At 41.7% G+C, this 144179-nt stretch overlaps 3 protein-coding genes across 3 annotated transcripts in view; 1 reads left to right on the top strand and 2 right to left on the bottom strand.

The window, feature by feature from the left end:
- Positions 1-5170, bottom strand: part of mib2 (mind bomb 2) — a 77412-nt gene extending 72242 nt beyond the window's left edge. The window contains exons 1-3 of the mRNA XM_071595849.1: positions 4864-5170; positions 3637-3808; positions 2042-2157 (exon numbers count right to left, since the gene is read on the bottom strand). Of these exons, the coding sequence (XP_071451950.1) occupies positions 2042-2157; positions 3637-3808; positions 4864-5089 (514 nt within the window). The 5' untranslated portion in view covers positions 5090-5170. The remainder of the gene's footprint in view (positions 1-2041; positions 2158-3636; positions 3809-4863) is intronic.
- Positions 5171-13300: 8130 nt separating this feature from the next.
- LOC139696705 (probable N-acetyltransferase 8B) lies at positions 13301-22954 on the top strand. The gene is made up of 2 exons (XM_071595540.1): positions 13301-13906; positions 18372-22954. The coding sequence occupies exons 1-2, from the start codon at positions 13445-13447 to the stop codon at positions 18699-18701; spliced, it is 792 nt and encodes a 263-aa protein (XP_071451641.1). The 5' UTR covers positions 13301-13444; the 3' UTR covers positions 18702-22954.
- A 22658-nt stretch (positions 22955-45612) lies between these two features.
- LOC139696908 (parathyroid hormone/parathyroid hormone-related peptide receptor-like) lies at positions 45613-65185 on the bottom strand. Its single transcript, XM_071595789.1, has 9 exons — positions 65048-65185; positions 62449-62543; positions 62136-62301; positions 57506-57665; positions 53642-53772; positions 53338-53429; positions 49877-50021; positions 45690-45943; positions 45613-45634 (listed from the first exon to the last, which is right to left on the bottom strand). Exons 1-9 carry the CDS (start codon positions 65183-65185, stop codon positions 45613-45615), a joined length of 1203 nt encoding a protein of 400 aa, XP_071451890.1.
- Positions 65186-144179: the final 78994 nt, after the last annotated feature.

Here is a 144179-nt window from a genome sequence, read left to right as displayed (position 1 = left end):
TAATACAGTGAACTCTTGCTGTGATCTGTAGGCTAATGGATGAACGATGAAGCACTGATAATGGAAATATGCGGATAAAGGAAATATATGCGGAACATATGGTTTCATGGTATAAATGGATACGTAATATGGAGACTCTCCATTCTTATTTTGGCTGATTAATATGAGTTTTTTTAGGAATGGAAAGTGCATTTTTAAAAGGTTTTTTAGCCATTGTTATAAGAGTGGAATCATAGATTTACAAGAACATTGAACTGTACTACAGATATCAAGTGTATAGCAAAACATGTTTTCCTCAGGAAGCTAAACCAATCATACCCCTAGGAATTAACAAATGACTGGCAAAAGACAACAATACCAAATAAAATAGTGCGGTGTAGATGATTAATGTCTTCTTTGCAGCAATGTATACCTAAGTGTTTGTTCTAACCTTTCAATGACAATTCAGAATCCTCTGGGCCAATGAATGCAAGGCAAAAGATATTGGGAAAGTGGGGATGGTAAAAAATGTTTAACTTGAAACATTAAATACTGCTGAGAACTCTTGATTATAGGGAATTAAAAACTTCTGGACATTAAAAACTTGTACTTTAAAAAAGTAAATCAAAGTTTCAAAGCATTTAATCATCTTAACGATGGTAATTTCATGAAAATTTCAAGGTAAATGGGAAGAGAGTATCTGAAATCAGCAAAATGGATCATACACATGTGGATAAATGAGAGATCATTACAATATATTTAATATAATTAATATATATTTAGTAAAATTAATATATGTATATTTAATGAGAGCTCATTACTATATGGGTAGGCATTCAGCAAAAAAAAGATATCATACCTGCTGTAATCATAGTCTAGTATCTAGTTTGTGCCCAAAAGAGTGAGGGGCAGCAGGGCATTATATCTGGGAAGAACAAAGTTATGATGCTCAGGCAGTGAAGGGCTTCCCTCAACACTACTTCAATAATCATTACCTAAATTTTCTCCATCAATGTTTCCAAGAAAGATAGGCATTATCAATCTATTTGCGTCATCAAATGATGATTTTTGACCACTTGAAAGACGATCATGGTTTCTTAATTTAGAAAAGTTATATGTTCTTGCTTGCTTTGCCATTTCTGGATCTTTTATATTCTTCAAATATTTATCAAATCACGTAAGGTGAACATGAAATTCAGTGGTATGTGTTGTAAACAAAAGGCTATCGAATTGTAAACCACTGACATCCTTTTGCTAAAATTTTAAAAGCCTATAGTTTTGTTTTCAACAGTTGGCAAGTAGTCATAATAGTGCAACAATTTCAGATTGTAAAAATCATTCGCCTTAACCGGGATTTGAACCCGGATCCCTCAATGTCTGGTCAAGTGCTTTAGCCAGTTAAGCTATCAAGCCGTCCTCTTAAACTCTGAAATCTTGGTCAAGGCAAATGATTTTCACACTCTGAAATTGTTGCATTGAATTGCAGATTAGCGGATGACTCCGTCAAAAGTTACTCTTGCAGCATCTCCTGCAGTTTCTTTGAAATTAGTCATAATAGGTTTTATTAAATTTAAAGAGTCCATTAGGTTTTCAGAATATGCTTAAAAATTAGTCATAACAGCGGCCCTAAGAGCCGCTTAAAAAATGCACGGCAGGTGTGATGTTCTGAAGGCGGCCAAGAGAGAGTGCAATACATCAAAGAGGAATGAGGAGAAATTAGTATTCTTGGCTTTGATCAAATTTATATATAGAAGCATTTCAGAGTTCTACTCAAATATGCAATCGAAAAAAAATTGAGCTTTAAGAGAACCCCAAAAGCTAAAACTAAATGCAGAATTCTATTCAACCAATTAGTCTAAATTCAAGAAGCCAGCTGTCTTCAAAACAAAATTCACTCCCATAGCACACACTTAAAACTGTGTAACAGAGAGAGAGACATGTTGGCTTAGAAAAAATACATTGCATCATTACAGATATTCATTTCAATCCATCACAAGGGTGTTTAATCATCAGAGTAACACAAGTATCCTCAGCCCAAGCAACACAAGGGTCAAGAACCAACCTTCTCCACCATCCTGATTGCCCCAGTCCCAATCCAATCCCCTCATCACCTTCGCTCCAACAAATATACCCTTCAGCTGTATTTTGTAGCAGCCAATTCTAGGAACTAGATCCTCCCTGTAAAATCAAGATAGGTTAGGATTAATTCAATGATAAGAAAAATACAGAAAAGGTAAAATAATAATTGAATTGGTTTCCAAAAGGCTAATATAAATGCTAATTGCATGTGAAGAGTTGGACAGATAAGATGTATTTACTGAAAAACACTGAAACATCAAACAAATGTTATCAATTCACTGTAGAACCTTGCTTAGCATGTACGTTGCATACTGAGTAATTTGCATCACGAGCAAAATTGTAGGTCTTGAAAATGACTCGCTTAACGAGAGACATTTGGAATGAAGAGTGGCGAGGAGAGGGGAATTCCTGGAATGATTGCATCCCTGCAACGTCAGTTTGTGTTTTGTTCTCATTCGGCTAGCATCTTCGCACCACTTGGTAATCACACATTTTTCTAAATGTCTTCAGGCTTCTTATTAGTGATTCTTTTGTTATAAGTTAAATAATATTTTGTGCATAGCTTTCAAAATGACCCCAAAGGATAATTCATTTGAAGAGAGCCACAAAAGAAAAAATGAACAGTAAAATCAGAATATATTCTATTGTTCCAGGCTTCACTTCGTGGAAGTATTTAATATCCATACTAAAAAGAAAGACTCATACTTTTCCACAGATTTTATTATACGGTACAATGCATTTCACCGACTTGCGGCATCATCCGGTACCTAATGTATCTAAGATACCTGATGATGCCGCAAGTCGGTGAAATGCGTTGTACCGTATAATAAAATCTGTGAAAAAGTACAAGTCTTTCTTTTTAGTATGGATAGTAGAATCAGAGAAAATTGGGAACAAGGTGTTAATGTGGCCGATCTAGCATGTAGATACACATTGGTTGACGTCACCAATTTTCATTTTCTTCAAGAACAGGGACAAAATTAAGGAGATAAATGCTTCAAAGAGTGACAAGAATATCTATGGAATGGGAATTAGGAATGGATTCGGGCTGAGAATGTGTCATTTTGTCCTTAAAATATGAATTAAATGTAATGACTGACATTTTTATGCAATCTTGAACCTCACTCGTAGCATGAGAACTATTTCAGAGCGTAAAATTCATTGCTCTTGATCGAGAATGACGAATTAACGAAAGAATGTACGATCAGTTTTTACATTTTGATAATGTGGCATTGTGATGCACATTTAGTTTATGACTCCGTTAAAAGTTACTATCGCTACATCTCCTGCAGTTTCTTGGAACTCACTCGTAACACTGAGAGATTCACGAGGGTGCATTATTTAGGTATCACAATTACCAAGTGACTTGCGCATCAATTCTAAAGACAACTTGAAAGCAATCGACTGTAGTTCATGCATTCATTACTTTTTACACTGAAGATCTCGTGAAATGCCATCCTTGCTATCAAACGTTTCAGATTGTACTTCCATCGTGCACATGCATTAGAATAGGAGTATCTCCCATAGTATATTGGGGCTGCCGATGAAGAGCACCAGTGAATGACAAAGCAAACCCACCCCGTTGAGTTGGCGGACTCAAATCTTTGAAAGACATGATTGACATCATGCATATCACTCATGTAGCATGCTGTGCACAGGTCGTAGTCCTCGCACTGTATACACTTCCATCGCATCCCTGCAATGCCACACCTTCGGCAAGCGTCGCAAATGATGTTGGGATGCTTTACACCTGTGCGTGGAAATAAAAACAAAATGACATCACTGAATCGCTCTGTTCCTTACCCATCCACCAAATGAAGGAATTATTATAGGCAGTAATAGACTGGTTTAAGGCATGGTTGCATGGGACTTAGCACTGCGCACCAATGCACTTCAGCCCATCTTACATTACACAAATTATCCCATCATTCCTTATTTCCAATTTATTTCTTCCATCGATCTTACTTAACCAGAATTGAAAATTATGCTAATTACAAAATTATGTGAAGAAATTTCTAGCAAAAGCACTGAATAATATGTTATAATGGAATAAATGAAAAAACACCAATAGCCGTAAACAGTGTACCTTTCAAAAGAAAGCACAAAGTCACTTCAACATGTGTTGTCATGGCGATTTACCATCAGTACGCTGAAGAGGGCTTTGTGGCCAAAATACGCACATTTGCTTTCACCTTTCTCATCCCTTTCCTTATTTACCATTAACCCCTTCCTTTGACTTGTGGCGTCAGCCAACTAATCTCATTTGAACTTTGTTTTTAAAGGTTAAATGTTTACCGCTATTTGAGTTTTTCATTTATCCAATACTACAAGCCGCAAGAGCACAATTCAATCAATATTATGTTATAATAGTTAGCATTTCTCATTTCAAGTTTGCAGTCCCCCTGAGTTAGAGTCAAAGTTCAACAACTTATACATGCACCAGGTAGTGCATTCCACAATGAAAGGAATGAGAAAACAAGGATGCTTAATTTTTTTGCTAAGAATGCCTGATCCCACCACTGAAATCGTTAACTATGTGATAAGATTGCTAACTGCTAACTATGAGTCGATTTATCAAGTCCAGTTCGTCCAAGTCCAGTATCGATCCAGTTTTGCCTTTATCATTTGCTCTTCCATGGTCCAACCACACGAGGGCACCATGTGGTTTTGGGCCAAATCCGAACAAAAAGCTTTTAGCATGCATAACTAATTCACATCAAAAATGTTTTGAAACAGAAGAAGATTACGACAAAATGACTATTAAGTAAAACTAAAAAAGTAATGCAGTTTTAATGTTTCCCTCACCTGCTGGTGCATTATCCACCACACGAAGGTCATAAGCTCGCTGGTAGCCGACTCGGTAGTTAGTCCTGGTTCCCGAATCCCAGAGCACGACCACTGTCTTGTCGGGGGATGTCGGGCTGCCGGCCCTCCCCAGCTCGACAATGGTGCCCACGTGGCCCTCCCCCCCATCCTGGTTCCCCCACTTCCAGTGCGGGCCACGCACCACCCGGACACCAACGTCTAACATACTCCACACCCCACCTCCCCCACGCCTGGCACCCCCAAGGCCAACACTCACACCTGCAAGGAGACACCCACACACACTTCTCAGAGGCGCGCGTCAATCCCACAGGTGGACATCAATGACCACGGGCCCATTCAATCCCTGTCTAAGCCTCCAGGAAGTGTCGTAAATGGGAACATCTGGGTCTCCAGGTTGTTTAACAGGAACAGTTCCACTGACATTTCAATTTAAGTGGTAAAATTATAAATTAATATCAAATCGAACCATTTTCTTAAACACAGGTACACGTCCTTCTCTTTTTATACATTCGGGCAGATTATTATATAGTTTTATACTCATAGACTTGGAGCCATTTGTAGCCGAGGTTAAATTAGTTGACCTCACATGTAGGTTGTAGTTTTGTCTCGTATTATATAAGTGGATGCTGTTATTAGTTTCAAAGTCAGCGCTATGCAATTCAACAAGTATTACACATTGATAAATATATACACAAGGTACAGTTAACAATTTTAACCTTTTAAAAAGAGGTTGGTTGACAGTGAGCATAATATTTTTCATTACACATAACTCTCACCATCTTTTTCTGTAACTTCAGGATACTGATAAGGTGAGAGGGTAGTCCCCACAGTACAATTCCATATGAAATTCTTGAGTGGAATAATCCATAATATAATGTCATCAGTACATATAGTACAATACATACATACATATATATATATATATATATATATATATATATATATATATATATATATATATATATATGTATATATATATATATATGTATGTATGTATTGTACTATATGTACGGATGACATGTATGTATTTTATGTATGTATGTATTGTACTATATGTATATGTATTGTACTATATGTATATGTATATATACATATGTATATATATATATATATATATGTATGCATTGTACTATATGTACGGATGACATATATGTATTTTATGTATGTATGTATTGTACTATATGTATATGTATATATATATATATATATATATATATATATATATATATATATATATATATATATATATATATATATATATATATATATATATATATACACATTCAAACACGAAATCCCGCCAAACGGCGAATAAATACTCATATATACAGAAACATATATAAGGAAAAGGGATAGGAACACGTATAAAGGACGAACACAATAGAGGTGGGGAAGGCGGAATCGAACGGATCACAAGAGTAAAAATATCTCCTCAACCGGGACTCGAACACCGGATCTTTCCACTTGCCGGGCAGATGCTCTTAACCACTTGAGCTATCGAGGATATGTAATTTACCCTGAGATCCGTGGGTCTTATATGTCGCCAAGCGCCCCGATTCTTTAGCCAAGAGATGGCGTCAGGGGGCTGTTTCACCCACCAAAGGAGAAATAGACAATACACAAGAGGAAAGGACAGTGGTTAGAATTCATACAACATCATACAGGAAAAGAACAGTGCGTTTCGTGGCACGCATAGCCAGAAGAAAGAGATGAGCCACATTGGCCAAATACACATTCAAACACGAAATCCCGCCAAACGGCGAATAAATACTCATATATACAGAAACATATATAAGGAAAAGGGTTAAGAGCATCCGCCCGGCAAGTGGAAAGATCCGGTGTTCGAGTCCCGGTTGAGGAGATATTTTTACTCTTGTGATCCGTTCGATTCCGCCTTCCCCACCTCTATTGTGTTCGTCCTTTATACGTGTTCCTATCCCTTTTCCTTATATATGTTTCTGTATATATATATATATATATATATATACATATGCCATTCTGATAAAAGTACGTCTCAGCCTATGTCAAATAACTGTAAAATTATTGATGAGTATAAATTTTTGGGAATATATTTTGATAAATGCCTGAAATGGGACCTGCACATCATAAACCTAAGTAAAAAATTAAATTCTGTGTACTATCTTCTTTCAATTCTGAAACATACTGTTAGTATGGATGTTTTGAAAACGCTCTACTATGGTCTTTTTTATTCTCTTGTATCATACGGTATCATAATCTGGGGAAGTGGGTCATCAACTAAGTTAAATAAAATATTTATTATTCAAAAGAAATTGCTTAGGTCCATGTGCAATAAACCCTATAGAGCCCACTGCAGACCTCTCTTTCAAAGCCTTGGCATCTTAACAGTCACTAGTGTTTTTATTTATGATTCGATAATTTTTGTAAAAAAGAACATGCATCTATTCCCATCAAATAATGGCACACACGCCTATGGGACTAGGACAAGAAATCATCAGTGTGTAGTGACTGCTAGCATGACAATGATGTCCAAGGGACCTCGTTCTCTGTGCATCCAGATATTCAACAGGCTTCCCATTAGTTTGAAAAATGAGAAATCACTCTCTATTTTTAAAAATAAGTTATATATGTACTTGAATGAAAAATGTTTTTACAGTGTGAACGACTACTTCAATTCTGGGTAATTCTAATTTTATATTGTGTAAATCCTTAACTATATGTGTAGGTGTAATTTTATTTTATTTTCTTTTCTCTGGCTAGTAATCCAGTTACTGTACTTTTTGACGTACCCTATACGATTACATAATTGTATGATATTTTGTACCATACTATATACTTGTCAATAGGGGAAATAAAATTATTATTATATATATATATAATGATTGTACGGAAAAACTCACATGAGCGGCACAATAATGGGCTGACACAATATAACACAAATAGAAAAGAATAGACACATTTAAAAGAACACTTACACGGTAAATTGTTCGAGCTTTCGGCCCTCTCAGAGGCCATCTACGAGTCTCTCTTGAAGAAGGCCTCTGAGAGGGCTGAAAGCTCGAACAATTTACCATGTGAGTGTTCTTTTAAATGTGTCTATTCTTTTCTATTTGTGTTATATTGTGTCAGCCCATTATATATATATATATATATATATATATATATATATATATATATATATATATATATATATATATATATATATATATATATATATATATATATATATATATATATATATATAAAACAATCATTATAATTACCATAGCATAAATATTTAGTCTGATAGAACAGTAATAAGGTCATTTTGGTAGTGTGGTAGACAGATATTCAAACAAGTTCATGTTGAATTGGGATGTGTTCCTGGATAATTTTACTTTATTAGGCAAACAGTTCCATAGTTTACAGGATGAATTACTGAATGACTTTTCATATATAGCCGTGCGGTATTTGGGAAAATGGAATGTTTTTGAAATGCGGGTTGATCTCTTTGTCGTAAATGAATTGAATATAAAATTTTCATATAAATATGAAGGGGTTTCAGAATTCAGAACTTTAAATAATCGCGAGGCCTTTTGAAGCATTCTCCTCTGTTCGAGTTTTAGCCAATTCAACATTTTATAGTAAGGAGTTACACGTCCATTATAACGCACGTTAAGGACGAATCGCAGGCAAGAATTTTGGAGCCTTTGTAATTTGGTACTTAGCTCCTTGTTCACATCAGCGTAGACAACCGAGCAATAGTCGAGATGTGGTAATACTAACGTTTGAACAAGCTTCTGGCATAATGTTATAGGGATTAGGTGTCTGAAATGCTTCATTGTGTAAAGAGTTTTGTGAACTCTATTAGAAATGGCATTTACTTGCTCGCGCCAGGTTAAGGTGCTGCTTAGATAAACTCCTAGGCTTTTCACTGTATTTGAGTAGTCAATTTGAATGTTTAAAACACTTATTTTAGGGAGATCACTTGTGAGCAGCATATGTACATTGGTGGCGCTTCCAAAGATTATAGACTTGGTCTTTTTGGGATTTAGATTTCGCCGATTTTCAGTCAGCCATTCACAGATGAGTTGGATATCCTTGTTGACCAAGTCAATGGTATGGTTAAATTCAGAGGGGTAGGACTCAAGGTATATCTGTAGATCGTCAGCATGAAAGTGATGTTTACAATGAGTTTTTACTGTAGCAAGTTCTTTCATGAACACAGTAAATAATATAGGTCCGAGAATTGACCCCTGTGGAACCCCACATAGGACAGGTTGGAAAACAGATACATTCCCGTCTTAATCTTTAACAACTTGCTGATGATTAGACAGATAGGAGCGAAACCAGCGAAGGAAAGAGGAAGAGAACTTGAGTTTGCTCATACGTTGCAGTAGTATGCTGTGGTCCACTGAATCAAAAGCCTTGCTCAAATCGAATTGGACTAAAACTGTTACCTTTTTTGCGTCTATGGATCTGCGAATATCATCAGTTACCTTTGTCAAAGCCGACTGAGTGCTGTAGTGCTTATGAAAGCCCAACTGATACTCATCGAAGAAATTGTGCTACGCAAGATGCTCCACTATTATTGTATGAACGATTCGCTTGAGAGGTTTGGAAAGAGAACAAAGAAGTGCAATAGGTCAGAAGTCAGACATTTCTTTCGGAATTGTTATTTTCATTATCGGTCAAACTTGGGCAGATTTCTACAAGGTAGGGAATATGGAGTAATTGAGTGAACAGTTATAGATGTCTAGTATCATTGGCATTGCTACTGGGAGAATAACTTTTAGCATTCTTGCACTAATTCCATTGATGCCTGTTGAATTTGATTTTTAACTTTCCACTTGTGTTATCAGCATTTCAGGTGTATAGTGGGGGAAATAAAGCCTTCCATCGTCAAAGTCGTAGAATAATGCATGATCTAATGAAGGGAGATTATTTTGGGTTTGAGTAGAATGGTTACCATCCTTGACATAATTTTCATCCTTGAAAGCAGACGTGAGAAAGTAGCTATTTAAATCATCCAAGGGGAAGCTCATTTTGAATGGGGGACGTCTAGACTTTCCAAGTTCAAGGCGCCACAGCTCCTGCCAAGTGGACTTTATGTCCCATTTATCGGAAAAGCACGAAACATAGTATTTTTGTTTAGCGGTACGGATTCGGTGCTGCACTTGATTGCGAGCCATTTTGTATTGTTCGTGAAGGTTCGGGAGTTCATGAGGTAGCGGAGAGAAGGAAAATGAGGTTGAATGTATCCAAAAGAAAAGAAGCTGTATTTGATGAGGGAAAGATGACGAGGGCATAGTGTGTTTAAAGGTTGGACAAATGGATGCTTTGGCACATCTCGGCTGAATAATTTAGAAAGATGAGAGGAGAGATGAAGATAGCAAAAGGCATACAAACACAGTCAAAAAGGATGCTCTGTCTTGGTACCACAGATGAAATTTAAAGACCAATGGAGAGCTGGAGAAATTGGCAAATTGAGACATAAGATATGAGTGATTTCAAAAAGCACACAGAGAATAAACTGATGGTGAATCAATTTACCATTTGGATTTAAATGTTTATCATTAAACTTACAACAAAGTTGATCATTTCAACTGCATGAAAGTTAACAGCTCAATATTTATATTTTCCATTTGAAATTAAGATATTTAGTAAGACTATTTATACTGCACTGAATCATTAGTAGGTCAGTTCAAGTGACTGATCAAGGTTTAACGTTAATAGTATTCAGATACAAGTTGAGGGGATATGTATGATGGGATTGTCTAGCCAAACTTAAAATATTGTGCCAATGCCAACACGTACTTTCTGATAAAAATGCAGCAGGGTAGCAAAGATAGTTGTGATAAGTTCACTGAATGAAAACACTAAAGCATATACAGCAATATGATGAGAGTCATTGAAATCAAGAGAGCTAGGATAGCATCTATTGGTTATTTATTCATATGCAATGGTACAAAGTTGAATGGTATTAGGTGTTTATGACAGGAACTTTTCATCCATTGAGATAAAGAAAAAATTAGGAATGAATCCTCCGCGTAGCACTCTAAGAAACATTTCTGTAGAATTATAGCCCTAATTCTACTAGATTTAAGGAAGTTACACACCACTTTCATATGTCATACACTTTTCTATGAATGTCAGACGTTAGCCTTGGGGCAGCAGAGAAGAGAAGATTGTAGGTGATGGAAATTTGTAACTCCTGAAGAATTTTGGAAACAAAATGGATCGACAGAGTGACAAATGAAGAAGTACTTCAAAATAAGGGTGAAGGCACGGCTATGGAGGACACCTAAAAGACAATAATGAAAACTAAATGAGCAGATAAAGGCACATTCATTTCCTGACCACCATGATTGAAAGAAATAAAAGAAAGAGAAGGAATTACAGAAGGACAAGGATGAATTATGAGACGCAAGTGATGGAAGCTATGGAGAAATGAAATTATTATTAGGTGAAGGACAGCTTTGAGAGCTACTACCAGCCAATCCTCAGATCCATAATCTGTGATACTGATAGCTGTCTTATCTTTCTTTTAATAAATTATACATCTCAGGGTGAAAGAAAGTTTACGGAGATGCTGAGGATATTTATAACTAACATGGTCCTATGTTTCATTCTGATTTCCCATATCTTGATCAAAGAAGTGCTAAATAATGCTTTGATAATGGAATTAGGGCATGGTTTTCCCAAAATCACTGAAGAGAAATTGGAATGAACAAATTTGCAATTAATAGGATTTTCAACAGTTATTGGATATAGCTTTCATGAACAGAGAAAAGGGCACAATTAAATTTCAAAGACAGAGGCAGGGTATGAAGTTTAAATACCTCGATTTGAGTGAGAAGCGTGCTGGCAATACATTTTAATGATCCTGACAAATTTAAAGGGCATGGGTAGATTACAGCATCTAGGCAAATGGAAAAAGCAACGGCTATCCATGACAGTATAAACACTCTATACCAAATAATTTTGCAACAGCAGAGACAAATGAGAAAGACACCGACTAAAAATAATGTCCTAACTTGCCTCAACAGCAAGCACACCCAGGGCATGTGTCCAAGGGCACCAAACCCAGCAGACCTCCGACCTCACCTTGCTGACAATGCGAGGAGAATGACGGATGACGCGTGTAAATCCCAAGGCCCTAATAGGGCCTAAGATTAAGGTTTCCCATATAAAATGATTAGGCGATGAAAAAAACGCTCGAGTGCTTGAAGATGGTGCGACGAAAGAATGGAAGAGATTACTGGATAGGGTTTCCTTTTTTGAAAGAACCAACAGTATAACAAAAACGGGCGAGCAAAATCCACTCACCCGAGTTCTCTGTGGAGCGATTCTTCAAAAGCAGTCGTGTGGGTGAGTGGAGAATGGGGTTGGTTGAAGGGAGGCAGCCGGTAAAGGAGGCTGGGGTGGATGAGCACTCTGTTACTCTTTCCGCGAGGCAGGGAGTAAGTAAAGAATGGGAGTTCAAGGGGACGAGGGTGCCTGATACGACACCGATGAGCGGGGGAGGGGGAGAGAGGTGTCTTTGAAGAGCAGTTGAAAAGAGAGAAGGGTAGGGGATGAGCACGAAATGTTTGCCAGCGTGGAGTGGGTTGGGAAGCGAGAGGGCGGCGAAACAATGGCCCTAACTCCTCCCTCATATATTCATCTGTCAACAACAGTGAGCGGAGTACATGATGATGCACTAATGAGTGCCGTGAACAAAGGCAAGGGCAGATTACACTGCCAATGTTAGAGATATAATCTACATTGACGAATACAATCCTCAATATACTCCTGTTTAGTTAAGCAGAGTTTCTAAAAATCGAATTGGTTTTCGAGCTTTGGTGTCGTCCAAGCATGTATGCAAAATGACACTGACAAAAAATTAATTTTTTACATGTTATGATGACAAATGCATGCAGTATAAAACAAAATTCGGTGAAACGAGAACATCGTTAAACTTGCAACGAACACAAGGTGAAATCTTAATGCGGTAACCTGTGGGCGCTTGACAACATCAACCGTGTAATGGAAATATTTTCTCAGTCTTTACGTGGGAAATCTTTCACGTTTCACTAAATTAAGGCAAAACAACAAATAAATGAACGCAAGTTTAACAAATAAAAATAAGTTACGATGAAGGTTGTCAAAACATGGCGATTTCATCGTACTGTTAGCGCTATATGGTAGTGGAACAGGCTTAACTATTGCAATAGAAGATACTTGCGTCTTACCTTATAACTGCAACCCAGAAATAAATGACAGATTTCACATTAACCTCAAAAACATGAAGTTTGACATTAACAACTGCTACGAGTTAATCCCAGATAATCCACGAATGAGCACTATGATAACGCACTCTCCTGTTAACTTTCTAAACCAAAATTTCGACCGCCGAGGAAAGTGCGTTTGTTGTTTGTTGTCGTATGCCATCAACTCTGCAGGTGGTTTTAAATAATTTAGTGGATGAAAGCTGGAGATGATTGAATTTGTACTCTAAAAGAATATTGTTTTTTCATTCCTTTCGCTTGGCAAATATCTATTTTCATGTTTCATGGCATAAATTTGAGGTGACATTCGACGAATAAATAATTTCATAATTATGACGACGAATACAATAGTTGTTATTAGGGATTTCAAGCCAGGAGACGATGTATTTTGTAAAGAACTTATTCGCGAAGCAACAATGTCCACAGTGAATGCATCGTTTATCACTGGTTTAACACAAGAAATAACATTTCAGGGGATAGTTATATGTGCTGCGGTGATGTTTATTTTTCTCGGTGTACCTTTGAGTTACTGTCTTGCGGCGATACCAGTGTTTCTGTTTTTAATGTACGTGTTTATTTGGCTTGGCCACACAATGAAGGCCATAGAACTGACGCAAGAAATGAATAACATTGCCAGAATGTATATGTCTTCTCAGCATACAGGATTTTGGGTTGCGGAAGTATACGATCCCCCAATTTTGTTAGGGGGTGTTAAGAAGAATTTTAGGTTTGAAACGGTGACAGAAAAAGAGTTTCTGACAAGAAATATAAACGTTAACCCTTCCAAAAAAGTGGTATGTATTGTTGACTATTTACAGTTTTGACTCAAAATCTCGTACAGAGACCTTTTTATTAATTTAGTAATCTATGGCTCTAATTTTGGCATTATTGTAATCAAACTATACGTAATGGAAGATCGTTTAGTGCCATGTTCCTGCAATGTTTTATTTCCCTGTGTGGTTACTCTAGTTAGCTATTATTTTTTCATGAAAAATATATGTGTGATTATCTTTCTTCGTAGCGTCAAAAGTATATGGAAATTGCAACGCCAGTTTATTTCCATCTGGCATCTGATTAAGTTGATGGAGGTACTCATTTCTGGTTGACATGTTTTTACTTTATAGCTGATGTTTTTAATGCATGAAAAAGCTTATGCTGAGATTTCATCGACTAGATACTTTAGATTGCTAGTAGACCTATTTTCTAGACTTAAATATTATTTTCTGAATAGCTGATTCTGAATGGCCGAATAATTTGAAATAGGTCCACTTATTACCATCTTTTCCAATGGCTGCTCCAAATAATATTGTTAGTTTGTTAAATATAGAAGCCAACATTTGTTCATAGAATATTGCTGTTTTGTAGGACATTATCACATTATTTTTAACGTTTTATTTATTTTTTTGGCATTGCCTATTTCGTACAAAACCATACCAGTGAATTTACTTGTCCTTGCCTTTTTTCTCATTAAATTAGAAACGACCAAAGTTCAGACTCTATAGAAATTCTAATACTTGAGCATATAATAATAAAAGAAATGCTGCTAATATGTCTAGTATTGCTTCTAATCTTCCATCAGCATGCCCTATCATTATTGATTGATTTGAGTATCTCTTCATTTATTCCTTCGCCAAGACAACTGGGGAGGTCGGCTAGAAAAGGGAGGAGGGGGGGACAGCCAACTGATCGAATCTCTACCAGGTTAACCATTCTAATTCTGCTGTTGAAATCAATTTGTGGGAACTTGCCGGAATATCTTAACTTTATGCCAGGATTTTATGCTGGAATATCCTTGTTTTATGCTTGGATGGAAATTACAAGATCTTTGCCATCAAGGAATCTAAATGGTAAAAATGGTTTGTCCACTTCAAACAAGCTTAAAGGATATTTCAATAACATTCTTGCAGTATTCCAAACATTGCATCAACTACTCACTCTTTTTTTGGGGGTCCACGAGGTAAATACAAGCAATGTTGATGAATATGAAAAAAAGTGCATTTCATTAGAAATGAGGAGGGCATACACTGTATTAGAACTTTCAATGCGCAGGAACTATGCGTATGTCATTTTTTTTGCGGTAATGCCTACTGGAAATTTGCTTACAGTACTGATTTCAGTGACTAATCTGCTCTCTGAAACATTTCACTGAACTTTACTGAAAATTTTTGTAACCGCTTTCAATGTTACTGGGTTTTTTTTTGTACCAACCAGTATGTCTTTTTGGGGGAACAGCGTCATTTGTCTGTTAAGTGTCTAACATGCGTGCCGCTGTTTTGATATTTCATGAATGTCGTCACAAAATCACTAACCTTCGTCCAATCTAAGTAATTTTTGGGGTACAAGATATTTGTGTGGGAGCAGTGCAGGGAGAGGAACACTCCCCCTTCATTGCCGTGCTAATGCATCAATGTGCAATTGAGCTTAGCCCGGGTTTCGTACATCCTCGCCCACCTGGCCAACTTTGGGATTGATTACTGTGGTGGGCTATCCTAAATCATCATTTCTCTCTCCCATCCCCCCTCAATATCAAGTGAACTTTTGTGCCACTGCTCTAGAAGCTCAAAACTATTCTGTAAATACTCTCTTTGCCTGAAGTGGCCAATTTTAGCATCTGTGGAGATGCTGTGTTTTTATAAACATTGTATGAGGATGAATTCCTGAATAGCTCTGTGGCCATCCAAACTAGGCCTCAGAAACCTTTACATAAATCCTCTCTCTGCCTACTCTATTAGTATTCATGATGCTTTGGAGGGTTTTATTCTCCAAATATTCCCTCACCATCACATTCCAAGCATGGTAATCGCTCTGCTGTTAGAGGAATGTTTGTTTTAATTCCCTGAATTCAGTGAAACAAATGGAGTTACTGTGATTACAATTCCCACCCCATGATTCTCATAAGCATTCTCCTATCTGCAGTTGGCTCTCTTGTTTCATTCAGATGTGGAAGGAAACAAATCTTCCCAAAAGCATTTGTTTGGTCTGTTCCATTCTTCAATCACTTCTCTTGTCTTCTGCTTTTGCCGGTGGAATTTTCATTGGCCCAATTAAATCTTAAGAACAAATAGCTCAACTAGCGTTATGAATCCCACCCTCAATTTTTATTCAAACTATTATTTCAACCAACATTTACCTAAAGTCTCATTATAATTATTATAAGGTAGTCTACCATTTTATATAAGTTTTGGATGAATACTGACCTTTTGCATAGCAAACATTATTACACCCTTTTGGCAACACTGCATTTGCAGCACCAACTGGGTCATATTTATTTGCCATTCATTTTCTCTTGGCCTTCAAACGCCTATAGAGATAAAAAGAATGAGATGGTAGCAATGGCAGTCCTCCCATCTAAGTTTATCCGAGGATTCAACTTATCATAGGTTTAAAGTGTACCATACTCAGTTAACCCATGAGCCATACAAAAATTAACATTAACTCTTCATGTTATTTCTTGCTTCTCTCAGACTGAGTGAAATACCCTCAATTATATTTTTGTGTGCTATTTCGTGAAAAATATATTCCCTTCATGGTGGGCATTCCATCATTGCACGAGAAAAATGTAAATCAATGGTAAAATAATCTCCCAGGAAAACTTGGTGTTTAATTAAATTCTTATGCTGAGATATAATCATTGGATTATGTGCAGTTAACTGTTGGAAAACCTAATGATGGCCAAATGGGAAGTTGGCATTTGGTTTACGCATGCTCATAGCTAATATAAACAAGAAAATTTGAATATTAGACCAGAATTTTTGCACTAGGCATCAGTGTTGTTTCTTCAATGAGTATAAATGTCATAATAGGTGCTTCAAGGATTGACTGTGTTTGATGTTGTATGATTATTTGTTCATCAGCATGTTGAGCTGTAATAATTAAATAATACTTTTGCATAATTTAGCCTCTTGCGTCAGGTCATATTTTTGGTTTTCATCCTTTCTTTAACTTAAAAATTGTATTTGGCCCGTGAGCTATTTGGAGGTATGCAGTCCCCATTTATTATCTTTTTCTTGTATATAATGCATGGAGAATAATTTTTAATTGAAAAATTGTGACTGGGATATGGAGAAAATGTTTAATAGGGTGCTCTTTGTTGGTGTGTGTGTGTGTAAGTAGTGCTGTGAAAATAAGGTTTTTCATGTCAAACTATTCCTTATGGCATGCCATAGAAGTCTAATTGTACTGCTCAACTCACCATAGTTATCAACTGCTTCCATTGCTGTTTTCAGATTATAGGGGGAGGGCCAGTCTATAAATATGAACTGTATGGCATTGCCCTTGGCCATTTCAAAATTAAAATGGCCATGACTGTTACCATATAATTAAAATTTGTAATGCTATGGTCAAATTTTGCAGATGACTAGTAATGACAACTCCAATGGAGATCATATTTTTTGGCGTGCAATAATTGTAATAGTTATTCAGAAATAAAACTTATGAAACTGGTGAACTTGCGTAGGTGATTTAACAAATTGCATAGTGTCAGGCTTTATATGGTTGAATTAGAACATAATGATTACCAAATGGTAACACTGTTCCACTAGATATTGATTTATTACATGACCAGTTTTGGTTCTCTACATCTACGTCAGATCAAGATGGTATAGTGCATCGAAACCAGTGGTGTAATAAATCGATATCTGGTGGAACAGTGTTATCATATGTTCATAATTAGTAGATTTAAGTCTGATAAAGAGAAGCATCTTTTCTTCATTATTAATTCTTATGAAATAAACTTCATATCTTCAAAAGGGGAAGTTGGAATTGCATCGTCACAAGAATGGAATAAATAATAAGTTTGAGGCATTTTACAATTCATCATTTTCAATCAAAAATCTTGCGTAGAGATGGCAGTTACATTGCATGTGTTGATATAATTATATTGTATTACAGAATGGTATGGTATAAGTGATTATTTTGTATCTGTGCATTATAATTCTTGTTGAAAGTAATGATGCTGATAGTGGAAAGGTGGGCAAAACTCTTTCTTGCATTTCTGTTGTACATAGCATATCATATCCCAAACACGTGGCCCTGTTATGTGAGTAGAATGTGATTTGTCCCTTTTGAAAACCTTTAGCCGAAATCCAATAGTGATAGATTGATGTTTGCACATTGGAATGATGGAATCGTGCCTGCACTCTTGCCGACTTAACGTGCACTCTATTCTTTTAATCATAGAAAAAGTGGGTCACCTTGAACAAAAAACTGCCATGTTATGCTGGACTAGGTTTTTTTCAATATATACCATTAATTCTGCAGGTTGTTGGCACTGTAGCAATTGCAAGGAGTCGAACGCATCCAGATGACTGTGCTCGTTTGCGTCGGCTCTCCGTGGCACCCCTGTACCGGGGCCATGGCATTGGGAAGGCCCTGACCGAGGTGGCACTCTCGTTCTGCCGCTCATGTGGCTACTCTCGAACCGAGGCCGTGACTTCCGAGTGCCATGACATGGCCCGTCGACTCTTGATGGGCAAGGGTTTTGAGATGCACCAGATGTACCACAGGCCCATTTTAGGTCGACTGGTTGCCGTTGTGATGTACGAACTTGTGCTGAAATTTCGTAGTGCCCCCACAAGTCAGGAGCCGTAAGTTTGGTCACTGCTCAGAGAGAATGTGTGGGATGGAGTAGACCAAGGATTGTGGTGCTTCTGGGTTTTGGATCTTCTTCCAACCGCCTTGGCTTCTCTTTGCGGACCTCGTGTGTTTCAAGGGAAGGTGCGAGTGGCAGCGGCTGACTCATCATGATCTCAACTCGCTAGCAGTCACAGTCTTGCTCATTCCATTGAAGTGACTTTACCCGTATGATATTGATGTTCTTTTAGGAATTTTAAGTCACCACACCAAATGCTCAATCAAAGAGGAGAGTGTAAACAAGATAATTGTCATGGGTGGTTGTTTATGTCCTTTTAGCAGTGATATTTTGCATGAATCAGATAAGCCATACACTTTTGACATCTGCCTTGGACTCACCCAAAGTGTTTTAACAATTTAAAGGTAAATTTTGGGTGGCTCCAAGCCAATATATAATCCCAGGTATTGCTCTTTCTTTGCCCTGCATTATTTCTTTCTTCCTTATGATTCTTGCGTGCCTAAATGCTATCTCTTCTCCTCTCTCTGCCTTCCCCAACCCAACACACTCCCTTCCACTGCAGCCTTCAACGCACCCTTCAATGTCACCCCCATTTGCTTCCTGTGCCTTTGACGTCAACCCCCTCCCTCTCTCTCTCCCCCCCCTCCCGGCACCTCATTCAAAACCTCAGAGTTTGTCTTCCTCTCTCTCGTTTTGACTCATTTCCCCATTTTCCACCTCTCTCACTTGCATGGCAATACTGAAATTTGAAATGAATTGTTACTTCGGAGAGTGTTACCTTTTCTCACTCATATTTGCTTCGGTTCATCTCTCCATGTGCAAGAACCATATCATCGCCATTTTTCTGCCTTCATGAATGTTCTTCATAACACTCCCATGTACCCTGAATATTAGCAGTGAAGGCTTGGTATGAAATTATTTGAAAATTGTCAGCCCTGGATTTATTTTGGTATGCTTATAAGCCTCTTCTGTTCCACTATTCGTATTACTTAGCAAGAGAAGCAAACACTCAGGGCAAAACTGGAATTTCTCTTGGATGGATTATGTGCTTGCAAGAGGAAGCAATACTCCTGTTGCTCTTGTACAAGGCAGGGCAAAAAATTGAGTGAGTAATGGAAAACGTGCATTTTGCATCAATTGCAAAGTAGCTGTTGATTTAATCATAGATGATTCATGCTGGGCATTGGTGGTTGGTGATATATCCACGCCCATATCAGTGTTAGAAGAGTAAATGTTAAGAATCCATTTCTATCTTCAAATCAGTATTAATATATATTAATACGCTCTAACGGAAATTATTATAAGCTGTATTAATAAGCTCTAAAGGAAACACTAGTTTTCATAGTAATCTTTCAAAGAGGCAAAATATACTTTCCTACCGCTGGTTTTCAGGTGATTTCAGTTTAAATATTATTATGCTCATTTTGGTATGGCTAAGAGGGTTTTAATGCTTGACGGCCATCCCTTCTGTGGAAGGTTTTTTCATGCATCAAAGTGAAGCAGAAATATGATTATGGAGTTGTGTCAATATTGAATGCATACTTAATATTAACTTCACTTATTAATACATCATTCTGGCTTCACATGTAATTGTGGTAAGGTTGCCAGTTAACTGTAATGTTTTGTCGTTCATAACATTTATTTTGGCCAATGAAGTTTCCACCAATTCATTTTTCATGTTCCTCATTATTTTTCCCTATTTGTTGTATTTACAAAAGATTGTGGGAACAATTTGCTCAAACAATTCATTTTTAAGGGGCCAAAGGGACAATAGATTATAAGACTGAAAAGAATTATATGATGCATACAATAAATAGGTCATATGATGCTCGTTATCTTATGTCATGTGTAATATGAATAGGTGGAACATTCAGTTTTGGTGTCTACGAACAATGGCATCTTACGATATGTGCATTCTCAAATACATGGTTTGTTAATATCCGATGATAATGAAAAATATTACCTTTAAGGAAACTCGTGCCCTTTTCTACCAATTGAAGTCTTTGGAAGTGTGAAATTTTCCACCCTCTTTGGTGATTCACATTTGGATTCTTGAGTATCAAAAATCCTCCTGCCACTTCAATCTTCTCTTGTGTGTTGAAGAATTTAATTTTGAACACCATAGAGGCAATGAATGTTTATAATCATGTGAGCTTTATTTGGTAGTAGAGATGATTTTGTAGGGGCCAAAAGTCAGCAGGGGCTGTGGAGGCATATCTTGGGAACATGTCCCCTCATCCAGAAAGCATGTGCTTGAGCAAGGGAACATTTTTCAGGTTGCTTTTAAAATTTTCTTTTGGAAAAGATTTGATGGTTGTGTTTTTTATGTATGCCCTGCCTCTTGGAGGTGATTTTCTTTGTCCATGTTAGGTATAATCCATGATGCTGTTTCATTTGTTATATGTTCAACCTATGCTCATATTCATATTATAAAGTTGTGAAAATCTGCAATACAAAAGAACTAAATTATCCAGAAGTATTCCTGTGATACTCATCTTAATGGATTCATTATGCAAAATGAACAAAAACATAGTAAAATAGGACCTTTGAAATAAACTGATAGAGAATTTGTTGAAAGTAACACATTTTTCTTTTTATTTTGTTCAACATCAGCCGATGATGGTCCATTTTGCTTCTTGCCAGAGAGAGTGAAATGGAATATACATAGTTATGCATTCCTATAGAAGTTATAGCATTTGCAGGGATGAGGGATGTGTTTTTTATTTTTCTGTGACAAATATGGAATAATAGGCATGCTGATGCCACGAGATGGTGACCTTATTTTGCATGCCGGTGCTGTCAGGAGAAAGTTGTGCTCACGATTGCACCCCTGAGAAAGGATGTATTTTAGAGGGATGCATAGTTTTTATGATATCAAGGAAATTTGTGAGTTTTCACCATCAGTTCTTTCTTTCAAGTTCAACTTTAGATAAGGACTGCACTCCTCTCTGAGTTCATTGATTTCTACTTATCTTTAGTTGTTGTAGCATGAGTTACCAAAGAGAAAAGTGAAATCTTTCATTTTTAATCAATGAACTTGTGATTGAGGTAATTGTATTTTGCATGCCAAAATATATTACATGTTAGCATTTAAATGTGCTAACTCTCTTATCCTTAGTCATTGTGTCTAATCAATGCGTGGGTAGAAAGTGAGATGTGTTCGCTGTGCACAGGTTCGTGTGATTCAGCGTACGCGCTTGTGTGCATTTGATGAGAGTTGTTTCTCATACTCGGGCAATTGGAGGCACTTGATTAGTCCATTTGTAAAAACATGTGTATTGCTGATGTGATGCTTTGATTCCTCCTGTTGTGGTTATTTTAGTGAACATTGGAAGACGCAAGAGATTTTGGTTCTTACCTCTTCCCATGCTGCCACGGTTTAAGACAATTTATGAATTCTCCCCATATATTTTTGTTCATGATATTCATTGAGTTATTCAGTAGTTATGGACCTATTCATTGTTTGCTCATGCCCTTAAATACCTAAGTGTATATCTCAGTTGCAGTGCACCATCCATAGTGTTTAGATAAAAAATTTAAACATTTAGTTTCCTCTCTGACAGAAGAGTTATTTTGACTTTTTGAAGGTACCTCGAAGGATTTACTCTTTGGGCGTTTTTAAGTATTAAAAGTGCTTGGAATTTTAGGTATTTTTACTGTGGTATTAATGTGTAAAGTTTATTTTGAATTGGATATATTTTGTAAATCAACCTTTAATTGGTTATTTGCATATCATAACAATGTCATCTTGTACTTGGGTGATTTGAAACAGATATAAATCATCAAACTACCTCCACTGCCTTAATACTCTTCATTGACTGTGCAATGTTGGAAGAAGGACATAAATAGTTGGTTAATCATTATATCCTTGTACATATAATCAGTCATGTCTTTCACAAGAGTTTGTTTTGATAATATTTTGATAATGTGACCATTCCACATTTTTCTGTCAAATAATCAATAGGTGCTACTCTAGTTTCAATCTAATTTTAAACTCCATCATGTTTTAAAGTATATTTCCCAATTATACTTATTAAAGTATTTTTAGGGTTCAATGAATTCATGCCTTCAAATGTTAGATGGAAATTATTTTTGATGGTCACTTTTGATGAGTGGATAAGTGTTTTCCTCTGATTCTTTGTGCTGTTCACTAATTCCAATGCATGTTATGCCTGCACCTTTTGTGGTGTTTGCATGATGTATAAAACATTCTTGTATCTTGGAAATGTGGATCAGTATTTAAACTGGAACTCATGAAGAATAAAGTTATTTGTTTGTAAAAGTATGTAATGTGTTTCCTTCATCATCTCTTTAAAAATTGCAATTTAAAGAGGCCAAGTCAATGAAAATCTTCAAGATGCTAGGGCAGCAATTCATTATTAGTAGTGCATTGTTTCTTATTCATGGATTATTATATACAGTGGTGTGTACATATTATATATATATATATATATATATATATATATATATATGTACAATAAATATATATATATATATATACAATAAATAAATGAATATATATATATATATATATATATATATATATGGGGTCACGGTAGTCCAGTGGGTAGAGCGTTGGACTGCTGACCGGAGGGTCCCATGTGTGATTCCCGGGCAAGGCATTCTAGGCACCTCCAGCTCCACCCAAGCTGAAGTATTTTTTCGGGTACCAGGTCTTCCTGGGAAACCACAACCGGCACAGGGCAAGGAACTGGCCCCCCTACCCTGATGTGTGAACTTTCACACGTCGTATAGGGCTTAGTACTCGGTGAACTCTACCATCACCTACTAAACCGACCTTCGGGTTGATTACTGTGTTTATGGTTTTTATATATATATATATATATATATATATATATATATATATATACATATATATATATTTTTTATATATCCCTCGGAATATATGGAATATCGGTGGTTATTCATGCGCATGAATAACCACCGATATTCCACCAAATCTCCCACCTTTCTTAATTATCCCATCCCTACTCACACCGCTTCCCACAACCAATCTTTTGACGACTGCTTCTCTGTTTCGGTGATTGAAATCCTTCCCAAATCTGCGAGTATAATAGAGGTGAGAACCCGCGAGATGGCGCATATCTGGGTGGCCCAATCATTCAAACCGCCCGGGCTGAACCAAGCCCACTGAATGCATCATATGGCTGCCTTCATATCCCCCCCACCCCCTTGTTAATTTCCTATTGGTCCCTTTACCTCTCCTTCCCCCACCTCTCCCCCGCACATCCTCTCCGCTCTTCCCCGAGAACGCCATTCTGAAGACGACAGCCGTGCTGTCGAAACGTAAAATAACAAATTGTGAGTGTCCTTTCTTTGTGTCTCTATATTCTAAAAATCTACATCTGTGTTTTTATATATTTGTATATATATATATATATATATATATATATATATATATATATATACTATCATTACTTCTATTTATATCATTACTTCTATATCTTCAGATGAAGATGGATTTTTTCCATCGAAATATCAAGAAAATACGTGTGAGTGTTCTTCCTCTTTTTTGTGTTTCTATATTGTGTGTTACTGTGTATTGTACTATTCGGCACTTCTGTGTTACGTCTACGAAAGCATATATATGTATAAATAAATATGTAGTATATATATATACCTACTTATTCGATTCAAAACATTTGGTCCATGATTGCCCGCACCATTCCTTCCTCAATTGTCACTCAATGACCCATTTTATAACTTCCTCAGTGTGTGGTACATATATACGAGAGTATTATTTTCATGAAAAAATTCCATTTCAGTATTGTAATGGAACTACATGTTTTGCTGTCTCATGAGCATGTTTCTATCATTTTCTGAATGAGATCTGTATGCATGTGCATACATGGGAAATGTACATCATAATGTGGTCAAATGCTGAAGTGCTATTGAATACTTTAATTTATCATTTAATAATCATGTCGATAGCATTATTGAGGTGGTAATGGATCAGCGTGGGTCACGGTGGTCCAGCCTTGGATTGCTGATTGGAGGTGTCTGGGTTCGACTCCCTGGCAAGGCACTCTGGGCACCTGAAACTGCATGCAAGCTATGAGATTTTTAGGGTACCAGATCTTCCTGGGAAACCATAACCAGCACAGGGAAAGGAACTGGCTCCCCTACCCTGATGTGTGAATTTTGGATGCTGTCCGGCTTATTACTGGGTGAACTCTGCCATCACCTACCAAACTGACCTTCGCATTGATTACTGTGTTTATGGTTTTTTTTATAAGGCAATCAAGTTAATGCATAAAAGATAATGTTAATTAGATGGAAGATAGTTCAGGTTCTGGTAAACTTGATGGTGAGATAGAAAGGGCATTAAGGGAATAGAAATATAGTAAGGTTGGGAGGTAGATAACATCCTCGCAGAACTGCTTAAGAGCTTTCAAAAAAATGGGAGGAAGAATTATGATGAAGAAGGACCAGAATATTTCATCAGATGAGTGCCAGTTCCCATCCTAAAAAAGGTAAAGGCTACATTATGTGAGGACTACAAAACATGGTCTGACTTCACATACTGCCTAAGTGGTTCTCAGGATCATCCACATTATGAGGGCAGGCGATTGATTGCTTTAGAGGATAATGAGTTTGGTTTCAGATAGGCAATAGGTAAGTGTGATGCAATTGTAGTAATGAGGGCACTGATAGAGAGGAACATTGAGTACAATCAGGATTTATTTGCTTGTTTTATAGGTATTGAGAAGCATAAATGTAGAATACAGCATATATTTCATTTAACGAGGAAGACTACATATAATTGATGTTGAAATGAATGGGGGGAATATAGAACACAATCAGGACGTATTTGCCTGTTTAATAGATAGGGAAAAGGCATTTGATAGAGTGGATTGGAAAAAAACTAATGAGTGTATTGCAGAAAATAGGAATAGATTGGAGGGAACGGAAGCATAGGTTGGCTAGGTAAAGAGGGAGGAAAGGAAATGATAGGCGTTCTTGACGGAGTCGAGTGGGGAAAGCGTTTTAAGTGATTCGACCGTTGGGTAGAATAAGTATAAAAATAAGGTGGATTACACACAATAGTCGAGAATTCCAACTACGATCCCTCTCTCTCTCTCCCCTCGTGTAATAAGTATGCTCACAGGTTGGCGCAGTGGAGGTTGGGGGGAGGAGCTTGCTCTCCTCTGAGGGCCTTCGTCTCTTTGGTTGAATGGCGTCGTGTTGATGAGGAAAGTGGTTGACAGGGAGGCCCTCCACTGTGAATGACGCTCATCTGGCTGAGCAAATTTTCTGCGAGCTTTCATAGGATAGACTGAAGATGTGAGACACTTGCGAGTTTTCTATTCCATCGTCGCCGATATCCTTTGTTGCATTCCTTCCCCTTTATTATGTACTCCAATTGGGAAAAGTGAAAGGGAAATATTTATATCATTTTCTTTTTAATAAGAGAGGTTATGATGGAATTTAGAGATGAAATCCCTATGAATGGGAACGACATGCCCCCGACGCCATATTTCCATTGGCAAAAGCGAGACAAAGTCCAATAAGCACACGCCAACGGAGGATAATAATTTCACGTATTTGCCTCAGGAGTGCCCGGAAAGAGATAGACTTTGCGACATAAAAGAGTAATTTACGCAACTAAAATTCTGTGGTAAGAGTTGCTTTACATTGGTCACAAAGGATACTCCTCGAGAAATGACTGCACCACATGAATACCCACATGTGCTACTGAACCTTTCTTTCTTTTCTTTAAAGGTAGCTGGAATTGGAACTAATACTGATCTCACAAAGTCTTCCGGCCAGATTCCTTCCTCATAGATACTACAAATCAGCCCAAATAGCCTCTTCCTCCCACATTTTCCTGAGCAATTCAGTAGTTCCGCAGGAATGTTATCTATCCCTACTGCCTTATTAGTTTCATCTCCCTTAATGCCCTTTCTATCTCATCGTCAAGTATGCCTGGACCTAAGTTATCTTCCTCTACTTCATGTTCTTTTCTATGTTGTACTTTGTTGTAAGTACTTTACTATATAGTTCTTTATATGCCTTTCATTTCTCATGGACCTTTTCTGTGTCAACTATTATCTTACCTGCCTTATCTCTAACTGCTAGCATAGATCTTCCCTTCTTACTTCCCAATTTGGATTTAACCTTGCTGCATAGTGCACCAATTTCACCGTTCCTCTGCAAACTTTCCATATCCTCACCTGCGTTTTCCACCATGCTTCTTTTGCTTTATTTGTTGCCCGTCTCAATTTATTATTCAACTCTTTGTACTTCATTTTTCTGAACTCTTGTGTTTACATTCTTCCATGTCCATCTCTCATCCATCTTTGCAATCCTCTCATCTGTGATCCACAGTTTCCTCATCCTTTTTCTGCTAATGGTTCCTATAGTGTATTTTGCAGCTTTTGATATCCGTTTCTTGATATATTCCAATTTTTCTTCGATAGTACTTAGCTCTTTATTATCCTCCATGATAGCCTCTACCGCCTGTTTGTACTCCTTCCTTTTTAAACCATTTAATGCTTCTACATTCCATTTTCCAACCCGCCACCCCTGCCTTATCTTTTTGAAATGGATGCTACATTTCATAACAACTAAATTGTGGTCAGAGTCCGCATCCGCTCCCGGGAAGCTGTGGGAATTTATCACATTGTTCCTAAACCTGTGCCTAACCAGATTCTAATCTAACTGATACCTATCTGAGTCACCTGGCATTTTCCATGTATACCAGCGCCTTTTGTGTTGTCTAAACCAAGTGTTGGTGATGGCTAACCCCTGTCTCCTGCAGAACTCAACAGCTTTCTCCCCACGGTCAATCCTCTTACCTAAACCATAGTCCTCCACCTCATCAAATCTCTCCCTTCGCCTACAGTCACATTCTAATTCCTGATCACTATCAAATGTTTTCCCGGAGAAACACACTCGATTATGCACTCTAACTGATCGTATATCCTATCGACCTCTCCCTCCTTATGGTTGCTCCGTGGTATGTATAACTGAACAATGACCAAGTTCGTCAGCCCTACTTTTAGCTCTACCAGTAATATTCCATCCGTTGCTTGTTCTATGTTGACCATACTTCTTTATTTAATATTATGGCAATCCCTCATTTGCTCTCGTCCAAGCCGCTGTATATTATTCTATACTAATCACTCCAGTAATCCCCGCTATCTTTCCATCTCACCTCGCATATACCTAAAATATCTATTTTTCCCCTTTCCATCTCTCGCTTAACATTCTCCAATTTCCCTGTCCTTATCATTGTCCTAACATTCCACGTTCCTATTTTAACTACTTTGATCGTATTTTCCCGCGTCTTCTGTCCTGCTGCTGCTGGTTTTCCCTCGACGTCTTCCATCCGTAGAGTAGTCGCGCTGGGAGGGGGGGAACTTATTGCTAGGGAGTTCCAACGTCCGGCGGTTGTTGGCCCCATTGCGGGAGACGTGACAAACCAGAGGGTTACCTCCTACTGTATGCCTGGGGGGTTAATTCCTAATGCCACGGCTGCAGTGGGGGCGGTGGTCCAAGGCACGACCTGCTCCATGCTGCGGTTGGTAGCCGATGTCGGCACCAATGGTGTTCCAGGTACGGGTCCGAAAGGATTTTGGGTGCCTTTAGGGACCTAAAATCCGAAGTGGATCGTGTGCGGGAGGCATCTGGTGTGGACTTACGGCTCTCCATTCGCAGCATTGTCCCGCGGACTGACTGCGGTGCTTACGTTTGGAGTCGCATTGAGTCTCTAAACGGAAGGCTGAGGAAATTCTGTTGGGACATGGGGGCGGAGTTTGTGGACTTGAGACTGGTGCTCGGATCTTGTCGCGCTCCCTTGAACCGCTCTGGGGTCCACTACACCCCTGAGGCGTCGGTTCGGGTGGCTCATAGGATCTTCGAACACTGTAGATATTTTTTAGGCAAATGCGCAGGTTAGGCAGTGGGATAAATTTAAATTTAAACATAAATTTCCCTGATAACGATATTATAAAGTGTAGGTCAATTAGTGGGTCTCACAATGCTTCTTCAGAAATTTCTCGAGGTACATATAGTGCTAATGAGACAAAAGAAAGAATCACTTCTCAGAATATGGACCAATCGTATATTAAGACACCGTAAAGACTTATAAATAGCATCACCAGAAAGCAGACCGCAACGAACACAAAGAAGGTTCTCGACGAAGAAATAATTTCCGTAGTAACTGCCGAAGTTTAAGAAAAAAGACACCGGAATTTCACCACCTCATTCATAGCACAGAGTCAGATATAATTATAGGAACTGAAAGTTGGTGAACAGATGATATCGCAGACAGCGAAATACTTCCCAAGTCCTTCACAGATCATAGAAACGACAGACAGAATGGAGCTGGAGGAGGTGTGTTTAACGTGGTTAAAAACTCCAGCGTCAGTTGAGCTGCGTTATTTCCTGATAACTGTATGGAAAGTGTCTGGTGCTCAGTAAAAATACCCAGTGCAAAAAGAATATATGTCTGTGCGTATTATAGACCACCCCATGCTGGCGTTAACTCAATACGAGATCTAGAAAGGCAGATAAAAAGCTTTACATCCCACAACAATGAGCATATCGGTGGCGATTTTAACGTTCCCACAGTAGATTGGGATTCGTACAGTTTTATAAATGGAGGTAAAGACAAGAATTTATGCGAGTCCCTCTTATTGACGTTCACCTCTCATTCCCTACATCAATTAGTCACTTCACCAACAAGGGGAAAGAACATTCTTGATCTATTAGCTACTTATATTCCCGAAAGGGTCTTAAAAGTTGGAGTTATTGATGGAATCAGTGATCACAGGGCTGTAAACGCTAAATTTTCCTTAAGCGTAGAAAAAGTTAGCAAACCTAAGAGAAAAATTTATTTATTCAATAAAGCTGACCATGATGGCTTAAAACGTGAGTTAAACTGTTCCTTTCTTAGACTTGAAGAATTAAGCAAAACTAGGAGTATCGAGGATACCTGGAATAATTTTCTTGCGATGACACGTTCAGCAATGCAGAGATTCATACCTAGTAAATATATAAGAGAGAATAAGGAACCCCGTTGGTACAACTCTGAAGTTCGGAAATCACTAAGACGACAAAGGGCGTGCCATGCCAGAATGAAAAACTCAGTTAAAGATTCCTGCCCTGATAAAATCAACGAAACCATACAGAATTACAAAGCATCTAGGTCCACTGCCAAGAAAGCTTTCCGGAAGGCGCTAGCGGAATTCAAAAGGAAAAAATTAGGTGAACAGTGAAACGATAACCCGAAGATGTTTTGGTCCTACGTCAGGGAAGTGCAGGGAAAAAAGTCCACATTGAACATTGAAAAAGGGGATAAAGTAACAAGTAGTTTAGATAAAGCCAACATATTAAACTTATTCTTCCACAGTGTTTTCAATAAATGCTCCCCGAATATACCAGAGAACCTTCCGAAAACATTTCTACAGCCAATGCATGCAATCGACTTTTCCACCCGCGGAATAGAGTTACTCCTTAAAAACATCGACCCCAACAAATCTCCGGGATCTGATGAGATACCGGCTCGCGTGTATAAAGAACTGTCGTCTGAAATTGCACCTTATCTTAATATAATATTTAAGAAATCATTAGCAGAAGAAAACGGGCCAAGCGGCTGGAAGATAGCTTCTATGACACCCATATTTAAAAATGGAGACCAGGAGGACCCCAGTAATTATAGTCCAACATCGCTCACCTCCATCTCCTGTAAGATTCTTGAGCACATCATTGTTAGTTCCATAATGAGGTACCTCGATAGCCAAGATTTATTGATTAATAACCAACACGGGTTCCGTAAAGGTAGATCCTGCGAAACTCAACTCGCACTCTTTGTTCATGATATAATGCATTCCGGTGAAAGTAGTATTCCAGTTGATGCAATATCCCTAGATTTTAAAAAAGCTTTTGATAAAGTTCCTCATTGCAAGTTACTTGCGAAGTTGGAAACTTATGGAATACACGGGAGTATTATATGCTAGATTAGAAAATTTTAAAAAAATCGTGTTCAAACAGTCGTCCAATACAATGTATCTTCCGATACTGTTAAGGCCACATTGGGTGTACCACAGGGAAGTGTCATAGGCGCCCTCTTGTTTATTATTCACATAAATGACCTCAGCACCGTGGTAAATAGCAGGCTCCGTCTTTTTGCTGACAATGCGGTGATTTATGGGGAATTCGAAGTCGCGACGACAGAATCACATTAGCTAACGACCTAAATGCAATCCAGACTTGGTGCGATACATGGTAATTGGAATTAAATTTGAAAAAATGTGTAGTAATACATATTTGGGAAAGAGTAACACCCCCCCATTTAGTTACAAATTGAAACAAACAGAAATCGTGAAGGTAGATTCCTTTAAATACTTGGGTGTAACATTTACTCACGATCTGTCCTGGGGAAAGCACATACGGGAAATATGCGGTCGCGCTAATAAAAAATTGGGATTTGTAAAAAGAGTGCTGGGTAAATGTGACGAAAAAATGAAGGAAAGATGTTTTCTTGCCCTAGTCAGGACCCACCTAGAGTATGCTGCCAGTATACGCGAAGCTCAAGACGTAAATTTGATTTCGGAATTGGATCGAGTTTGTAGGGGAAGGGTGAAATTGGTGCGTTGTACAGCAAAGTTAAATCTTTATCGGGAAGTAAGAAAGGGAGATTTATGCTAACAGTTAGAGATAAGTCGGGTAAGATAATAGTTGACGCAGGAAAGATCCAAGAGAGATGGAAGGAATATATAAAAGAACTATATAGTAAAGATCTTAGACCAACAAAGTTAGACATAGAAAAGGAACATAACGTAGAGGAGGATAGCTTAGGTCCAGGCATACTCGACGAGGAGATAGAAAGGGCATTAAGGGAGATGAAGCTAAAAAAGGCGGTGGGGGTGGATAACATTCCTGCGGAACTACTGAAATGTTTAGGCAAATGTGGGAGGAAGAGGCTATATGGGCTGATTCGCAGTATCAATGATGAAGTAATATGGCCGGAAGTCTTCGTGAGATCAGTTTTGGTTCCTATTCCAAAAAAAGGTAAAGGCTACATCATGTGAGGACTATAGGATAATAAGGTTGATATCCCACGCAGCTGAAGTTGTTCTCAGGATCATAAACAAAAGGATAGAGAGTAAGGCAAATGATTACTTAGGGCATGATCAGTTTGGGTTTAGGAAGGGGAGAGGTACGCGTGATGCGATTGCAATAATGAGATTACTAATCGAGAGGAATATAGAATACAACCAGGAGGTATTTGCCTGTTTTGTAGATTTTGAAAAAGCGTTTGATAGAGTGAATTGGGAAAAACTAATGAGTATATTGCAGAAAATAGGAATAGATTGGAGGGGAAGGAGGCTAATCCGCAACCTGTACCTGTCTCAGACTGCTCAGGGGAGGGTGGGGAACGGGGAGTCGGGATTGTATATATATCCGGATGGTTTGGTGAGTTTATTTTCAATCGATCAATTGTTAATTATTCTGTGTGTTGACGAATAAATGAATTGTACAATACCAGTTTATGAGAGACATGTATCGGAACAACCTCGAGAGAAGGCTCGGGTACCCATGATTTCTTAAGGAAATCGTTTTATATTGGTAATGATTTACTTGGATTTACATCAATCGACAACAAAGACCCGCTCTTCCAGCATCCAGCAGCAGACGTCCACCCTCCGACATCTGTGAAACAATTGACAAGGAAGACCTCATCATCCAGAAAACTGAGAAGGGAAGTAGTGTCGTAGTGTTGGATAAACGAGTGTATGTGGAAAAGTGCTTCAAGTTCATCAACGACCATCAAATGACTCCGATATCAAAAGACCCCAACCTCGAGTTTCCACAGTGAAGTGAAACGTGCAGTGTCCAAGTCTCAGATTTTCAGTGCTGGAGAAAAATTTCCTTTAATCCAAATGAACCCTTCCATCCCCAGGTTGCATGGACTCCCCTTAAGAACATAAATAAGCCATGGCTATTCGACCTGTAGTCTCAGCTGTGTCCGCCCCTTCACACCTTCCATCACGCAATTTAAACTGAATACTTCGAGATTTCACAGGTTTTAAACCTAAATACGGAGTTAAAAACTAAATAGAGCGCTCCCGAAAAATTAAAAGGAATCAATGTACCGTAAAAAGCGAGACTAGTCTCATTTGACAATAAAAATTCATTTACTTGTGTGCCCATATCTGAAGCCTTGCTTAGGGTAAAAGAACTCCTAAATGATTCCATCACTGCCCGAAATATTTCGAGCGAATTGATCTCCCTCGTCAAAATGACAGCAAAATAAAACTATTTTAGTTTCAACCACATTTTTATAGCCAAAAGGATGGGCTAGCTATTGGTTCCCCACTTTCCCCCTTCCTAACCGAACTCATCCTCAATTCAGTAAAAGAAAATCCTTTCCAGGCTGACAGTCAGCATGAAAAAAATGTTGTTTATTGGCTCCGTTATGTTGACGACATTCTATGCCTGTGGACAGGAACCAACCGCCAGTTATTCACCTTCCTCAATTACACAAACACACTCCATCCGAATATTTCCTTCTCCATGGAAAAAGACGCCAGCGGCACAATCAACTTCCTCGCATTGTCAATTGCCTTGAGGGAAAAAAGACACGAGTTTGCAAGTTACAGGAAATCCACTTATACAGACCGCATACTTCCTAATGATTCCACCCACCATTTTTCTAACAAACATGCGGCCCTCCACTCGATGATCTACCGCTTCTTACGCAACCTCTTTCCCCCGAATACTACAACATCGAACTCATGACAATCACTAATATAGCTACCAAGAATGGGTACAGCCCTAAGCAAGTTTATTAATTACCTCGGGAAAAACAAAAATCAAAGGCCATGAATAGTATTTCCTCCGCAAAGTCCGCAGTATCTAAAGATTTTGGGTGGTGCTCGATCCCATTTCTGGGAGATATATCATATAGGATTTCCAACCGCCTACCCACCTCACTCAAAGCAGCCTTCTACCCACCCATAACACTCTCAGAACTTCTAGTCAATGGTAAAGACTGAAAGGACAAGATATACAGGATAGCCTTATTAAATCAGCTATTTACTTGTATAAACTGAAGTGCAAAAATTACAACACCATTTATGTCGTTCAGGCGGGGAGGAATGTCCAGTTAAAAGCCAAGGAACATGCTAGGTGTCACAAAAATAAGAATACCAACTCTCTCTTTGCTAAGCACCTAATAGAATTCTACCACAGTAGTGACTTTGTCCCAGAAATATTACATTCCTGTATATTCCCAAAAGGATTAAAAATGAATGCTCTCAAGCAAATGGCGATAGGAGGCACTTGGCAAACTCCAACATGACACTTTGTCATGAGCATTTGTTCCCATCCTTCTCCCCACTCTTTCCTGAGAAACTACCCTGGAATTGGTCAAACCAATCCTTTCATGCACCTGATCGCCCCCACCCTTCTCAGACCCTCGTCACCCTTCCCACCCCCTTCCCTCTGTCCTGAGCTATATTGTCTCGCACGGTTTGTTAAGTAAATTTGTACATGATGATGCCGCAAGTTGGTGAAACGCGTTGTACCTTATAATAAAAATCTGTGGAAAAGTACAGTCTTCTTAGTATAGATGATAAATACTGTAAATTTCGGAATTTTAGTGGTACCTTTGCTTTCTCATGCAAAATATGGACATTGACACCAATTGGCTTATATAATATGCACCTCATATTCAGCCTATGCACCCATTTTTACCCTTAGCTTCCCTAATAAAGCATTTCTCCCACTTTCCCTGACATTTGTGTCTTCACCAACTCCCATCCATGCACTCAAGACATAATGAACAGCATCATGTTGTCTTTTATGTTCTCTTTTCTTCGTTTCGTGCTGAAATGACCCTGGTGAAGTAAATAGTTTCATGAAACAATAGAACAGTCAGGAAAAACAATTTTCTGTATGCAGACATGAGGGAATGGATTAAGAGGTGGGGAAAACATCCATTTGAGTACTCTCATCCCTGCTTCCTATTTACTTAAGGATTCTCAAGGTTCAGTGCTTTGAGAAAATATGCTATCACATGGGAGTCTGTTCTGCAAGTTTATCTTCCCATGTGTTTGTGGCAGGACCAGGCGTTGACCTCTCCAAATTACATAATTAGGATGACATAGTTTACATACCAGGTGATACGGCTAGTATTTTACTCCTGGATATTTTTTTGGTCATTAATCCTTGTTGGCAATTGTTTTAAGATTGTCATGTGCAGTTCATTTATATTTATGCTTAGTTCTATAGCTAAAGGTTTTATATGTCTGTAGTGTAGCTTATCATTAATTGACTTTTTATCCAACAGTAAATGTTTGTCGGCAATTTTTAAATTATTTTGAACATATTACTATTACTAATCTGTGTAGTGTAGAAGTGACTCCTTCTCCAAGTTTTGGCGAATATCCTATGATTACCCAGTTGAATTAGTGTAGACTGCTACATTTTTGCTTGGAGCATTACTAAATGCTTACAAAATATTACATGCTTACATGCTCATTACTGATTACTCTGCTCAAAACAATCACAAATAATATGTCTGAACTTGTCTTTGGCAACTCAGGCCTAATTTAGGGTTCTGTAGTTAACTTACGTGATGACCAGGCTTGTTGATTACTCAAGAAGTTATCTTTAGAAATGTATGCATGCCACCTGATGAGCTGACTGTTGTACTACTCTGTCCTATAAATATGCAAACTAAGGCCATAAAAACTTTATTTTGCAAAATTTAGTCTACATCGATTTTGCCCCCTTCAAAGTACACTCCATTCTTTGCGGTTCATTTATTCCATCTTCTTTTCCACTGTTTGAAGCACCCATGGAAGTCCTTGGCAGTATTACTTTCAGGTTGTCTTTTAGCTGTAGTTTAGTTGTATTTACTTTTAGGGGGTAAGATCTGGGGAATACGGAGGATGATCAAGGATGGAGATTGCATTTTTTGCCAGAAACTGGCAAACAATCAATGCTGACTGTGCTGGTGCATTGTCATGGCAAAGGATCCATCCATCATGTTCAGTAGTAAAATACTGTGCACTGTTGATTTTCCTGAGTTCAGTTCATCAGATGTCATTCGGACAGTTTTTGACTATCAGTAAGGATCAATGTTCTCGTCAACACAGGAGGTTAAAGGTCATCCTGACCTTGAATCATCTGTGATATCTTGTCGGCCATCCTTAAATCTATTGCAATATTCAACATCCCTCTGCCAATCAATGCGCCCTTCGTCCATTCTTCCTGGCTCCATAGGATTTCTCTCAACAAACCACTCTCCTTGCCCACCATACCTAGTACTTCCTCATTTGTTTTCCTTTCTGCCCACTTCACCTTCTTCATCCTTCTCCAAACTACATTTCAAAAGCCTCCAATCTACTTCTATTGTCCTGCTTCAGTGACCACGTTTCCGCACCGTACGTAACTACGCTCCATATCAAAGTTTTCACGAATCTTTTCTTAACATCCTTACTCAACTTCCCTGTCATCAACTCCCTCCTCCTTGTGAAAGCCTCTTTGCCTAGCGAAATTCTTCTCCTTACGTCCCTACTACTTTGACCGTGTTAGACAAAAACACTTCCGAATTACGTAAACTGTTCTACCTGCTCTAGTTTTTTCCCTCCTATTTTAATGTTTAGCTTAGCCTTTTTCTTTCTAGAAAATCGCATAACCTTCGTTTTATTAATATTGATTCTCATCCCATACCTGTCGCACTGAATTTCCAATTCACTCAGCAATGCTTGCAACCCCATGGCTGACTGACAAACTAAAGCTTGGTCATCAGGAAACCTAACTAATTTTACAAATTCCCTTCCAACTTTCATTTATACCTCCATGCCTCTTTAATCATTTCTTCCACATATACGTTGAACAGCACCGGTGATAATGGGTAACCCTGCCTTACACCTCTTTCTAGCACTGCTCATCTGGACTCTACATTCCCCACTTGCACCTGAGCAGTCTGATGGTATTCTATGTTCCTCTCGATTAATAATCTCATTACTGCAATGGCATAACACACACCTCTCCCCTTCCTAAACCCAAACTGATCATCCCCTTAGTAATCATTTGCCCCACTCTCTATCCTTTTGTTTATGATCCTGAGAACAACTTTAACTGTGTGTGATATCAAACTTATCGTCCTGTAGTCCTCACATGATGTAGCCTTAACCTTTTTCAGAATAAGAACTAAAACTGATCTCACAAATTCTTCTGGCCAAATTCCTTCCTTATAGATATAACAAATCAGTCCATTGAGCCTCTTCCTCACACATTTTCCTATACATTTCAGTAGTTCTGCAGGAATGTTATCCTCCCCTACAGCCTTATTTAGTGTCATCTCCCTCAATGCCCTTTCTATCTCATCGTCGAGTATGCCTTGACCTAAAATCTACGTCATGTTTATTCTCTATGTCTAATCTTGTTGGGCTAAGTTCTTTACTATGCAGTTCTACATATTCCTTCCATCTTTCTAGGATATTTTTTATAAGTTGAGAATATATTTACAATTAATTTTTCATTTGAAACGCTTTGAAAAAATATAAATTAAGTTTAAATAGAAAAAGTGAACAGTTTAAGAGTAAAGTAAACATTAAAAAATACAATAAAAAATAAAACAATTACCTAAACAAGAATTGAACTTTCAGGCTTTTCATTGCATTACCTTCCTACCAATCACCAATTGCCCACCAACCTTCGATGGTAATGTGAAATTTAAGCTGGGTTTTAATTTTAAATTACTTGTTTCATTAAAGTACTTAGAAACAATATAAATGAGGCCAAATGGACAAATATAATAATTTAAGAGTAAAATAATCATTATGAAAAAAATTATCCTAAGGAGAAATAAACCATGGATTTTCATGATATCAATGAAATGCCTTACCCATCTTCCTTGTCACGGCCACGCTCTTCTCTTGCTGTGCCGTAGTCGACATGGTGAGGTGTTACCTACATTATAGCACATGCCGTTTGGCTTAGCATTGGTCCACCCTCAAACCAATCTTTGTGTTGTTTATGCTGGTGCGCTACCTGGTGCTGGGTGATTGTGGCAATGATGTGGGAAGGGAGAGCACCGAGCTAGCTACTGGACCCGGGGGAGCCTGGATCTAACTCTTGGTGAAGCCCTCCTCCGGCTAATATCCTCAGTCTCGCATGAGCTGGGTGCAATTGCTCGGGCACCAGATCTCCCTACAAAGGCTCACATGTGGCCCTGGAGAAGGAACTGTCCTCCTTTGATGTGGGGGGGATGTTCCATGCCTCTCATAAAGATCACTCAAGAGATGTCATGCGTATAACCAGTGAGGCTGTCACCTTTGCGAAGGAAGACATGGGAATAATAGAAAAACGAATGGAAAGAATACTCACCTACTCTATGGCAATAATGGGCTACTTTACGCTTTCCCCCTGGGAAATCTCTTGCATTCTTTCCCTGGAGAACTTCTCAAAATTGTGATGACAACTCGTAATTAATAATCACTTATCAACTCTCTTCCAAAGGCTCCATCATATATATACATAAGATGACTTATGTGTTTGCACCAGATTTGCAGCATAATCATCGATCCCTGAATCGTGCATTATGGAACTGCTAGTTATCAAATGCTTTTGATGGGTTAAAAGGAGCCTAATATGCAATATACCATCAAAACTTATTGTTACTGTATTGTTTTATTTTATCTTATTTTTTATATGTGCAGCACATTATGGGTTTTTACCATAATAAATTGAAAGTTTCATCAATTCTTTTGTCAACTGTCCATCATTTCAATATCTCTTTGCTTTTATTCTGGCAATCCTAGGCACCATAAATGTAATGAAAGCTGAATTTTGAAAATATTATATTCTATGTTCAATAGTAACTGAACTGTAATGAGTGCAGAATCTGTTCCTTTCAATTATATTTGCTGCATTTGGGAATGCTAACATTGTTCGCCGTGAATGATACCTACCTTCAAGAAAATTCCGTGGTAAACAATTAACTTGCTTATTCATGGCCAACCTGTCTTCTGTTGCTAAGGTCTGGATGGTCTTCTCCAGCCAAGATGATGCTGAACGCGTCCCGGTAAGTACTCTCAGATGATTGCTCAGACCTTGGGTAAGGATTTAGGGGATGTGATTTCCTCTCTGAGTGCCCCTGGTGGTCCGTGCCCCCCTTGGGATCCCAAAAAGCCTTTCACTTGTCATCAGGTTTCCCATGGGCCAAGCCACTGCATCTACATCCTAGGCAGCACTCAACATTCACTTGGCCAAACCAGTTGGCAAAAGTTTCTGGTTCCCTCTTACAGTTTGAAAATCAGTGTTACTTGAGGAGCAGAAATTCATTAGCCTAATTGTGTATTTTGTATCTTATTGTTCCAAGCCACTGTTATGCCACTGATTCCCGATAAGGCTTCAATCTGCAATCAGGTTTCCTGTGGAGTGCATGTGTGAGTTCATCCAATATGTATTTTGAATGTCATTTCAGTGTAAATCCAGAAGGGTGGCCAAGTACATCTAGGGAAAGCAAAGCAAAATGCACATTCTCAATCCTATGAAGTTTTGCTTGATTCCTTGTATTAATAACGTTTACCCCCAAGTACAATTTTTCCATCATCTCAGACCATATGCAATAGAGCCTTGCCTAACGAGCACCTTGCCAATTTGTAAAATGAGCAAAAATATTTTTAAAATGACTCACTTAACGAGTGCCTTTTCCCATAGCAAGTGACGAGCTGAGGAGGATTCCTGGAAAGATGGCGTACCTGCTACTTTAGTTTGCGTTTAGCATTCGTTCTGCTAGAATCTCAGTGTCAGAAGTGATCGAACATTTTTCCAAACTTGTGTTCAGATGATTTATTTGCGGTTTTTTTGCGCAAAGTTTAATAGTCCTGGAAAAAGAAAGAAGAAAAAACGGCAAGAAGATTGGGAAAGGAGAATAAAAACAATCATAGCAATGAAAAGTAATAAGTAGGTGTGGGCGGAGTCTGGCAGATCAGATTTCGGAGGGGATGATAAGAATCTCTCTAGTTGTAGAGAGCTTCTGTAGCGACTTCAAGAAGTTCGTAGATTCTGAGGGTTACCTGCTGTAACAAGTTTTTGACATGATAGATCTTTTTCTTGAAGATTTTTGTGAAAAAAATTTGTATCATTAGCAAAAGCAAATGTCCCTAGACGGTTTTCTAGTGAAAAATAATTGAGAATGTACTATAAATAATAAACCAATTATTTTTATTCTTTTTTGTTTTCTACAAATCAAATTTGTATTCCGGTGTGGTTCATGCCACAATCATGTTCCTGATGAAATTCCTGTTAAGTTATAGGAAATGAAAAACCTATATTTTTAAGTTAAAATGGAAATTGATGTTTTGAGTTAAATATTGATCATCTATTTCTCGAACCAATTTTTGTAACACTACTAGTTTTTCGTAACTACGTTCCTCTACTAGTTCTTGGACAGCATCAATGTTTTCTGGCAGGACAACTGATTTTGGACAACCTTCACAGCATCCGTCGCTGGGGGAACGGCCGCCATGATGGAATTCGTTATACCAGCGTTTCACAGTGGCAAAGAATGGGTCTTCATCGCCTAAAGTGAAAGTAAGTTGATCGATGCACTCCTGTCTTGAAAATCGACGTCGGAAGGCGTAAAAAATCATCGCACGAAAGTGTTCACGAGCGGCAGTAGGATGCTGAAGACTGTAATAGAGGGGAGAATGTTAGGCAAACGAGGAAAGGGCATGAACAGAATAGGGATGGCAGTGAATTCTTCTCGGGATTTCATCCGGGTTTTCTCCTCCATCTCCATCGCTGCCGACGTTTCGATGAAATCCTTTTCCATCGTCATCAGGACTTGATGTAGAGTAGGTCGCCGGATTATGTTATTTAGGGGTCACAAAGTATTTTTTGGTATTTCATTCCATCCAAAACCTACCTTAACCGGTACATTACTTTATAATAACAAATAATACTCAACTTAACTTTAATCGTGGTCCTCTCTCCCAGATGCAGGTAAGAGACTAACCTTCCTCCATGGCGAGACATGATTCAATGGAATGCATAATCACCATTGTAGCATAAATAATTAAATTTGTTACTTTTTTAAAAATTCAACATTTATTTTACGAAAATACAACCGGTTAAATTCTCAAGGAATCACAATATGGTTGTTAGGTTTTCATGTGCATGCCCAAAAGCAGTCCACCACAGGTTTTGCTCATAGGCTCATAATATCATCAGTACAACAGGAAACTTTATGGAATCAAAAATTTTATAAATTGACGCATGGAACGAATGAAGTGCGCTACTTTAAGTTACATACATCCAGAACATTAATCATTACCGACTCGGTGAAACCAAGCTTCCGCTATACCGTCGATCTAAATCCTGCGTCGCGTAGAGAAGAACTAATTAGGAGTGCATGGAAAGTTGTTCAAAAGGGAAAACACTCACAGACACACTGAATTGGATAGATTAGAATTGAATCGACTTCGTCTTTGAATGTCATTCGTCGTGCCCTTTCGTCACGGCAGCGGTGGCCGAGGTCACGTCGCTCACTAGAAAAGGTTGTGACATTTTTTTGTTAAACTCAAGGACCATTATTCCCCGGACCTTCATTCGGGGCGAACGGGAGGCGCAAAAGTATGTATGGCGCATGTGGATTGAAAAAACTATTAAATGATTCGATTGGAAGTCTTGCAGAGTACCTCCAAGTACGTACTTTTCCCCGTGAGCCGTCTTCATCATGAAGTGAACGTAACGTGCGTGCGAATGTTCGCACTCAAATATATACGAGGTAGAACATCGGAAAAAGCGGAATTATTTGAAGCCATGCAAATTCAGCGTACTTCTGCAGTTAACAACACAAGCCGTAGACGAGTGATCGAGTACCGCAATGAAATCGCGGTTTAAAAAAAATATGTTTGCCAGGCGTCCTTTTTTTGTGGTCACAATGTCACATGTCTCCGAGCAAAAAACGTCGCCTGCGAGCAGCTTTTGAATTGCACGCAATCTTTTGGCAATTTGTCGATTTGAAGTAAGACTAACAAATATTGAAGTCTTGTACCTGTGATAATATTTACGAAAAAAAAGAGGAATATACAGTTTTAAAACCAGCGATAGACACAAGTTGGTCGGTCACCTTGACTGTGATTCATTTTGTTTCTGTCGTCAGTTTTTTGATTATTTTGCAAAATGAACTATTATTCCTAGCATTTATTTTCGTGATCACCCTTCGTAGCGAAGATTATGATTAAAATTGGCAAATAGTCTGTAGATTGATACCATTCATACAAGATTTAGATTTTTCAGAGCCCCATTGGCCCAGCACAAGAAGACGACTCGTCCTTTCAGGGTCGCCGAGAGCTGACTACTCGATCATGGAGAGCCCTACATTATCCTTTTCAGTGAACATTTTCCGGAAACAGGGTAGGATTCGTCTCCCGTTAATTGCCAATGGGAACGTGAATCTTAATATTTCAATGTCCCTCAGAGCATTGAAACCAGAGAACATCAAATTAGAAATTGAAATGGTCGATAGGGAATTTTAATCCAGTTTATAAAGTATCCGGATGCAGCACTGGTATTTTACCGAGACGGGGTATCATCAGACATGATATCCAGTCGAGATAATGATATCCAGCGCAACTCTTTCTGTGTGTATTTTGACGTCGCGAGCACCGGTGCCATGCACCAAAATGCAATAGTGCCCGTGAAACACTGCCGTTGAATTATTTTATGGATGCCCTCTCGCTTCCGCGGCGTCGCGGGCTTCTTGACGAGCAAAATGTGCGCTGGGCGCCATGTTGTCCTTTCGCCACAGAAAGGAGGAGTTCGCACTTGCCGCCATTCCCTTCGCGTGCCTGCCTCGATTGGTTTCTGGCCTCAAAGAGCGCGCGCATTCCCCTTCATCTGTCGACTCCCCGGGAGGCATAATCAAGAAAGACACGATTGCATTCCTCCGGTTCGTAGGACGAGGGCAATGGGACTCACAGGAAGCCCAAAGCGCGAGGACGACCACCCGATCACGTTGCGCGTTCGCGTAACCAAGCAACGCATCGATCTCTAGCGGATGTAGGACCTCTCACACACCGTACACACATAAAAACCATAAACACAGTAATCAACCCGAAGGTCGGTTTGGTAGGAGATGGTAGAGATCACCCAGTACTAAGCCCTATACGGTTTGTGGAATTCACACATCAAGGTTGGGGGGCCAGCTCCTTTCCCGGTGCCGGTTATGGTTTCCCAAGAAGATCTGGTACCCGAAAAATCGCATAGCTTGGGTGAAGCTGTCGGTATCTAGGGAGGCTTGCTCGCTTGCTCGGGAATCGAACCCTGGCTCTACGGTCAACGGTCCAACGCTCTACCCCCTGGACTACCGTGATCCACGCACACACATGTTCATCCATATATATATATTTATACACACACACCTATATATATATGTATATATGTATATATATATATATATATATATTAATACACGTTTTACAAATGATATGATTCTCTCTTGGACGGAAGGGATTTTTCCTGCTGTGCGTGCGTGTGCAGCCGATGCCCCCGAAATGCCTTGATAGTGTTGCTGCCAAGCCCAACCGGTGGCTGGGAAACGGCTTCTAGATCCATGATCGTGGACAAAGGCGATCGTCAACCCCGTTGGTCCTTCAGAGCGTCGTGTTCTGCGTGCCGTCCATGTAGGATATGGCTTCCACGTCGCCCCTCCACTCCTCGCCGTCCCTCTCTCCGATCCTGAGCGGGATCCCGTCGCTCTGCAAGGGAAAGCTATTTGCTCAGCCACAAGAAACAGGTCTTTGGGAATACAAGAATCTCCAAGGCTTAATTAGCCTCCAGGGGAATGGAGAGATTGCCCATTGTAGGTAATTTAGCACATTTTCCAGTTAGTTTTTACCATTACCTATGATTAAGGCGTCGCAGCTTTTTACTTAAAGAAAAATTATTGAAAATAGTTGCATAAATACAGGCATTTTAACCTGAAAGTCACCATTAGGGTGTGTGGCAGGGGGTGACACACCAGACTACTTCTGACCCAAAATACTTTACCCCTTAGCAGGGTCGGATAACGTTATTCTGATCCCTTACCGTCAGTACCTGGTGTGATTGCGTGCTGCATTTTAAATCCATCCGTTCTGCAATTAATCTCTCTAATTTTACTGACATAATCTCTCCTAGCGTAATCCCATGGGGGTAATAATATATCTTCAACATCACTGCCCTCCCTATAATTCATCCACGCCCGTTAATTTATGCAAGAGCTTCAATCTGTGATTTAACCTTCGCTTTATTAAGTGATTCCCAGCATAGCTCCTCTAATATTTTGGATACGCTACTGAGTTAATCATAAGAACGTTATACAAATCGACCTCCTCTTTGCTGCACGCCAACCAATTCGAAAATCAATCCAACTTTATAAGGATCCCATGCAATAGCAGCATACGTTCTAAATGAGGCCTAACCAGAGAAATATAACATTTCACTTTGATCTTCTTTTTACATTTCCCCAAATCTCTACTTATGATTCCTTCGTTAATTTTTTTTAGCTTGTTCACAAAGTCCCCGTATATATTTCACCCAGGATAGGTCGTGAGTGAGGGTAACGCCTAGGTATTTAATCGAGTCTACACATTCCATTTCGGTGTTCCCAATGCAGTAGGCGTTCGGGAGGGACTTGATCTTTTCCGAAAATTCATCACTAATCATCTTTTAAGTTTAATTCTAATTGCCAAGTGTCGCATCAATGTTTTATGGCATTAAGGCCATCTGTTGAAGCTACTTTATCCTCAGGACTATGGATACTTCTGTTAAGCACTGCATCGCCAGCAAATAAACGTATCTACTATTAACTTGGGAGTTAATGCCGTTCACAAAAAGAAGGAAAAAAATAGGTTCGATAATACTTCATTGGGGAACACCCGAAGTGACTTCAACTGCTTTAAGGCTGACTCCATCAATGAGTATTCGGTAGTGGTGGATTCGGGGGAGGCGATCGACAACAGCGCCATTGGGAATGGATGGGAACGCAGGAAGGGTGGAGAGAAAGCCGGCGTCGGCATCAGCATACTCTAATAACGAAAGGCGTCAACGGTTCGCACAATGTTTAACTAACGTCCCATCCGACGTCCTGAGTACTCACTCAAAACGCTCCCCACAAAACACCTTAAGTATGAATCGGGAGAAAGATCTGCCGTCTCCAGGATTCGAACCCGGACCCTCTATGTAGCAAGCCACTACGCCAGCTCCCGTACCATGCTGATCGCCTTCAATGTACTCGGGGAAGAACAGAGCAACCGTCGACCTATATCCATCACATCCATTTCGTGCAAGGTTATGGAACATATAGTATAGCCGCTAGTTCAATCGTAAGACGCCACGATATTTCGGAGTTATTAATGAAAAATTAGCACTGTTTCCGAAACGGTAGAACCCAAGAGCTTGCGCTTCTTGTTCATGATATTTTTACTTCGGGAGAGAGTAATGTTCCAGTGGACGCGATTTTTCTACATTTTAAGAAAACCTTCGACAAAGTACCACGTAGTTAACTCCTCGCAAAGCTAGAAGCATAAATGGCATAGATAAAAATAATCGGAATTGGATTAAAGACTTTTTGAATGTTCGTGTCACCCGCCCTCACCTGATCCTTCGCCCCGTCCACGGCGGAGGCAGGAAGCGGCCGATCCACGAGCAGGGGCGGCCACAGAGCGGCAGCGTTGTTGCCCCCTCCCGTCGGCGGCCCCCCGTAGTCCAGCGAGCAGTGAGTGGTGCGGCACGAGTAGGACACCGCAGAAGGGCAGGGGGGCGACGACGACCCCTTGACCCTTGGTCCCAGCCCCAGGCGACTCCTCCAGCTCCTCCTCGAGGACACGCCCCTTCGACTCCCGAGCACCCCAACGCCACCTCCGTCCGCCTTCCTCAGGCTCCAGCACCCCCTCGCCTTCTCGGCGGGAGCAGAAGCAGTGGCTGTGCAGGGCGCGGAGGCCCTGCCGCACCTCATGGCGCGCACCGGCTGCTGGGGGCCGGCCGGCCTGGGGTTGACGGTGGCGGCCCGGCCCAAGTCGCGGGACTTGCGAGGGAAGGCGAGGAGGGCGCGGGAGGTCCGGCGGCTGCTGCTGCCGGCGTCCGCCGAGGAGAGCCACCACTGCCCCCGGCCGTCCTTCTCCTTGCGGTGGTGCAGCCAGATCTTGTTCATCTCCGCCCTCACCTCGCCGTTCATGAAGCAGTAGAGGGTGGCCACGAATGACCCCTGCGATGGGTGGGGGGGGGGACCAGAAGCGCAAATTGAAGGGGCGAAACGCGACTGATTTTAGCACACTGCTAGAGGTAGACTTTGGATGGACCCTCGGACATAATCGGGCTAATACTTCCTCCTGAGGAAGAAGGGACCATTTGGTCTCAATCTATCCTTCATTCCATCCATCTTACTCCTGCCCCTTCCTCCCTTGCCTCACCTTCTCCCCTCTATCGCAATCTTCAACGTCCCATCGCCAATGAAAGTGCTCTGAATCCATCTTACCTGACTCCTTTTGACTTCACCCAACAATCACCCCTCCTCCCCCACCATACCCAGTATTTATTAATTCGTCACAATGGAGATATGAACGTAAATATAAAAGAAATATCAATGTGGCAATGATGTATGAACATTGATCGTTTGGTTTGCTATACTGTGAGAGCTTAGAAGAGGGGAGGGCGTAAGGCAAGCGAGGCAGGGTTAGGAAAAGGGTATGGATGTTGGATGGAATGAAGGGAGATAGAAAGGATGTGGAATTGAAGAAGGGTTTATTATGATGTTGGGTGTCAGGCATTGTCTTCTTAGGTGGGACCAAGAAATGCAGGTGTATACAGTCCCTGTCCATCCAGAAAACCTACCTTTAACAGTAGATAAACCAATAATAATGTAGCCGTGTCAGCAGTGTTAGTTCTTGAGAAAAAAGAGAGAATAATTCTATTCTGGGTGCATTCAGCTTTTTCAATCTGAGTGGAGTTTTCCCCTTTTTATTTTGGGTAATCCGTGCTGTAGGAGCTCCCTCTCTTTTTTTGCTACAATTTTGGCTGTTGTTTACAATAGCCGTCTACCAGTCAGGGTAGACTCTAGTCAGACACAGGGACTGTCACATCCCTAAACCCCACCTGGCACCCTATTGAATGATACAACACCCTGTAATGAAGCAAACCCCTGTGAATTTCCATGTGCCCTCTTCATTTCAAGGCCTAGGTCTTGAATTAAAAAGGCAAAAAAATAGTTTATGGGATAAAGAAGTGTATGAGAAAATACCAAGTGCTTTGCCTCAATATGAACAGTTTCCACCAAGTGAAGCCTGAAAGTACCCAGAGAAACCCCCTGGATCACAAAACATGATTCCTCAGCTCCTAATGCATAGTCTACTCTCCAACATGCCTACTACCTTCCCCTGACTCAGCCCTCATCTTTCCCACATCTATTGCCATGTGTGTACACCACATCTATGCCACTCAACCATTGCCACTCAGAATGCTTTGTATCACATTTTCCTACCTTTTTTGATGCCTCATTTGTTTGCTGACTATGTCCATTTTACTGCTCCCCTTCTCCTTCACACCCACATCTCAAAAGCCTTCAATCTACACTTCTCCCCTTGTCTCTTCATCCAAATTTTGGAGTCGTACAATAGCCCTCCCCATAGTAGGTTATTAATAGTCTTTTTCTTTAAGTGTTTGCTTAAAATCCGTTTAAACATTACCTTCTTTTGGTATCTTCTTTTAATATCCTCTCTACTTTGAATGTCTTCTTCTATTAATTAATATCCTACTGCACTCATTTACAGCTGATTTTCCAATTTTGTAGGAATAGAAATTAACAGTAATTGATTGAAGTATTCTGGAAAATTACCCTTCTCCACAATCTATGACCAAGCTCATAGATTGTGGAGAAGGGCTCAACTCTTCCTTTAACCATTTTCCAACCTTTTGAGTACTTCTGCATTTATCAACAGCCACAGCCATTCTCCGTTTCATTTTCTGCTATGATCTCTACGTCTACCAATCAACTCTGTCTGGGTCTAGTCTGTCTAGTCTCCATATTACTCCATATCTTATTCTCTTTCTACATCTAAAACTTATGGCCTAATATTTATACCGTTTAGTTCTCCTGTTATTATGTTTATGCCTGCATTATGTTTTACCAGCTTTCCTGAATTTCTTCCGGCTCCAATGATTATGTTCCAGCCATATCTCTATCGGTTTTCATCAATTGCCTCATCCTGACAGTGCTTTCAACATCATATACAATGGACATATTTCACCCTTCCTTTGTAAACTTTCAAATCCTCACATTGTATCATCCACCATGCTTAGTTTGGCCAATTAGATTTCTGTATCAGTGTTGTCCCTCTATACTTTCTTTCTCTTAGGGGATCGAAATGGTGCGGGGGCTAATGTACTGGCTTCCCACCCAGGGGGCGCAGGTTCAAATCCTGGCGGTGTTGAATATTTTTCAGAGGTATCCCGATCCCTACTTGAGGTGCTTTGTGGAGGGCACTTTGAGTGAGTACGCCGTCCGTCGGATGGGACGTTAAGCCGCGGACCCCTTGGTGCCTTTCGTAAGGAGTAGGCTAATGCCGACGCCGGGTTTCTCTCCACCCTTCATCCTTTCCTGTCCATCCCCTATGGCGCAAATGACCTCAGCTGTCGGTCGCCTCCCCTTAAAACTACTACTACTACTACTTTCTTTCTCTTTATTCTTACACAAAGGAAAACTTGTTTACATTCCTCCATTTACTTCTTTCATTTCGTATGGTACTAATTATCTTGTTTGAATTCAATGACTCTCAAAATTTCTGTACCTGTTGTTTCATCTGCAGCTTTTTCTATCACTTTTTTTGTCCTCCCATGTTTTAATCCACTGTGTGCATCACCTATTCTTTGGTAAGGAGCCTTTTATCTTGACTCTCCTTTCGTTCCAAGTGAAGCTTCTGCATTCTATTTCCTTATTCTTCATTCATTACCCATTCGCCACCCACTTAAATTTAATGTTCATTATTATTATCATGATCACCGATTATAGCTTGGAGACACATGAATTCCCAGGTAATTGTCTAAATTGACGAAGCACTTCCAAAATCAATGCGTAATTACTACCCTCTGGGTCATGGTAGTCTAGGGGTAGAGGGTTGGACTACTGACTGGAGGGCCCAGGTTTGATTTTTGGGCAAGCATTCCTGGACACCTGCAGCTACACCCAAGCTATATGTGATTTTGCAGGTGGCAGATCTTCCTGGGAAACCAACCTAAACAGGGAAAGGAACTGCCCCCCTGACCCTGATGCATGAATTTCACATGCCCTAGGACATAGTACTGGGTGAACTCTATCATCACCAACCAAACTGACCTTAGGGTTGATTACTGTGATTCTGGTTTTTTCAATTATTTCCCTGTGCCTAGCATCATTTTCCACATATACCTACAATTTACTGTGGTTTTTAAACCAGGTGTTAGTCACATTTGCTCTGGCAGAACTCACCGCTTTCCTCCAATATTTTCCCTGTTCCCAACAAGGGACTCCATTCCCTCCTTCCCATCTCTTTCTTCACCAAACACCACGTTCTTATTCCCAGTTTCAAATCAAGTGTTTCCTTTCATAAACAGCAGAAATCATCTCCCCTAGTTCCTCACAAACACCCTCTATTTATTTCTCCCTGTGATCACTTCATGACCTGATTAAGAACCAAGTTTAGTAAAACTCCTTTAATTGTTACAAATGATCTTCTATCGCTCAAATGCGCCATGCTTACTACTCTTCTTCCTAACCTTGGCACAATATCTCTGATACCCCTCATAGGCTCTTTCCCTCTCATCTCTCTATTATTTTGCAACCATTGCTCCAATGACCTCCTTCACACATTGCATTTTGCTTTGCACAACCATAAAGTATCTATAATTCCTCTCCCTATTTCTGTTTGATGTTTCTGGAGTTCCTTATACTCAATTTGGAAAAATCCCAACATTCCTAAGTGGAAGTGCCCTAGGAGTAGGCCGCAAAGGAAAAAGGCTTTGGCTCCCCACTGCCAGACGTGCTCTGCCCCCCCCCTCCCTCCCTCTCTTCTCCTCCTATCTCCTTTCCCTCCCTTCTGTACAATTCATCACCACAAAATTTATGACAGCCATACATTATATTTCATAGCAGGTGGCATATGAGTACCTGGAAGGAAGCGAAGAACTGATCGCAGAAGAGCCAAATGATCTCCACCACGTAGTTGGTGCCCATGGAGTAGGACATGCCCAGGAAGAGGGTGTAGTGGACACCAAATAGTGGCACCAGGACCAGGGTAGATTTGGCCCAGCGCCTAGAAATTAAAGAGAAAGAGAGAGAGAGAGAGAGAGAGAGAGAGACGATTGAGATGCATTTGTGAACAAGATAAAAATTTCATTTGTGTATTTATATTTTTTATTATTTAGTATTTTTAGTATTCTACAAACCACTGCTAGGGTGTGTGGCAGGAGGCGAATACACATGAGACTTATTTTTACGCGAATATTTTTATCTCTACCATGGTCAGACAACGTTATTCTGATCCATTATCATTCATGGAAAAAACAACATCTTCAATCTATCTGTTCTGCACTTATTTCCACTAATTTTACAAACATGATCTCGCTTATCATAGTATGATGAGGGTAACAATACATTTTCAACATCATTGTGAAAGAGACATCCTTCCAATTAATTTAATTCTGTAATTTAAACTTCATTCCATTGAGAGATTCCCAGCCTATCTGCTCTAATATTTTGATATGCTATTCAGTTTGTCGTAACAATGTTTTAAATATCTAGTGCCTCTATGCTGCACGAGATTCAATATGGCAATCAATCCAACTTTGTGAGGATCCAATAATATACTTGCAGCATATTTTAAATGAGGCCTAACCAGCAAAAGAAAACATTTAATCACATTTATCCTCAGCACTTCTAATAAATCTTAATTTTTTGTTAGCTTGTCCACATATTCCCCATATGTGTTTCACCCAGGAGAGATTGTGAGTTAGGGTGACGCCTAGGTATTTCATTGGTTCTACACATTCCATTTCCTGTTCCCAATGCAGTAGGCGTATGGGAGGGAATTGCACTTTTTCCAAATATTCATCCTTGCACACCATTTTAAGTTTAATTCTAATCGCCAAGTGTTGCACCAGCATTGTATAGCATCACTACTCTTTGTGCCCGACCATTCAAAAAGTTTTTAATCCAACCCCGGATATTTTTATGCATGCAATATGCTTCAAGCTTTGCAAGTTGTTTACTATGAGGTGCTATGTCGAAGGCTTTCTTGAAATCTAGAAAACCGCATCCAATGGAAAATTGCTCTCTCCCAAAGTAAGAATATTATAAACAAACAGTGCAAGTTGTCTCTTGCGGCATCTACCATTTGGGAAACCGTGCTTATTTTTCATCAATAACTTCTAAACATCATGGTGTTTCACCGTCCAACTAGCAACTAATTGTTCCATGACCTTGCATGATATGGATGTGACCTTTAATGATTCAGTTTTCCCCTGTCCTTTTTTAAAAATAGGTGTTACATTACCCGTTTCCCAATCACTGGGAATTTTTGATCTACTACTGATTTCTTAAATATGATTTCTAGATACAGTAAAATTTCCAATGCTAGTTCCTTCAATATATGAGTGGGTATTTGATCAGGCCCAGAGGATTTATTAGGCTTAACATTTTTCAGCAAATGTTTTATCCCATTATATTAGATTTCAATTTTGGGCATTGGGCACAATTTGGTAAGCTATAGGAAGCATTTGGTCAGACATGGGTGAAGGTGCTTTGAAAGAAGGGTTTCAATAAGTTGGCTTATTCCAAACTACTGGTTGCTCTTTCCTCATCATTGATTTTGAGTGAATTAACTTTTGACTTATTTTCCTGAACCTCTTTGATGTGCGACCAAAATGCTTTCTGAGATTCCTTCTTGGTATTCACCGTATATATCTTGTAATCATAAGTGATTTCATTCCTTATTTTGCTAGGAATATCATCCCGAATATTTTCCATCTTGGCATGACATAGCCTTTGACATGGTAATGCTTTTCTTACATCCATTATGTGCCATCTAGGTTCCATGCTTTCTTTTTAAAATTTACAGGGAATGAACTTGTTGACTACTGAGCTCGTGACCCCAAGGAAGTGATTTCACATATTCTCAGTATTTCGGTTATCACTATCTTTCTTATAATTTTCAAATTGACTCAGTAGCATGCATGCTACTGAGTTAGTGCATTATAGTCCCCTCCTTTCAACAGGTAAATTTTTCTGTCATGCTTCTCATTTTGGGCCCCAAAGAGGGAAAACTTAGCGTTTACTGCCCTGTGGTCACTAAATCCTTTTATAGTTTCTATACTTAAGACTTTTTCAGGCTTGTTGATTGCTAATAAATCAAGAATATTATTGCAGCTGAAGAAGTTAGTGAAGGGACAATTTAATGCATGGAGCTCAACATAAAGGAATTTAATAATGACTTGCAGATATACCTTTACTCCCATTGTAAAACTATATATGCTCCAATCAATAGATGGGTTGTTGAAATATCTACGGATTATAATGTTGGGATCATTGTATTGGGATAAGAAACTTTTGATTCACAGAGCTAGATCTAGTATTGAGTTATCTTTGTCATCTGGCAGTCTGTAAAATGCCATGCAATATATATAGAGCAGTTTATTGGAGAATATTAGGCGTCTTCAGAATTGGGATGCATGAATGTTGCTTTAGAAGGCCAAGAAGGATGATTGTTGGTTATTTCTATAGGGAAGGGAAATAGTATCCATAGTTAACTTAAACAGTAGAATACAAGAAAAATATAAACAAAAGAAAGGAATGGAACTGAAGATTATGGAAACACTCCTACAAGGCATACGGATCAATGTGTAGTGATGAACAATCATTTCCATGGGCCTACGGGCACCCATCTGAGCTGAGCATTGGAGAAAGGAGAACTCATATTGAATGTTGTCATTCAATGGCCAGAAGGCACTCTGATCTCTCAGAGTAAAACTGTTGCAGCTGAAGTATGTGTCAGCCATTGAGTGCCAACACAACAAATGAATTCGCCTTTGTATGTTTCACTGAATGTAGGTGGCTTCATACAGATTTTCAGAAATGCTAAATACATGGATTAAATGTATCTTGTACAACAGTGAAAAAATCATAGCTGAAACAGGGATGCCATTTAAATATGGTCACTATGAATTCAATGGTATGAATTGAATATTTAATGAACATTTTCTAACATTAACGTAAATAATTTCTTTAAATCAACCACCACTCTGTTTAGTGACCTCTACCATCATGCACTGAATGCCATAAAAACTATGAAATCACCAAAAGATATTCACCTATAAAGCTGTTCAATGGATTATTTATTTTTTTGACATGGAATAAAATGAAAATAGATGGCTTAATGGCATGCAGAAGTTAGATTTGGTAGGAGTGCAGATTTTTCAAAAAAATAGAAGAATAATGACATCAATTTGCCATAAAATTTAAGTGAGAAACTCTGCAAACTATCACCAAACTACTCTAAGAGTTTTAATTGATAAGATAATGCAAATACTATTGTGAAACTAAGAGTTAGAAAGTGTTAGCGATAGCATGCATACCTGTACCTGTATTTTCTCGTTTCTTCGCAAATTGATGACTGAAGTTTGAGAAGTAGGACTCGCACTATATTTACAAATAGTACGAAATTGATCTGCAAATGAATGAAACAGCCTTTAGTAAAACTAATTCCCTCTGCTGTGAGTTTAAACTTTTAAGCATCTTTTTGATTAATGTAGAAGTTTTCAATTTATGATGCAAAATAAGTACAATATTTCCACCAACAATATGCTTTCCAGTTTAAATTCACTTATCGATAATAACAGAACTTGAACTTATATCAGCATCAAGGATGAAAAGACTCACCAGAATAGTGGCAACAATCGGAACACGGATTACAAGGAAGAGCCACGGGTTGTCATGCGTTGTCCAGCAATACGTATCCTCCAGTGCTGCCCTCAATGCAACCCATGGGACAATGACTAGGACTGGTAGCCCTGATAATCAAAATTAAAAAAAATCATATTTTCACTAGCCATATTTTGCTGACTAATAAATATGATATATTTTCACACAAAGTATGTCTCAAATAGCTGAAATTCATGTAAATGAATGTCTCTTGCTTTCATTAAGTATTTTTTTCATACAGGGATGGAATATACTACCAGCATTCTTTGGTAAAAGTGGTGGTGGCATCAGATTATTTTAAATGCTGGTTTGCAAGGCATGATTGGCTTTTAGTGTCTAGTACAATATTTGGATATTTTGAATATTAAGGCAGTGGCCAAACCATATAAAGCTAAAGACGTGTCTGGTCCAAGGCTGATTGTTAGATTAAAATCTAATTATAATCTCACATTTACCATGGCCAGAGAATACTAGTAATTGAATGTTGTGCTGAATAATTATAATTAATATTAGAAATACCGATGGTATTATATATTAAATTTCCTAATAGAATTCAAGCTGTTAAATAAAGATATACTTACAAACTCAGAACATTATCATACTTTGTTAAATCTGTTGCTGAGTTGAATTTTATTCTTTTATTCAATATTTTATGATTACAAATATATTGCTATTTAGTATTATAAAACATGATTTGTCCGTTTTTGTTTTATGTTCAATGTTGTGCGAAGATAACACAAATATTTAACTCAGCTCTGCTCTGTTCTCATCAAATGCACTATGCTTTTAAAAATATTGAAACACTGAAATAAATTTGAAATCACATTAAATTAAACCACATTAGGGTTTGTTTTACATGTGGTTTCCCAGGGAAATTTTAGTGTCCAAAAAATTACACAGCTTGGGTGAATTGCTGAGGGTAGCAAGAGGGATCCGGGCAGGTTTGAACCAATGAATTTATGGTACTTAGATCAGCATTGTAATTGACTCAGGGCTACTGCTTGCCACACTAATTCTAATTATGGGTTGTAATTTAGAAAGAAATTAGGTCTTAAGATAGGACCACAATGAATAAGATGAAGACATCATCAATCTATTTGGCTTCTTAATCAGCTCAAGAAAAATTTGGAATTCCGATTGTCAGGCTCATTAACATTTTAATATGTGATAAAGCGAATGTGTTGGTTCTCATGTTTGATAGGAAGGTAATTCAATCCAAAAGCTAACAAGAAAGTTAAAACTCATACATTGATATTTTGGTCAATGTGAGTCACCAATGGTTGAGAGGGGATAAGTCAGAAGTATTGACTTGGGAAGAGATCATTGCAGATCATCACCACCTGAAGTCAAGTCAATTAATGTCTGACTTCCATCTTGATCTCTTGGGATCAAGTTGGCTCTTCTCATACAATAATAATAATAATAATAATAATAATAATACTTTATTCATTTTAAAAATGGTACAACCATATTAAATGTCGTCAATCATAATATTACTTAATATATAAACATAAGTTCTTAAATGTGATGAAGATTGTCACAAAAGAATTCATCCAATGAGTAAAGTGGGTGAGCAAGTAACCAGGTATATACCCTATTCTTGAAACTCTGGATACCATCTGATTTCAACTGAGTAGGCAGATAGTTATACAGTCGTATGTTCATATTGTGAAATGTGTTGTAAGTTGATGACAATCTACAATAAGTAGTATTTAGATTCGATTTACCTCTTGTGGAATAGTTATGGAGGTTGGATCTTAATTGGTAAGTTTCTAGATTAACTTTCACATGAATCAGAGCCTTAAAGATATACAAACAAAATACAGTCATGATTCTATACCTAATAAAAAAAGGTTTGCAGGAATCACGTGGTGGTATATTAGCAAGAGAGCGAATAGCTCTCTTTTGCAGTAGCAAAATTTGTTTAACATGAGGGGAATGACCCCATAACTCAACACCATAATTCAAATGACATTGAAAGAAGGCATGGTAAAGTGTTAAACGATACTCATTTGAAATGATAAAGTTGAGCTTTCTTAACATATAAACAGCTTTACTAAGTTTATTACAGGTCTGACTGATGTGAGTCTCCCAATTAAGTTTTGTATCAATATAAATTCCTAGTATTTCAGCAGTTTCAATATCAGTTGTTTTTGATTTAAGACTGCACACAATATGCTGAGTTTTGTTAGTATTTAATTGTAAATGATTAACATCAAACCATTCCTTAGCCTGTTTTTGGGTAGGGCTAGATCGTAACTTTGCATCTTCTGGATGTTGACACTTTTGTACAAAAGTAGTGTCATCAGCATATAAAACAGATCTAGGTTTCATATTACAGGGCAAATCATTAATCATGATAATGAAAAGTACTGGGCCAAGCACAGAGCCCTGTGGTACACCACATTTTACTTTAAGAGCTGCAGACCGACAGCCATCAAGTTCAACCAATTGGTGGCGATCATCCAAATATGACTTCATTAGTTTCAGTGCAACTCCCTTAATACCATAATATTCTAGCTTTGTTAGTAATATTGAATGATTAACACAGTCGAAGGCCTTACTAAGATCACATAGTGTCACTGAGACTGATTCCTTTTCTTCAAATGCATTAATGACATAATTAACTATGGACTCTACTGCCAAAATTGTAGATTTCCCAGATCGAAAGCCGTACTGGGATTTGGAAAAGAGATTATTTAACTCAAAAAAATTACATATTTGATCTTTCATAATAGCTTCAAAAATTTTACCAAAAACGGGGACTATGGAAATGGGGCGGTAGTTAGCTAAATCATCTTTATCACCTTTCTTATAGACAGGTACTGTTTTGGAATATTTTAGAGCTGTTGGAAAATCTCCTGTCTCAAAACATAAATTGACTAACATTGCTAATGGTTCCGCAATGAGCACAATAATGTCCTTTATTAGGGAGTTAGAAAGACCATAAATATCCTTACTGTTGGATTTTTTAAATTTTTTAACAGTCGATATAATATCAAGTGGAGTAACAAAATTCCATTTAAAATTTAAATTATTCGGAGGAAGATTTTGCAGCATATTACCAATATTGGCAGCATCAACTTTTCGAGAGAACAAATTGTCTTCAACAGCTTTTAAGAAAAAATTATTTACAGCATCTGGGGTGAAAGGAAGATTTTCTTTTCCATTACCATGACCAACTTCTTGATTGATTACACTCCATGCTGCCTTTTGTTTATTTTTTGCATTCAATATAAAATCCTTGTAAGCATTATTTTTTGCACACCTAACTAAATTATAATAATCTCTTTTGTATTTCAAGTAGGCCTCTTTGTCATGCCGGCTTCCACTGGTTTTGTAAGAGTGATAGTAACTAAGTAAATCATTTCTAAGAGCTAATAACTCCCCAGTATACCAGAGATTTTTTTTATTTTTAGTGGGGATAGAGTTTAGAATTTTTTTAGGAAAGCATTGCTCAAAAATGCCTAGGAAATTACCTAAAAAACTTGAGAAACATGTTTGTTCTACAGAGTCTGTGCAAAAACCATGCCAATCAATACAAGATAGAAGCAGTTGGAAACTCTCTAAACCTTCTATTATTATAGGCCTCACAATGGCTGTGATGGCCACCAATGTGGCTCAAGATCTCAACACAGGAGTTTAAAATATTCCTCCTGGTTCATGGAATGAAATACCTTCCAACAAGTGAAAAAATAAGTGAGTGATCATATGTTGTATTTATGAGCGTGGAGATGGACTTTGTTCCGATCAGTTCCTTCTCTTGATTAGTATTTTCCTTAAATTTCATCCGTGCTCATTATCACTGCCTATGGTTCTCACCCCAGCCGATGATGACATAGAGTGTGATGGCACTTGTGTCCGAAAATAGAGCAAGGAATATGAGATTGTGGAGATAAAGCCCTTCCATGAGCACCCATGAGTAGTTCGCCATGATGAAAAACTCCCATAGGCCAATCACCAGCTTGCATTCCCAGCCGTGCTAGAAATAAACGACATGAGGACTAGTTAGTCAAGGAAAAACAGATGAAAATATTGCTACAGATGCCTGAAATGCCTTTGATATATCAGATAAACCCTTTGGTTTAATCTGCTGTCAAAACACACATGTGGAGTTAAACAATGAACATGCGAAAATTCCATTTCAATTTTTCCCAAACTTTGAGATTTTGCAATCAATGCAAAGAAATTTGATACAAAAAATTAATTTAAAAAAAACAGGCATAGATATAATATTGGGCCGGCATTTTAGCAATTTCGGATACCGAATGTTGAAATATTTTGAAAGCTCAAGTGAAAGTGAAACATTTGAATAGGAACTTATGTCACTTAATGAATTACATTGGAAACAGGAGCTCTTATTATTATTTTATGCTCATTCCAGACATTCATTTGAAAATCCATTTAATAAGAAACTTGTAAGATTTCAGAGAATTATTATTCTGTGGCATATTAGATATATCTTTTCCCTTTTCTTTCACAACAGATCATTGAAACCGCCATGAAGGTAGTGGCACCCTGATTTAACAGGTAAATTGTAAAAAAAATCAACCTAGATAATTTAAATAAGTTTTTATTTCTGAAAAGTAAATTTAATACCGTTTTATTTTCATTACGTTTTGAAAAATATTTCATCCAGGTGACGAATTTGGTGAGCGATGCAAACATTGAGTTGTCAAAAAAAGGTTTTCGAAAACTCTTCTCAGCATATCTTGCGTTATTCCAGCGATGACATCTGCAATTGCCTCGTTAAGAGCTTTCAAGGCCCTTGGTCGAACTTTGTAAACCTCAGCTTTGAGATACCCCCAAAGAAAAAAATCACACGGGCTCAAATCCTGGGAGCGAGCGAGGGGGCATTGGAACATCCCCTCGCAGGGAGATCAGGGAAATTGTTCTGGCAGGATTTGGCGTGAAAGACGGGTGCCATGAGCCGTGGCACCATTTTGTTGAAACGAAAAGGCTTCAGTGTCGTATTCCTCGCCATACTCTTCCAGTTTGGGGAGTTAAAAATATCTCAGAATCTCACAATAGCGCACAGAGTTCACATTAATAGTTGAACCTCGAGATTCAAAAAAGTAAGTCCCAATAATGGCCATGGAGGACACAGCGCACCAAACTCACTTTTGGGGCTATAAAGGGGTGTTAGGTGAAGTTTGCGAGGGTTGTCAGTCGCCCAGTAACGAAATTATTGCTTATTTACTGAGCCGGAGAGGTGAAAAATGCGCTTCATCGCTAGACCACAGAATATTGCCGCGTTGCATAGAGGGTAAGATGTATTGCAAGCATCTGTACGTTTCACTCAGTCTTCTGAACTCAATTCTTGAACAATTATCATCTTGTAGGGGTGTAAGTAAAGGTCAGGGGGTAAAATTCACCCTGCGGTTCTGTGCGATATTCCAAGAGTAAGCAGCATGTATCCGCGCACAGCGCGATGGAGAGGTAAAATTAAAGGTATTTTCATAAAGTAAGATCAAATTGAAATTTGAGCAAAGGCGTCCATTGGTTTTACATCCCACCCTACGGACGGCTTAATCCTCTCAAGGAGTTCTTCACTTAGGAGTGAGAAGGGATGGCGATACTATCACTGAAGACATTCGAACCCGGTGTACCAGTCTCCACGCCAACCCTATCCCCGAATTTGGATGTACTAACGCCTGCCTGGTTCTCCTTCCCCGCGAATAACTGAACCCCGAATGACAGTGACCAGTCCGCGGTGCCATCTTTATTTATAAAAAGTTCATTTGCTGAAGTAAAACTGAAAATACGGGATAGGTATTTGTCAGAGTTCCTTTTAAGCATAATGAAGCCATTTCTTCAACGTAATCCTACAGTGCTCTCCCTTCAGTCATTCCTTGCTCACTAAAATCTATTACTCTACCTCACACCCGTTTCCCTCTCCGTCCTACACTGTATTCCAATCCCCCATCACTATTAAGTACATTCTTACAGAAACATGTGATTGAATCAATTAATTACCTGCTAGCATGCTCATCTGAATAATGACCAAGTTCGCTGTTCCAGTTTTTACTTCTACAAATAATGCTAGTACTTTTAGTCCATCCTTCACCCGCTCTATGCGCTCGCACCAACATCCTTCTTACATGCATGTACTGCTGCTAGCCCTCGCTGCCCCTACCCCTATTTGCTGCTCATTTCCTACTCTGTGATCAGTGGCAGTAATCCTGCTACCCTTCCGTATCGCCTCACGCAACCCTAATACAAGGTGTGATCAACAAAAGACAGGAATGGTTTTATAACTTGTTTATTTCGACGGATACAGCTTAATCGAACTGGTAACCCTCAAAGTACATGCCTTGGCTGACGACGCACCTTTGCCAACGTTTCATCCGGCTCTCGAACCCTGCCTGGTAAGCCGCCGTAGGGATCCTCTTCAGGTCCGCCGTGCAATTAGTTTTAATGTCCGCAATAGGGTTGAATCGGCGCCATTTCAAGATTAATTTTAACTTTGGAAACAAAAAGAAGGTTTTAAGAAACTCTGGGTGGGCATTGGCTCGATCCAGGAGCCCCTGACAAATGTCCACATGTTTTTGTCTCTGTTCATCAGTCAGCACCCGCGGGACGAATTTTAATGCGACGCGCGCCACGCCCAAAATGTCTGCCAAAATTGCCTGACAGGATCCAAAAATAATGTTCACTTCCTCGGCTATCTCCCTAAAAATTAAACGGCGATTTACCCGCACCAAATCGTTCACCAATGTGACTTGGTTGGGGTCTGTCGAAGTGGAAAGCCACCCCGTTCGCGAATCTTCATCTGTGTAGGTTCTGCTCGATTTAAAAAGACTGCACCACTGAAAACACTGGCTTTGACTCATAGCTTCATTAACAAAGGCTTGCTGAATCATTTTAAGTGTCTCCATAGCACTTTTGCTACGTTTTAAACAAAATTTCAAGCACACACGCTGTTCCTCTAGCCCCTTCATTGCTGCCGTTGCACGCGGCGACGAACAGGTTAAGACACGTACCGCTGCTGCTGCGTAACGTCTACACGTAAACAAATGCAACACCTCTCGTTTTAGTCGTCAGATGTGCCGCTAGATGGCGCACTGTGTCTCTGCTAGATCCGTTGAACGATTTGCGTAGAATAAAATCAGTCCGGTCTTTTTTGATCACACCTCGTACAGAGACATACGAAGGCGGTTCAATAAGTACCCGTGCTTGACGACAAAGGGCGTTCCTGAGGGAAGTCTATGTTATCATCGAGTGTTGCCATATATAGAACGACGGTAAAACAAATTTCAGACTGATTTAAAGGTTGGTTTGTATTTGGCAGCCATTCGAGTAAGACGTGTTTCGTGATTTTGGCTAAGATGGAAAAAGAGCAGTATCGTTCGGTAATTCACTTTTTGTTTTTGGATGGGAAGGCATGCAAGGAGATAAATGCAAAGTTGGATGCCGTTTATGAGGACACTTCGCGATCTATGACCACCGTTAGATATTGGTTCAACGAATTTAAACGTGGGCGAACATCTGTTTTTGATGAGGAGCGACCAGGACGCCCAGCAGACGTGGTTGTCGAGGAAATCATTCAAAAAGTCCACGCCATGATTCTCGCCGATCGACAAACGAAAGTGCGCGAAGTAGCAGAGGCCGTGGGAGTGTCGACCGGAACGGCAATTAATATTTTACATCATAAGTTGGCGATGACAAAATTGTCGGCCCGATGGGTGCCGCGATTGCTCACGGTGGAAAACAAGCTGATCCGGAGTTGTCGCCGCCAAACTGCATTAACTACGTTATGAATTGCTGCCGCACCCCCCGAATTCACCCGATCTGGCTCCCTGCGACTTTTTCTTATTCCCTAACATGAAGAAATGGCTCGCGGGGAAAAATATTTAGCTCAAACGAGGAAGTTATCGCCTAGACAGAGGCGTATTTTGGCGAGTTCGACAAATCCTATTTTTTAGAGGGGTTAAAAAAATGGCCGTAACGTCGGAAAAAGTGTATCTTTCTGAAAGGGGACAATTTTGAATAATATAAAAAATGTTTTTGAAAAAATGGTTTCTTCATTTCAAACACAGGTACTTATTGAACCGCCCTCGCATATTTTCCAGCTTCATGTTTTCTCAGTCCTTGCAATTCCAGAAAAAGTCAGCCGGTCGGCCCAACTGCTATGATTTTGGGTTTTGGTGGCCGATTTACGAGTGGTGACCCACAAACAAACTCGAACTGAACTCAGGACCTAAAGGGACATCGTAATTCTCTTCGTGTGCCTTCGCTCGAAATTCACTCCACCCAATTTTTAATACCTTTGGTAACTTCTCCCGAACACTTAAGGAAATCGAGCGATTACCAGGGTTCTCAATAGGCATTTACGCGCTTCTTTCCCGGCCGAGTGCGTGCGTCCACCCAGACGCGCACGGATACTCCCTGGGGGTGCTGCGCCCACGTGGCCTCCCTTCGCCTTCAGAACGAGAGAGCATCGGATGCTCACCTGATCAGGCGAGAGGATGGTGCCCTCTGGGCTCTCCAGGAAGGCGCTCGAGGACATGTCCACGCCCTCGATGAACAGCTTGTCCTTGAGCAGGGACATGAAGGCGCGCATCATGAAGGAGGCGAACAGGTGCATGTGGAGCATGTTGCGCGGGCAGCGCAGTTTCCTATTCATTTGTTTGTTCGTAGAAAATAGAACGAAGTTATCGTTAAACAGTTGGTGAACCCGATCATGCAGCCTCGAGGCCCAGCTTCACCTCTGAAACTAGCTCATTTGAAATTGTTTAGAGCGATAGTCTCAGCATTCAACTTACTTTATGGAAGCCATGATGAGGAATGCAACCACCAGCGTGATAAGGGAGACGCTGTATCCGACCCTCGACATAGTCTTCACCATCGGTATCCAGTGCTGCAATTTTCGAAGAAACTGCATTACAAACGAAAGAGAACGGAGATTTCCCTCTCAAATGAGTAAGGCTGTTTGCATTGAAAGCAAAACTCAATCCTTTGATGAAGAAATTAGTTTCGCAAAATGAACATTAGGAATTTTAAAAGGTGTATCATCAAAAGCAAACATTTTACATTGAAACAATATCCGCATGATATCACTTAATATCAATTTATAGCCGACAGAAATAATTTGCAGCAATGGTCATTGGAGTGCTGAAGCCCCTTCAATGGAAATTTAATGAAGACGTTCCATGGATTAGTTATCAATCGAGTAGCCACTTCATGCTATTAATTTTATTCAAACGTATATTTGTCATAATTTCTACACATTTCGTTAAGGAATATTAAATTGACGGTATAATGTGTTAATTTGTGGATAATACAATAAACAGAACTTCAAAATATTCATTTGTTTGTATGACCACCTTGGATTTATTAGAAAAGATATGCTGAATGAAAAAGGTTGAATTGCAATTTATATACGCAACAATAAATGTTTTAATTCAATCTCATCAAAGTTTCATGAGAAGAGGGTTCATTTATGCAGAAGGGTTGGGTATGAGGGTCCCCTCGGAATTGAGTTTCGCATTCAGTTGGAATGGTAAGGTGGGACCAGCCGCCAACCTTCCGGCTCCAAAGGGGTTTTCTTCAGAAAACGGAGGCCATTTGTTTTTTTGTTGAAATTCTCTATATTTTCGCACTATAACGCCAAATTTAAACTAAAATACAGAGGATTGAACAAATAAATGTCTAGCATTATACGCCAGAATATTTAAGCCCCCTCTAGCATGTCGTTGGCGCCACTGAAATTCCTCATAGTAGTAGTAGTTTTGAGGGGAGGCGACCGACAGCTGAGGTCATTTGCGCCATAGGGGATGGACAGGAAAGGATGAAGGGTGGAGAGAAACCCGGCGTCGGCATTAGCCTACTCTTTGCGAAAGGCGCCAAGGGGTCCGCGGCTTAACGTCCCATCCGACGGACGGCGTACTCACCCAAAGTGCCCTCCACAAAGCACCTCAAGTAGGGATCGAGATACCTCTGAAAAATATTCAACACCGCCGGGATTTGAACCCGCGCCCTCAGGGTGGGAAGCCAGTACGTGAGCCCCCGCACCATCTCGATCCCCAAATTCCTCATACACGGGACTCCCGAAGCCCTTCGACGCCATTAGTGTGCGCCCCCATTCGCCGGGTCTTGATTATTTACCCTTTTATTTACGGGCAATGCATTTAATTCTAGCCTTGATTTGAACTTTTACGATTTGCCCAACAGATATCATAACATCCCTAGACGGATGGATTCGTAAGATCCTTAAGTGCCATTATCATACATTGTATCCTGTAAGCCACCGCTAGGGTGTGTGGCGGGGGGTGATTACACACCAGACTACTTTTGACCCAAAATACTCTTCCCCCTAGTACGGTCGGATAGCGTTATTCTGATCCCTTACCGCCCGTGGGAAAATATACATTTTGAATCAACCCGTACTTAATCTCTCTAATTTTACCCACAAATTCCATCCCACCGAAGTACGATGGGAGCAAAAATACATTTTCAACATCACTGCCCAAGCGACCGCCGTCCAATCAATGCAAGAGCTTCAATCTGTAATTTAACCTTCGCTCCATCGAGTGATTCCCGGATTGGCTGCTCTAATCTTTTGGATCAGCTACTAAGTTTACCATAAGAACGTGCTGCAAATCTAGCTCCTCTACGCTGCTCGCGATCCAATTCGGCAATCAATCCAACTTCATGAGGATCCCATATATTTGCAGCATTTTCGAAGTGAGGCCTAACCACCGACAGATAACACGTCTCTCTGATCTTTTCATCACATTTACGTAGTACTCTTCCAATAAATCCTATTTTTTGTCAGCTTGTCCACAAATTCCCCCTGGTATGTGTTTCACCCAGGAGAGAGGTCGTGAGTTAGGGTAACGCCAGAGGTATTTAACTGAATGTACACATTCCATTTTGGCGTTCACAATGCAGTCGGCGTTCTGGAGGGCATTGCTCTTCTTACAAAAATTCATCACTAGTTACTCTTTTTAAAATTAATTCTATATGCCAAGTGTCGCACCAGTGTTGTATAGCATTAAGTTCATCTGAAAAAGCTGCTACGTCCTTAGGACCACGGGTATCTCTGGAAACCCTTGCGTCGTCTGTAAATAAACTTATCCAACTATTAATCATGGGGTCAATTACGCAATGTATAAAAGTTCATATTTCATTAATTTACGTAGAAAAGGGCAATGGAAAAGACGTAAACATTCAATATTGGGCGTTATATTGTTTAATTCTCTGTAGTGCTGTTTAAGATTTGCCTTCTCGCACTTAAATATGAATGCTTTTAAAAAGTAACAAATGTCGTCCGCTTTCTGAACAAGCCCCGATTCGAGGAATGACGGTGAGACGGTAAGTCTATGGGAAGGAACAAATGAGTGCGTTAATGCGTGCACTGACTTCGAGGGAGACGTTGGCCTCGAGTGGATGGAAGGGCACCAAGATGGTGGAGATGAAGTTGGGCGGCGCGCACTGAGTGTAGTTGGTCCAGGTGGCGTTGGGGTCATCCGGCCGAGGCTGCCAGCCGCCGACCTCCATGCACTGCCGCGTTGCGTTGGCCTGGAGACGAGGGCGCGGGAAGGGATGGCAATTAGCAGGTGTTTATTGCAGTGGGAAAATATGGCCCCCAAAAACAGAGTCACAGCTGATGGATCACATAAGTTAATGTAAATATGTTTAATATAACACCCAGTTCAATGAAGATAAGACGACAAAATAACTCTATAAATACCCGACACTTGATTCCATAAATTTATGAATGTTGGGATGTGGGCGCGAAGAAGAATCGAGGGAGTGGTGGGCGTGGTTTGAGGGAAAGAGAGAGAGAGAAAGTTGCCGGGATAAATTTGGAGAATGAAGGGAATATTTGGAAAAAATGGGACGCTAAGGAGATATGATATGGGGAGGGTGTGAGTCAAGCGATAGGGAGGAGGGAGAGGATTTACGGAGAAGGCTGGACGGATTTAACGGAGGCAGGAGGAATGCGCAGTTGGAGAATGGTTTGGAAGGGTATCACGCGGTGATTATCTCCCACGGAAAAGTTAATGCACTAAATGAGCGATGATGGATGGGTCAGCGGGCTGGAATATGAGGCGAACTTTGCCTCCCACAGAAGAGTCTGTCTAAAATACGTGTGATTCCAGGATTAAGCGACCGGCACAACACTTTTGAGAGAAGCGGCGAGTGCATCGGTTGTTGCACTGTGCATTGAACCGAGTCAACTTGAAGTCCGGCTCACGTTCAATGGACGAGAGAGCGGAACTTAAGAAGATTATAACAGCCCACATCCTCAGAGCCCTAGGCCTACGTTTAAACCTCAACTCCATGGGTTTGGACCCCAAGCCCAAAAGCCCTCCCCAACATCGCATCCCTTTCCCTCCTTCTTGACGTGAGAAGTCTTCACTCACTCTCAACCGTTTGCTTCGTGGCACGTGATTCATCAACATGAATCGAATGAGCCATTTGCCTTTCATGGAAAGCACGCGAATGCTCTCTGTCGGCCCTTGGCGACCTCTCCAATGACAAACGCCGCCCATCCTCACCACTCCGGATTTTTTAAACTTGGCTCGCCGGTTTTCACATTTCATTTTTACATTCGCAACCGATTGAGAAATAGTAAAAATATTTATTTTTTCTCTTTCCAGGGAATACTTACGGTGCCATGAGAACCTTGAAAATGATTATCCGCGTTCGAATTGGGCATGTTTTTTAATTGAATCAAGTCTGAAAAGCTCCCAGTAATTTCGTTTCATTTCCATGGATTTAAATTTAAAATTTTTTTATCATAATTACATGAAATCTTGGAGAACGATAACGTTTTATTGGTTCGGGTAATGGTTGAGAAATTTGGAATTATTTGATAAATCAAAGGAGTGCGGTCATTAATTCTATAAAATCGTGAACATTTAGCTATTATTTAACTATAGCATTTCACACTTAACACTTGCGGTCATAGGGATATCCAAAATAATTGACGTAGATAATTTCATGAGCTGTTAATTTAACATCGTCGTTTGTTTGAGGTTTGCGGACAAACCGGTCATGGGCCCGATTTCAGCGACTAAATATTGACTCTCAATCGGTCTGGAAATGGACTGGCCTATTTGGAAAATGACCCTGCACGATTTCTCCAAACTCCCAGCCAGCGCCTGGTTTCCATTTGGCTTTCATTATTTGGCTGCATCATCTCGACTGAGAGTATCCAGCGATTCCAAATCATTCCGATTCATATTGTCTGCTGCAGCAGAAGTCATCGCCCGCGCCGCGAGGCATTACGGATGGAAAAGAGAGTGGGGAGTTGTTTAGTCAGCTCATAATTTCATCTTACTTTGAGACGATTATTGGAGGGGGCTTTAATAAATACCACTCGAAGAATTATTTTTAAAATTAGTGATACCCTTAAAGTTATAATTATTACGTTTCCATAGCATAATTGGATTTCACTCCGCGTCAACATACTTAAGTTTAATGCAGAAATTTTACACATTATAAAATTCATTCGCCTCGACCGGGAATCGAACCCGAATACCCTCGATTTCCGACCGAATGCTTTAACTATTTGAGCCACCGGGGCGTACTTAACTTAATGGGCTCTGCAGCACTTGGTCAGAAATCGAGGGGATTCGGGTTCGATTCCCGGTCGAGGAGAATGATTTTTAAAATTTGTGAAATTTCTGCATTTTCATGATTTGATCAGCGAGAGGTATATCGGTCGTGGCATATCCCGCAGATCTTTGAAAACTTTGAATATGCCATGCGCGATTGCGTCGGGCCAATTAGTAAGAGGCACTAGAACAACCTTGATTAACGATGTTTAGTCTTTAATGATTACAAATCAGGTGAGTCTGATGGGTTAAGTATTTTCATTAAAAAAGGCTATACATGGAAATTTCCTTTTCCGTCAGAGAACAAGGCTCGAAAGCCACAAAAATATTTTCACGAGGAAAAATAATTGTTTCGCATTCAGAAAATCAGTAACCACTAAATATGTAAATGACTTTGGGTTCAAGAACTAAGTTGACCTCGCATGCAATCGCATTTTGGTCCTGAGTTAAATTCAAATAACCGCGGGAGATACCGCCACAGTGACATTTAACAGAGTCATCTGCTAAAATGCATTAATATGCCCACATTTCAAAGTGTGCAAATCATTCTGAAGGCGAGGCGAGTTAGCTCGGCAATGTAATGCAGAACTGGTTAATGTAATCCCCCCGCAGTTGCCGTCTCTGATGACGTCAAATACGGCATGAGCGAAAATAAGAAAACAATATGAAGTTTCAAACAGCGCAGGGAATGTATTCCAAAAGCAACAAACAGATTTCAGAGAAGAGATTTCCAGGCTGCACAAATGCCGAGATGACACACAGACACGCCCAAGGAGTGGTTGCGGTGTCGCTCTGCCAGCCGTCACGTCATCTCTTCATTCAGTTTAGTCAAATTTGTTTGACACTTTTTGAACACTGTTTAATTCAACTTCTTCAAATCATTTCGCCGCATGTTAAGAGAACTACCGTCAAAAAGTGCGTTCCTGAAAGGAAATTAAACGGGAAAAACATCGCCATTGAGGCCACAGTAGAACAGCTGATGAGGGAATAAGGGCTAAAAAAGAGAAAGTGAAATTGACGGACGTCTTGCGACTCGAAGGAGGGCCTCTCCGTCAGAAACACTCAACTTCAGGCTCTTTGGTCGACTCGCGCCACACTTCAGTGCGCTAAGTTCTTCCTTGGCGTTCGTCTCGGCGCACTTCAGGCCACCTCCCCCCCTGACCAAGGCTCATCCTCAGCCCCGGAAATCTCTGCACCTTCCCTGCAGTTTCACTTATCTTCTTTTCCACACATCTGTTATCATACATACGGCTGCCCAGAAAGCTACTTACTTTTGCGTGTAACGAGTGAAGACGAGCGGGGGTACAGTGGGTACAGTGTTTGGAAGGCCTTGTCTTGTCGTTTGTTTACAGTTGCGAGTCAAAGAGAACAATACATTTGAAAATTTCGCCAAATCCGTTTCGTGGCAACGTTTTTACTGGCTGCTAACATTCATCGGGAAATGTGTGCTGTGCACCATCTTAAGTGATGAGTGACAGTGTGGTGCACCAGTGGTGTCGTTAGTTTAAGAGTGAACGGGCAAATGTCCATGATGACAGACGGAAGTGGCCGTCCGTCGGTTCATCTGCCACGAGGGTTGGCTGACCACTGCGGCCTGGTCGTGGACAATGGTGCTTCGGCCATTTTTGAACTGAACTTTAATCTGCGAATGCACCACTGCCTCACTCCGCCTTCACTCATTTTTCCGTCTCCGTACACACTTAACACAGTTGCCCTTGAATTTCAATTAGCATTTGGTTCTTACCAGTAAAAACCTAATTACAGAACGCGCACTTAACAACTCGTGGGATTTCCTATTGCAGCGCACATTTAAAGAGTTCGCAGTGAGCAAAGTGGAATAACCACAGTCTGCACACTGCCACAACAGCAGGATGCATTCGTCGTGCAGGAATGTTTAGACACCTAGATGGTGGCTCTAGCCTTCTTAATCATCGCCATGCTAGGCCGAAACGTAATTTAATTTCTGGACAGACTACGTGTCTGTATATTTACATATACGAGCCTCTCTATGCGTGCGAGGCATCTTTTGAGTAACTCGGGGAGATTTTGGTGATGAGAAGGATGGATGGAGGGGGAAGGGAGTTTGATCCCCAGGGGTTCGATTGGTTGCTCAGTAATCCGGGTACGCCCTGGCGAGGTGGGTCACTATCTGCAGCTTCCCCATGACTATCGCCGGGATAACCGAGGGCCGGACGTCGACCTTTGACCCCCCTCGGCCCTCTGGATCCTCCCCCGCTCCCCCACCGCCTCCCTCCGGCGGGTCGCAGTCCCCGCCGCCGTAGAGGAACTTGACGAGGGGCGGGGTGTCCTCACCGGCCCTGTCCCCTATAACCCCCGCGTAGTTGAAGGACATTTCGCAGCGCCCCCCTGGCGACCCCTTGGCCACGGACAGGACGAGGCGGTTGGCATCGGAGACCTTCAGCAGGGGTCTTGTCCCGTTCCCCAGGGCCGGCGTGCAGTAGACCCGCCGGCAGGTCAGCCGCGGAATGCCCCTGGGTGGTGCCTCGGCATCCCCCCCGAGGTCCCCCCGGTCGGCGCGGAGTCCACAGTGCTGCGTGGCGTCCAGGCGGTCGTCGGGGTGCGAATAGTAGGCGGTCAGCTGGTGCAGCACCCCTCGGGTGGCCATCCACGCCTCGCTGCGCACGAGGAGGCTCAGGTCGCAGAGGATGTCGGCGGGGAAGTGGGTGTCCACGCACACCACGTACAGCCCAGTGGGGTCGGCTATGATGTCCCTGGCGGTGCTCACGGGGTAGGGCGGCCTCGCCGCCTTCGCCGTCGGCCGACGGTATTTGCCCAGGTCCACGAGGAGCAGCGGGTCGGAGTCGAGGCCGGAGCAGGCCGGCGGGAGGAGGCAGGCTGTGGCGACGAGCAGCAGCACGGCGGCCTTCATCATCCTCGGCTCCGAAGGACTACTGCCTGCCGGCCGGCTGCTCTCGGAGTCCTCCTCCCGCTTATCTTCTTCCGCTCTCCAAGGTCGACCGCATCTAGCGGCATACGCACGTTGCTTCGGGGCGATTTGCGTCCATTTTTAGCTCGCTATCGATTCAAGAAACATGTGGTGGGGCAGGAAGTGTCATCGAGTGAGTTTGTTGGTCAACCTTTGACCTCATCAGACCCCGCGTGTGTACATTTGTTGAATGCTCGAAGCGACGTTCAGGTGCCCTTTCTCGAGTGATACGGTCGTAATCGAGTGAGGCGATCGGTGATTGTTGCATGACGTCACTGAAATGAAAGGACGGTGTCTTTCATGGCCATCTGCAGGCAGTGGACGCGTGCATTTTCCTTTTTAAGGGAATCCGGTAAACTCTAACAGTTCCCGCGTGCACTGTGAGAGAGAGATACTTCCTTTAAGGTGCAATTCTGATAACTAGATGGTTATCATGATTACCAGACGGCAGTGGAGTTGTCAAAAGTACCCAAAGACGAAAGAGAACGGAATGCACCGTGTAGCTATGCATCTTAGAAAACTGCATCTGGGATGCAGTGCAGTCAGGGATTGTAGCTGCATCATAACAGAGTGATCAAAAGAAAAGATCGGGGAAAACATTTTTTAACAGGGATTTACATCAATTGGCATACACTTTTGGAGATCATAATTTTATCTTAGAAGCACAAATTATTCCAAGTAAATCTTTTGTTTTATTGACATTAATAAAAGGATTTAACTTGGAATTTGGAACTTGATTTGAATCTCGGTCACAAAAATAAAAAAAACAGTAAGATCCGTGAACCAAACCATAAAATGTTATTGGTCTTGAAGAGATGTACAAGGTAAACTTGCATATTACCACAATTTAAGTTTATATCCAGGCAAAATCCGTAATTAAACTCCTAACGGCTGAAAAAATATGTAGATATCTACGTAATTTGATGAAAGGAATCTTACGTTCATTTCCAGTTGAAGTAGAGATTGTACAGGGATACCGCTGAAAACTTCCACCACGTCTGGGATTCGATCGCAAACCCCCGGGGAGGGACGTTATTCACCGTACCGACCCGGTTCTCTCAAGGAGGAATACAGAAGCGCATTCACATCGGCAGTTGTCAATTACGGCGGTGCAGAAGTGGATTAACATCTGAATGACATATAAAAACAGAGAGAGATGGAGAATCAGGAATGGCGGCCACTGAGGACACTCCGATGAATGATGTGTTAAACAGAAAAGGAAGAAAACGTAATATACTTCATTGTCCTACAAATCATAAGAACATACATTTCATGCGAGTCGCGAGAAAGAAAGTGTCACGAGAGAAGGTAAGACGCTACTCGGAAGACGGGAACCGGAGGGATTGCGCAAGCCCTTTCAGATACGAATAGGAACCCCAAACGAGGAGGGCCTAGTTGTTCGTGCGGTAAGGTCATGGGAAGCGAGTTAGCAAACTCACGGCTGAGGTCTCTGCACACCATTTGACAAGAACAAATGCGATCATTGAAAGGCGACTGACCACCTGCCTTCTTTTTCACTCGAGCGCGATTCGCGGCAAATAGCATTTCTTTGAGGATTCAAAGGCTAATGAGTATTATTCCCCACCTATATGGGGGTCCAGTTTTGTTGTTACGGTCACCGTATGTACATCCGAGGGTTATTATCGCCCATTTCAACATTTTACATTGTTTTCGTTGCTTCGGAACGCAGCGTTCTCTTGTTATCAACGCCTTCTCACCATGCTCGCTTCTGATTGGTACTTGCATGCTACTAGCGGAAGAAAAATAAGATTCCACGATAAAATCTTTCTTGTAAACAGCTTCCCTACGATATTTCCTAATTTTACGGATGGGGTCTATTCAAATACGTTGAAGGCTGCGCGTGACGTCAGAGTCTGCCCAACGGTAGTTGTTGCTAATATTTATTAATCGGTAAAATTTTTAAAGTTGGAAGGTAATTGAGCGATGCGGAACATTTAATAACACGCCGGTCCAAGAACTTCAAATCGTGAGACGCGGTATTAACGCCAGCGGAACCAGCCGACCGTTAGGCGTCGCGGCCTTCGTGGGAATTAGGGATCGTCAGAATCGCCTCCACAAAAGCAGCGACAAGAAGACAAAGGGATGGGCCTCACCGTGGGGTCAAACCCGGCCACGTATGCGGGGCAGGGCGCCGAGGCCATCTCGCCGGCCCCTGCCTCACCCCAGCACAGGATGCCGTCCCAGACGGGGGGGCAGGCCGCCGCATCGCTCTGCCCCCCTTCCTCCGCGATCCGCTCCAGGCATTTGGCGTACTCATGCAGGATGATCTGGTCCTGGGCGTCTCCGCTGGAGACTGGAGCTGGAGACGGCATCATCCCTGGAACGACGATAAGAGATCATCGCGTTAGTTAAATCGACCGCGGCTGGTGCTCCAGGAGGTCACCCGATTTGGAACACTCCGGCACCCGACGTGCTCAGTAGTGAATTCTGCACGGGCACGGTGCGAGGCCGATCTGGAACAACTTGCAGGAGGAAGTCGATGACGCTTGAGCGTCTCCGTGAAACCTAATTTCATATTGCTATGATTGCTCAAATGGTGTGTCATATCAATTTATATGGTACTATTCAATAATCATGACCATTAATATATAGATCATTTATGACCACTTAGTGATTAATTCACCATTAAAATTACTTTTGCATCGACTGAATACGGAGTTTCTCCTCAAGCTCTAAAGGGTTCTTGTTTTGATTGACCTTATTGTGATTTATGCTTTTGTTGTGCTAAGCACATGTGCATATGGACTATTTCCTGTTCCTATCTTCACTCTTGTTGCTAAACGTACCTCTGATATTGGCCAAACGGGAATATTCTTTTTAAGAACAGACTTACATTGGCTATTGAATTCTCTCCTGAAATAATATTCTCTGAAATAATTGTATTTTTCTGAACTATGAAATGAAATTTCCAACGTCATTAGTTTCAGATGATATGTAAGTGTAAAAAAATCATATTCTTTTCTCTTTCTGTTGGCCGTAGGCTTTGGACGGTTTGTTTATTATATTTATTCTGTTAATTTAAAATGCATCAAATTATTTAATTCTCAGTTCTTACCACTACAACCTGTCTTCATGATTTATTTTCGATGGACCCTGGAACTACACGCTACTCTGCTCGTGTACCTCTGCTCAATAACGAGATACTAAATACTCTTGCCGTTCTACTCGCATTGCATTGTACTCATATTACATGTTGCAACGACTCATTCTTTCGCTATGCATACTTTCTGCCTCCCTTTCATCTACATCCAAAATGCACATCTCTTTCTTCCATAGCAAAATGATTCAAGGCCCGCAACATACGGCATGTGAAATTACACGGTAATAAGAGGACAGTTCCTTTCCCTTTTTGCCGGTTATAGTTTCCCAGGCATACATGTGACGCCCGAAAAAATTACACAATTTGGGCAAAGCTGAGGGTACCCTAGAGTATTGTTCGGGAATCGAACCCTGATCCTCCGGTCAGTAGCCCACTGGACCTCCACTTCCTCGTTGTGATGGATAACGTATGCATAAACCAATATGAGCTTTGGGTGAATGCAGATTGGCGTCCATTGAGATATCATTTGCTATTGATATAGTTAATGTCTGGGTTCAGTAGGGCAAGTCAATGAGTATTCGATGAGCGGCAGTCCGCTCAGCGTCATTTTTTCGATGGAAGGTAGAAAGCGATTTAAAATGATTTCTTCGTTCGCTGGTCTTCCCATTTGGGATGGTACTTAAAATGAAATGACAAGAAGTCTTGAGACAAAATTTCTATGCATAAAATCAGTTGGTACTAATATATTCAAAAGTCTGTAGGCAGCCAACGGTGGGTGGATAATCGAGGAAAGGTGAAATAGTATTTCGTTTTTCGGCGGTTATGATCGACAAGCGATGCTTTTGCGTCGATGTGAGGCGGCCTCTGACTGCTCCTGCCAGCCAGTAAATGCGATCTTTGTAAAACTTCCCCAAATTTCGACGCAGGTTGGCAACAGACTTTTGGATATGATGCTGTATACATTATTAAAATGGACGAGAGGGAACACTGTGCGAGAGAGAAATGAATAGCTATCGTGGATTCGCCTTTTTCGCGTCACTTCATATCCCGCTGAATTTTTGCCAATCACGAGGTCAAAGGTGAGATGCCGCAACGATCGTGATTCGGCAATCCAATTTAATGGAGAAGAGGGTGGCCCCGAGTCCTTATCGCCTCGACCTACGTCCCGTGGCCCCCAACCCCTTTTGGAGACATCCCCTCCTCCCGCCCTCCGACCCCGGCCGACTGACCATTTCGGAGCCGTCTTTCTCTTGAGGGACGGGAAAGTGAAGCCTCCGGAGCGCCGCGGTGTCGTGAGTCGGAACTAGGGATGCGCGGGACGAATGCGAGAGGGCGTCTGAATGAATGGATCAATCAGGCGGCATCCCCGAACGCCCCCCGGAAACATGTTACTGCAACGAATTTCCGATTTGAGGGAAAGAGTTTTGAGGTTTCTCTCCATCGCCATCAACACTCACTGAGGATGATTTAAGGCGCTCTCCTCACCATTTTCTCAGAAGTAGTTTTCAACGCACTCGAAGAAGTTAGCGTACTCAAATTCAATTTTGAAATCTGTTATATCTCCAATTGAAACTGATTCCAGAAGACATGACGGTGTTTCAGTCCCTGCTGTCTTTAAAATGTTGTCATGATTACTCCGAGCGAGTGAATAAATTCCTGCTTGATCCGATCACATCTTGGAAAGCCATTGATTTAAAGGAATATGGATAATATTTTCACCGTAATGACTAATGGGATATGCTTTATAATATTTTTGAGATATTGATCCAGTGTAATTTTTGGTTTGTAAAACCCTTTGAGTGAAATTGATTTCAAAATAATTACATTGAAGTTTCACCCTGCTACCTTTAACTACAATTGAAAGTGATTTTTATAATGTTTTTAATCGTTAGATTTTTTCAGTTGTCTCCTAGAATATTCATAAAATATATTCCAGTTGAAACTTTCGTGGCTTTCCTGTGTTGATTTATTTTTCCTCTCAATCTTGTCCCTAACTTAGTGCACTGCCTCATTCCTTAATTTTCACGCGAAGATGAAAGTCTCCTCGAATATCTGTGAATCGCAAACCAATTCGCACCTACGGTCACTTCTAGGCGGCGGCAACCACCACCATCTACAGTAAAGGATAGCGTGGAACCCTCGAACTTACGAAGTGAAAAGTTGGCCGACGCACAGAGTCACTCCTAGCGGAGAAGAAACATTCCGATTGTAAAAAAAACAACACCCATGACGGCGTCTTCTTCAGGAGAGATTTGAAGAAGAAACGAAAGGATGGGTTCGAAAGGAAAGGACGACAGCATTCTCCGTGCTCTTCTACGCAATCGGAACAACGGAGAGCACATCCCACGGATGAGACGAGAGAGACGAGACGTGGGAAATTTGCAAGACGTCAGCAGTGAACCAAACCATCCGCTGACGAAGGCAATGGCATGAAAATGTGGCGGCAGCTTTATTTAGGGCGGTGGAAGTAAAAATCAAAAGACTCAAGAGAGGTGATGAAAGGAATGGTGATAATAGCGTATGAAATGGTGCCTGCAGGGGAATTCGAAATAAAACAGGTTCTTTCAAACAAAGAGGAACGAACTCTTTCCAACGCCTCATTTGGGAGCCATTTCAGAGGCCGAGTACTTCAGCAAAGGCGACTGCTCTCAGGCAATGCTACTGCCCCAATTGGCGAGGGTCTAATGCTTGAACGTTCGCCGCAGAGGTCAATGGTGGAAAAGGGAAAGCGAGTCAGTGATGGAAGGTCATCAACAGTGATAACGGCCGCTCGAGACGGCGGCCAAAAAGATAGAGGAGCACAAAAAGACAAGACGGCAGAGCAAGCCTCGCAAATCATTTCTCTTTGGAAGAAGCTCGTTACAACGAGGGAGAAACGTTGACTCAACAAAAACTGCACCGCACACCTACAACCGATCAACATCGGAGCCAACGCGGTAAATCTCCGGCCATTGCTTGGCACCAAATTGGAACCACAAATTTCCATTTAAGGTGCAAGCAAAGCAAAATGCACGCATTTATGAGAAAAAGTAATACATTAAATAACTGAGTATAAGCGCAATAAAAGTTTGAACCGACATAAAATTATCATTTTGATTTCCCCAGAAATATTTTTTCATTTCCACGGACTGCCTTTATGTGCGAATTATACAAAAGGATAGCATTGTCACTCTTCCAATATTTAAACTACCCGTCAGCAAGTGTTATAATGCCATGATTTTATTTAAAACTACCCTGAAATTGACCAGCCATCATATATCACCTACACTCAGTTTTCTACGTCAATGAAATAGTCTGTACAGCTCTACATATTTTATTTTCAAAGTTAAGGCAATATGATATTTACCAAAAGATTGTGAGTGAATGAAAAATTGAACAAGTAAAAGTTCTTATTTTTCAACTTACTAAAAAAAAGAAATAACACAGAATTTAAAGACACAAACGGTAAAGAGCCTTCATGTGGCTAAAAATTAGAAAATTAATATAAAGACTACTTATTGTGCATTTGCTCCAATCTTTCATATTTAACCTTACAGTACACTTCCGCAATAGCTGCATTTAATCCCAGAATGTCCATCCAACAAATTGGGTTCACGCCTGTCAACTTTATCTATTTATTGGTTACATATCAATGGCCTCCCAAATTCTACGTGATTAAGCATTTCGAAGGAGCAAATATTTCAAAATTTAAGTTTTTAAAGAAAAAGTAAACAAAGGCAATTTAGAGTAAAAAGCAACAAAACAAAGCAGTTCTCCAGTTCTGCGCCAGAAGTTTGTGGGAGGATTATCACGTATTATTGAATTGACTGAGTTATAGTTGACAGAAGTGGAGTGTTTTTAAAGAAGGTGGGATGTTTGCTGCAGGTCGTGATATACATGCATGGGAAGGGGTGCTGGGATGGGAATGGGAAGGGGCGGAGGAGGGGAGAGAGCGAAGGCAGGCAGGAGCCGCGAACGAATGGAGAAGAGAAATAGAAATTTATCATCCTCGATACCAAGAGATGGAAAGTCTTTAGGAACCTATTCTCGTTAAAATAGGATAACCAGAATGGTTGATTAATTACTGATAAATTAAATGAAGAAAGAAAGAGGAGGTTTGCACGTTACTTAATAATAAATAGTCACTAGGGACTATTCAAAAACTGCCTTTTAAATAATTTGAATAACTTAATTAATTGATTATTGATAAAAGAAAGTGGACCTTTCGTCGAGGAAAAACAAATCAGGAAGGCAAAGGCTATCATTTACTTGATCTCCGGCGATTCCCCCCAAGATGTATCATCAGGAGCCCATTGCCGACCGAGGGGAGGCGGGGGGCTAAACGCGATATCCTCGCTACATCCTCGAGTAGCAAACATATTCACTGATTCCAAGTTGCAAATTTCAAAGTGTTCACTTCAAATCAGACTCACGTGGATTCATGTAAACGCACGCACGAAACAAATTAGACCGGAGCCTCTGGTCTGGTCATCGCCGCATCACTTCCCACGCTACTGCGTGCTATGCCATTCCGTCATGTGCATCAAGTCCATGCATCGGCGATTTAATAGAACACGGATGAGTCACAGAAGCGATAAATCATTAACATCCTCCTAGGATAAAGTTAGGATTTTGAGGGAATTAGCACTAGCCCTTTAAGTCCTTTCTAGTAGGAAACTTACCACCCTAAAATCCAAAAACTCTTTTTCCTGCCTTCTTTCAAATCCCTCCCAACAACCTGCTTGCACTTCTTATATAGTTTTACTTTCCTTCCACCTTAGTAATTAATTGTTCTCCCCACCTTAATGCCGAAAACCCGCCTGTGATTCACATTTTACCTCAACGACCTTGTCTGCGAGCCGCACGAAAATTCTATCCATATAAAAAATTCCACATACACTTTCTTCAGATCATTAAACTAGCGTCTTCGATCGGCGTGGCTCACAATATAGAAAATTAACCTCGACGCCGATGCAAACGAACTTATGTCCCCACTCGTGCCACCGACAGTTGACCGCATCCAAGCGAAGGCCGCCAAGGTCAAGCACATCCACTGTTCCGTTCGCGTGATTGGATGGACCGGGGAACGAGGGGCAGAAGACGGCGCGTACGAGAAAGTGTTTAATTCGGCTTGCGCGGAAAGGAGGACCCCCGACGAGGGTTGCATACAGACACCCCTGTTCTCCCTGGTGAATCCCCGACAACCACTTGGAATCGACTCGAAATAGGTTAGCACGCATGGCACCTCGAAGTACGCCAATTGGTAAACCGACGAACGGGAAGACCACCCAGGATATGGATGGGCACATCCCTCGAGCCATGGCAAATAGCCCAGGGACACGAAGCGGATCACTCATTCTAAAAAAGAAAGCCTTGGCTTGGCTCGGGTCGCTTGCTTCTTCTGTTACTATGGTAACGATGTGGGCGGATGGATGCAGTGGCGCCGTAGCAGTCGACGCGTGCCTACTGATCACGAGCGATTCACGCTCATGACGGGAAATGCCGTTTTCCGAAATGTGTCAAACACTCTACATGCCGTTTTCTGAACTTTGATTACTGCATGCTTATCGAGCATTCTTCATGAAATGGAGGTGAAATGGCGTGATGAAAATGCTTCAACTAGCAACAGCTACCGCTCTCGGAACGCTGGAGTCCAGTAAAAGAAATGAGTACCACACTTATTTTACACACTAAGCTATCAACAGTGTGACAAATTAATTTTTGCACGATCGAATGACGTGTCTTTTAGGGCTGTCCTTTGTGAAATGAACTCGTAAAATAAATTACCAATTGCGATGTGAAACCCAACACTAGTACTTGTCAAAAAGCTTTAAAACAATTGCCATATTAACAGGTGCATAACCAATTTTGCTCTGGGTTCTTCATTCAAAAAACCTCAATTCCCTTCGAGGCAAGTGGTTTGACAGTTGTACCATCAAATTTAACTAAAACATAATTTGATTTCGTTTCTGTTTAATAACCCAAGTCCTTAAAGAGGTCATATCGATAAAACATGTATTTTTCCCAATTTTATAATGTAAGCTAGTTGCCTTGATGTTTTAGTTTTGCGTTGAATGCGTCAATAGCACGCATCGTCCCCCCACCCCCGCCGTAAAGTTGCTAGGTAACACTGCGTAGAGATTTTACATTTTATCTGGACGATTCGTCGGCCGGGGTCTGCTATGCAATGCTACAGGAGGCCAAATGGGAATCTGATATTCACTGGAACATGGCGATAAAATGGTTTTAAATACCTCAAGATTGGAGTCAATCAATTTTAAAGCTCCAGTCACTGCTCTCAAAGAAGTGAATATTTATAAATTTGCTACCAATTCGGGAATCGAATTAAGTTAGGAGCTCTATCGAGAAAAAATAAATGAATTCGTCGAATAAAGATAGGAGCTCTATCAGAAGTACTTAAAATTCTATTGAGTGACACAAAACAATTTGAAAACTATATTTGATAAATATTGCACCCGAGACCCATTGCATCCGTTTGTGCGCAGTGAATTCCGCGAAAAGGAGGTTATCCCGCGAAAGCCAAGGTGAATAGCGTACCCGTCCTTTCTACAAGGTTTGTACCAAATATAGTAGGACTTAGTTTTTCTTCGGACAGACGGACGGGCGGGCGGGCGGTGGTTCCTGGGTTCGAGGGAGGGGAGTCGAAGGAAAGGCTGGAGGCCGGTGGCAGTTGGCTCCCAGCCTTTGCGGAGAGCGGGTCGCTCGTTTGCGAAACCTCTCTGACGAGATCTCGTTACACTCCGACATGAACCAGTTATTGGAACAGCACCATCAAATTTTACGTGAAACTTAGCAAAAACGGGAAAGAGACTGTTGAAAGAGAACTCGCTCAGGGCAGCTTATGGTGATAACGTTATGGGCACATCGACTGGGTGTTTTTGAGTGGCGCAAGTTGAAGACGCCGAACGTTTAAGACGCCCTTCGATCTCAAAAAGTGACGATAATATTGCAAGAGTGAAGGTTTTGTCGGAAAAGGATCGCAGATTAAGTATTCGCATGGTTTCTGATAAACTTGGCATCCCTGAAAGTGATGTGTATCGACTGATGACCTGGGCATGAGAAAGGTGTGTGCGAAGTTGGTGCCACAAGTGCTCTCGGACAAAGAGCAAAAGGAAACTCGCACGTGGATATCTGCCAAAAGAGCTTCTCGACCACGTGCGGATTGAGGATACAAATGTTTCAAATAATGCCTCCCCAGACTTCTTCCTCTTCATCCGCCTCATATCCACGTCGTCGTCAAAGGTCGTCACCACGGCTCGGCGGAAAGGCTACAACAGGCCGTAATGATGGAGCTTAGCAGCATTCCGGGCGCCGACTTGCAGAAGGCGTACGAGGCGTGAAAAACCCGCTGACACAGCGCGGTGAGTGGACACACAAGGGATCAACTTCGAAAACTATTGATTGAATGTTTCAATTCTGGCGATAAATATTTTTAACTAACTCAGTCCTACAACTTTTGGGACAGAATTTGTATAGTGCAACCACTATAGTGCCTGGTCCAAGCTCCTTTCTCTTATCGCTCAACGTGCAGCAATGTTCTGGTATTGACGATTATCTAGGCGGAGGGGGGTTAAGGGGCTGCCCGTGCCAATGCCCCCCCCCCCGAGGAGACATGCTTGAACATGATAAAACCCCGCCGGGCGGGGGGGGAGAAATCCACAAGAGAATGGCCGAGTGCCATTTGAATGGGAACTCCGTCGAGGTCGATCTGGAATGAATCCGAAGAGAAAGAGAGGAGGAGGTGAAGTGTCGTCCTTTCCCCTCGTGCCGCGGGAAGGAGGGGAACCACACACAAGCGCACCGCTGCCGGATGCGCCCTCCGATTATGGTGAGACAAGCCGTCCTCTCCGAACCTCGAAATAAACATTTGCTCCATGTGTGGCTGGATATTTTTACGTCGAATCTGGAGAACGAATCCCTCCTTTATTTAAGAGACTGCTGCGATTGCAGACATTTTTACCATCACCAAAGGAGGGGGCTAGTTTTCATAAAAAAGGGACGTCTTGTTTTCATGAAAGAAGCCGACTTCGCGAATCCAACAACAACACAAGTTTTTAGGTCTCCAGAACAGAATGAATGGAGGGCGAATGAACTGTTATTACATTGGCGTAGCAAGTCACCATTCAGAACGGTAACTCTCTCTTCAGGACTCTCACTCACTATTTGCCAGAGGCGCCGATACAAAAATACATTTCGATTGAACGGGAGATCAGAAAATCTTTTTATTAAAACTGATTAGAAATTCCTTGGGTCACCATTTTATTTTACTCATTCCAAATCAAAGGGCTCCGTAACTTTGGACTTTAACTATCGCAAGAATAAAATATTGATTAGTCTTACTCTCCCCGCCATATTTCGCATCTCGTTAGAAACATTAATATGCGGACTTTTACTGCTTTATGATCGCTCTTGAATGTTGAGGTCACATAAATATCCCGTTGACCCTGCGCCGAGTCATTCTCGTTAGCAGTGAGGTTGCCAAAACTTTTTCTTTGACAAAGTGGAGAAAAATCATTTCCACAAAACAATGAATTTCAAAATAAATTGGAAGAGGATATGATTTAGAGAGCCAAATTATCTCGTAGAGGCACAAACAAAACAATTTTTGCACCTGAATGTTACAGTGAGTTACTATAAATTATTACTATTGCCTCATATTTGGACATGAAAAGGAAAATAGTCGGATAAAATTAAGAAAAATCTCAAAACAGATGCTTTGCGAAGGGAAAATGAATCTCCAGAATTCAGGGGACAGAATCAATTTCACAATCTCTCCAGCAAGTAATCTTAATTGACTGCCAATGTTTACGATGAGGGGATGAGTGGCATGACGATACATCAACGCCATTTCGGAATACATTTTATACCCACCAGGCATACTATATAAGTGCAACTTTATGGCATCTATGGAACATGGAGGGCATGATTGGAATTACGCTCAGTAGTATTAAACTGCTACTTTTTATTGCTGAATACAATCATAATGAATCCATTCAGCGATTGTTGGGCTCTTTAAACTCATTATTCAACCCTCGTAAGTCTTTTCCATAAAAAACATTAAAAACTCGCTTGATTCTAGGATGAATGCAAGACGAAATATTTCATTGCTTGGCCTTAGCATGTCAAATTTTGCGTTAGTCTCACTGTGAATTGAAATGAGATTATTCGATACCTACTTAAATTAAATGGATGAGCTTTTTGTGTGTATATTCATTACATCTCGCACGTATTATAGTTTAAATACCTGCCGTCAGGGCTCTATTTATAATTTGCTTGGTCATTTAAATGCGTTATACTTAATGACTGCATTATAAGCCCGGAATTATTGTATTCAACATCACTGCGGGGTGGTGATAAGTTTAATCTCTTCTTTTGTAAAACTTTGCAATTGAATTTGTAACATATTAGTATTTTCTTTAGCATGATAAACAGGAATAATTCACAAACGTGAATTTTAGAATAGCTTTTCCTAGATTAGATGTGTAGAAGGCATGCTCTGAATTTGTAACGATTGCTGTGGTAATTTACAGGTATCATGGTGGAATATGAAAATATTACCGTAATTAAAGAAAGTTACGGCATTAAATCTCCGCGTTTCCTATGCAGCAGTATTCCCTTGTCATCTCGGTAGAAAACAGAAGAGCCTTCCACGCACGCATCACGCATTGCATTTATTAATTACGGACGATATACTCTCCAGGATAATACTCATATAAAGGAAATCTTTCGATTCCGTTGGTCGCTGCACCTTTTCCCATGTCGATATGGAATATACATATATCGAGAGGAAGACTATATTTAAAAGTGACGATAGTAAAATAGTGCATCTATAAATAACGTGTGTAAAATTTTATTTCGCCCATATCGTCATTATCGAGGATTCACGCCATATCATCTACACATACGTAATACCACGTGGACCAATGAAGTATCAACATTGTCGTATAACGGTGATATGATTCTTTATTCTGGTGATTAGTGCAGTTACCTCTTCACGTAGGATATCGATGTATCTCTGTTTTCAATATTGTACGATAATTATCGAACATCAAAAATACGATTACTTATACGTATCGACCTGGAAAAATATATCGATATTGTGTGGGCACCTTGACGTATCGCACGGCCCTACCCGTCAATCAATGTTGCAGCCTCTCCGTGTTTTCCCTCCCCTCCTTCTCTCCAGCCTCACCCTCGGCTATCCACGGCACTTCGCCTGCCACACACGTTTCCACACATGCGGAATCCTCGCCTCATTCTACCCCTTCATCCGGAGCATTCCACAAAAAAGGTGGACCTCCTCTTTCTTTCCCTCCGCGTCGCTCTCCACCAATGTCTGTCTCCATGACAACTACTCCCCGTCCCCAGGCGGGAACCTCCTTGTATCGGCGCAAACATTTCGTCCCCTTTAGTCTTGCCCGCGACAGGAGTGCTCTTAATCGATCCCACACTTTTTTGTACGAATTCGCAGCCCGCATCAACCTCTCCCACTCCCCACCCACGCACCTCTGAAGCATTCGCGCGTAGATAAGAAATCATGAATATACACACGCCTCCAGTGAATGTGCCGTCTTTCCTTCCCATTACACTGAAATTACGACTCTGGAAATTTATATCCTTCCTCATAATTAGTTTATAATTTAATTTTCAGAATGAAATGAGAAGAGTTCTCAGAATTGTTTCAACAAAAGTACGCACACCGAAGGAAATACCTTCTATTCACTAATAAATTTACATACATTTCAGTTATTCACGTTATTTAAATAAAAGACTCAATACCCATCCATTACTCTTTTTCTGGGGACAAAGACTATTTTAATTAACCTTAGGTTCGACGAATTCAACTTCGCCAACAAGTTTCGTTCGATGGGCATCCCCACCCCACCCCCCGTTCTTTCGTCTCCTCTCCCCCTTCCGAATGCCTCCCCCTCCACACCCCCAAACCCACTCTCCCGCCTTCCTTCCCCACTCCCTCCACTCGAGAAGGTGTCCGCGCCACCGAAAATTACAATTTCACTCTCTTTTGTTTTTGTGTGCAAATGTCACACCCCTTGATACCGACGCGCAAAATATATTCATCTGGAATGAGGTAGACTCCGCGTAAGAGTGTTGGGGGAACACGAAGGGAATGAAACACACCTCGTATTTGGGAATATTTAAGACGCTGGGATCTCTTATCAGTAACAATGAAGTTCTTAAAGAGAACGGACCTTCGGCTACTTTTCTAATTTATGCAAATGGTGCCACCAAAAATTACTCTTAGGTGAATCCGTCGCGGTCAGAAGCATACTTTGGCAGGGAATTAGTGTTATCACTTTATAAGCATTTAAATTTTGATGAAGCAATGATTTAATATGATGCCATTTAGAAGCACTTGAATCGGCGGGCGAGGCTCCACTTGAGAGAGGGGGGGGGGAGGCCCTTCAGCCGGTATCCGCGTGCCCAGAAGGGCGCCGACAAAGTTCTCCTCGGCCTCCTGTTTCCCTCTCCGAAGTCGTGTCTCGTGCTCCATATTTCCGAAGGAGGAGTTTCATTCATTATTGAAAAATCCAAAGGGCAACGCCCTGATATGGTGCGTGCTTATCTGAAGCGTAACGAACGGCTGGGAAATGTTTAGAGAGAAACCCTTCTCCTTCTTTGGGAGGATTTTGAAGTAAATACTCAATCCTGATTGCCTCCGCCCGTGACGGAGAACGGATACGCACGTGGTTTTCATTTTAATCCTCATTTCAGTTGTTTGTGAAATCACTTCACAACTGATATAGTGTTTATAATTTTGCAAGTCTGTTAAAAGTTTTTCAGATGAACACTATGAATCAATCGGTTGGTTTTGAATTACGTACATTGGCAGAACTGACATGATAGTTTTTAACTTTATATATTTAAACAAAAGACCTACATTAACACTAAAAGAACCCAATCTCTATCGCATATATTTACAAATCATGGTGGGGAATGTTTGGTTGCGGTAGTATTCATGTATGGGTAACCAAATGAATGAGTTAAATTGGTGCTTTGTCTATAGTAAACTTAAGAGTTGCTTTGTTCAAGCAAATCACTGGTATTAGTTCATAAATGTATTCATTGAATTAAGGTGACCATGTTTGTATTGAAATTTCCCTATTGGGAATTCATAAGAATGATTCCCTTAATGATTATCACCACAAAATGCAATGTGTGCAATGGATAATTGAAGGATGTGTTTTTTTATTTAAAATTTTGAAGAATTTGTTGTTTCAAATGTTTTCCATGGGAATTAAAATGCCCAATATTCCATTTATAACTAGACAAATAATGGCGCTAAATTAGCTGTATTTTGCTGATAAATTCAAGTTACCATAATTATTATTTTCCAAGTATTAATTTGCATCTGGAGGACATAGTTGCATCGAGAGCCATCTCATCACTTGAATGAAGAGAGTTAGAAAATATCCGTTGAAACGGCAATGGTGTAATAGAGTTTGCCGTTCTTTCTGATGGGTCTTTATTTCAAGTAATTGAGAATTGATTAAACTTAATTCTTTCAATATGAAACGTATGCATACATGTATTCGTAAATTTATCCCCGCGATATCTCAATCTGTGATTAGTTCAAGTTCGCAGCCAGTGAGACGAATGAGGGAATACCATGTTACCAACTGACTCCTCTATCCTGACCAGAGTAATGTCTACCTCACTATTGCGAAGTGTTTTTCTTTGTGACGTTAAGGCGAATTATTACTGGCCAACTGCGAAACATACCGCGTGAGCTCTACTGATCGATATCTTCACTAAGAATATTTTTCAGCCGAGGGTAGCTGGGGCTTCTTAGCTTGCAAAGGCATTCCACTAATTCTTATCAATATCAATTTGATCTTGGCAGAAAGTCAAAACCGCTTCTCCTCCAAACATCAGCTCAGACCACCAGCAGTGATTCAGCACGACAAAGTTTGGAATTTCCCGAATCACCGTCAAAGTGTCTCCCGCCAATTTTTTGACACCCTGGACTATAACACCTCCACTGTCTCCTTGGGATACCCCCTAGTCTTCATTCGTGGCTCTGCCAGTTTTTACCTCTTCTGGAGCTCTTCGCTTTGAAAGAGAGATTTATGCGTGTATGCATGAATTGTAGCCCCCCGCGCAGAAACCCCGTTTCCTTCGAGTTCTGCCGCCGATGCATTCATCTCATTCACTTAACCGAGGGAATCCAGACTTCTGAACATCCAAGTGGGAAATGATGGTTGCCCGAAAGAGCGAAAAAAGGCTGACACTTGAGGAAATTCGCTCGTTTATAATTATTGTTCACATCTTAAACCAATCTGGAATTTTATGAAAACAGCAGAGTGAGCTCAATCAGCGAGTTTTACGGTGGTGAACTCTTTGAGGTCACGACGGCTTTTAAATTAAGGGAACAAAGTACTTTATTCATGACGCAAATGCATTCTAAATTGGGATAAATCCTCCGCGTGGTGAATTACGGACACGAGAGGAACCACCTCGTGCCCTTGTGACCTGAGAGTGCCTCTTCCTCAACGCCCTCCCCTTCCCGCCCAAATATACCAAAGGTGGCATCGCTCACTGCTAGGTAATGCGCTCGATTCCGGTGGCGATCCCCACGGAGAAATGTTCTCTATTACGTGAACAGCCACGGGAGGCGTGAGTGTGCAACGTGCCTGTTTTGTTTCCTGGTGTAAATTGTGCCCAGTGTGCCAATCGCGACACCCGTCAATCGAATCAGAGGATGCAAATTCTCGGCAAAAATATAGATTTACCTTTCTCACCCATTAACAACCAAAGGATGTCCTTATTCTTCGTATTATCACTCGAGGTTTTTAAATATATTCCAAACATTTTAATGGTATTTTTCCTAAATAAATATATATATGGGTCGTGGTAGTCCAGTGGGTAGAGCGTTGGACTGCTGACCGGAGGGTGCCGGGTTCGATTTCCGGGCAAGGCACTCTGGGCACCTGCAGCTCCACCCAAGCTAAAGAGATTTTTTCGGGTACCAGGTCTTCCTGGGAAACCATAACCGGCACAGGGAAAGGAGCGTTATAAATATATATAAATATACATAAATAATATATATATATAATATAATAATATATATAATATAATTATATATATATATATATATCTTTCACATATTTTTACTTAATTATAATGAAAACATAATAATTATGTAATAATATGACATAAGCTTTAGTTGTTCAATAACCATCTCCCTTTAGTCGAAGCAAAAGAAAACAGTAAGAATGAAACACGTGGCTTACCTTACCATATGACACCTTATATTTTATACAATGTTTGTTAACAATACGCCATCACGTTGCACATGAAAGCGCATGACGTGGTGTAAATAGTTTTCTATTAAGATACAAAATGCCCCCTCAATACCAAAAATCAACTTCTACGAAGTGATTTCTTAAACCTTACAGTAGAAACAGTACGCATGGTCAGCCTGCCTGCATTAGCATTCCATCGTGGATCGATGCGTTCAACTTTGGGGTAAAATTTCGCTTCACGCATAAAATAAGCGAGAAACTCGAGATGAAATCTCGGGAGAGCCATTGCCACTCACACCTCATGGATAGTTGGATTGGGGAAGAGGAAGGAAAGCGTTTCTTGGACAAAATGAACGCAGGCAGAAATAGCAGAAGGAATGCAGGGCAAAGATAGACAAGTTTCCACTTGTCGTAAAAGATATTAATTGGTTTGGACCGTCGAAACTCAACTTTAAACATAAACAATATCTTTAACCTGATATTAAAAGTAATAAAATTGCAATTTTTACAAGGATATCTATTGACCCGTTCCGATGTTAATACAACCGTCCCAAGGGAAATAAAAGTCCACAGTGATATGTACAATATTTGAACGGCACAATAGAACACTTAAACAGTAATAGAAACAGAGATAGTAACACTTAAAAGGTCAAACAGTTTACCTTGTGAGTGTCTTTTTAAGTGTTACTATTTTATTTTTGTTCTATTGTGCCGTCCAAATATTATACTGCTCGTGTGAGTGTTTCCGTATAATCGATATATATATTATATACTTATATATATATATATACATATATATATATATATATATATATATATATATATACATATATATATATATATGTTTATATATATACATATATATATACATATATATATGTTTATATATATATATATATATATATATATATATATATATATATATATGCGGGTCGCGGTAGTCCATGGGGTAGAGCGGGGGTGGATGGGGTGTGTGGTGTGGATCGTAGGGAGAGGTAATATTGCAGGGCTTCTAAGCCTTCTTTGTGGGGAATGGAGGTGTACAGAGATGTAACGTCTATCGTGGCCACGAGAATGGTCGTGTTGTGCGGAATTGGGATTGAGTGTAGACGTTCCAGAAAGTGGTGCGAATTTTCGATGCAAGAAGGGAGTGCACCCCATCCACAGATTTCCTCATCGAACTAAGCCAAATCGTTTTCACCAAAAATGCTTTTCAATTCAATGACAAAATATATTTACAAATAAAAGGCACTGCAATGGGCACGCGTATGGCTCCTGCATACGCCAATCTTTTTATGGGTAAACTAGAACATGACTTTCTGCAACAACAAACCCTCAAACCACTCTTCTGGGCCCGCTATATCGATGATATCCTACCTTGATCAAAAAGTTCCCGGAATTTATTCAGAAAATTAAAAATACAAGTTTATTCATCTAAATCTATATTGTCCCCTTCAAAGTAATCCCCATCGACTGCAACACACTTATGCCAGCGCTTGATCCTATCCTCGAAACATTTTTTATATTCGGTTTTCGGTATGTCCATCAGTGCTTCCTGCGATTTTTCCATTACTTCCTCTCGGCTGCTAAAACGCGTTCCCCGTAATGGTTTTTTAACTCGATTGAACAGAAAGAAGTCACAGGGAGCCAAATCAGGTGAATTCGGTGGCTGTTGGATGGTATTTGTTGCATTTTTCGTCAAAAAATTGCGAATAATGATAGCACTGTGCGACGGTGCGTTATCATGGTGCAAAATCCACGAGTTTTCTGCCCACTTTTCTGGTCTCTTTCGGCGAATTGCTTCACGCAAACGTCTCATAACGCCCAAATAATACTCTTTGTTTACTGTCTGGCCTTCTGGCAAAAATTCATGATGCACTACGCCGTTGTAATCCATGAAAACCGTCAGCATTGCCTTCTTTTTTGACTGAAAACGACGTGGTTTTTTTGGTCTCGGCTCATTTGGTGAACGCCATTCACTTGCCTGATGTCTGGATTGCGTGTCATACTCATAAACCCACGTCTCGTCTCCAGTAATGATCCTTTTGATGAATGTGGGATCGGATTCAGCCTCGCAAATCATGTCTTTTGCGACGTCAACACGGTCTCTTTTTTGCATGAAATTGAGGTCTTTTGCTGCAACACGACGGAAACCCAAATCATTAACCACAATGTCTTGGGCGGATCCATAGGCAATGTTCAAGTCCTCCGCTATTTCTCTGATGGTTAATTTGCGGTTATTGACCAACATTTCTTTTACTTTATCAATTTTTTCACCGACTTTCGATGTCGATGGTCTGCCACTGCGTTCATCATCTTCGATTGACTCACGACCACTTCTGAACCGCTCGTGCCACTGGTAAACGACCGTTTTTTTTAGAGAATCGTTGCCGAAACACTTTTCCAACATTTCCAACGTCCGTGCGCCACTAAATCCGTTTTTTACGCAAAATTTAATACAAGTTCGTTGTTGCAAATTTAAATCCATTTCTGCAATTGTAAAAAATCGCCAACACACACAGAGATAGATGTACTCTTGGCTACGTAACTTTTGCAAATGTCAAGTTATGACACTAAGATTTAAAGGGAATATCAACAACAGATGTACCAATTTAACAAAAAAATCAGAACTCAAATCGGAACGATGGGAGCGCCACACGGTGGTTATTCCGGGAACATTTTGATCAAGGTAGTATTCCTCCTTTGGCCCCCCGGACGCGAAATTTTATCGTCTTTTATTTCCTCTCTCAACTCCTCCTCCTCAGTATCATTCACTTCGTCTATATCAGACTTGAATATAACTTTTCTAGATATAGACATTCACCTCCAAAACGATACGTTTTACACCTCAGTCCACATTAAACCAACTAATAAGCAACAGTATCTTCATTTCGACAGCTGCCATCCTCCTCACACAAAGCGCTCCATCCCATTCTCACTCTCAGTCCGTGGCTTCCCTCTCTGCAATAACACCCCCTCCCAACAGAAACACTTGGACCAGCTAATGTGGGTACCCTGAAAAACTACTAAATCCTCAACCTGCCAACCCAATACACTCCCCTCCCCAAACCAAACCGCCCAAAATGCCCTAATCTAATCACCACTTTCTTCCACAGAACACAAAATTAAACATAACCTGACCTCCGTGACCTCTTCCCAATTATTAATAGCACTCAGTCCACATCTCTTTTATTGCCACATTGTCCCTCCGTTTCGTTTAAACGCCCGTCGAACTTGCGCGACATCTTCAAGTCAACAAAACCCACTGCGACCACCCCCGTCTCTCCCCCGCCCCTATCCGCACGATGCAACCGCCCACGCTGCAAATGCTATCATCATTTAAGACCCTCCCCCTCACTCAGTACCAACTCCCAACCACTCGCCACCTCTACCTCAAAAAATATTATATATCGCCTCTCCTGTAACTTCTGCCCTGCCTTCTACGTGGGCGAATGCACGACCGCACTCTCCCTCCGCATGAATAACCACCGATATTCCACCAAATCTCCCACCTTTCTTAATTATCCCATCCCTACTCACACTGCTTCCCACAATCAATCTTTTGACGACTGCTTCTCCGTTTCGGTGATTGAAATCCTTCCCAAATCTGCGAGTACAATAGAGGTGAGAACCAAAGAGATGGCGCATATCTGGGTGGCCCAATAATTTAAACCGCCCGGGCTGAACCAAGCCCACTGAATGCATCATATTCGCCTACATATCCCCTCCCACTCCCTTGTTCATTTCCTGTTGGTCCCTTACCTCTCCTTCCTCCACCTCTTCCCCGCACATGTACTCTCCGATCTTCCCCGAGAATACCATTCTGAAGACGACGGCCGAGCCGTCGAAACCGGTTAAGGTAGGTTTTTGGATGGAAAGAGCTACTATATCTATATTTTATGATTCCTAACAAAATAAAAAATCCAGTATCCTACTCTATATCAGGTCCCTCTCCATTTCTGAGTACTTTCTTCCTCCCTTCATCCCGTCCAACATCCCTATCCTGCTCCTTCCCTTTCCTCGTTTGCCTAACATTCTCTCCTCAATTAGAGTCTTAAACATCCCACTGCCGGTAAATATCCCCTTCATCCACTTTTCCTGCCTCCACAGGATTGCTCCCAACAAACCCCTCTCTTCGCCCACCATACCAAGTACTTCTTCGTTTGTTTTCTTCTCTGTCCATTTCACCTCCTCCATTCTTCTCCACACCCACATCTCAAAAGCCTCCAGTCTACGTCCATCCTCCTGCTTCAATGACCGCGTTTCCGCGCCCTACATAGCTACGCTCCATATCAAAGTTTTTACGAGTCTTTTCTTAATGTCCTTACTCAATGTCCCTGTCATCAACTCCCTCCTCCTTGTGAAAGCCTCTTTGACTAGCGCAATTCTTCTCCTTACGTCCCTACTACTGTGACCGTGTGGGTCCAAAACACTACCGAGATACGTAAACTGTTCTAGCTGCTCTAGTATTTGCCCTCCGATTTTAATGTTGAGCTTTGCCTTTTTCTTTCTAGAAAATCGCATAACCTTTGTTTTATTAATATTGATTCTCATCCCATACCTGTCGCACTGAATTTCCAATTCACTCAGCAATGCTTGCAACCCCTTGGCTGACTGACAAACTAAAGCTTGGTCATCAGAAAACCTAACTGATTTTACGAATTCCCCGCCCACTTTCATTCCTACCTCCAGCCCTTCCCATGCATCTTTAATCATTTCCTCTGCATACAGGTTGAACGGCAACGGTGATAATGGGCAACCCTGCCTTACACTTCTTCCTAACACTGCCCATCCTGACTCCCAATTCACTCTATCGAACGCTTTTTCGAAATCTACGAAACAGGCAAATACCTCCTGGTTGTGTTCTTTATTCCTCTCGATTAATAATCTCATTACCGTATGGGCATCACGCGTACCTCTCCCCTTCCTAAACCTTCCTAGATCTTGAGGACAACTTTAGCTCTCGGGATATTAAACTTATTGTCCTATAGTCCTCACATGATGTAGCCTTTACCTTTTTCGGAATAGGAACTGAAACTGATCTCAAAAAGTCTTCCGGCCACATTCCTTCCTCATATATACTACGGATCAGCCCATATAACCTCTTCCTCCCACATTTTCCTAAGCACTTTAAAAGTTCCGCGGGAATGTTATCCACCCCCAGGGCCTTATTTAGTTTCATCTCCCTTAATGCCCTTTCTATCTCATTGTCCAGTATGCCTGGACCTAAGCTATCTTCCTCTACGTCATGTTCCCTTTCTATGCCTAACTTTGTTGGTCTAAGCTCTTTACTATACGGGTCTTCTATTTATTCTTTCCATCTCTCTTGGATCTTTCCTGCGTCAACTACTACCTGAACCGCCTTATGTCTAACTGCTATCGTTGACCTCCTTTCTTACTTCCCGATAAAGATTTAACTTTGCTGTACAGCGCACCGATTTCCCCCTTCCTCTGCAGACTTTCCATATTCTCGCACTGCGTCTTCCACCATATTTCTCATGCTTTATTCATTGCCCGCCTCAACTTATTGTTTAATTCTTTGTACTTCATTTTGCCTGACTCTGTATTTACATTCTTCTATTTTCTCTCCTTATCAATCTTTGTAATCATCTCATCCGTGATCCTTGGTTTCCTACTCCTTTTTATGTTAACAGTTCCAATAGTGTCTTTTACGGCTTTCGGCAACCCTTTCTTGATACTTTCCCAGTTTTCTTCGATAGTACTGAGCACTTTTTTATCCTTTATGATTTCCTCTACCGCCTGTTTGTATTCGTTGCTTTTCCAACCATGTAATGCTTCTACATTCCATTTTCTAACTCACCGCCCCTTCCCTTATCTTTTTGAAACGGACGCTACTCTTCATAAATACAAAATTTTGGTCAGAGTCCGCAATTGCTCCCGGGAAGCTGTGCGAATTTATCACACTGTTCCTAAACTTTGTCTAACCAGGATATAATCTAGCTGATACCTTTCTGAGTCACCTGGCATTTTCCATGTATACCTGCGTCTTTTGTGGTGTCTAAACCAAGTGTTGGTGAAGACTAACCCGTGTCTCCTGCAGAACTCAACTGCTTTCTCCCCGCGGTCATTCGTCGTGCCTAATCCGTAGTCCCCGACCTCGTCACCATCTCTTCCTTTGCCTACCGTCGCATTCAAATCCCCCATCACTATCCAATGTTTCCCTGCATGAACACACGCGATTATGTCCTCTAACTGATCGTATATCCTATTGATCTCTCCTTCCTTATGGTTGCTCGGTGGCATGTATACCTGAATAATAACCAAGTTCGTTGGTTCTGCTTTTATCTCTACTAGTAGTATTCTATCCGTTATCAGCTCTATTTTGACTACGCTTCTTCCATCGTCTTCATTTAATGCTATGGCAACCCCTTGTTGGCTCTCGTCCCCGCCGCTTTATATTATTCTATACTTATCACTCCAGTAATCCCCGCTATCTTTCCATCTCACCTCACATAGACCTAAAATATCTATATTTCCCCTTCACATCTCTCGCTTAACATTCTCCAATTTCCCTGTCCTCATCATTGTCCTAACATTCCACGTTCCTATTGTAACTAATGTGGCCTTCTTCTCTTGCGTCTCCTGTCCTGCTGCTTCTGGTTTTCCCTTGCAAGGGGTTCGTGGGATGACGACCCTGGAAGTCTTGCCTCCCCCGCTGCCGGGCACGACACACGGCCGATTGGGCCGAGCCCCGTGGTTGCCAGGACTCAAAATCTCTGTATTGTCCATCATATTTTTCTTGGGAATGATAATTGAGGTGGTTTCCCGTTGCCTTCCTCAATAGTTTTTTTAACGTAACACCATCACTTACTAGCCGCCCCTCCGGAGTCAGACGCCATTGCAGCCGCCTCACTGTGGAACAGGCGCCGCGTGGACTACCTTTCATCTGGCTCCTAACCTTCGACCTATCTGGCTTGGGTGACCCTACCAGGAGCAATAATTATTACTCTAATATATATATATATACATATATATATATGTATATATATATATATATATATATATACAGATACACAATGTTCACTAAGACAGAAATAGGGAATAAAAGCACAGAGAAACACGCACAAATGAAACTCCTCTCCCTGGAGAAAAGTGGTTTTTCCACCAAAGAAATTCCGAATACTTATGAGTGAGTTGTGTTTTTATTCGGTAAGTTATCTGAACATCATCAACTTTGTGCGCCATGAACAGCCGTAGTATTCGCTGGCGGAAGAAATAACCTTCATTCATTTATGGGATATGACATTTTGTGGTAATATTTTTGGTAGGTTAACTATTTTTGCATCGTTCCACATTCATCATGGGTAGTAACTAGTCCTAGCTGAAGACCTCTACATTGCTAACTGTATCGGAGAACCGTTAACCTTCTCTAGTCCGAATGGCAAATCCAACATAGACCTGACTATCGGTAATGCCAAAATCATCCGAAATATCACCAACTGGAAAGTCCGGCCAGGGGAGATTACCAGTGACCACCAATTGATCACCTTCGACATTAAGGAAGCTAGTTACAGGGAACACCCGAAATGAGATATATACTGAAAAACGCTGATTGGGAAAAATGCGAGGAAACCTTCCTGAACGAACTAGTAGCCTCGGAACGGAATACTCCATGGACACCAACAACGGAGCAAATAGATCTCAATATAGCAAGACTAACCAAAGCTATTAAAAACTCCATGAAAACAAGTATTCCAGTAAGATATTACAGAGGCAAAACTCATCCTTGGTGGAATGACGACCTAAACATCCTCAAAAAGCAAGTCCACAAACTGAGAACCGTCTTCCAAAAGCGTCGAAACGAGGACAGAGGAATCCATCATCTGAGATACCTAGCAAAGCTAAGGATATATAAGGAACGTATTAAAAAATCCAAAGAAAATGCTTGGAGAAAGTTTGCTAGACAAAACTTTGGAGACAACTCCTGGGGCTTTATCTACAAGTTGTTCTCAGATAAACTGAAACTCCCGACAATACCAGGGACTAGACGAAATGACAAGGGAGAGGTAATGCTGATAGAAGAATGGATGGACGAAATGTTGGAAACCCTTCTACCTGACGAAGATCAATCAGATAATTGTTACCATGAGTCTACCAGGAGAATGTACAATGAAACGCTTGAGAAAAGCGCCGCAAGGCTCTTCTCAGACGAGGAAGTCAGTGAAGCCATTTACCTGATAAGAGATGGCAAAGCCCCCGGCCACGACCAGATTCCGGGTACTGTAATAAGAAAACTGTGTCAGCCTATCTCAGGAGAGCTAACCAATATCATTAATGATTGTATAGTCCTCTCATACTTTCCGAACACTTGGAAACTTGGGAAGCTACACGCTATTCTAAAGGATAAGCGTAAGGACCCAGCGAACGCTGAAGCATTCCGACCAATCACTCTCCTCCCAGAGCTGGGAAAGGTAATGGAGAGACTTATTAAAAAGAGAATTATAGAAGAGGCTGGGGAATGCCAGATCTACCACCCAAGCAATACGGGTTTACTCCAGGGAGAAGCACGATTGATGCCATAACTAAACTGCTGAGACTAACTAACAACGATTGCAAATACATCATGGTGGTTTTTATAGACATAAAAGGCGCTTTTGATCCCGTCTGGTGGCCATCCGTAATTAAAGAACTAAAATATTTAAGGGTCTCCAACAACCTAATAAAATTAGTCAAAAACTATTTTACCAACCGCGTGATAGAATACTCCAGCAAACACCTCAAGTTCTCTAAAGTAGCCACGAAGGGGTGCCCACAGGGTTCGGTTCTTGTGGAACCTCTTAACCACTTCGCTTTTAAGAGAAGAACTCCCGGATAGGTGCGATATTATCGCATACGCGGATGACATCGCAGTAACTATCCCTAGAAACAGCAGAAAAGAGCTGGAAATGTTGGCGGAAAAAACTCTACTTATCCTAGAAACCTGGGCAAAAAGTAACAAACTGAAGTTATCCATAGAAAAAAGCCAATACATGACCCTAGGAGCAAAAATATTAAGAAACCCGGCATGTAAAATCAATGGGAAACAGCTAAAGAGAACGAAGACCTTTAAATACCTCGGCATACACATAGACGATAAACTTACCTTCCAACCTCACGTGAACTACACTTGCTCGAAGGTTAAGACTATCTTTGGTGCCATAAGAAGGCTTTGCCGTTGTACATATGGCCTCAAACCGATGGAAAACATTTATGAGGGAGTAGTAATACCCATAGTCACTTATGGGTGCGAAATTTGGTCCCATAGAGTCAATCTCGCAAGATTCGAGAGAAAGCTAAAGGAGACACAGCGTGCCTGCTTGATAGCGATGTGCAACAGCTATTCCACCGTGAGCTGCGACGCACTCTGTATAGTGGCTACAACTCCACCTCTAAAATACCGAATTTGGAAAAGAATTGCTCTAAACAAATGGAGGACAAAATTAAATATAGAGTATTTCAACTTCTCGTTAGATGCAGAAAATGCAGTACAAATATCAAAATTAAAAAGACTACTGAGACAGAAAACACATAGAGAATGGAACGACGAATGGAACAAAACAGAAAAAGGAAGGAAAACACACCGTATATTTCCGAACATAGATGACCGGATTAAATTAAATATTAAACACACATCAGCAAGCACACAAGTGTTAACCGGACATGGGAACTTTAACTCCTACTTACACTTCATAGGGAAATGTTTTACCCCTCTGTGTAACTGTGGAAAAGAAGACACAGCAGAACACAGAGTGGAGGATTGTGTTTTCTATGAGACAGAGCGGCAACTCTTATGGAACAATATGGAAGAGAAGCTAACGAGCTTTAGGGAAATGATTACATTCTGCCTAAAGAACAACAATAACCTGCTCGGAAAATTTGCAATAAGAAAACCAGCAAATAGTGAACCACAACAAGCGAACTAACTGGGAAATATTTTGTGTAAAATTTTGTGTAAAATGTAGCAATGTATTCTATACGTCTATTGAGTGATTTTTTTTCTTTTCTTGAATTGTTTATCATTAGTTTAACTCCCAACATATATAAGCACCTGTAGATGTTAAAATTTTAGAAAAACTTTCCTTATGTCTGATTATTTTTGTCTTTTTGTTTGTTTTGTTATGCATGTTGTTTCCTTATGTCTCATTATTTTTGTAAAAAGGGGAACTAAGATTCAAAGGAATCCCCAACTAACTGTGAAGTAAAATAAAAGTGGACCCAGGAAACCATTGGTCAAATGGGTCCAAAAAAATAAAAAATAATTCATCATGGGTTCCATCGGAGATGTAGTAGGTAGTTCAGATAAAGAGCAGTTAGGACATTTGCATCTCCTGCTTCTGTCTGCGGATGCCCTTCTATCCCGACTGAGGGCACTTCGTTGACCTAGTAATCTGAAACTTTGTGAAATCATGGAACGGGGCCAGGGACTGAAACTAACGGAGCGAACGGATTTTAGACTTCCTCCGCGGGGAGCGAACCAACTGCAGGGTGATCCCTCTCTTTTGATCAGCGTGTAAAAAGGTGTTCCACTCTGTTCTACAGTTTACCTTCGCAAACTGGAGCACGAGAAATAAATTTGCCAACTTGATTCAGACTTTGACTAAGGATTCAGGCTTCAAAAGTTTGAAAATTTTTATTCTAGGAAATTTAATGGATTCTCGCAAAATATTGTGCAGGATATTATAAATGTAAATTTGCATAATATTTTCCCTATTTTTCTCTTTGGAGGCGATGTCTCAAGATGGAAATTCAATATAATCTTCCTCGTTCAATGGCGTCAATGCAATTGCGAATCCCAAAATTAGAATATTTGACAATTTATTTGGTTTAATTATACAGCAATGAATATAGCATGAGGAAAAGCATGAAGTCAAACAGTGTGCGTTAGTTTCATTCCACGCTTCTCCTTTTTCGAGAGTGATGGGAGGGGCGTTATCACGAGAGCAGCATTTATTTTGCGTAATTTGAGGACAAAAGAAATCGAGAGGAATGAATGTCATCGCAAACGCATGCCAAATTACCCCGGCCAAGGGATTGGCATTTAATGCGGCCATATGTGAGCCTTCTCCATCAATCCATCCTCCCTTCTGTAAGCATCAGCGAGATATTAACCCTCCCCCGCACAATCTCAAGCAATTATCGCCATCAAAGGGCCTCCTTTTTTCTCAAAAAATGCTCCGAAGCTCTACGAAAACGTTTTCCGGTATTTATTGTCCACCCAAATAACGTGGTTTAACTAAAACTAAAACACTGCAGTAATAGGTAACTTTAATATCTAATCCAGAGATATCAGAATACATTATACGGTGAAATGAAACAAAGACGCTGAATCCAATAACAACACATTGATAAACTCTGAAATAATTTTGAAGATTACGACTCCATTATTAAATATTTGCGCGATATGTTTTTTGGCGAACAAGGGTTACTAATTTTTTTTTAAACTCATCTGTGGTGGTTGTTGGGAAGGGTGACCGACCGCCAAGGGCATGCGCATTCCTCATTAGTGATCGATGGGCACTTTTATGAAGGGCAACGGTGTCATAATCAGCCCACTCAGTTCGAAACACGACAAGGTGTCACGGACAATTTAAATATCCCATCCGACGGACGGCCTACTCAACTCGAAAGCGTCTTCACACTAAGTAGAGATCGGGATATCACTTGAATACGTATCGCGGCTCCGCTTTGGCCATTCGAACCTAGTCCTTCATCAAGGAGAGGAGCCAGTTATACACGAATCACATTTCCTTCTCTTTCTTCATAAACCACGGCCGACGTAGTGATAACACGTACCCAACTCACGATTCCTCCGGGACTTTCCGTCCAACCTTCTTAGGGAAACGGCAGACGGTCACACTTCACAAAAGACTCACGAGACACAAGGACAGTCCTCTAAGCGGGGTAGGAGAGAAAAACACTACCGACAAATGATTTATATCACACGCCAAAAGTTTCGCGTGAATTCCTTACGATTAATAAATATCACTTCTCTACAGTTTAACTTGTTTACCCGCGCATTCATCGCTCTCTCTCTCTCTCTCTTCGACGAAACCCCGGCCTTGTTTACCGACTCCGCACCGCTTCGCCTAATAAATGACTCCCAATACGCGACTCGTCGGGCACACACACACACACACACACACACGCACCTGTTCTCAATCCGCTCACTTTCTCGACTCGATAAAAGAGGCCGCGTTCCATCCGAGCGTATCCCATTGAGGGCCCGTCGAGGGCTTTCAATGACCGCTCGGCGTAGAAGAGCCCTTGCCCGCGCTCCTTTGCCTTCGGCGACCGCCGATATTGATTCCGCCAGAGTCCCATCCCTCGGGCCGGTCCGCCGGCAGGCGAAAGGGCGATCCGTCAGCCGGTGATGGACGCGTGGCCACATTCCGTCTTCTCGCATTCATCCCTTGTCCACGTTCTCCTCGCCTTAAAATGAGCCCGAGAGATAAACCGCATCCTGTTGGCGCTAACTGAGAGCTCAGCATGCCGAGGAAACGCGATGACCAACGCACTGAAGACGGGATGGGGGATGACGAGGGGCAGTCCAATTGGCTTTTCAGCAGAATGTATTGCCTCACTCTAATATAGCTAATATAAATGGCATGTGCGTACACTATTTTAATTTTAAGGAGTGTTTTTCCCAATTCTTGGAATGAGAAGGCGCTGCCAGATTCAGCCATATCGCGTGCGGAGATATAGGAAAAAAGTGCTAAATGCGAACGGTTTTTAAATGAGTGCTTGATTTTTGCCAGGTGTATTCTTTTACAAGGGTTTAAATGTTTTCCCCCTTCAATACAATCTAAGACCGTTGAAAAAGTCGCATTTTTCGGTCAACTATACACGTTTCAAGATGGCGCCTGAAATTTATCGAAATAGTTATATCTATAAAATTGGTTATTTTATGAGTTAGATTGAAGAAGGGACTGTCACGGTCTCAATCTCGCCCCCAATAAAGCCGAATTATTATTATTATTATTATTATATTAACTCTTTCGATATCTTCTCCAATTTCAGAGATGCGGATAATGCCTTTAAATAAATGCCCATGTTAAGTTAAAATGAAGTTAAATTATCTTTTTTCAGAGTCAAATAAATGGTATTGAAATGAAATAATTAACTTTTTAATTCCACACACTTTATTTAAAAAACACGACCCAGGTTTCGACTTAGAACTTCATCATCAGGTGGCCATCTTAGAAGCAAACTTGGTATATATACTTTCTGATCGAGGGAGGGGGGGGGTTGGTCAGAAAGGGTGGAGGGGTAAAAAGGTTAAAATGTAGCTAGGAGGGAAAGAGAATTACGTCTTTCGGTGTCAATCGTTGACGTGGAAGAGTGGCAGGTCTAGGAGTGGGAGGAATACAAAAGTTCGTTGGCAAGTTCATCTTTGCAACGGACGCATTTCAAAATTTCCAAATGCTCCAAAGCATCGAGCCTTTGACCTGTATTTTCAAAATGAAGAATTTTAATCATATATCACTTTTTTGGCCATTCTCGATTAGGTACTTCGCTAAGAGGGATGTTATGTTCTTATTCTTTTCACATGTTTGGCGTTCTTTTATCGTTTCTTTAAATTTTCGTCCTCTTTGCCCAATATACTTCGTGTTACATTTCGAGCACTTTAACTCATACACTCCTCTCATTTTTGGGAACTTTGTTTTTAGTGTGAGAGAAGGCATAAACCACTGTAAAAGACACATTTATTTTTTCTTTATGTAAAATTTTGTTTGCTTTTTGAGAAATAATCCCTAGGTAGAGTATTCGTAGCCATTTGGTAATGAAGTAAGATTCGGTGCTTTCCTGGCGTATCTGCTTGATGAAGTTTTCTCGGGTCTTCCACCGGGTCAGGGGTTCCATGATGGCCGACGTTTCGATGCCCGACTCGTGCATCGTCTCCGACATCATCCCTGAAGACGATGCACGAGTCGGGCATCGAAACGTCGGCCAACATGGAACCCCTGACCCGGTGGAAGACCCGAGAAAACTTCATCATTTGGTAATGGTTTTTTTTAAATATTCATGGTTGTAAATATTAGATCTTCTGGATAACCATTGTTTACTGCTAACGTTAATTACATTAAGTTCCTTATTTAAGTTGAATTTTGACTTACAGCTAGAGACTAATGGGTGGATCCTTGTATGAAACGCCGAAAGCTTTTGGGCAAAGCAATGTCTTGAAGAGGTATTGACTACGTAGTCCGTATACATTTTCTTCCGAAATATGGAGTACTGTAACCCGTCATTGTCTTTACAAATGGAAACGTTGAGGAAATTCATGGTACCTTTTTCCTCTTTTTTACACTTGAATTGTACATTAGAATTTAAATGTGTTAGTAACTGATCTAGTTGCCCATCGGAACCTGTCCGTACACAGAATGCATCGTAAACCAACAAAATACATTATAAATGAGAGGGTGAACTGAGGAGAATAAAACTTTTTCAAAATGGACCCTATAAATATCGGCCTGGAGTGGGGACAAGGCCATGGCCAGCCCATGGCTAAACCACTGGGTTGTTGGAAATATGTACCATTAAAAATGAAATAATTTTGGGAAACACACGTCTTTAGTTGTAAGCAGAGTTCACTAATAACTGGCACTGGGATGGATCTCCATAGGAGGATGTCTTCCGTGAGGTTCACGGCTTCCATGGATGGCATTGGATGATTGGTGAAAAGGCTTCGTCCATCGAAGGAAACAAGCGTGCACTTTTTGGGGATGACCTTTTTTATTAGTTTGTTGATAAGGTCCAAGGAATTCACTTCACCATAATCCGTGGCAAATTTGGAAACCTCCCTGAAGAATTCATTAAATCTCTCCTCTGACTTGTGGTTGGGAGCTGACGTATTTTATACTACTAGTCTTATCGGAATCCCAATTTTGTGAACCTCTGGTAGCCCGGAAAACCGTGGTACTGAGGGATGCATTTGAACCAGTTTGATGAGTTCACAACTTTTAAATAACGTATCACAAGATTTAATCACTATATTAATATCTTGTTGAAACTTGGGGGGTGGGTCTGAACGAAGTACTTCAATATTTATTTGAAATTATCAACCACATAAAAACAATAAATTTTTGGAAAAACGTTCCTTCAATCCTTATTAATATCCCTTTGTTTTTCCCCCTCAATGTGCAAAATTGTGCTCAGGGTAATATGCTCAATCATATTCCTAAAATTTCTACCCCAATATGAGAAGAAATCATCACGTGAAATAGACACCACATATTTTAAGCAATTAGATAATTTAATTGATGCACTTGCCACACCCTTAGTTTCATCTATGCATTTTACAATCCATCCCAAGATGCTAGTGGTACGAAATTGTCATCGACTTCTATGTTTAACTCATCCGGTCGCCTCAAAGGCATTTGACTAGGAGTGTCATGGCTCCAGCCTTGCACTCTTTAGCATATCGTGTTGAAAACTGGCAAGTTCATTTATTTACAATATTTCCCATCGATACTATTGGTGTTGCGGCCATTCCAGAAGCACGGCACTTCCTCGAAGGTCGATCGTGGGCGTGCCAAGGTCCATTGGGTAAATATTTAAACATTGCTCCGATTATAATTCACAACTTCAATCATTCAAACAGAAAAAGAACACTTCATTCCATCTCCTACCATGCTGAGTTGAAAAAGAAAATAATCCGAAAAAAGATTAAATGCGAGAATTGTTTGACGACGTGGTCCATCACGAGAAAGGCTTGTCGGCTCTTAACCGTCGCTACGCCATTTTCGACTCTTCTACTTCTTCTTTTTTAACTCAGGGAACGGAATCTAAATATGTCTTCAAGCGGAAGTATTTCATTTGATACCAATGTTATCTTTTTCAAAATAATTTTGAAAAACTTCAAAGTGTCAAACTACTCACCCGTTCCAAATGTTAGTGGACGGACTGCTTGGAGGTTTAGTGCGAGAGTAAATGGATAAAAATATACAAAAAGTGTTTTGATGTACGCGGCAATTCCTCCACTCGCATATCATGTGGGATGTAAACACACGACTGGATTTAATCGCCCCAATATGAACGTGGAGGGAGACGATTAGAGTCATTCTGGTGATTTATGGTTTCCATAATAGTGTCAACGACCCAATTTAAACCGATAAATTTTTCCTCCGTTTAATTTCCCTTGCGTATATTCTCCCGCGTCCCCATCAAAGCCGAGAGTATCACTTCTGGAAATGCGTGTTTGTAACAGTTTAAACGACTTACTTCCACTGGGATAGGTTTTCTTTGCCCAATCCCCATTACTTTTGCTTCTCTACTCCCACCAAAGAGTAGAGAATAGTCACGGATGGAGGGAGACCATTGTTAATAATCTGATATCCAATTTCCCTCCTCCGGATCTAATTCTGAAATAAAAACTACTTGACTAGAATCCCATGACGCGTCGCTCAGCATACCGTCGAATGCCAGCCAGGAGCATTCTTCCGAGTGAGCGGGTCATGTTCCGGGTCACCCCTTCCTCAGGCCCGACCTTCGTGGCTCTCCTCGCTCTCTCCTTACCTTAACCCCTCGTCAGCAAACACTTCCACTCTACTCCTGCTGCCTCTCCCTCCCCTTCTGACTGTCCCTTCAATGGGCGCTGTTAAGTTCGCATGACGCGTGCATGCACCAGCTACATAAATGGAGAGGTTTAAATCAGCGAAAATTGTAAGGTGTCACCAATGGAGACATTTCGAAAAATGAGACCAAAAGATGCATTGTTTTTGCAACGGCCTACAATAATTTTTTAGGCTATACATTACGATTTTTGAAGTCATACGCTAAGTGCGATGGTAAAAGTAAAAACAGTTTTAAAAATACGATAGAGACTCTTCAATTACAAAATATTTTGGCTCTGAATGTGGAAAAGCTGCTTAAAGCTCTGTCAGATAGTTTTAATGAAAAAAATTCAAGTAATAAAAAATCTTCAAGGACTCAACTAGTAATGGACTTGGCGCTTTTAGTTCTTTGTTGATGGCGCTACGGTGTGCTTAAAGTGCACACATGGAAAGCAGTTTTATTTCAATGCACGAATTTCAATAAAGTGTACTGTGATGTAGACAAGGCACCTCCTTATAAACGCATGTAAGATCCAGTTCTCTTTCCTCATCTGCGGCGTTGTGCTGTCCTCCACAACCAAAGCTGAACGCCTCTTCCATCCTTCCGTACAATATTGCGTTTCGAGTCCCATCCACACTTCTCCCTCTTGTTCCACAAGCGTAGACGAGAACACTTCACGTGCCTACATACTTGATCGACCTCATCCTCAGGTTCAGTCAGACCTCGGCATTCCCTTCAAATAGTTCAGACCTCTTTCTCTAACAATGCTTTTCCATTGTAACAAGGCAATAATACAACTCACAGTTTACTACGCTTAACTCAATGCCTTGGTCACGAGTTCAAAACCGTGAGTCGCTCTAAACTTGAATCCATGGTCTTTGTATTGAATAACGGTGAAAATTGCCTCGTGTTCCTCTTTCTGTTGTCATGAAAATATATATTTCAACAAATGTCGACCGAGACACTATCCATTCGGAGGCTATTCTTATTTTAACATCTACTTACTCTTCTAATTCACAGTAACAACCCCTCCGAAATTCGTCAGCTTTTTCAGCATTCCATATTTCACTTCATCGGTGCGTGATGAGTCCCCAATCAACCATCCTCATTAGGTCTCATCGATGTCGCTTCCCATGCGTTTTCCCACTCATTCCTCCTCCATTTCCTCTCACAACATCCACAGGAGACATAAAATAAGTTCAGAATTGCATCGTATTTTAATTTCCATCTCTACACCTCCTTAGTACTTTTCTGAAATTAAATTATTATTTTAAGATTGTCGGCAAAGTCGCGTATACTCACTCTCTCCGAAAGAAAAGACTTTGATTGAGGGTCTGAGGACACTGAAACAAAGGAAAGTGAATGATTATAGATCCCAAGCCAGTCAGTGGAAGGTGCAACCGAATGCAAATGGCCAGCCAACTGTTGGCCATTGACAGTGCGGCCAGTATGCATACAAATACGTTTATCGCGGCACGTCGCTCTGCCAGTCGCGAGCCCCTTCCATCGATTCCCAACGTGACTCTCGAGCTAACCCCGCGCTGACCTCCGCGATGTCCTGCTCAAGGAGCGGTCCCCTGCCACCAGAAATGGGAATGGCGGGCGGGGGTGAGGCGTTCTCCCGCCCCCTCCCTCTCCCCCCCCGGGGGTATCCATAAGAGACGGATGTTCACGCTTTCGTCTCTTCCCACCCCCTCACCCTCGCTTCACCCCTTTCCTTCGAACCCTACCCGGAGATTCTCTTCCTCTCTCTTTCGTACGTGGGGACCGCGGTAGTCCAGTGGGTAGAGCACTCGGCTACAGACCGGAAGGCCCGGGGTCGATTCTCAAGAACACCCCTGAGCACCCTCAGCTCCACGCGAGCCATATGATTTTATGAGTAATTTCCTGCGAAACCACAGCCGGCCGTGGGAAAGGAACTGCCCCCCCTTATTACCCTGAGCGTTTAGATTCCAGAAGCCCTATATGACTTAGCACTGAGTGAACTCCACCCTCGCTCACCTAATCACTCTGTGGGCTGATAACTGTGGTTGGTAACATTTTCATTTATTCATATGCTGTATGTGTGTGCGTGTCGTATGCACGTTTATTTACGTGGAGTGACTAAAATAGCGCCAAGAAAGGTTAACGACGTGAAATTCGCTCGCGGCGGGTGCTTCGGCGCCGGGAGCCTCGGCCAGCAGAAATGAGTCGATGGGAAGCGTGAGGAAGATGATGGGAGGGAGTGAGTGTGGGGAAGAGAGGGGAGGGAGAGGGGGGGGAGACTGCAACGGACAGGGGCGTGATTCGACCGGGATGAGAGGAATGGGTGATTGTTATTATGAAATTTAATATGCCCAAGGGTGCATCAACTAAGGGACGTCCATTATTGCCCTGTTGTTTTTAATGTAGACGGGGAGGAGAGGGTATGAGAAGAGAACGGCTTCAGTAAAAGTTGGCGGGGAATTGTAAGAATCAGTCAGATTTGCGGATGATAAAGTGTTGGTAAGCCAGCCAGACGAAGGATATGTACATTACTGGGCGCTATGCAGAATCAGTGCGATAGGTATGGGAGGAGAATTCATCATGTAATAACTAAATTATGAAGGTTCTCTGGACAATTAAAGCAATGGCAAGACAAGTTGAGAGACCAAAGTAAACAATTACAGGTAGCACAGTTAACCCTTGTATGAAATGCGTTGTAAGAGGACTATATTGTTGGAACATGAAAAAAAGATCTGAATTAGGTTAAGAAGATTTACAAGGAGATGGGAGATATAGGCAAATACCTTACGATAAAATGTAAGATTAGAATAGTAAAACTTTGATGAGGAGTGTACATTTTTACGGCCTGGAAACTCGCTCGTTGAGGCGAATACGAGCATGTGGGATAAGTGGGTGTGGAGAAGAATGAAAATAATGGAACCGAAAGGAAAGCGATTGAACGATGAAGTACTGGGAGTGGTTTAGCGGAAGAAAGACGGTTGTTTGGAGAAATCGGAAGAAGGCAGGACAAGTGGCTGGACGAGATAGTGAGAGGGAATGGGTGTGGGCTGGAGGCGGGGGGAGGGGGGGGGAGACCGCCGGGAGAACAAGGCGGAGGGAGGATGATAGCATTTTGGATTCACTTAAAGGTTATGGAGAGACTGCCGGCAGACTTAAAGGACGACTCATTGCATGCAATGTCGGGTTTGAGGATATGCGGTACCATAGTATTTAGGAATCAGGATTACAGTTGTATAAATTGCCAAGACCAGCCAAAAACCTATCATAGGCTCGTAGAATACATGGGTCGTTCAACTAGGAAAAAATAGACAAACAATTTTTTGGGCAGATTTTTTAAAACATAACATAACAGTTTCGGAATTAATCCTAAGGCTTCCGCGACGTCTATTTGATGAATTCTTTCTTCTTCCGGGAATTTCCGTCGCGTAGGTGAGTACTCACCTACGCGACGGAATTCCCGAAAGAAGAATGAATTCATAACAGTTTCGGGTTTAACTTTGTGGAATTCCTAAATGATGAGGGTAGGAAAAGAAACTTTGCACTTCCACGCATCACCTGATGGTAATAAGCAGCATCGAAACCATGGTCTTGCGAAGTATTAAATCTTTATGTGGAAGTACAAAGTTTCTTTTTCTACCCTCGCCATAGATTTTTTTATTTTTCAACATAATATATTTTCTGCTTGATGCACGATACAATCCTTTCAGTTCCTTATCCTAGCATTTATCCGACTTTTTTAAGCTGCTTAAAAAGATGGAATTTCGGAATTTCTCCAAATGGAATATGTTGCCAGTTGTTTTTCGGAGCTTATCCAAATGCAAGATGGTCGCCGTCGCTTTTGCCGTCAGTGGACAGTAAACTCTGTCGTGCCGTCGACCCGGAGGTTGGTTTGATGCTTTTCCGTCGCAACCAAGAAGAGTTTCTACGTTGATACATAAATTTGGACGAAACATGGATACTCTAATACACTCCAGAGACAAAGGAACGGTCAAAGGAATGCCGCAAAGGAATAGCCGCAAACATAGGAGCGGATGTGTGCCATTAAATTCATCCGACCCGACTTGCCTCCCTAAAGGACTCATTGAAAGACCAATGCTCGAGTATTTACAATAATCCTGCTATACCACCCCTCGCCTTCCTCTCAGTACCCCGATTACCGTCTACGAACAAATCCATCCCTATCGTCACAAGCCACTATCGCCAATTAGCCACATCAAAACCAGAGGGCAGACGTGTTTGGCTCTTCAAATCTCATGGACTGCTGGAATCTCATTCAAATCCCAGCATCTTCCCCCATTCTTACCCCTAATCGACCGCGCGACCTGCCCCCGCCCCAACCCCAAACACCCCCTTGTCCCTCCCAACTCTTTCCGTCGGTAATTCCCTCTCACGAATGCGGCTGGGGGCATCAAAATATTTCAAATGGGAGTCGGTTTGACTATTTTGAGGGTTCCTTTTCTGTGCATCACCTTTGCACGCATTCTACAACTCCATACGGTGGAGTTGTGCAACTAGACAGCTTAGGAAACGGAGCAAAACACAAAAAAAGGAGAGTAAATTATGAGAAAAGATTAACAGCGGATAATCGGGATTTGAGTTCAAGACCTTGGGGAATGGGTGGAGAGAGACACGACTCGCGGCAATGTGCCCATGCTTGAGAGTCGCCGTCGTAGAACCCCCCCCTCTCGGGGGCGTCCGACGGGGGGTGGGGGTGGAAGAGGCGGCGGTGCGCGGGGCTGCTTGCTTCGGGGGGTGCGAGGGGCGTCGTCCCGGGCGCTCTCATCACACGCATGGCTGCCTGCCTCCTCCCGCCCCCTTCCCGGGGGATGGGCGCGAGGGGTGCATTTGGTGGAGAGCGCTATCGCGAGGGTGCCAGGGGTTCGTGCGCCGCGCGGAATAAATCCACCCGGGGCGCAATGGGGGGGGGGCGTCCTCTCGAGGCATATCGGCTGTTTATTTTTTTAGCGCACGCCCTCATTTGTTCCCCTTTCATCATCCTCCTTCAGCGAGGATGTTTCCCTCGCCCAAAACACGCGTTGGGATTGTGGTCGAGTCCCTCCCCGTCCAGGTTGGAGTCGCGAGGGCGTCGGAAGATGAGCAGAGGGAGAGTGGGCGTGCGAGGGAAACAGAGGCCGCGGCGCTCGTGGACGCAGGTTTTTTCCTGGGGCTCCATCGAAAACCAGGACTTGTTAACCTCATTTTGTTCCTCGGGAAACTATACCACCTAATTTCAGATTGTATAAATTGATTACAATTCATAATACTCGGCCCTGTTGATTGTATTTTTCATCCACACCTACATCAATACCCTGCGAGCCACCATAAAGGTGTGTGGCGGGAGGGGGGGCATTTTTGACTTAGCCGATGTTCTTGTAACTACCAAAATAATAATTTTGCGACTGGTTACTGTTTATTTTCACAAAGCACCATTATGCGCGGCCAAATGCTCCCCAAATTCTGTCCCAGAAATCTTTGACGAGGGACTTGATTATGAATTTCAGCTTAATCGCGTCCATTTCCAACTGGAACGCTTAATTTTCCACCAGAAATCGTTCATAAATCTGCGCGAAAATTTTACGAATATATAGCTAATACTATAGAATGGAATCAGCTGATCAGAACATGTGTTCGGGAAAACGCGCAGCCATGCACAAATAATGGAATGGCAATGCACGATGCTTTCATTAGTGCTTTCGAAATCATAACGTTGCTTTTTCACGTTAAAGCGCCCCCTTATCAATTGCCTCTCGCTCAAATGTTGATGCCTCACATTTATTATTATGAGCGCATTACAATTTTATTGCATGAAACATGAAAAGCAAATGGTGCTAATCACACGGTTCCCCCTCCACTCTTTATATGGCCAAAGTAGTTTTTAATTTCAGCGATTCTTTGTGAATAGGTGAGAACTTGGTTACAGTTGTGATCCAAGTTGAGGGCTTTGGTCGCTTGTGCCCCCGCGTGCGCCTTTGGCGGCGAAATGCCACTGCATCCTGTGTTAGGTGCTTCAGTGCCATTCAGAGGATGACTGGCTCAGCGAATGCTTGGCGCCCGAGCTAGATCGCTGTGGGTGAGACAGAGACTTAAGATCTTTGTGTAAGCGGGGCGATCGTGAGAATGCCAGGCGTGTTCACGAGGAAATTCCCATTGCAAGAGACGTCCCACACCACCCAGGTCTACAAGAATTGAATATTATCATTCTCGCATTCAAAATGATATGAAAAATTCATCGTGCATAAAATTGAGAAACTGACACATAATTCAGTGAAGATCATCTCAAAGCAAATATGAGGAATATTTAGCGGGAACTGAATAACAAAAAGAGGCATGCAAAAACTAATTTCAGGACTGAAAAATTGTTGGTAACATAATATAGCGAAAAACAATACTTTTTACTGTGATAATAATATAGATAAAGGTAAACATCGTTTAAACTTCAGGATGATCAAGTGCCAAGGAAAGAAAACCATACAACGTGACGATCGGCTCGACAAATGGGCAATTAAACTCTTCAACTCCATCCGACATGGCAATTTTTAAATATTGGGAGGTAAAGTTTTTTGAAATGCTGATAATAAAATATCTCTATAATATCATAATTATATATCACTTCTTCCACCCAAACTCTTGCCAATCTGTTTTTAAATGGCAACTATAATTTTAACAGGGGTCTAATATGAAAATAAAAGATTTTGAAATTTGCAACAATTTACTATGTTATTAAGCAGAGGTTTATGGACGAAAAGAATCACTATAAACCTCCAGAAGCAATACGTTAGGGCTGGCTGAAGACGCAAACCTTAATACAGTGTGCTCTTCGCCCCCTGATACCCTGTCTCTTGCCTTGGCGAACTGAACATGCTGCAAATTGCAACGGCTGATGATGACGATCAACTGGAGTCCACATACTCAATGGTACTTGTGCCACATATACATTACTAATTAGGCCAACAAAATGGCATCAATTTAAATTTAGGAAAAATAAATTAAAGTGAAGAAATTATTGGTTACGCTTTATTTGACATCACTCCGTCAATGAGAAGATGAATAGAAGGGCTAATAATTACCTTTTGGATGAACTTTTAGGGTTCAGTAAGGGAAGAAGCACGCATGATGCCTTAGCAGTAAGCATAGGTTACTCATGGATGGGAACAAACAGGATAAAATCAGGATGTATTTGCCTGTTTCGTACATTTCGAAAAAGCGTTTGATAGAGTGAATTGGGGAAAACTAATGAATATATTGCAGAAAATAGGAATAAATTGGAGGGAAAGGAGGCTAATCCGCAACCTGTACATGTCTCAGACTGCTCAGGGGAGGGTGGGGAACGGGGAGTCCGGATGGGCAGTGTTAGGAAGAGGTGTAAGGCAGGGTTGCCCATTATCACCCTTGCTGTTCAACCTGTATGCAGAGGAAATGATTAAAGAGGCATGGGAAGAACTGGAGGTAGGAATGAAAATGGGCGGGGTATTCGTAATATCAGTTAGGTTTGCTGATGACCAAGTATTGATGGCTGAATTAAAAATTCAGTACGATATGAGAATCAATACAAATAAAGCTAAGATCATGCGATTTTTCAGAAAGAGTAAGGCTAAGCTAAACACTAGAACAGGTAGAACAGTTTACGTATCTCGGAAGTATTTAGGACCAAAATGATGAACATAGTTGGGACATAAGGAGAAGAATTCCATCCAAAACCTACATTAAGGGGTAGATTACCTCTGATATAAATGAACATACTTTAAGTCTGTCATTCAAAACATGCCTAATACCCTTGTATCCGACTCAAATTCATCCTTACCTCTCTGATTTTTCACTCTATCTCTCTTTTATTTTCGCCGCATATTATTTTCCATATTGAAGATTTCGTTGCTTTCTTCGTCAATGCATATCGGATTCCATATCGATAGACACAGTACGCAATCAGGTCGGAGAGTGTTTCTGCTCGTTAAATGACTGTGCGACAAACCTTTGGTGATTCTAAGTTTTCCTTTTCAGGTATAGAGACGCATTAGGGATTTCCTCCAGGATTAAGGGGTTCCTAATTTCCTCAGACCCCTTAACATCTTGAGATCCAGCCATCACTTTCCTCCGGCGAACCATTGTCGGAATCTGTTGAACTTCGAGAGGATATATTTAGGTAGAAAGACAGACATTTATTTTTAAAGAGAGACATTCCACTTTAGAGTCTCATTTCATTCGGATATTTTATCCATTTTTCACGTCGGAGGTAGCAAGAAGACTCGAAGAGTAATGCTTTTGGTTAAGATTACCTCGGAATTTAAGAAGATAATTTGGCACGTTGGAGGATATTCGAATTGAATTAGTACGAGAAGAACCTGAACACCAAAAACCGATTCTGGAGTAATTTTTTCTAAATTAATAAGGGACGCCCTTCTTCCGCGACTGATGTTATTTCCAGGAGCGGATGTGGGGGAGCAATGCGTTTTGGTGCCATAACATCCACCTTGTACCAACCAGAGGTAAAAGGATATCCTTCGTTGTAGGTTCCCTTTTGAAATTGTTGTGAGGAGAGAAGGGTTCTTCTCCTCCCCACTGATATTGGACGACTAAATATAGAAAATGGCGCAGAAAACAAAAAAAACCCTCTAAAAGGGTTCGCAATCTGCATTATGCTCACATTCCCTCTCCAATATAGTCCCTCAATAAGATCAAATGGAAAATAATTCAAAATTGACAAGAATGCCGATGTTTCACTGCGCTGCATCGGTCTGCTAAATGCACCTAGAAATATAAAATAGAACCCATGCGATCCATTTGTTTGCGAGAATTAAAGTTTAAAGACACACTCCCCTCGGCATCATTTTATCAGTGTCATTTAATCACGAAAAGATGTTGCCTTTTCCTAAACCCGATTCCTACTTGGATTCGGGCCACAAAACCAAATGGTGTGAACCTAGGACATTGGTGATGCTAAAGGTGCGATTGGTAATCTCTAAGTGCCATACGAGCGTTTTATCTCCTATCTGCTCTTCTTGCGTGTTCATGTGTGTATGTATGCACAAAGTAAGAGTGACCATTGACTAGACTTGGCCGTTGCCACTAGGAAAATTGCCTAATTGCAACGATAAATTCTTAAATAAATAAATACACACAACATTTTACCCCGCGGTTACTCGTGTAGTTGTTTCGAAGGAAACCTTCCGGCATCTCAACAGATGGATGGGACCCTCTCCGAAGATGGAATCCTGGTGCATCGAATCGAGTGAAAAAGCCATTACGTATACCTTTCGTACACCGATTTCGTGAGTTTTTTGTTGCCTCATTCACTCGGCGGACGGCCCAGCGTTCTATGGTGGCAGGTATTCATATTTAAATTCAAGAGGCTTTTTCGTCATTTTTTTATTCCAACGGACTGCGAAGACAAAATATCCAGAAGGCGGAATCCCTACCGTCGGCAATTCCCTTGTCCTTCTTCGTCAACGATGAGATTCTTTATAGCGGGTGGGGCGAAGGGAGGTTGCCGGATGAAAGGAATAGGTCCTTGCCTCGGCGTTATTGTGCCGGAAGGTTTTTATTTAGGCCCGAGAGGAGAGGGGAGAAGCCCTTCCTTTCGAGTCATTTTGGCGTTGAGTGGGGGCGTGGGGGAGGGGATGGGATGGGGGCGAAACCGCCGGGCCCCCAAGTGCTGCGCTTCAAAGTTTATAAGTCCGCATGCTGATCCTCGTGGTTAGCTCTGCCCGGAGATGGAGGAGACGTGGCCTAATCCGCAGAGGCATAGCAAGCAAGGGGACCGTCGTCCAACCTCGGAATCCGGCGTCGACTGGAGAGACAGCCGTCAGTGGTCTCTGGATAGAGAGGAGTGGGTGACGGAGGGACAGCGAGAGGATGCTGTAGAGGACAATGAGCAGTTTTGAGGAGAGGAAGCAACTAGTGGAAGCGCTCGTGTGGAGTGGTTCGGGCTCTTTGGATCGGAAACGTGGACCACAGGAAAAGCAGACCGGGCAAGAGTTGTAAAGCCTTTGACCGAAACTTTGACCGCGAGGTATAAGGAAGAAGATCGAATGGAGAGACGGAGAGACGAGCATTGAAGGAAAAGACTGCTATTGTTAAAACCAATGATACTCCTCCGATTGAGGCAGATTTCGGATCAATCGCCGCTGACTTATGCGTACTCTATTCAGCGTTACAAAACGGGACACCCTACATTACAATAAACACATTCGCAATTTTACGTACTTACTGTTGTCATCATTTCGACGAACACACTCGTTGTCACCCACTGCCCGATAACCGCCACCTCCCCCATCACATCTTCCTTCCTTCTACCACGAAGACGCCCTGCATCCTCTTCTCTTGCTGCCTTCGAATTCTTCCCCAACACTCTCCCTCCTCCCTTTCCACGTGCTTCCAGTACTTCTTTTGTTTCCCATTCCGCTTATTTTTTCATTCTTTTTCACATCCTAGCCACCTAGCGGGGGCTTGCGGGGTACTAAAAAAATATGACGCAGGTCTATTCTCTGACGTAGAACCGAAAAATATTTCCTTTCTTGGGAAAAGAAACTTATCCTCATGCTTCTACCAACAATTTGACCTCCTATCCCGTCGTAAGGTGGTTCAACTAAGGTCAAATCAAGGCTCTAAGAAAACGCATTTTCGGTCGCGACATTCATTCGAAGCCGTGTATCGCGGCGTAGAGCGTGGTGTTTGAAGAGTGCGTCTTCGCGGTGGAGTGGGAGCAAATTATGGGGCATGTATTGTCCCGAGGGGAACGATGCTTGAACGGTGGTTGAGTTCGTGCGGCGAGGAGATGAGAAAAGGGTCAAGAGGGATGTTGGGGAGGGCAATTTATTCTCCATTTAAAAATACGTCCCCGAAGAGCCTTGAAACAATCGAGGAGTGAGTGGCGGCCGTGGAAATCAGCATTTTTATGCATATTTTTATTTTATTGGTGAACTTCTTTCACAGAGATTGATTTGATCTATTACGCGCGAGTACACATTTATACGATTAGGTTGTCCTTCATGATATGTAGGAAACATTGTTTATGATTTTCGTGGATCCATTTTAGAATTATTGAACTCTCTCAATGCAATGGGTTTTTTATGCATAATTCTGCGACATTGGGTTCGCCTTTTTTTGACAGTCACGTTGGCTTCAAAACCATCATGGGTTTGCGCACAGTATTGCAAAATTAATTATAAATTTGTCCAGACGGCCCACCAGCAATCCCTTCTTTCGCAAGGTTGCCTTCGGATTGGAGATCAATGGCGTCAAAAACCACAGGTTAGGGACTAAGTTTCAAACTAATTGAAAAACGCTTTCATATTTAGACCAGCTCTTTTCGAGACGTGGCACTACTGTGAGGGGAGGGGGGGAGGGACCGGTTGTCCGGGGGCGGGGGGCGGAAGGAAGGAAAGGAGGCAACGGAACGAAAACAAATCCGTGTGGGGAGAAGATAGACGTTGGAAGGCGCTGACGGTCGTCGCCTCTCGCGCGACCCCGTCGCAATTACGGAAAGTGCATTTCGGCCGAGGGAAGACGAGGGAGGGCCGATTCACATCGTGGGCTCGCACACACGCCCTCGGGTCCATCGAGATACCCAGGCATCAGGAGAAGAATAGGATGAGGGCAAGGAGCGTTCAGAAAGAGAAGGGAGGTGACCTTCAGTAAAGACGGGAAGAATTGGAAGAAGCCCTTGCTCCGCACCGACTGGCACGATTGGTCTCAAAATAAACTTAACTTTTCAGAGTTAGATACTCTTAGGATATATGTACATATGTATATCGAGTTCTTTGATTCCTCTCACAGTTCACTGAAACGCATCGATGTATGCTGCCAGCGCGCATTTTAACTTCCCCAGAGCAAATAATAAATACGAGGCATGTTCATAAAGTAAGGGCCGTTTGGTCACAGGAAAATAATATACTCACATGAAACACATTTTATTGGCACTTTCAGTTTGCTACCAACCTACTTCACTTCTCTACATAATCGCCGTTCACTTCTAAGCATTTTTCGTACCGCTGCACCAGCTTCTTTAACCCCTCTGAGCATAGAAGCTCGCCGCCTGAGAGTTGAACAATTGACAATGCCGTTCTTGAATTCGTCTTCGGTTTCGAAACATTTTCCTCCGAGTGTGTTTCGAGTGCAAGAAGAGAAAGTAGTCGCTAGGTTCAAAGTCAGGACTGTACGGTGGGTGGTCAAAAACTCTCGTCCACTGGACATTCTTTACTCTTTGTGGTGGTCGGTGAGTATTTTCGGTACCCATCTCCTACACAATTTGTAGTATCCGAGGTTTTCCGTGACAATATTGTAGACAGTAGTGCTTCGTCATTGACATTTGTTCGCCCATTTTTAAAATCACGGCACTAACCTTGTCTAACCTTTCCTTCACTCATAACTGTAGGTCCATAAACTAGGCATAACTCCAGATGAATTCCATTTGCAGCCGATAATCCTTTTGCATACAAGAATCGTTTGACAGAACGCACTTCACAGTTGGCGGGATGAACGATTGTCGCGGACATTGTTGTTTGCATGCACGGACAAGCAAACGACTTCTGAAACAAAACAAATGCTGCCATATCTTCTCAATGAATCAGTAGATGGCGCTGCTGGAGTAAAAATGTGCTCTGAAGCGCAAAAAATTAAATATAAGTAAACGGCCCTTACTTTATGAATATATCTAGTAATATTACCCAACGCCATTAATCAAACCCTTTCACTGATACGGCTATTGACGCAACAATCCCTTTCAGTTGTCCTCGCGGGGACTTTCAGGGTATGAGTGTGGGATGTGCATAGATTGGACGTCGATGAACTGAATAGACTCCCTTCGCCTCCGTTCGCTCTGGGGAGGAAGGATGGGGTGGGAGGGAGGGGGAAGGGAGGGGAGTGGACTCCGGCGACGAATCACACCCGATACGAATCCGAACCATCTCGTCCAAAGTTTTACAGCGGGCAAAGATTGGAGTGAAAGGCTTTCTCAGCGAGTGAGAGCGGTGATAGCGGGGATGGGCTTGCTTCTGCGCGGAATCGGGAGATGGAGCGCGAAATCATCAGATTACGATCCGCAAAACGTCTGCCTCCCTCGCATGCGAAAACACTCCGCGCCAGAAAATTCACGAGTAAGATCATGGACCCAATTTATTTCGCATCAGGAATCTTAATCTTGATGAAGGAGTTATCGAAGGACAACGATGAGACTTATAAGGGGCGTTAAAATAGCACGTACGTTTTCATTGCCACCAAATGTCTCGCCGAGAGTAGGATCTGCCCTGTACTCCAGCTGGTGGACAGGAATGGAATGTTTCCTAAGAAGAATCGAAATTTGGCTAGCGGAGAATGAATACAAAGTTATATGCCCAGGTATGGCGTCTGACACAGACTATGCGTGGTGTCAGATAGGTAGAGAAATTGCTTATTTTCGCATGAGAAACAGACTAAAGATATTTTTTGCACTTATGATTAGTTTATATTTATTTAGAATGACGTTGCAATTAGGCGATTTTCCTGGTGGCAACGGTCAAGTTTGGTCAAAGATAACTCTTACAACGAAAATTACATACATAAACGCACTATAGAAACAGATAAGAGACAACATATTTTTACATCAATGAGAATTCCACATCACATACAAAATGCCGTCCACATCACATACAAACTATATTTTAACAACTAAAATGAAGTTTATTACCCAGTGGCTACTTTAAATTCAAACTTAAAACTTCTAAAATTGGATGGGAAGGGCTCAAACAAACCTCCAGGCAGCCGGTAAATAATAGTTCTATTTAAAAAAGAGTATTTTTTCTTATTTGTTATTTGCGTCCTTATTTTTATTTTGAAACTATGGTCGTTTTTTCCCTTAAAGTTAGGTTTTTCTATCCCTTGCCAGAAATCTTTCCACGCTTTGTCCTTTTTAACAATTCTATACATCGTGCCTAACCTACTCCTTTTTCTTCTATTTTTCAAACTCTCCCATGGCAGTACATCTAACATTTCTGTGATACTATCTGTTCTTTTGTACCTTCCAAGTACATGTCTTGCTGCCTTTTTTTGAACTTTTTCTATCTTTTTAATATGTCCCACCTCATATGGATCTCATACTATGGAGGAGTATTCTAGGATAGGGATAACCAGTACCTTATATGCTTTTTCTTTTGTGGCTACGCTACTTCCTTTTAAATTTCTCATTACCCAATGCAATACTTTGAATGCCTTCAGTGTCAAATTATCTACTTGGACTCCCCACCCAAGATCCCTAGCTAAATAAATGCCTAAATATTTGCATTGACTGGTACATGGGATTCTTTCTCCAAAGAGGGTGTCAATTTCCTTTTCTGCATTCTTCTTATTTGAAAAATTTATATGCTTACTTTTACTTACTTTTATACTTACTTTAAAAATTTATATACTTACTTTTACTTACCCTTGCTAAAGGGATTGTACCAATATAATTCATACAGACAGTGAGGGTAAAGCTAACATCCTAAATTCATTCTTCCAAAGCGTTTTCTCGAATGATGTTGCCACCGCATATCTCCAAGAAACAATACATACTCCACCCATGGAAAAAATAACACTGGACCAACAAGGAATTCTAAAATTGCTTAATGAGATGAAACCCAACAAATCCCCGGGTCCCGAAAATATACCAGCTAGGGTGATAAAATATTTAGCTCCAAACATTGCCCCGTACCTTGAATTTATATTTAACAAATCCCTCACAGAGAGCAAAGTACCTAAGATTTGGAAAACCGCGCAAATAACGCCTATTTTTAAAAGTGGTGACAGGGAGGATCCCAGTAATTACAGACCTATATCTCTCACTTCTATCTGTTGCAAAATCTTAGAGCACATAATTGTCAGTTCAATAATGAGACACCTTGACAATATTAACTTTTTAAGTGACAATCAACACGGATTCAGGAAAACCCGCTCCTGCGAAACCCAATTAGGATTATTTACACATGATTTACTTTTATCTGGTGAGAGAGGTAGGCAAGTGGATGCGATCTTTTTAGATTTTCGAAAGGCATTTGGTAAGGTCCCCCATGGTAAACTCATTCATAAATTAAAGTTTGCGGGTATAAACAAGGGCGCCATAAGTTGGGTTAAAGATTTTCTTTCAGAGCGGGAACAGAGGGTGGTCCTTGATGGCGCTAGTTCCGACAGCGTTCGAGTCATGTCGGGGGTACCTCAGGTAAGTGTAATCGGGCCGTTGCTTTTCTTGATTTTTGTTAATGATTTGAACCGCGAAGTGAAAAGTAAAATTAGGATGTTCGCGGATGACACAGTGATCTATCGGGAGATATCTGGGGATGAGGATCGTTTTATTCTAGCGCAGGATTTAGATTGCATTACTAAATGGTGTTCTAACTGGGGATTGACTCTAAATTATAATAAATGTTCGGTGGTAAATTTCTTTAAAAGATCAATGGGATTTGCTTACAAATTAGCTGGAGGTGACCTAGTACTAGTTGATACGGTAAAATACCTAGGTGTCACATTCACAAAAGACTTAACTTGGAGGACTCACATACGTAAAGTCTGCGGGCAAGCATATAAAAAATTGGGATTCATTAGACGCATTGTCGGCAAAAGTGACTCGAAGGTCAAGGAACGTTGTTACCACGCTCTTGTAAGGCCTCATTTAGAATACGCATGCAGCGTGTGGGATCCGAGTGAAAAAGGTCTCATTCGGGAAATTGAGAAGGTTCAACGCCGGGCAGCCCGTTTTGTAAAAAATTCCTACGATAAAAGGCAAAGCGTCACCGAAATGCTCATGGATTTGGGGTGGGAATCATTGGCTGAGAGACGATTCAATGCAAGATTGAAATTATTAAATAAATTTAGATCCGCATGTTTCAGCACCGAGGTCTCGCAAATTATTCGTACTCCTACATACATTAGTCGCTTGGATCATGCATATAAAATTCGGGAAATAGATGCCAGAACTAGCCGACCCAAGGACTCCTTCCCACGGACAATACGGGATAGCAACTGCAGGGTTATAGATAGCAAAAATTCCACTTGCCACCCTCAGCGTCTAAAAAATAATTAGTTCTACTTAAATGCATGCTCTTCCACTAACATTATGTGTTTTTTTATAATAACCCATTCTTTCGGAATGACCTCATTCGTGTTCTGTTCATCTGTTTTTAAGTGTCCCTTTCAATCCCTCGTCCCTCTCCGCGGGGGGAAATTCCTGCTACCTGCAACGTTGGGTCGCATTCCCTGCCTTTTAGAGACTCTTTGGGGGTAGAGTGTTTCGTGGTGCATTTTCATGTGGTGTTTCAATTTCTTGCTTGTTGTGTCCTGGCTTCCGTGTTGTGGGATGGCTTTCGTGCTGCATCATGGGGTGCAGTTTTTTATTTATTTTGCGGTATATGTGTTTGCATGAGTGTTGGATGAAGGGATTTTTGCATGAGTGTGTGCGCTGCTGTGGGTGTAATTTTCCACATTGTTGTTTTGCATGTGGTTTTGTTCCTTTTTACGGTTGGCGACCTAACACCCCCCGCCACACGCCCTTGCGGCGGCTTGCGGGGTATTACGTAGATGTAGAACACTGCCTTGTGGAACTCCTGCTAAAACGCTCGCCTCATTTGAAAATGTATCCCCTAATTTTACTTTTTGTGTTCTGCGTCTAAGAAAATTTTTTATCCATTGTTTTACCCTCAAGTCCAATGGTAACGAATCCAACTTTAACAATAATTTATCGTGAGGCACTCGGTCAAAAGCTGCCGAAAAATCAACAATTACTGCATCCACGACCTTTCCTTCATCTATTGCGTCGCCGATAATTATTATTAGGTAATCTACCAGTTAAGGTAGGTTTTTGGATGGACATAATTACTAATTAAATAATTTGTGAGCCCTAGCAAAAAACAAAATCCAGTATCCTACTTAACATCAAACTCCTCTTCATCTCTGAGTACTTTCTTCCTCCCTTCATCCCATCCAACATCCCTATCCTGTTCCTTCCCTTTCCTCTTTTGCCCAACATTCTACCCTCTATCACAGTCTTCAACATCCCACTGCCGGTCAATACCCCTTCATCCACTTCCCCTGCCTCCATAGGATTGCTCCCAACAAACCCCTCTCTTCTCTCACCATACCAAGTACTTCCTCATTTGTTTTCTTCTCTGTCCATTTCACCTTCTCCATTCTTCTCCACACCCACATTTCAAAAGCCTCCAGTCTACGTCTATCCTCCTGCTTCAATGAGCAAGTTTCCGCGCCGTACATAGCTACGCTCCATATCAAGGTTTTTACGACTCTTTTCTAAACATCCTTACTCAACGTCCCCGTCATAAACTCCCTCCTCCTAGTGAAAGCCTCTTTGCCTAGCGCAATTCTTCTCCTTACATCCCTACTACTTTGGCCGTGTTGGTCCAAAACACTCCCGAGATAAGTATACTGTTCTACCTACTCTAGTTTTTGCCATCCCATTTTAATGTTTAGCTTAGCCTTTTTCTTTATAGAAAATCGCATAACCTTTGTTTTATTAATATTGATTCTCGTCCCATACCGGTCGCACTGAATTTCCAATTCACTAAGCAATGCTTGCAAACCGTTGGCTGACTAACAAAGTAAAGCTTGGTCATCAGCAAACCTAACTGATTTTAGGAATTCCCCGCACATTTTCATTCCTACCTCGAGTTCTTCCCATGCCTCTTTGATCATTTCCTCTGCATACAGGTTGAACAGCAATGGTGATAATGGGCAACCCTGCCTTACACCTCTTCCTAACACTGCCCATCCGTACTCCCCATTCCCCACCCGCACCTGAGCAGTCTGAGACGTATAGGTTGCGGATTAGCCTCCTTTCCCTCCAATCTAATCCTATTTTCTGCAGAATACTCATTCGTTTTTCCTTAATCACTCTATCAAACGCTTTTTCGAAATCTACGAAACAGGCAAATACTTCCTGTTTGTGTTCTATATTCCTCTCGATTAATAATCTCATTACTGCATGGCATCACGCGTACCTCTCCCCTTTCTAAACCCAAACTGATCATTCACTAAGTAATCATTTCCCCTGCTCTCTATCCTTTTGTTAATGAACCTGAGGACAACACTAGCTCTTGGGATATCAAACTTTTTGTCCTGTAGTCCTCGCATGACGTAGCCTTTACCTTTTTCGGAATAGGAACTAAAACCGATCTCACAAATAGTCTTCCGGCCAGATTCTTTCCTCATAAATACTACGAATCAGCCCATATATTGGCGTCGCCGATATTTTGGCAAAATCCCAAAAGGTGTGATTCACACGAGTATCCCGTTCTAAAGCGAAGTTGTGGTGTGAATAGCCATCTATCTCTTGTCCACCATTCCCGAATGTTGTCAGCTTTTTTCCATTATTTTGCAAACAACTGAGTTTCTGCCTAACACACCCGCCACACGCCCTTGCGGCGGCTTGCGGGGTATTATTATTACGTAGATGTATGCTTACCGGTCTATAATTGCTGGCAATTGTTTTTTCCCCTTTCTTGAAAATTGGTGTAATATTTGCTTTTTTCCAATCATTGGGGAAGGCATCATTATTTAAAGTTACTTTGAATACATGACTCAGGTACAAAGCTATTGCGGTATCACCTAGTTTCGAATGTCAATTGAGATATTATCCGGTCGCACCGACCTATTTTTCCCCATTCTCCTTATTTGTTTCACAAAATACGCGTCCTCCAAGATAATACCATTTGTCGAGGGCAGTAGGTTATTTGGTGCTGTTATGCTGATGAAGTTCTCTTTCGTTTCTGAGCTATTAAGGCAAGCCTTATTTCCCTTTTTGTTTTTTATTCCCCGAAAAACATTTCTACAGTGTCTGCTACAATGCCATTTTCCTTAGTTTTTAATATATTCACGCGCTCCCTGTTATCTTTCCTCGTTCTCATGTATCTATAAAATTTCGTTGCACTGTCTTTCGAAATTGCATTTATAAGAAATTTTTCCTTTGCCTTCTTTTGCCTATTTAGGTTCCGGACCAAGGTCCTGTAATGGTGTGACATTTCTTTACTTTCATTATTTAATCTGTGTGCCTTTCTTACCGCTCTCTTCTACATCTACATCTACTTAATACCCCGCAAGCCGCCGCAAGGGCGTGTGGCGGGGGGTGTTAGGACACCACCCGTAATTTAGAAAAGAAAAAGAAAAAAAACCCGCATGCATTAACCACAAAATCATATATCCACAAAAAAAATAAAAACATGGCATACATTCATGCATGAACACTTACACCCCACACACATGCAAACACTCAAACTACCAACTAACATATAGTACACATGCACCTGAAAGTATACCTGACATCTCTATAGTGTTTAACTTTGCTGCGACTTGTAAATTCAATGTTTTCAATATTTCTAAAGTGACTTCGGTTTCTTACTATTATGATTTCTGATTGTTCGGGGAAAGAATGAATATTTGTACCTATCTGTCCTGGAATTTATCTCCCTTAGTTTATCTTTGTGGTCTGATCTACCTAAGTAGTGTGGGGCCATTATAATTCCTTCTGTGTCATAGTTAAACTCGTTTGTTCTGAACCTTTCTAATCTGAACCCCTCTTGAGTTTTTTTAGTTCTGTAGTAGTATTCCTGATCCGTATTCTGTTTCAATTTTTTTATGGGAACATACTTCATTTGCCTTTCAAGAATTATTTCTTTGAATGTTTCCCATATTTTCTCCACGGTCGCTCCACTAGCTGCCCATTCAGGATACTTGCCCCTTAAAAATTCCTGGAACCCTTCCCTATCTGCCCGGGTATATTGCCAAATTTTCTTCACATCCCCCATACCTCCTTTTGTTGATCTATACCAGTCCATTTGAACACACACTGCTGCGTAATTATTCCCGGAAAGACATCTATACTAATGGTTTGGAGGTCTAAGTAGAAAAACGTCGAGGTTATTTTCTCCCCTAGTGGGCTTATTTACTACCTGTGTAAACCCTTCTTCGTTAATGAGGCGATTTACCAGATCTTGTGCCTGCCCGCCACCCTCTGTTTTGCCCCCCCCCACCCTATTTCTGGAAGGTCTAAATCCCCGGCTATGATGATGCTATCCTGGGGGTTTTCAGAACAATAATCAGCAAGGATCTCCAACGAGTGCATACCTTCGCTTGGACTTCTATACAAAGCAATTATTTTTAACCATTTGCTACTTTCTGCTTCTCGTATCCGTACACACATCATCTCACAGTTACTTTGTTGCCAATCTAAAAAGCTTGTTATGTTGCTACAAACACAAATGAGTACTCCTCCGCCCCTCCCACCTCGATCCCTTCGATAGACTTTGTAATTTGACCGATGTAATGCTATCGTTAAGCCAAAATTCTTTGCCAATTATGATGTTGGGGTTACACGCATCTATTATAGATTCTAGATACTAGATTCGTTAAAAATTGTTATGATAAAAACACAAGTGTGACAGGTCTCTTAGGGGATTTAGGCTGGGAACCACTTGAAGTGCGGAGAGAACAAGCGAGGCTTAGACTTTTAGAAAGGTTCAGAAGAAACGAGTTTAAATATGACACTGAAGGAATTATAATGGCCCCACACTACTTAGGTAGATCAGACCACAAAGATAAACTAAGGGAGATAGATTCCAAGACAGATAGGTACAAATATTCATTCTTTCCCCGAACAATCAGTAATCATAATAGCAAGAAACCGAAGTCACTTTAGAAATATTAAAAACGTTGAATTTACAAGTCGGAACAAAATTAAACACTATAGAGATGTTAGGTATACATTCAGGTGCATGTGTATGTTAGTTGGTAGTTTGAGTGTTTGCATGTTTGTGGGGTGTAAGTGTTCATGCATGAATGTATGCCATGTTTTTTTTATATATGATTTTGTCGTTATTGCATGCGGTTTTTTTTCTTTTTCTTTTCTAAATTATGGGTGGTGTCCTAGCACCCCCCGCCACATGCCCTTGCGGCGGCTTGCGGGGTATTAAGTAGATGTAGATGTAGATTATAGTCTCAAATTATAAGTAAAAAATTAAACAAAAATATGTTATGATATAATAAACCATAAACACAGTAATCAACCCGAAGGCCGGTTTGGTAGGTGATGGTAGAGTTCACCCAATACTAAGCCCGACAGCGTGGGAATCCACAAATTAGCAGGGTAATAAGGGGAGCCAGTTCCTTTCCCTGTGCCTGCTACGGTTCCCCAATAACATCTGGTACCCAAAAAATTACACAGCTTTGGTGACTCAGTGTGCCCAGAGAGGCTTTTCCCGGGATCAAACCCATGCCCTCCGGTCAGTACTCCAATGCTAACTGAACAAATATTTAAAGCATGTAAGTAGTTCTTTATGGAAAATTATTTCAAAATACTAATTTAGGTTCTAGCCCGGGATAAATAAATAACTCATAAAACTCACGCCGACTCTAAAATTACGTCATTGTAGAATGGAGACATAACTTAGAAAAGTGAGAGTTAAATATTAATAACGCGATTAGCCAGGTTAAATTACAAATATTTGTGTTTAGTGATAAGCCATATATTTCTTTTTGTTTAAAACCGACTTATTCAATTAATATGTAATGAAATTACATTTTCATTGAAATCGATTGCTTTAGTTAAGTTTTAATAGGCATACCACCAAAAACTAGGTCTATAATATCGGTTAAACGGAAATATTGAGCAGAAAATAAACGAAGTTGAGATGTGCAAATTTTTTTTTCGCACGATGTCACAAATTCCAAATCTTGTATTGATCAGCGTGATTGCAACGCGTCCATTTTTGTGTGCAACAAATGAAAGAAACATCAGCGGGCTGGGGTTGCGTACTGCGTACATCGCTGGTTTTTCCGCCAAAAAAGGCTTTGGAGTTCCATAAGCATTTTCGTCCGAAATCTAGGAAATTAGTTCAAATTGGAGAAAGATTGGAGCGCCATTGAAATTCGGGCTCAAAAGAGCCCATGCAGTCGCAGGTGCACTGCCCCGGAGGCTTCCTGGAAGCAGGGGCACCATTAGAAGGGCCGTCGTCTGTCGGCCGCCCCTCACGTCTCGTTCCCCCGGCGAAGGGCCACCACACTGCGCCCTCCGCGTGACGCCCCTCAACTCACGAGCCTCGAATGCACGGAGAAGGAAACACGAGCCAACTTGCCCTCCATTCTGCTGACCAATTCGAACCTGACCCCTCGACTCTAGCCCGATCTTAGAGCGACATGCATCTTCACGACGAAGCTGATCAATCTAATCGAAATCGATTCTTCATTCCAGTTTCCGACCACGGTAACTGACTCACTCTTTCTTCCTCTAGACAAAATGCACTTGTATCAGTTGACCCCTTTCATTCGGTCACGCGCCGCCCTGCTTCCGATGACTTCCAAATGGAGTCGAGGAGAATCCGTGGGACAGAGGGGAAGCGAACAAATTCCGTGGCGTGAATTGATGCCCCGGCGGTGCGGGCAGTGCCCATCGGAAGGAGGGAACGAAGGACATGCTATCAAACCCTTAGTGCTCTTCTCGCCTACAAGAGCCCATTGGGAGAGAACTCGGTAGCGGGGAGGGGTGAACGTGATCGGCATGCGAGGGTGGACGCGGAAGTGGTCACGCTCTGGAAATTAAGAAGCGCAGAGCACGAGAGCGGAGGGGAAACAGTTCGAACCAAATTAGGGAAGACAAAAACTGAGAGAGTCGAAAAGTTTGGTATTCAGAAAGCAAGGCTACCGGAGGAGCATGATGCATGGAGATGAACGAAACTCCGGCCGAGAAGACTTTAAATGAATAGAAAGAATTAATAACTAGATACTACGAGCGAGTTAAGATGCAGAATGACATAATCCCCCTTTTAAAGACTTGCATGCTAGGATAAAGGCGTCGACGAACTAGAGACGTTATAAATTCGATGGAGAAATGGTGCCTGTGGCTGCGAGCGAGTCCTCCGAAGGGTGGATGAAGGCATTGAAGTTATTTGAAACGGCCGCGCGGTAAAAAGAGGGAAAGCAAATGGGAGGGGGAGGGAAGGGAGAAGGGATTAATGGGAAGATTTACTGAGGTCAATGAAACGGAGTGGCTGGAGAGGAAGGCCAAACGACTGATCGCTAGAAGACACCGAGAGGGAACAATAATGGGAAATGCTGCTTGGAACGCCGTTTTCCATCGTCGGCAATTTCACCTTTTGAACTTTATCTATTCCGGCTGATTTCATTCATTTTATGGCAACATTAATTTCTTTGTCAGCTAATTAATCGTATTTCAAGATTCGCATAAAATCATCGAATTTCCGAAACTCTGTTTCGGAAATTCGCTGATTTTATGCGTTAGGTTTGGTCATCTGAAAATGAAAAACAGCTGAATAGGAAAAGTCGGATGATTAATATTATAAACTGAGCTCATATTAAATACAGTAAAGTTGGCAAGACTTTTGTGTACCATAGAATTTTCTAAAAGATTTTTTGATATTCACGAAGGCAGGACTAGTATATGGGCCGAGGAGAGAAATAGTGGCAAAGGAAGACTGAAGACTGTGATAAAGAGGGGAGAATGCTGGGAAATAGAAGAGGTGGCGGGAGGAGGCGAGAATATGAATTTTGAGCGGAATGAAGGAAGTTAGGAAGTGTGGAGATCAATACATCTACATCTACATCTACATAATACCCCGCAAGCCGCCGCAAGGGCGTGTGGCGGGGGGTGTTAGGTCACCAACCGTAAAAACGAAAAATACCACATGCAAAAAACAACACGGAAAATTACACCCCAGCAGCGCACACACTCATGCAAAACTCCCTCCATCCAATACTCATGCAAACACATACACCGCAAAACAACAAAAAACTGCACCCCAGGATACAGCACGAAAGCCATCCTAAAACACGCAAGCCAGGACACAACAAGCAAGAATGTGAAACATCACTACCACATGAAAATGCACCACAAAACACTCAACCCCCCAAAGAGACAGTAAAAGGAAGGGAATTCGACCCAACGTTGCATGTAGCAGGAATTTCCCCCCGCCGGGAGGGAAGAGGGACTGAAAGGGAAACTTAAAAACAGATGAACAGAACACGAATGATGTCATGCGGAAAGAATGGGTTATTATAACAAAACACATAAGGTTAGTGGAGGAGCATGCATTTAAGTAGAACTAATCATTTTTTAGACACTGAGGGTGGCAAGTGGAATTTTTACTATCTATAACCCTACAGTTGCTATCCCGTATTGTCCGTGGGAAGAAGGAGTCCTTGAGTCGGCTAGTCCTGGCATCTATTTCCCGAATTTTATATACATGATCCAAGCGACCAATGTATGTAGGAGTACGAATAATCTGCGAGACCTCGGTGCTGAAACATGCGGATCTGAATTTATTTAATAATTTCAGTCTTGCATTGAATCGTCTCTCTTCTAATGATTCCCACCCCAAATCCATGAGCATTTCGGTAACGCTTTGCGTTTTATCGTAGGAATTTTTTACAAAACGGGCTGCCCGGCGTTGAACCTTCTCAATTTCCCGGATGAGACCTTTTTCACTCGGGTCCCACACGCTGCATACGTATTCTAAATGAGGCCTTACAAGAGCGTGGTAACAACGTTCCTTGACCTTTGAGTCACTTTTGCCGACAATGCGTCTAATGAATCCCAATTTTTTATTTGCTTGACCGCAGACTTTACGTATGTGAGTCCCCCAAGTTAAGTCTTTAGTGAATGTGACACCTAGGTATTTTACCGTATCAACTACTGCTAGGTCACCTCCAGCTAATTTGTAAGCAAATCCCGTTGATCTTTTAAAGAAATTTACCACTGAACATTTATTATAATTTAGAGTCAATCCCCAGTTAGAACACCATTTAGTAATGCAATCTAAATCCTGCGCTAGAATAAAACGATCCTCATCCCCAGATATCTCCCGATAGATCACCGTGTCATCCGCAAACATCCTAATTTTACTTTTCACTTCGCGGTTCAAATCGTTAACAAAAATCAAGAAAAGTAACGGCCCGATCACACTTCCCTGAGGTACCCCCGACGTGACTCGAACGCTGTCGGAACTAGCGCCATCAAGGACTACCCTCTGTTCCCGCTCTGAAAGAAAATCTTTAACCCAACTTATAGCGCCCTTGTTTATACCCGCGACCTTTAATTTATGAATGAGTTTACCATGTGGGACCTTATCAAATGCCTTTTGAAAATCTAAGAAGATGGCATCCACTTGCCTACCTCTCTCACCAGATACAAGTAAATCATGTGTAAATAATCCTAGAAATAGTAATAGAAGGAGCTATCGTGAAAGGCAGGCTTGGTACAGAAATTTTCGTCAACTGAATTTACGACTACAGTAGTTTGTCGTGGCAGGACCCATCAAAACCTATCATGAGCCGGTAGACCACGACTATTACCACTATTACTAATAATAATTTGTAATTAAATATCAGTAGAGACTCCATTTTGGAACTCGGTGCTCGGAGACATGGTCTTGAAGCAAGAGGATGGCGGAAGGAGATGAAGGCATTTGAGACGTGGACGCACCGAAGAATGGAGAAGACAATTTGAAGAGAAGGAAGGACAAAGGACGGAGTTTTAAAAACGGTTGAAGAGGAGACGGAGTTGCTACAAAGTTAAATCCAAGGGGGCAGAAGCGGTGGGCGGAGAGTGGATGCTGAGATTCGGAGTGGCAGCGGATGTCGAAAAGCTAGGAGAGAATGAATGCTGCAACGATCCTAATGACCACGGCCTTCCTTAAAAGCTGGGGACGAAAACCTTTTCTTCGACGATCACTTTCTCCCAACAAGTCAAACGGGCACCGACCGGATAAAAAAGGCACGGGGCAATGTGATGGTGTCGAATATACCAGAAAATATGTAGAGGTGACGGCTCCACCGCCATTTTCTGCGTATCATCGTAAGAACCGAGTATTTTCCGTGCACCTCGAGTGTAAAACACTTGCTTCATGGATGAACTTTAATTCAAACGGCACAAACCCAGCACCCGGGACGCAACGCACGCAAATAAATGAAGTGGATTCATTTGTTCGAGCAAGTGCTGTTCATTTGTTCCGCGGAAAGGGAAATAATCTTTTCGGGCATTTATCGTCGGCGCAAAGGGATTCGGATCGGCTTTTTTGAGTGTAATCTGGTCGAGGGATTCGCTCGCGTCGGCTCACTTCCTGCCAGTTGCCCCGCGGGGCAAATAAAGACTCTTTCGCCGTGGAGGACGGCGCCCCAGATCGAAAAGTGCGAGGCGCCGGAAAATGCCAAGATCACTCAGCCCCACGACGGACTCCCAGACGCATCGCATTCCCATTTCAGGGATCAGGGGTCCACCACTATTGATTGCACCGAACACAAACATCACCCCCCACCCCCGCAGGGAGGGTTTCATTTCAGTTTCCTCTCGAGCGAATCGTCTCTATAAACAGATAAATATCTCCGATTTGCGTGGGGCCCGTAAAAGCACTCGCCGTCTTCCCCTAACCTCCCTTAAAGGGTAATGAGACGCTTGGGCGGGACGGGGGACAGGGAGGGGGCGGGGGTTGATGGAAACGGATCCGTTTCCCTAGGAGACTTGTCACTTCTTGTTTTTACAAATACATAAAATTCACCGATTTCATCGATAACCACAATTTCATACTCTTTTCGTTCTCGCGCCATTTCACTTAAAGATTTTCTCGGGTGAGACCACATCCACGACTAATCGTCTTATTCAATTGCAGATTTTGATATCACAGCTTACGCATTTCAATGACATCGTGCATAGAAACATAAACCACAATATATTAATTGACACCATAATTGATCAACAGATACACAATTACCTGTATGGTGTCATTTATAAATATTCCACGAGTGATTTCTTAGTGGAAGGGGAGGTTGAAGGGAGGGAAGAGAGGGGGTGCATTGGGGTGAAAGGGAGGGTAGGCGAGGGGGTGCGTGGGGGAGGGGGAAGGGGGGGAGGCGAGGGGAAGGTTGGAGAAGGGACATTCAGGGGCGAACCGATGAGTGACGCGTCTAACGTCAATATTTCAACTTAGAGAGTCAATTTTTCAAAAAAAACTTTACTTTAGCCGTTAATTAATGATGCTTAGTTGGTAAAAAAAAACAGTTTTTTTATTAGGGAAAAACTAGAGCATTGAAAAATAAATAGGAGACTCGCTCATTTTTCGTTCGCCACCCGTAAATATTCCCGTGAGGAGCACCCGTCCGCCATCAAACTGTAACATAAGGTGACGAGTACTCAGCTATCTCCGAACAAAATACACCTCAAGTACGTAAATTTAGAACAGTGGAAATATACATTGTGGTCTTGCTTTAATGACAATAAACTTCCACAAAGTTAGGCCGGGAACGATTGAATACTTAAAATACACCTCGTTTGAACATGAGGCTTTTCGTAAAATTCTCCAACGTTTCTTAATTTCTTTGAGAGAAGAAATTGAAAGTAAAAACAAAAAATTAAATTATTTTCCAAGGATAATAAAATATTCCTGATAAATTAATAGTAATATCGACCTAAAATTTAGGCGTAATTTAATTTACCTTGACGGAAATTCGTTTCAGCCATTTGGAGCTTATTTCATTAATTCCATACGACGTAGGTATGTACAGGTATTTATGGTTTACATGGAATTTTCAAACACATTTATTACCTTTGACGGAGTTTATCTTCACAGCCAGATTCCCCAACTCCGGTGAGGTCGGAGTGCTGAAGGGGGCCGGGGGGGTCGAGAAGCGAGCGGGTGGGGGGGCAGAGGGTGGCTCAAAGGAATCGGGAAAGAAAGCCATCCCGAAATGAAAAAATCGCCCGTTACGGAAAGTTCCGCAATAAATCCCAGTTCGGCGAATCGCGAAATTGGGGGTTGTTTGAAGGGGGCCGGTGGGTGGAGGGGGAGGCAAAGGGCGTGGGGGGGAGGGTGAGGGGCGGAGACATTCATGAATGAGAACAAGCGGGCCAAGACATGCGTTTATGAAATTCTTTCCAATCGAGCTGCGGCTACGTCTCTTGTTTCGATACGGAGGGAGACATTGAGCACGCGCGCCCGTGTGTGCGAGTGTATATATATATATATATATATATATATATATATATATATATATATATATATATATATATATATATATATATATATATGTATGTATACCCCTCCCCGGACTACAACCTTGACGTGGTGGAAGGGCTTGTGCGTTCCGATGACCCCTAGAGCTGTGCTGTTGGGAGTAATAATAATTGCTCCTGGTAGGGTCACCCATGCCAGATAGGTCAAAGTTTAAGAGCCACACGAAAGGTAGTCCACGCAGCGTCTGTTCCTCAGTGAGGCGGCTGCAATGGCGTCTGACCCCAGTGGGGCGGCCAGTAAGTGATGGTGTCACGTTTAAAACACATTTGAGGAAGGCAACGGGAAACCACCTCAATGACCATTCCCAAAATCAAAAAAGATGGACAGTACAGAGATTTTGAGTCCTGGCAACTACGGGGCTCGGCCCAATCGGCCGTGTGTCGTACCCGGCAGCGGGGGAAGCAAGGCTTCCGCGGTCGTCATCCTACGAAACCCTTGCAACGGAAAACCAGCAGCAGCAGGACTGAAGACGCAGGAGAAGAAGACCAAATTAGTTAGAATAGGAACGTGGAATGTTAGGACAATGATGAGGACCGGGAAATTGGGGAATGTTAAGCAAGAGATGGGAAGGGGAAATACCGATATTTTAGGTCTACAGGTCTAGGCCTGTATGCGAGGTGAAATGGAAGGATAGTGGGGATTACTGGAGTGATAAGTATAGAATAATATACAGCGGCAGGGACGAGAGCCAACGAGGGGTTGGCATAGTATTAAATGAAGAGGTAGGAAGAAGCGTAGTCAACATAGAGCAGGTAACGGACAGAATACTACTAGTAAGCAGAAAAAGCAGAACCGACGAACTTAGTTATTATTCAGGTATACATGCCACCGAGCAACCATAAGGAGGGAGAGGTCGATAGGATATACGATCAATTAGCGGACATAATCGCGTGTGTTCCTGCAGGGAAACATTTGGTAGTGATGGGGGATTGGAATGCGACGGTAGGCAAGGGAAGAGATGATGATGAGGTGGGGGAATACGGTTTAGGCACGAGGAATGACCGCGGGGAGAAAGCAGTTGAGTTCTACAGGAGACAGGGGTTAGTCATCACCAACACTTGGTTTAGACACCACAAAAGACGAAGGTATACATGGAAAATGCCAGGTGACTCAGGAAGGTATCAGCTAGATTATATTTTAGTTAGAAACCGGTTTTAGAACAGTGTGATAAATTCCCACAGCTTTCCGGGAGCGGATGCGGACTCTGACCACAATTTATTTGTTATGAAATATAGAGTCCGTTTCAAAAAGATAAGGCAGGGTCGGCGAGTTAGAAATTGGAATGTAGATGCATTAAACGGTTTGAAAAGGAAGGAATACCAACAGGTGGTAGAGGAAATCATGGAGGATGGTAAAGAGCTTAGTACTATTGAAAAAAATGGGAAAGTTTCAAGAAAGGGTTGTCTAAAGCCGCAAAAGACACTGTTTAGGAAAATGTGGGAGGAAGAGGCTATGTTGGCTGATCCGTAGTATTTATGAAGAAAGAATCTGGCCGGAAGACTTTGTGAGATCAGTTTTAGTTCCTATTCCGAAAAAGGTAAAGGCTACATCTTATGAGGGCTACAGGACGATAAGTTTGATATCCCACGCAGCTAAAGTTGTTCTCAGGATCATAAACAAAAGTATAGAGAGTGGGGCAAATGATTACTTGGGGGATGATCAGTTAGGGTTTAGGAAGGGGAGAGGTACGCGTGATGCCATTGCAGTAATGAGATTATTAATCGAGAGGAATATAGAACACAACCAGGAGGTATTTACCTGTTTCGTAGATTTCGAAAAAGCGTTCGATAAAGTAAATTGGGAGTCCGGATGGGCAGTGTTAGGAAGAGGTGTAAGGCAGGGTTGCCCCTTATCACCGTTGCTGTTCAACCTGTATGCAGAGGAAATGATCAAAGAGGCATGGGAAGAACTCAAGGTAGGAATGAAAATGGGCGGGGAATTCGTAAAATCAGTTAGGTTTGCTGATGACCAAGCTTTAGTTTGTCAGTCAGCCATGGGGTTGCAAGCATTGCTGAGTGGATTGGAAATTCAGTGTGACAGGTATGGGATGAGAATCATTATTAATAATACAAAGGTTATGCGATTTTCTAGAAAGAAAAAGGCTAAGCTTAACATAAAAAAAGGAGGGCAAAAACTAGAGCAGCTAGAACAGTTTACGTATCTCGGTAGTATTTCGGGCCAACACGGTCAAAGTAGTAGGGACGTAAGGAGAAGAATTGCCCTAGGCAAAGAGGCTTTCACAAGGAGGAGGGAGTTGATGACAGGGACGTTGAGTAAGGATATTAAGAAAAGACTCGTAAAAACTTTGATATGGAGCGTAGCTATGTTCGGCGCGGAAACGTGGTCATTGAAGGGGGAGGATAGACGTAGACTGGAGGCTTTTGAAATGTGGGTGTGGAGAAGAATGGAGAAGGTGAAATGGACAGAGAAGAAAACAAATGAGGAGGTACTTGGTATGGTGGGCGAAGAGAGGGGTTTGTTGGGAGCAATCCTGTGGAGGCATTAAAAGTGGATGATGGGGGTGTTGACCGGCAGTGGGATGTTGAAGACTGTGATAGAGGGGAGAATGTTGGGCAAAAGAAGAAAGGGAAGGAACAGGATAGGGATGTTGGACGGGATGAAGGGAGGATGAAAGTACTCAGAGATGAAGAGGGACTTGATATAGAGTAGGTTGCTGGATTTGTGTTTTTTTAGGATTAATAAAATATTTGTTTAGTAGTTGTGTCCATCCAAAACCTACCTTAACCGGTAGATTACCTTTAAAATATATGTATAGACACACACACAGTTCACTTCCCCCGCCTCTTTCCTCACGTGATGAAGATGTCCCCAGGGGGAAATAGAGGACTTAGGGGAAGTAGTAAATGGGAAAAAATAAATAAGGGAGGGTGGGCGGGGGAGGATCGAAGGAGGCTGAAAACGACCCCCCACCCCCAAGCGTCTATCCTTTCGAATGCGTCGAAGCTGACGTCAATCAACGTCGAATCAAAAGACTCCAAGTCATCGAGCTCTTTTGTTCAACGAAATTATAAAAATAAGGATCAACCAGTGGAAGGAAATATAAAAATAGAATAATAATTCGGAAATAATTTCATGACTGATTTTACGCAAAAGAAAGAATCGAAAACCCTGTTTTCCCTCCCCCTGGTCTGGTTAGCCTTATTTTTTTTCGAGTTTTTGATATTTTTCCTCGGGTAGTTTTTGAAAATATCAAGGTATGGCATTAAGAAATCATGCTGCGCTAAGATAAAAAGAGGGATGAAATATTCATAAATTGATTGATCTGTATTTTTAATCGGCTATGGAAAAAGCTTCCGCATTTTTTTAAAATTCTGAGCATGTAAATAACAAAGTTGTAGCCCACTCTTCCCTCAGAATAAAACATTTTGAGGCACCCTAAATATTTCCTTGCGCTCAGTGCACTGCGGGTAACTGTAATGCGCGCGAATCTGGGCGCGCCAAAAACCATCAGATTTCATTGAGATACATGTTCCTAAACACGAGGCGTATTTGAAGATTAAGGACAGTTTGGCCATAAAAAATAAGTTATTCATAAATAGTTTCTATAAATGGTTTGAGTATAACATACAGGGTTCGTCCGGAAAATAAGTGTACTGAGCTCAGGAAAAAAAATTTATTACACTTTTACATATCTTAAGCTAATATTCCTCAAAATAGGACCCTTGTGAGTCGATACACTTGTTCCAGCGGCGTTCCCATTCCTGGAACGCTCCCGCGAAGGCATCATCGGGAACCTCTCGAAGACACGTCGTCACGGCCTCTTTGACGGCGTCCAAAGTCCCGTATCGCTTTCCTTTCAAACTCCTCTTTATCTTCGGGAACAGAAAGAAGTCCGGTGGTGCCAAGTCCGGGCTGTAGGGCGGGTGCGGCAGCGTTGCCACGCCGTGCTTGGCCAAGAAGTCCGACACGACAAGCGCGGTGTGAGACGGCGCATTGTCGTGATTCAGCCGCCAGATGTTTTTGATCGCTGGCCGGACGCACATTACACTGCTCTGCTACATTTTTGGCAGATTACACTGCTCTGCTATCATCCGAACACTAAGATGACGATCAGAGTTCAGTACATCGCGAACTTTTCGCACATTTTCGTCGGTGAGTGTCGTTGATGGGCGTCCAGGCCGTGGTTCGTCGTCGACCTCTTCTCTGCCCTCCACGAACATCTTGTGCCACCGAAAGATCATGTTTCTGGACATGGCTGACTCCCCGTAAGCCTGGTTAATCATACCGACAGTTTCGGTAGACGATTTCCCAAGCTTTACCGCAAATTTGATGGAATAACGCTGCTCCAAAAACTTCGGCATCGCGTTCCGTGACGTGGGTCGAGCGTGGAGGTTCGCTTTAACAGAGCTCCTCACTACACCACAGCTCAGAGCCGAATGCCTTTTTCAGCGTCGCTTGCCAACATCCCCTCCTCCAATCGCAGCCCGTCAGAGCGGTGCTGGGCGCGCCTGGAGCGGCGGGAAAAAATCAGTAGCAATCACATATTTTCCGGACCAACCCTGTATATAGCTACTTCACTTTTCTGCATGATCGCCGTTCGCCTCGCTAAACACCTTTCGCAATGCTGCACCAGCTTCTTCAACCCCTCAGCACACAGAAGTTCGCCTCTTGGGAATTGAACCAGCCGACAACGGCGGTCTTGAGTGTTCCTCGTCATCGGCGCACCGTTGTCCACTGTTCCTAGAGCAAGAGGAGGGGAAATAGTCGCCATGGTGCAAGATCGGGACCAGGGGTGGCTGATCAAAAAAGATCGTCCACTCAACAGTCTTGGCTAACCACTCTCTTGGCTCTTTATTTTGGATGGTAAACCTTTTCGGAGCCCACCACGCACACAATTCGTGATTTCCGCGCTCTCCCGTGACAATGGTGTAAATAGGTCGTGGTGCGTTTAGCAAGGGGATATTCATCAGCGAGGGCACTAATCGTCAATCGTGGGCCCGATCGCAGTTCCTGGTCCACTCGTGGTCATTTTTGGAGTCTGGATGCTGGGCCAGCCACTCGGCTTCACCTCATGATACTCGTCCTTGTGGTCATTTTTGGAGTCTGGACGCCATCGCTGTCTAACCTTCCCTTCACTCGTCGCTGTAGGCCCATTTACTAGGCACCACTCCCGATGCATTGATGCTGTTGCAGTTGACGACCCTTTCGCACATTCAAAATTCGAATCACAGCACGCACTTCGCAACTGGCGGAAGCAACGATACTCGAGGACATTGCATTCATCGATATGCAAACGACTTCTTAATCGAAGCGATAACTTCGGTGGGTTCGGAAACAATCAAAAGATGGCGTTGGATGCGCACATATTTTTTCAGACCCGACAACATTTAAATATAAGTAAACGGCCTTTACTTGTGAATTTTACCTCTTATAACGCTTTGTTTAGGAGATCATTTTATCACTTGGTCAGGAAAAATATTGACATGAATTAATAAGCATTTCAAAAATAAATGCCTGGGGACAGTTGCATAATATTTTTAATTGCATATATTAATTTAAGAGGTGCTCCCGAGCAGCAGACACGTCATTCAACGGTGGCAGCAGCTTCAATCAACGAAGCCGCCAAAACAGCAGCGAAGCTGTTTGCGTGACAACAGACGTGACATCGCTCCCCCTTCAGTGAAAACGAATCACAACTCTAGGTTAAGACAGGCTTTCGCAGGATTAAGCTAGAGTCTAAATGAAATATATGTACTCGCAGATGAAAAGTATAACCTTTCAAGATTAGGTCTAACAAGAGCTAACCGTGACTCAAAGAATCAAGAGTCTTCAACCCACATCTTCTCCAGCTGTTTCGCATCCGCAAGCAAACTTACCGTTATTATTCCAAACTTAAATTTAATTTAAGGCAGGCGTTTCATAAAAACTATCCACTAGTATTGCGCCAAAAATTCATAAAAGTGACATTAAAAGAGCCGTTAATTAATAACTGACCCTTGATAAAAAAACGGCGGCCATTATTTCAACGTAAATGAATTGGAATCACTGCGGAAACTAGGTTCGACTTTAATAATATCAGTTAAAAAAATAAAAGGTGGGAGGCAAATCAGTACACATGTACAAAATAACATCCGTGTCTCTCTCTTTCACCAATGGACGAAGTAGGATTTAAAAACCTGGCGTGAAATGTGGGGGGGGGGAGGGGAGGGGAGAGTCACTTCGTGCACATTCATCGAAATGCACGCAGGAATGCATTTGAGACGAGCCTGATGGTGAGCGAGGCCTCGGGAGCTTAGGTAGTAGTAGTAGTTTTGAGGGGAGGCGACCGACAGCCGAGGTCATTTGCGCCATAGGGGATGGATAGGAAAGGATGAAGGGTGTAGTAAACCGTAAACGAAGTAACGCGCGGTGATTGCGGACTGGGTTACCTCTGCCCTCCCCATATCAAAGTGTTTAGCAATTGGAAAATAAACTTTCCTCAACTCGTCATTAATCGTCAGTTTTCTTTTATTTCCCCATTTCCCGTAGGAATGAAAAAGATGGACTGATAAGTTTGGTGCAGAAATCACGATGTTCCGAAATGATGGTATACTAGTATAAGGTACAGCAATGGTAAAGGCTTTCATGAGAAGAAGAATAATACTCATTGATATACTGCATCACTGCCGAAACGTTCGCAGTGCAATGTGTAATTCAAGGTTGCATGGAATTTTTAATAACATCAAAATCACTCGTTTTTTGTTTCTCTTCGTAGTTAAAATGTTTGTTCCACTTTTCTTAAAGGATGTTCCTCTCCACCGTACATCTCTTCTCTATTTTCTTCCATGCCACGGCACTAAAATTATTTCAATTATCGATCATATACGTACAAGTATTTGGCAGGGGCTGCAAGGAGCCAGGCGCCCGGACAAAAGGACATGAAGAGACACGGAATTAGACAAGTGTGATAACCGATGTACGACGCAAGTGGCCCATTTATGAATTACCCACAGTAAATTTCGGTTATGTTAAAATGAAAAGAATAATTATTTCATCTACATCTACATCTACATAATACCCCGCAAGCCGCCGCAAGGGCGTGTGGCGGGGGAGGATTTCGAAGAAAAACAATGAAAATAAGTCAATGACAACTGAGAGATTTAAGAAGCACGTAAAGTATCGGGTCTGGGTCGAACCAGTATTCGGTGAAATGCTGAAGGACAGGGGCAAATGTTCTCATTGCTCATCGTGTCCAATTATTTAACTCACGTTTTCAAACGCAAGATGCGTCAAATTAGTGGTGTGACAAAAGATTACAGCTTCGTTGAAGTGAAATTAGAGTCAAATGGAATTGAAATATTATATAGCAACTAGTCCTTGAGTCCTACCGGGGAAATGATGTGTTGATTGAAATGGTGCGGGTTGAGATGACTCTGGACCGAATCCATGGAACAAAATGTACAAAGCATTGAACCTGGCAGGCGTGGATTGAAGAACGGTCTGATTGTACTCCTCCACATGAAGCCACTAGCCCGCAAGCCCATCGCAAGGGCGTGTGGCAGGGGGTGTTAGTTCTAGCCAGCCATTCTACATCTACCCCACCACTTCCACCTGCGCACATGGCACCTTGCAATGCACCGAGAGAAGGGCGGTGACGTGTAAAGGGGGGGCAGGGGCGACCAAACACGCCGTCGTTGCAACATATCCCCTGCACACATTGAGAATGTCATACTTAGATTCCACAGAGTACACCAAGGAAACAAATGAGGAAATCCATTTGAAAAGGGGAGGGATCAGGTACAGAAGTAAGCATTCCATCGGGGGCGGGCGGTTCGCGAATCTTTGTCACAGGTGGCGAGGCGAGGTGAGGGGAGGGTGGATTTGAGTGGTGCAGTAAGTGAGCACCCATTTCCCTCTCTCCGCCCCTCTCTTCAATTGCTCTCGAGAGTGAAATTCGAAGTGCTTGAAGCCATCCGTCCGGCACGCCATCTCTCTCTTGCCTTGATCGTCCCTCTCGCCCGTGGGAGTCACAGACTACATCTCACGCGTCGGAATGACTAAACCACACCACTGGCATCTTCGCGATATGTTTCATCCTGCTCAAGGGTCCTCGCCTTTGCATCCACGAGGTTGGCATCCGAAACATCGCAGGAAATGCTTTGTGTTCTTTCGTGCGGATGTTTCGTGAGCCTTCTCTTTACCTTGTTCACTCCTGTGTTTTCTTAGATGGCGCCCCATACGCCTTTAACCCGCTCCATACTCCCTCCGTGTTCGGTCTTATTTAAGAACAATAGCTCGTCTCCTTCACTCTCTCTCATCATTGAATGCATCGAACGCTGCCGTTCGATGAATATCATCTCCTTGGGGACATCTCCACATTTTGCATTGTACATATAAGATCGGTTGCGATGGTGGCACCCAAGTGTTTTACGTGGTTTGAAACGCTCTCCAAGATTGTAAGAATGTGGAGTCTGCTCGTGTCTTTTTATTTTTCAAGAAGTGCATAATCGTGCCTTTTTTCAGCATTTCATTTCAAACTTTACCGTCGTTGTGCGTCGTCGGCTAACAGTTTTATGTCGCTTTTCATTTTTTAATTTGATATGATCAATGAAAAGAAGAATATGTACAAGGATTTTTGAAGCCACCCTTAGGGACGCCGGATGACGTAACTTGAGCGTAATTACCGTTTGTTGTGCAATGATCGTGAATTAAATGTGCCAACCCGGTGCAATTCCGGTGTGTTCATGTTGAGAAAACGGACGTATTTGGAATCTCCAATCAGAAACACTTGGGAGGGAAGGGAGTGGTTTGAGAGATGGAGGGTTGGAAGGAGTGAGTGGCCAGGGGCGACACAAGGGGAGTCTCATCAGGAGATGAGGACGGTCTTGGGGATCTTCGCACGCGAATCCTCTGTAATCACCCAGAAAATTGGCTTGACAAATGAAGGCAGGGCTCACTTAATTTTAAGCTCCAGCCCCTCATTCCCTTCCCCACTTGCGATTGCTTTCAGGGTAAATCTATTGACATTCAGGAAGTGCACGCATCCAGGATGAAGGCGACGGCCATCAGCGTCGCCACCCTTTCCTCCCGGTCTGCCGCCCCGGGACTGCTGCTTAGCACGGCCTCCGCGCACCCCTCTGGGCACGCATCGCACCTTGGTGCTTCTAAAACCGTGAGCGCCATCTACTTAATGCATTTATTTTGCAAACAGCACGGCATCACATAGCGTGACACGACTGTGACATGAGCGATGCGAGGGACTCTTGAAATGAAAATAAACGGGTTCACTAATGACATATTTAGAGTTAACATCAGCGAAAGAAATAGGCATGTAATAATATGACATCCGACAGCTGTGAAAGTGGGCCATTAGATGAGGCATACGGCGTGCCCTCTCGGTGTGTGACCTCGCACACAAACACACCCCCTCCCCTCGCACGCACTCGCGTTTAAATTGGAGAGGGTGCCGCAGCCGTTCGAGATAATGGGATTGAGCGGAGAAGTTGGAACCGCAAACGAAAGGGGCCAAGTTTTTTCAACGCGCGTTCCTTTCATTTATTCTCGCAAAGCGTTTCGCATCAAAAGGACTCGCACGTGATCTGGTTCGAGGAGGAGAGGGACCCTCGCCCGTTCAAGGGAAATAGGGTCCATAGAACGGATGGATGGAGCACCAGATCGCGCAGGGGTTCCTCCGGTTGCCATGGACACGTACGTCTGAGCGCCGCCCGTGAGCGAGCAACCATTGGCGAGCCTCGGCCTTGAGCAACCCCGGGGATGCAAATCCAGGGCCGGAGAGGATATTGCCACGTGGCGAAGACCCTGGAACGACCGACCCTTCGAAGGCCCAAGGAAGGAGTGCGGATCTCGAGCGGCAATGGAGGACTCCCGACGCAGCATTTCCTCTCCCCCGGAAACCCCATTTGAATCACAAAGACTCGAGGGATGATGGAAATATCAAAGTCGCACTCTTTACGAGTCCACTCCCCCCTTGTCTTCTTCCCATATCCTCCTCACTCCGACGTAAAGGCAGAATTTTAATGCATTGATCATTCTTTTTGACAATATTAAAAGTACATTCCCTGAAAGTGCCCTGGTTCCACGTGGCATCCTTTGCTCACAGTGGCATGTTCTGGTCGGGCCCTTGCGGATAGTAACTTCTGCGTGCCACGAAAATCCTCCTCGTCCGCCATGCATTATGTCCGGAATTCGTGCCATCTATTAAGTCAGCGCATCCCTCTTCCTCGACGAATTTCCAAAACCCTCTTTTCTCTCCCCTTTTATCCCCTTCCACCCCACAATGCTACCACCACACATTGTGTCTGCATCCTTTGGTTTTACCCCAGTGACTTCCTCCCTTCGCCCACTCATTTATCATTCCACTACCACTCGTTTCAAATTTTTTAGCCCTTACCGTGGACCCCTCGGATAGTGGGGGGAGGGGGTTGAAAATACAATTTCCCGTTCACAATACTCATTCGAAATTGTGAGGACTAAGACACTTCGTCCACTTGGGCAATGAAATGTCGAAAATGCATTACATTGAAACCATGAGTCCGAGAGAAATACACTGGCGCGCACATTGAAGAGCGCGCGAGTCAGTGCTGCATTGAAGAAGCCACCTTGGTCGAAAATCTTGAGGAGACGAGGGGGAGGACGGAGGGTCATCATGGATTGAGGTCCTCGCTCATGTTACACTGTCGGAGGAGAGCATCAAAATAATAGAAGTGGCTGCGCGGAGTGAAAAAGTCCCGTCCATTATTGTCCATATTATCATTGTTGTTATTGTTATTACTGGCGGACGCGTGGTATTGTAACCGCAAGGTGTTTGACGCTTAACTCCGTTTGGCCCTTCACTGATTTACGAAAGGGAAATACCCTGCCCATTCATACGCTGCCGTCATACATATCCAGAACTATTAAGGGCCTCAATAAGGCCATTCACATCCCGGGCAATATACTCACTCTCCCCAACTTCCTTGCTGCTGTTCCGTCCCTCTCTTCCTTGATAAAGGTAGTCACGACCACCGAAAATTCGAAAAATAGTGACTCTATTTTGTGTGTTTCTGTGTGTTTTTGTCTGTGTCCACTGGTGCTAAGTGTTATGCATAAATATATATATATATATATATATATATATATATATACATTAATATATATAATGAGGTAATTTACCGGTTAAGGTAGGTTTTTGGATGGACATAATCACTAATTAAATAATTTGTGACCCCTAGCAAAACACTACATCCTACTCTACATCAGGTCCCTCTTCAGCCCATGGATCAGCCCATATAGCCTCTTCCTCCCAAACTTTCCTAAACATTTCAATTGTTCCACGGAAATTTTATCCACCCCCACGGCCTTATTTAGTTTCATCTCCCTTCATGCCCTTTCTATCTCGTCGTCTAGTATGCCTGGACCTAAGCCGTCTTCCTCTACGTCATATTCTTTTTCAATGTCTAACTTTGTTGGTCGAAGGTCTTTAATATACAGTTCTTCTATATACTCCTTCCATCTCTCTTGGATCTTTCCTGCGTCAACTATTACCTTACCCGCCTTATCTCTAACTGCTAGCGTTGATCTCCCTTTCTTACTTCCCGATAAAGATTTAACTTTGCTGTACAGCGCACCGATTTCACCCTTCCTCTAGAGACTTTCCATATCCTCGCACTGCGTCTTCCACCATGCTTCGTTTGCTTTATTTGGTGCCCGCCTCAATGTATTGTTCAATATTTTGTACTTCATTTTGCCTAATTTTGTATTTACATTTTTCAATTTTCGCCGCTCATCCATCTTTGTAATCATCTCATCCATGATCCATGGTTTCCTAGTCCCTTTAGCGTTAACGGTTCCAATAGTGTCTTTTGCGGCTTTAGACAACCGGTTCTTGAAACTTTCCCATTTTTCTTCGATAGTACTAAGATTTTTAATATCCTCCATGATTTCCTATACCACCTGTTTGTATTCCTTCCTTTTCAAACCATTTAATGCTTCTAAATTCCATTTTCTAACTCGCCGTCCCTGCCTTATCTTTTTGAAACGTACGCTACATTTCATAACAACTAAATTGTGGTCAGAGTCCGCATCCGCTCCCGGAAAGCTGTGAATTTATCACACTGGTCCTAAACCTGTGTCTAACCAGGATATAATCTAGC

Source organism: Hetaerina americana, unplaced genomic scaffold (genome assembly GCF_022747635.1).
Source record: "Hetaerina americana unplaced genomic scaffold, ioHetAmer1.1.p SCAF_7, whole genome shotgun sequence".
Taxonomy (NCBI): Eukaryota; Metazoa; Arthropoda; class Insecta; order Odonata; family Calopterygidae; genus Hetaerina; species Hetaerina americana.
The sequence above is the reverse complement of the archived record's forward strand: the minus strand, read 5'-3'. Positions and strand labels throughout refer to the sequence as shown.

What these genes read in the sequence shown, in the direction of transcription:
- LOC139696705 (XM_071595540.1), top strand. Translation starts at nt 13,445, where the DNA reads ATGACGACGAATACAATAGTTGTTATTAGGGATTTCAAGCCAGGAGAC. An exon ending in TTAACCCTTCCAAAAAAGTG is followed by an intron (nt 13,907 to 18,371) that starts GTATGTATTGTT and finishes TTAATTCTGCAG; the next exon opens with GTTGTTGGCACTGTAGCAAT.
- LOC139696908 (XM_071595789.1), bottom strand. Translation starts at nt 65,185, where the DNA reads ATGGAGGTCGGCGGCTGGCAGCCTCGGCCGGATGACCCCAACGCCACC. An exon ending in ACGAGAAAATACAGGTACAG is followed by an intron (nt 50,022 to 53,337) that starts GTATGCATGCTA and finishes TTTAATTTCTAG; the next exon opens with GCGCTGGGCCAAATCTACCC. An exon ending in AGTTCTTCGCTTCCTTCCAG is followed by an intron (nt 45,944 to 49,876) that starts GTACTCATATGC and finishes CACCCATCGCAG; the next exon opens with GGGTCATTCGTGGCCACCCT.